A 121,896-nucleotide genomic window follows, 5' to 3' on the forward strand; every position below is an offset into this window, starting at 1 on the left:
GCGCGGGGAGGGCAGCGTGCGCGGGGAGGGCAGTGTGCGCGGGGGGAGCGCAGTGTGCGCGGGGGGAGCGCAGTGTGCGCGGGGAGCGCAGTGTGCGGGGGGAGCGCAGTGTGCGCGGGGAGGGCAGTGTGCGCGGGGGTGAGCGCAGTGTGCGGGGGGAGCGCAGTGTGCGCGGGAAGGGCAGTGTGCGCGGGGAGTGCAGTGTGTGCGGGGAGTGCAGTGTGTGTGGGGAGTGCAGTGTGTGCGGGGAGTGCAGTGTGTGCGGGGAGTGCAGTGTGTGCGGGGAGTGCAGTGTGTGCGGGGAGTGCAGTGTGTGCGGGGAGTGCAGTGTGTGGGGGGAGTGCAGTGTGTGCGGGGAGTGCAGTGTGAGCGGGGAGTGCAGTGTGTGCGGGGAGTGCAGTGTGTGCGGGGAGTGCAGTGTGTGCGGGGAGTGCAGTGTGTGCGGGGAGTGCAGTGTGTGCGGGGAGTGCAGTGTGTGCGGGGAGTGCAGTGTGTGCGGGGAGTGCAGTGTGTGCGGGGAGTGCAGTGTGTGCGGGGAGTGCAGTGTGTGCGGGGAGTGCAGTGTGTGTTGGGAGTGCAGTGTGTGCGGGGGGAGCGCAGTGTGTGCGGGGAGTGCAGTGTGAGCGGGGAGTGCAGTGTGTGCGGGGAGTGCAGTGTGTGAGGGGAGTGCAGTGTGTGCGGGGAGTGCAGTGTGTGCGGGGAGTGCAGTGTGTGCGGGGAGTGCAGTGTGTGCGGGGAGTGCAGTGTGTGTGGGGAGTGCAGTGTGTGCGGGGAGTGCAGTGTGTGGGGGGAGTGCAGTGTGTGCGGGGAGTGCAGTGTGTATGTGCGGCTGCAGCTTGTCAGTCTCCTGAGTGTCAATCACGGACCCGGCGAATCCGACACTGTTTCTCATTGGAATCAATAGTGTTCCACGGTAGCTGAATTGGTCTGGGGCGGCGCCAGTTTTGCTGTTGTAGAACTCCACAAATCCTGCGCCGGCGTTAACTCCTAGTCTGAGGAACAGAGAATCCGGCCCTTGGGCATCCACATGGCAGCTTGCCTCCAGCCTGCATATTTTTAAAACAGCTTCGTCATTCTGTTATCTGATTTCTTGGACCACCAGTCAGTGAGGTCTCATATTCACGTTGGTCAAAGAGTGACCTGGATATTAACATCATCCAGAGCTTTGGGAACAGCGCAAAGACGTGGCAGTGAGGAATTTGAGCAGCCACGATCCTATTGATTCGCAGAGCAGGCTCGATGGGCCGAATGGCCTGCTCCTGTTTCTCTGTTTCTCTTTTTGGCTGCATTAAGGGGAAAAGCTCCCACCCTCTCAAAGCTTTGCCACCTCAGGAGATAGATACTCACATTCCGAGGAGTCGCTCTGCAGAAGGAGCAATAGCTGGTTAGTAACAAATACTTTACGGATTTTTAAAACATCTTATTCAGAATAAAACTGGTGCCATATTCTTACCATGCTCATGTATATCTGGGACCTGGGATTCATGTCGCATTACATTCATCCCCCACCATCTGGCCTGCGAAATCCTACCAACTGTCCTGGCTTGAGACAATTCACACCTCTTTAACCTGGGGTTACCCCATCTCTGGATCTGTAAAGATTTAATCACCTGCTAATGCTCGCATTCCAAGCATTGTTTGGCATCTTTGAATCTGTCTATATATGTGTTTCTGGAACAGACCTCTTCATTCACCTGAGGAAGGAGCAGCGCTCCGAAAGCTAGTGACATTGAAACAAACCTGTTGGACTTTAACCTGGTGTTGTAAGACTTCGTACTGTGCTCACCCCAGTCCAACGCCGGCATCTCCACATCATATATATCTTGTATATTCTTCAAGGGAGCACTTAGATTAATGATTATTAGAGATTTATTCAAGAAGAAGACAATAAAGCCAATGGCCGGGATTCTGCATTCCGAAGCCGAGGTGCCCCGGGGGCAGCAGAAAATCATTCCTGGTCTCCTCTGGCACGTGGAGTAGGGCCCAGTGTGTGAGTCTCTCTCCTTTACCATGCTAATATATATGCATGGGTGAACTCACCACATTCCGTCAGCACCCGACATTTGGCTGGGTGAGCGCAATGCTCCCCGCAATGCAAATCCGGCCCCCTCCCCCGCAATGCAAATCCAGCCCCCTCCCCCGCAATGCAAATCCGGCCCCCTCCCCCTCCATGCAAATCCAGCCCCCCCCCCCCGCAATGCAAATCCGGCCCCCTCCCCGCAATGCAAATCCAGCCCCCTCCCCCTCCATGCAAATCCAGCCCCCTCCCCCGCAATGCAAATCCAGCCCCCTCCCCCTCCATGCAAATCCAGCCCCCTCCCCCGCAATGCAAATCCGGCCCCCTCCCCCGCAATGCAAATCCGGCCCATGCAAATCCAGCCCCCTCCCCGCAATGCAAATCCGGCCCCCTCCCCCGCAATGCAAATCCGGCCCCCTCCCCGCAATGCAAATCCGGCCCATGCAAATCCAGCCCCCTCCCCGCAATGCAAATCCGGCCCCCTCCCCTTCAATGCAAATCCGGCCCCCTCCCCTTCAATGCAAATCCGGCCCCCTCCCCCGCAAAGCAAATCCGGCCCCCTCCCCTGCAAAGCAAATCCAGCCCTCTCCCCCGCAATGCAAATCCAGCCCCTTCCCCCGCAATGCAAATCCAGCCCCCTCCCCGCAATGCAAACCCGGCCCCCTCCCCCGCAATGCAAATCCGGCCCCCTCCCCCGCAATGCAAATCCGGCCCCCTCCCCCGCAATGCAAACCCGGCCCCCTCCCCCGCAATGCAAATCCGGCCCCCTCCCCCGCAATTCAAATCCAGCCCCCTCCCCCGCAGTGCAAATCCAGCCCCCTCCCCGCAATGCAAATCCAGCCCCCTCCCCCGCCATGCAAATCCGGCCCCCTCCCCCGCAATGCAAATCTGGCCCCCTCCCCGCAATGCAAATCCAGCCCCTCCCCCGCAATGCAAATCCAGCCCCCTCACCCGCAATGCAAATCCGGCCCCCTCCCCCGCAATGCAAATCCAGCCCCCTCCCCCGCAATGCAAATCCGGCCCCCTCCCCCGCAATGCAAATCCGACCCCCTCCCCGCAATGCAAATCCGGCCTCCTCCCCCGCAATGCAAATCCAGCCCCCTCCCCCGCAAAGCAAATCCAGCCCACACCCCCCACAATGCAAATCCGGCCCCCTCCCCCGCAATGCAAATCCAGCCCCCTCCCCCGCAATGCAAATCCGGCCCCCTCCCCCGCAATGCAAATCCTGCCCCCTCCCCACCTGCTGACAAATAGGGACACCCTCCTCCCCCAGCACGGGAAGAATGTTATCCCCCCACAGCGCAGATGCATGAGAGTGATCTGATTTCCCCCCATGAACCCCTCCTTCAGATCCACCATCAGATCCCCCCCCTACGAGACTGCCCCCATCAGAATCCCAAACAGAGACCTCCATCATGTTTGCGCTTCTGGGTTGCTGTAGAGTAAAGAAGGCAAGAGTTCTGCTTCTTCACAAAACACCTTTATTTCTTTGATCCAACTTCACGCACAAATCTCCACCAACAAATAGTGGCACCTCCAACGCCTTTCTCTATCAGTGATTTCTATTGGATAATTGGCATCAAATTAGTATTTAATTGGAAGGTCTGTTACCCATTCCTAACACATAAAACCCACCTTCAGTCACCCTTGGCTGAAAGTTAAAGAGCAGTCCAGGCAGTACAGTGACAATTCGCTGCATTTTAACTTCCCTTTCTCTAACATCTTCTGTATCAGACAAAAGTGTTTAAATCAGCAGCTGTTTCAATTGTCAGAGGCTTCCTGGGAATCTAAATATACTTGAAAGGGTTTCAAATCCCTTCCAGAACTACATTGCTTTAGCCAGTGATTGACATAGCTGCTTAAGGGGCTGTTTAACACAAGGCTAAATCGCTGGCTTTGAAAGCAGACCAAGGCAGGCCAGCAGCACGGTTTGATTCCCGTAACAGCCTCCCCGAACAGGCACCGGAATGTGGTGACTAGGGGCTTTTCACAGTAACTTCATTTGAAGCCGACTTGTGACAATAAGCAATTTTCATTTCATTAAGTTTGTTTATTTATCTTTCCTTTCAGGCTTGAATGCATCTCAAGTACCCTCTATTGATACTAACCACAAGGATTATAAACATTCTTGCTATGATTGACAGCCCCAGAGCACATCAAAAGGGGGTTAAGTGCTTTCACCTCCTCTTTTTCTCAGTAGAGAATACTTCGCTCCAAGGGTAAGTGAAAACGCAGTGATTATTCACTCTACTGCCTGCACTGCTGTTTAGCTTTGGGGCAGAGGAGATTGAGGGCATGTTTGGGGAGGAAGGGCGTCTCTAAAGGGGGGGGGGGTGACTGATGGGCATCTCTGATATGGGTCTCTCTTTGAGGGTCTCTGATTGAGGGTCTCTGATTGGGGATGACTGATGGGGGGTCTGATGGGGATTTGATGGGGGGGGTTGCTGGAAGTCTGATTAGGGGGATCAGTGGGAAGGGTCGCCCTCATGCCTGCATGCTGTGCAGGGGTGGGGGATGGTGTCCCATTATTCCTGTGATGGGGGAGGGGAGGATGCTCCTACTTGTCAGTGGGAGTGGGGGCAGGGTTTGTGTATTATGTGGGAGGAGGGGGCCTTCTGATGGATTTGAGGGCACCTCAGTTATTCTCTGACCCCCTTGACCCATCTCGGGGTCCCCTGCGTCAGGGCCAGGCTGGGCACCGAAATCCACCTGGTGGATTTCCCGCTGTGGGCGTTGGAGCATCACAGCAGGTGTGGCTCCATTTTACCCTCCACACTGTCCACCCAATCAGGGCTCCGCTAAACGGAGAAGCAGCCAATATGGTTGGACTGTGTGAATGCTCCGATTTCTAATCAGTGTTGTTCAAATGTCTTTATTCATCTTCATGTTGAAAAAGAATAAAAGGGGGCAGCATGGTGGGGCAGTGGTTAGCACTGCTGCCTCACGGCGCCGAGGTCTCAGGTTCGATCCCGGCTCTGGGTCACTGTCCGTGTGGAGTTTGCACATTCTCCCCGTGTCTGCGTGGGTTTCGCCCCCACAACCCAAAGATGTGCAGGGTAGGTGGGTTGGCCACGCTAAATTGCCCCTTAATTAGAAAAAAATGAATTGGGTACTCTAAATTTATTTTTAAAAAGAATGAAAGCAGCAATTTGTCCACATAATTAAATCACATCATTAAGTCACATAAGAAAACTTAGACGCAGAAGAAATCAGATGTTCCTGGTTTTGATCATTCCTCTCTGGCTTTGGGGTAATGTCACTGACTGCCAATGTGAGAGATTTAGCTATATGGTAATAAGCTTGAATTTTAATCAACAGAACCTGGGTTAGACAGAATGTCAGTGGAAAAACTCTGAAAAGCTGCTTCATTGGAGAAAACACGTTATGTGGCTTCAGGGATTGATTACTAGTTAAGTAGGTCAACAGACGTGGATACCCATTCCTTCACTTCTGATGGTTAGTAGTGACAGTTTTGCAAACTGTTCTAAACCCTGAATGATAGTTTAGGTATGTGTTCAAATCCAGTTATCCAGTTGAATAAGGAATTTGAGGAGTCCTTCACTGGAATATTATGGCTGTAGATAAGTGAACAGTATTCGCTATCAATGTAAAACAAATTTGTTTTGTTATTTTTATGTCAGCATTTAATGTTCTAGCAGATGCAGTTACAAGTAAGACGTTCTGTCTTTGAGTGTTTCATTCTATTGCAGGAGAAACTTGGAGGCATTTTACAGAGTTTAACATTTACCAAGGTTCAATACTCGCAGATATCTAGGACCCGACATTTACCTTAATCAACATGATGTCAGAATCTTTTTTCTTTGAGTCATATTGAGGATGGGGTATGACCTTGGCTGGACGAAACAGTTGCTCAGTACCTTCGTATCGAGTTAGTGAATGTTCTCCTGCTACTATTTGCATTAACTCAGCACCACTGTAATGAAGCAGGAACACACATTTCATGGTTTTGCGCGGATTATAGCCTTCTTCATTATTGTAAATGGAATATTTGGAATTCAGAATTCCACAAACCCATAATTGCAGTGTGCAGCTGTCAAAACCCATCGCCGATGGATCAGAGACCCCCCACAGTAATGGGATCCTCCTGGCCTCTTCAGAGAGACTTGGTATTTGATCGAATGGGGCAAGACTGAATATCCACCAACAATCCGAGATCGACCTGAGGAAGAATTAAAATAAAGCTGCCCAGTGATATCACCTGAACACCTTCCTATGAGATTCACGCAGATATATTTTCAGCAGCAGATTACGTGACAATCATACATTGACAGCCGCAAGATGAACAGCAGTGGCAATAATGTTATAGCCCATTATTCCCAGTAAGTAAACTTTCAGCACTTCAGTTATTTGGTTGGACATGTTTGCTGTGAAGAAAATAAGGAGCAGTTTGGCTCCTGTGTCCATAGCAAACTTCTCTGATTTTGCTTGAGTTGATATTACACACCTTCAGTTTCAGAAGACAAAGTAACACAAAAACATTGAATAACTTATGCTTTAAAAATATTCTCAACTCAAGTTAGAAAGTAAACAGCAATCAAATCTCATGCATGACTGAAGAAAGTCATGAAGGTTGAACGTTAGTTCGCAGACACTTACCGTACGCAGATGGCAACTTTAAGAAGAGCAGTAATAGTATGTATTTGTTGGAGACATTCATTTTGCGTTTATGGAGATAGAAAGAACTCTCACCTGGACTAATACTGAGCTCACTGGCTGGGAAAGGCGAAGAAATCGTAGCCTAGCAAGTGTTCTTTTATTCAGTTACTGAGTTTCCCCGGCAGGTTCCCTTGTAACACTATATATTGTAATTAGGTTTAAATGGGAATCTGTAAAGCTTCAATCAAGCATTAACAACATGTATCAGATTTAGTTGCAATTCTCTGCTTGAGGTGAAGGTTTAAGACCTACTTTAACAAATTCAGCACATTAATGTTAGCCACAAACTACTTAATTCAGTGTATCAATGTTTAAAGTAAGCTGTTATTCTTCTAAACTTTACTAATAGAGGTGTCCACTGTTAAAAGGGTTCCTTCACTCTCCTGACAATTGCAAGTTTTCATAGTGGCTGAGTAGGTGTATCTATTGTCATGATTATCATTAATAGAACTGCATGCAGAAAAATACTTTTAACTGTAGCTGTAACAATAAACAAATCCAAATCCAAATGTATCTATTGAAGATTAAGAAATGCTTTGCTTTTGAATTATGCCCAACTAGTATTACATCAAGTTTTAACAACTTTCTTGTGATTCTAGAAAATACACATTTTTAAAAAAACAATAAAACAAAAGCAAGACAATTTAAATAAAATCCATTCATTCATGGACAAACTCCTTGACATCCTTCTGTTTGTGGTCTATGGTGAATCTCACTTTCCAACCAATGGGGGGCGGGGGGGGTCAAAATGTGCCAGAAAATGACACAACCCAAAAAAAAATCCAGCATTGAGGAATCACAGGCACTCACTCATTCATTTGTTTCCTTACTTGGACTCCAAACTCAGTTTAAGCTGTTTAGTTATCACTAAATGCAGGAAGTTATAAAGCAGCATAAAAAGGTCAAGAAAGCTCTTTTTGCAAAATGTTGACGATGCAGGAAATCAGAGCAAAGGAGGTTTGCAGCGGTATGGAAGACACTGAATTCAACTTGGGACGCAGCACAAATGAGCTGCTACTTTGAGGAGCCTGCACATTGTGTCCAAGGACAGATGATGGCTTCTCCAGTGAAACCCAGGACTTAATTGCCTGTCGCGAGATGGGGAAATGGGACTAGACTAGTGTGTGAGAGAATGCGTGGGAGAGAAAGATACACCACGTTCAGCACCTACTTTAGTTCTTAAGAGCTCAAGATGGATTTTAGAATAAAGCACATTTTGTTTAACAAAGATTCGGGGCAGGATTCTCCGTCAGCTGATGTCGTTTGGGAGGAGAATCGGTTTTGACGCCAAAATCACACCAACTCGCAATTGGCCTGTTTGCCTTGACAGCTGAGTCAATGCTTTGTACCCTTCATGTACAGTAAACACCATTGGCATATCATTAGCGGGCCTGACCCGGTATTCTCCGGGGCCTCCACGATTCTCCGCCTCCATCGGGGGGAATTCCCGACGGCGCGGTTGACTTGTAAAAATCATGTTCCAGGTGCTGTGGCTGCTGATGGAGAGAGAGAGGGTACGGAAAGTGTTTAACATCATCATAGTGTGCTGGCAGTTGTGCCGCTGGCCGGGGGGCTTCTGTCAGGGTCGGGAGGAGTAAGGGGGTGCTCAGGAGGTGGGCTGTAGGGTCAGGGTGGACATGCAGCTGCGCACACCATTGTCAAACAGTTCCAATGCGCCACAGTAAAAAACCGCACCAACCTCCTCAGAAGACAAACATGGGACACAACCGACAGAATACCCTTCGTCGTCCAGTACTTCCCGGAGCGGAGAAACTACGACATCGTCTTCACAGCCTTCAACACATCATCGATGACGATGAACATCTTGCCAAGGTCATCCCCACACCCCCACTACTTGCCTTCAAACAACCGCGTCAAACAAAGAGTCATTGGACGTGAAACATTAGCTCTTTATACTACACTGTCCACTTAAACATATCTATGTTATATGTGCCAATTACCCACTGTGGTAGAGAGCTTCGCATTTTCACCAGTATCTGTGTGAAGAACTTTCTCCTGAATTACCAATTGGATTTATTAGTGAAGTGGGAAATGGTTCAGAAGGGCACTTGGCACAGAAGATGGCTGCCTGACACACAAGATGGAGACACAGAGAATAAAGCAGACATAACTGATGCCTGCAGCCCAGCGGGGTGCCAGTAGTACAGATAGGAACAGATCCAGGACAAGAAGATTAAGAAATACATAAATGCGGGACACCACTTGAATAAAGCTGACTTCAGCCAAGGTGTACACAATGATATGCTAATACGAATGTCTTGGGCCATTTCCTAAAACAAAGGGACAATCGATACTACCTTCCTGCTGCTGCCCGTAACCTGTAAAACCTCTTTAACTATAACCGTGTGTAAATGGCAAAACGCTTACAAATAGCGATGTACAATCTATAAAATGTTTAAAGATAACAAGGTGATAATTGTTTTGTATCTGGGCTCATTGTGAAGCCGAAGTATAAAATGAATGACTGCCATTCAAACCAGGAGAAAGGCTGGCTACCGTACCGCGGGGTACGTACGCTTTCTCCCGAAGCTTCGTGTAACAATAAAACTGCATTTATCTGATCACAGCAAGTCTGGCTCCTGAAGTGGTTGATTTTTCCCACAACAATTAGTGACTATTTAATATTGATGGCCTCTAGTTTCAGTCTCTCACACATGTGAAAACGTCTCCTTTAGGCTTGCCCATACTCTTAGAGATTTTAATAATGTTGAATATATATTCTTATTGAAGTGAAGTTTCATCAAAATGCTTTCATTATTAATTTACCAACACTGTTATTATCTGCCAGCTATAACTGTGGATTTAATTATTTGAATATTTTATATTCAAATGCACTCTTTCTTTAAGGAAGTTGTTTTCTTTTCATCAGCTGACCAATGACAGATTGCTACAGATTCATGTGGAATATCTTAACAAATCATTCTCCACTCCTCTGACTGTCTTCATGGTTGTGTTGCCCTATTATGTATTTTCTTTTATTCCCTTTTCTTCTCATGTACTTAATGATCTGTTGAGCTGCTCGCAGAAAAATACTTTTCACTGTACCTCGGTACACGTGACAATAAACAAATCTAATCCAATCCAATCCAATGGTCAGAGTGCAGATACAACTCTGTAGTGATCAAATCACCCAATAAATTGGCTAGATTTAATAATAATAATTTTTATTAATGTCACAAGTGGGCTTACATTACCACTGCAATGAAATTACTGTGGAAAGCCCCTAGTTGCCACATTCCGGCACCTGTTCGGGTACACAGAGGGAGAATTCAGAATGTCCAATTCACCCAACAGCACATCTTTCGGGACTTGTGGGAGGAAACCGGAGCACCCGGAGGAAACCCACGCAGACACGGGGAGAACGTGCAGACTCCGCACAGACAGTGGCCCAAGCCAGGAATCAAACTCGGGTCCCTGGCGCTGTGAAGCAACTGTGCTAACCACTGTGCTACCGTGATTTAAACTGATAATCAAGATTTTTATCAAACACTGTCTTTTGAATGATACAGATGCAGAGTGTGCAGGACAACATTATATTTCAGCAGGTTTTTTTCCTGCTGGGCCCAGCCTAACCTTTCCTGTGCCAGCTTCCGCTTCCTGTGAATGTGTCACAGAGAATTAACCTTGGCACCTATTTTAGTTCATCAGTGCCCTTTTTATTGGATCTATTTTCTTTCCCTTCAACCTTCTGCCTTCCTTTCCAGGTGGCATTGACTTACGAGAGGGTATAGTTGCAAAATGTCCAGTAAGCCTCTGCTGCCTCAACTAAGTTAACAATTCTGATGCCTGACACTAAACAGTGAGTATTGGCGAGGTGTACAAACATGGAGGTGTTGCATCCAAACTCAATGCCACCCAGTGAGACTCACTGGAGAGGAATCAACAGTAGAAACCTTGGCAGATTTGCAACCCCTCCCGAGCCCAGGGGCAATGAAGATAAATGTAGTCCATTGATAATTCTGTAACCTTTTTTTGTGATGGTAATATCAGCTGGAAATAGCTGAGGAGGAGTTCCTGTTGCAGCAGTTGGCGGGCTGAATTAACCTGCACTGTCAGAGCTTTACTACATGACGTTTATAGCAATGGCCTAGATTTTCTAGCTGGCTGGTAAAGTAACTGAGTTAAAGGCCAACTCATTTTATGAATTATAACCTGCTTTTTGCATTATCAAAATGCTCACTGAGAAACAAGCTTCATTTTGAGTTTAATTTTAAATGTTCTTTCCCAAAACATGGCCCTTCCTCCATAAAGTAATCAACCTCTGACACGTTAAAGTTAATAATAATAATCCATTGTAATTGATGTAAGAGGATAAGATAATGATACACGGTAATAACCTTCTATCAGTCTTATCACTGGAGTAATTCAATATAATGCTGAAATATATTTGCGTTTCTGGGTAGGAGGGTGTTGTTGCTGGAAGAGAACTTTCAGAGGTTGGAGCATTGACAGATTTCCAGTCTGCTTGACGTTGAAATTCCTCCATGCATCATATTTATTCTTCAGGAGGTACCTGTGGATTTTGACATAACTATGTTTGCACGGAAGAATCTCAAGCTATGATGATTTGTTACAGTAAAGATTATGCAATCCTGATTGTTTTTACCAAGTCACTATCTATTGTATGGCAGATTTCCCCCTTAACACTTGATGATAAAAGACATGTAACTCTAGAATTAGTTCAGAAAATCGTATATTGATGAGGGACCAATTGTATTCCTTTTGCCCCCAGGCTTGCTTAGCCAGAGTATCTACAATAGGATTACCTTGGTAATGCTGCAGTGTAATATTACTGGCATATATAATGAAAAGAACTATGAATCTTGTCAGTTTTAGCTTTAGCTTTACAGTGACAATCAAAGCAGATCATAGGTTGCAGATTGTCGGCTATATTTTTGTCCTTTCCTGAAGGTACGTGTAGCGCATAAAAAAACATAAAAGTAATTGAAATAGAGATTAATTTAATTGTATAATATAACTTGATGTCAGCGCAGAGTAAAGACATTTCACTATAAATATGTCGGATTTGTCTTGTTATCATTTATTTCCTGTTTGCTTCTGTAGTACTGGCGGGAATTTCTGTGATGCCTAACATTCAGAGATAAAATACTTGATTTTTTTCCTGCTGGATAAAAACTAAGAGTTTTTAAATTATTTGGGCACAATGGATGAGTTTTATTTATTAATTATTTTGTTGATTCACTTTTAACATCTCATCAATTAATTGTCCTCCCTCCCCACCGACCCTCCCCTGACAATGTCTTGCTATGGTGCACAGGTGCGTAGACAGTGGGCAGCATGGTAGCATTGTGGATAGCACAATTGCTTCACAACTCCAGGGTCCCAGGTTTGATTCTGGCTTGGGTCACTGTCTGTGCAGAGTCTGCACATCCTCCCCGTGTGTGCGTGGGTTTCCTCCGGGTGCTCCGGTTTCCTCCCACAGTCCAAAGATGTGCAGGTTAGGTGGATTGGCCATGATAAATTGCCCTTCGTGTCAAAAATTGCCCTTAGTGTTGGGTGGGGTTACTGGGTTATGAGGATAGGGTGGAGGTGTTGACCTTGGGTAGGGTGCTCTTTCCAAGAGCCGGTGCAGACTCGATGGGCTGATTAGCCTCCTTCTACACTGTAAATTCTATGGTAAATTCTATGTTAGACACCACACAACCTCCTCTACCTTATCTAAGGTATTATTATTTACATTGTTCAAAGTGAGTTAGGCAGGTTATTCATCTATGTGGCGCACACTGCTACATTTCCAATAAAAGGTACTGGGTAGAGAATAGAGAGCAGCTGTAGGAAGACTGGTAGAGATTGGTAAGTAAGGATATTATGCTTCAGTTACACAGAAAATTGGTGAGACCACATCTGGAATATTGTATGCAGTTTTAGTCTCCTTATTTAAGGAAGGATGTAAATGCATTGGAGGAGGTTCAGAGGAGGTTGACTAGATTGATACCTGGAATGAACAGGTTGTCTTATGAGGAAAGGTTTGACAGACTGGGTTTATTTTCATTGGAGTTTAGAAGAGTGAGGGGTGACTGGATTGAAATGTATAATCCTGAACGGTCTTGACAAGATGGACACGGAAAGGATATTTCCTCTTGTAGGTGAACCCAGAACTAGGGGGCAATGTTTTAAAATTAGGCTTCGCATTGTAGGACAGAGATGAGGAGGAATGTTTTCCCTCAGCGTGTTGTGCAAATTTGGAATTGTGGATCATTACATTTTTTTTAAAGTGGAGGTAGATAGATTCTTGTTAGGCAAGGGAATCAAAGGTGATCGGGGATGGATGGGAATATTTATTTTGAAACACAAATGGATCAGCCAAGACCTTATTGAATGGCGGAGGCTCAATCGATCATATAGTTGTTGTTTTCCTCATCTTAGTCCAATAATTATGCTTCTGCTGCCTCAGCAAACGTAGCTTCACCATTGATAGGTCTGGTCTGTATGACAACTCCTTTCTGAATTAACCCAATTAGCCATTGGGGAACCTAGTTGAGTTTTAAGTAGTAATCTACATGTGTGAGCAACAAAGTCTTTCTGTTTTGTGTGCATCGCAGAGGTTACAGAATGGAAGCCCTTATATATATGAAGCTGGTCTTGCTGAGCATTACACAAGGTAAGGCACCAGTCAGCTCGTGTGATATGAATAATACTTTGGATAGACTCAAAGATCTAGCATGACAGAAGTGAAACTCATAATGGAATGATAAAAGCGGAATGATTTTTCTCACACACTATTCAACATGGTAGTTTTAAATAGTAGTGCATGCTTTATCTAAATGTGTTTTGAGCCCTGTTTGATCTTCCTCTTAAAAATGCTGATTTGTGTCAGAATTTGTTTCTGTAGGCAACTTACTCCATCACCTGTCCCAACCGTCCATTCTTCCACGGGGATAGGCCATGGTGCGGTGGATTGTCACTGGACTGGTAATCCAGAAATCCAGGGCAATGCTCCGGGAACTGGGGTTCGAATCCCACCACAGCAGCTGGTGAAATTGAAATCCAAGAAAATTCTGGAATTCAAAGTCTAATGATGACCATGAAACCATTGTCATTAAAACCCATCTGGTTCACTAATGCCCTTTAGGGGAAAAAAACCAGTCTTTACCTGGTCACCGCATTATAGGAAGGACGTGGAAGCTTTGGAGCGGGTGCAGAGGAGATTTACCAGGATGTTGCCTGGTATGGAGGGAAAATCTTATGAGGAAAGGCTGATGGACCTCGCTGTGACCCACAAAAATATGGCTGACTCCTAAATTGGGATAGCACAGAAAGAGGCTCTTTGGCTCATCTGCCAGCCATCAGGCACCTATCCCAATCCCAATCCCATTTCCCAAGCACTGGGCTGGAGGATTGGACGCTCTGGCATTTCAAGTGCTCATCTAGATACTTCTTAAATGCTGAGGGTTGCCGCCTCAACCGCCCTTTCAGGCAGTGAGTTCCAAATAGTCTAACAAGCCACTCAGTTGAAGGGTAATTAGGGCTGGGCAACAGATGTTGGGACCAGACAACAATGCCCAATCCCACAATGGAATAAAAACTTTTCATTTAAAAAAAAGTGCCAGTAGGCTATTAGACCACAGAGATCAGAGCTACCAAGCCCAGCTCTACTACCAGTAAATATCCACCAAATTACATCAATGGATAGCAATCATGAAAATGGAAATCAGACTGGATTTTCCAGGAATAGTGAGGCTGCCTTTGGATCCTACACTGTCCCCTGGCTGAGATCAGTAGAGGATCATTCTGTGATTTTGTTCACATCACTATAGTACAGCCATTAGGGTCCCTGTTTGATAACTTCATGATTGAAAATAAAAGAAGAATCTGCTTTTCACATAGAATCAGTTATTAGGGTACAAAATCCTCACAGGCAAGTGGCTATTGAGTTAAAGGGGCTGGTTTAGCACACTGGGCTAAATTGCTGGCTTTTAAAGCAGACCAAGGCAGGTCAGCAGCATGGTTCGATTCCCGTACCAGCCTCCCCTGAACAGGCGCCGGAATGTGGCGACTAGGGGCTTTTCACAGTAACTTCATTGAAGCCTACTCGTGACAATAAGCGATTTTCATTTCATTTTTTCAAAGGTGATTGTGACAGTCTAAATAGAATCAATTGAGTATTTAAAAAGGAGGAATATAAATGAATGGGGAAAGGGCAGGGGAATGGGTTTAGACCAGAAAACATTGGTTAAGGAGTGCAGATACAATTTGGAATATTGTGAGCAATTTTGGGCCCTGTATCTAAGGAAGGATGTGTTGGTCTTGGAAAGGGTTAGAGCAGGTTCGCAAGAATGATCCCTGGAATGAAGAGCTTGTTGTATGTGGAATGGTTGAGGACTCTGGGTCTGTACTCGTTGGAGTTTAGAAGGATGAGGAGGGATCTTATTGAAACTAACAAGGTACTGCGAGGCCTGGATAGAGTGGACTTGGAGAGGATGTTTCCACTTGTAGGAAAAACTAGAACCTGAGGACTCAGCCTCAAACTGAAGGGACGATCCTTTAAAACAGAGATGAGGAGGAATTTCTTCAGCCAGAGGGTGGTGAATCTGTGGAACTCTTTGCCGCAGAAGGCTGTGGAGGCCAAATCACTGAGTGTCTTTAAGAGAGAGATAGATAGGTTCTTGATTAATAAGGGGATCAGGGGTTAGTGGGGAGAAGGCAGGAGAATGGGGATGAGGAAATATCAGCTATGATTGAACGGCCTAATTTTTCTCCTATGTCTCACGGTCTTGTGTTGGGCAAAACTTTCCCTCAGAACTGTAATCTCTGCAATTTTATATTGAAAAGAACTGTATAATCTGAAATTTATTGAAGGAAGATGGCAGCTTTGAAATCATTGAACTGATTAACATTTGAGTTGGGTGCATCTATTTAAAATGGTCAATAAACAATTGGGATCTAACAGAAATTTCAACGGTATGATTATAAGGCCATCATCTCAAATGAGAACTTTTTAAATAGTGAGCTAATTTATTCCTATAAAATGAGAGAAATGTTGGTTTACAGGCTGGATTGCTGAGATATCATTAAACCTTAAAACCTGTCTCTCCGGTTAGCACAGCAGCTACTAAAGTCTGGAAAATACTTTTTATGGAACATAGCATTAAAAAAAGAAAATAAATTCAGGAGAGAAGATTATGGTGACTCACAAAAATACACCACGGATACTGAGGGTTCTACAAACATTTGAATGAAATGAAATGAAAATCACTTATTGTCACAAGTAGGCTTCAAATGAATATTTGGCTAATGGTAAAGTTCTTGGAAGTGTGGATGAGCAGAGGGATCTAGGTGTCCATGTACATAGATCCCTGAAAGTTGCCACCCAGGTTGATAGGGTTGTGAAGAAGGCCTATGGAGTGTTGGCCTTTATTGGTAGAGGGATTGAGTTCCGGAGTCGGGAGGTCATGTTGCAGCTGTACAGAACTCTGGTACGGCCGCATTTGGAGTATTGCGTACAGTTCTGGTCACCGCATTATAGGAAGGACGTGGAAGCTTTGGAGCGGGTGCAGAGGAGATTTACCAGGATGTTGCCTGGTATGGAGGGAAAATCTTATGAGGAAAGGCTGATGGACTTGAGGTTGTTTTCGTTGGAGAGAAGAAGGTTAAGAGGAGACTTAATAGAGGCATACAAAATGATCAGGGGGTTAGATAGGGTGGACAGTGAGAGCCTTCTCCCGCAGATGGAAATGGCTAGCACGAGGGGACATAGCCTTAAACTGAGGGGTTATAGATATAGGACAGAGGTCAGAGGTAGGTTCTTTACGCAAAGAGTGGTGAGGCCGTGGTATGCCCTACCTGCAACAGTAGTGAACTCGCCAACATTGAGGGCATTTAAAAGTTTATTGGATAAGCAAATGGATCATATTGGCATAGTGTAGGTTAGATGGCTTTTGTTTTTTGACTTCCCATGTCGGTGCAACATTGTGGGCCGAAGGGCCTGTACTGCGCTGTATTGTTCTATGTTCTATGTTCTATGAAGTTACTGTGAAAAGCCCCTAGTCACCACATTCCGGCGCCTGTTCGGGGAGGCTGGTACGGGAATTGAACCGTGCTGCTGGCCTGCCTTGGTCTGCTTTAAAAGCCAGCGATTTAGCCCTGTGCTAAACAGCCCCTAATTTCTAGATGTCGATGCGTTGGCTAGTTTTCATACTAGGTCATTCTCAGTTATAAAATCCCTCTGCTGGAAAACTAATCAAAAAATGGTGATTTTGTTTTTCGAAGTTTCACATTAGAATAGGACCAGTCCTAAGGACCTTTGCAAACCCTTGACATCTTGTGAAAATCTGTGACAGTAAATGAACAGCAGTAAATTTCCAAGTCATAGAATCATAGAATCCTAAAGTGCAGAAGGAGGCCATTCGGCCCACCGAGTCTACACTGACCCTCTTTGCACTCCAGCCAAGCCCACTTCTCCACCCGAACCTGCACATCCCTGGACACTAAGGGCAATTTATCATGGCCAATCCACATCACTTGCACATCTTTGGACTGTGGGAGGAAACCGGACATGCAGACACTGGGAAGAAAGTGCAAACTCCACACAGACAGTCACCCGAGGCCGGAATTGAACCCGGGTCCCCAGAGCTGTGAGGCAGCAGTGCTAACAACTGTGTGATCATGCCTCCCCCGGTGAGTCAGGATGGTAAGTGGCTTGGAGGGGAATTTGTAGGTGGTGCCTGCTGCCCTCATCTTCCTTAGAAGGTGCTATTAAAGGAGGATTGGTGAATTGTTATGGTGCATTGTGTAGATAGTACACACTGCTGTGACTGTTTGTTAGTGGTGGAGAGGGTGTTTAATTGGTGAATGTGGTGGCAATAAACCGGGCTGCTTTGTCCTGGAAGGTGTTGAGCTTCTTGAGTGTTGTTGGGTCCTCATGTTTCCGTAGGTCTCACCCCCACTACCCAAAGATGACGGGGTAGTGCATAGGAGCACACTGCAGGGAGCCGTCTTAATCTAAATAAAAGTCCTTTAGCCCAAACACTACAATGCTTTAATTGCACATCTGGTTCAAAAGAAGCTAAGTATTCTTTCAAACCAATACTTTAAAAACTGCAGCAGTCATAGACTAACCCTGACTGTAACCCAAATTACACCAAATACATACAACGCAATATATCTGAAATACCAACATTCATCACAAGTGTCTATTCTCCATTATCCAGTTCCCATTCCCCATTGTCCAGTGTCTATTCCCCATTGTCCAGTGTCCATTCCACATTGTTCAGTGTCCATTCCCCATTGTTCAGTGTCTATTCCTCATTGTTCAATGTCCATTCCCCATTGTCCAGTCTCCATTCCCCATTGTCCAGTGTCTATTCTCTGGGAGGCCAGGGAAGAGATTGCTGGACCATTGGCTTTGATTTTTATGTCATCATTGGATACAGGAATAGTGCCAGAGGACTGGAGGATAGCAAATGTGGTCCCTTTGTTCAAAAAGGGGAGCAGAGACAACCCCGGCAACTATAGACCGGTGAGCCTCACGTCTGTAGTGGGTAAAGTCTTGGAGGGCATTATAAGAGACAAGATTTATAATCATCTAGATAGGAATAATATGATCAGGGATAGTCAGCATGGCTTTGTGAAGGGTAGGTCATGCCTCACAAACCTTATCGAGTTCTTTGAGAAGGTGACTGAACAGGTAGACGAGGGTAGAGCAGTTGATGTGGTGTATATGGATTTCAGCAAAGCGTTTGATAAGGTTCCCCACGGTAGGCTATTGCAGAAAATACGGAGGCTGGGGATTGAGGGTGATTTAGAGATGTGGATCAGAAATTGGCTAGCTGAAAGAAGACAGAGGGTGGTGGTTGATGGGAAATGTTCAGAATGGAGTTCTGTCACAAGTGGAGTACCACAAGGATCTGTTCTGGGGCCGTTGCTGTTTGTCATTTTTATCAATGACCTAGAGGAAGGCGCAGAAGGGTGGGTGAGTAAATTTGCAGACGATACTAAAGTCGGTGGTGTTGTCGATAGTGAGGAAGGAAGTAGCAGGTTACAGAGGGATATAGATAAGCTGCAGTGCTGGGCTGAGAGGTGGCAAATGGAGTTTAATGTAGAGAAGTGTGAGGTGATTCACTTTGGAAGGAAAAACAGGAATGTGGAATATGTGGCTAATGGAAAAGTTCTTGAAAGTGTGGATGAGCAGAGGGATCTAGGTGTCCATGTACATAGATCCCTGAAAGTTGCCACCCAGGTTGATAGGGTGGTGAAGAAGGCCTATGGAGTGTTGGCCTTTATTGGTAGAGGGATTGAGTTCCGGAGTCAGGAGGTCATGTTGCAGCTGTACAGAACTCTGGTACGGCCGCATTTGGAGTATTGCGTACAGTTCTGGTCACCGCATTATAGGAAGGACGTGGAGGCTTTGGAACGGGTGCAGAGGAGATTTACCAGGATGTTGCCTGGTATGGAGGGAAAATCTTATGAGGAAAGGCTGATGGACTTGAGGTTGTTTTCGTTGGAGAGAAGAAGGTTAAGAGGAGACTTAATAGAGGCATACAAAATGATCAGGGGGTGGACAGTGAGAGCCTTCTCCCGCGGATGGAAATGGCTAGCACGAGGGGACATAGCCTTAAACTGAGGGGTAATAGATATAGGACAGAGGTCAGGGGTAGGTTCTTTACGCAAAGAGTAGTGAGGCCGTGGAATGCCCTACCTGCTACAGTAGTGAACTCGCCAACATTAAGGGCATTTAAAAGTTTATTGGATAAACATATGGATGATAATGGTATAGTGTAGGTTAGATGGCTTTTGTTTCGGTGCAACATCGTGGGCCGAAGGGCCTGTACTGCGCTGTATTGTTCTATGTTCTATGTTCTATGTTCTATTCCGCATTGTCCAGTCTCCATTCCCCATTGTTCAATGTCTATTCCCATTGTCCAGTCTCCATTCCCCATTGTCCAGTGTCTATTCCGCATTTCCAGTGTCTATTCCTCATTGTTCAGTGTCTATTCCCCATTGTCCATTCCCCATTGTCCAGTGTCTATTCCGCATTTCCAGTGTCTATTCCTTATTGTTCAGTGTATATTCCTCATTGTCCAGTGTCCATTCCCAATTGTCCAGTGTCTATTCTGCATTGTCCAGTCTCCATTCCCCATTGTTCAATGTCTATTCCCATTGTCCAGTCTCCATTCCCCATTGTCCAGTGTCTATTCCGCATTTCCAGTGTCTATTCCTCATTGTTCAGTGTCTATTCCCCATTGTCCACTCTCGATTCCCCATTGTCCAGTGTCCATTCCCCATTGTCCAGTGTCTATTCCGCATTGTCCAGTGTCCATTCCACGTTGTTCAGTGTCTATTCCTCATTGTTCAATGTCTATTCCCCATTGTCCCGTGTCCATTCCCCATTGTCCAGTCTCCATTCCACATTGTTCAGTGTCCATTCCCCATTGTTCAGTGTCTATTCCTCATTGTTCAATGTCTATTCCCCATTGTCCAGTCTCCATTCCCCATTGTTTAATGTCTATTCCCATTGTCCAGTCTCCATTCCCCATTGTCCAGTGTCTATTCCTCATTGTCCAATGTCCATTCCCCATTGTGAGTGTCTATTCCCCATTGTCCAGTGTCCATTCCCCATTGTTCAGTCCCCATTCCCCATTGCCAAGTGTCTGTTCCCCATGTCCAGTCTCCATTCCCCATTCTCCAGTCTCCATTCCCCATTGTGCAGTGTCTATTCCCCATTGTCAAGTGTCTATTCCCCATGTCCAGTCTCCATTCCCCATTGTCCAGTCTCCATACCCCATTGTCCAGTGTCTATTCCCCATTGTTCAGTGTCTATTCCCCATTGCCCAGTGTCTATTACCCATTGTCCAGTGTCCATTACCCATTGTCCAGTCTCTATTCCCCATTGTCCAGTCTCCAGTCCCCATTGTCCACTCTCGATTTGCCATTGTCCAGTCTCCACTCCCCATGGTTCAGTGTATATTCCCCATTGTTCAGTGTCCATTCCCTATTGACCAGTGTCCATTCACCATTGTCCAGTGTCTATTCCCCATTGTTCAGTCTCTATTCCCCATTGTCCAGTGTCTATTCCGCTTTGTCCAATCTCCATTGTCCAGTGTCTATTCCACATTGTCCAGTGTCTATTCCCTATTGTTCAGTGTCTATTCCCCATTGCTCAGTGTCCATTCCCTATTGACCAGTGTCCATTCACCATTGTCCAGTGTCTATTCCCCATTGTTCAGTCTCTATTCCCCATTGTCCAGTGTCTATTCCGCATTGTCCAATCTCCATTGTCCAGTGTCTATTCCACATTGTCCAGTGTCTATTCCCTATTGTCCAGTGACTATTCCCCTTTGTCCAGTGTCTATTCCCCATTGTCCAGTCTCCATTGTCCAGTGTCAATTCCCTATTGTCCAGTGTCCATTCCCCATTGTTCAGTGTCCATTCCCCATTGTTCAGTGTCCATTCCCCATTGTTCAGTGTCCATTCCCCATTGTTCAGTGTCTATTCCCCATTGCCTAATGTATTTTCCCCATTGTCCAGTGCCCATTCCCCAATGTCCAATCTCCATTCTCCATTGTCCAGTGTCTATTCCACATTGTCAAGTGTCTATTCCCTATTGTCCAGTGACTATTCCCCATTGTCCAGTGTCTATTCCCCATTGTCCAGTCTCCGTTCCCCATTGTCCAGTGTCAATTCCCTATTGTCCAGTGTCCATTCCCCATTGTTCAGTGTCCATTCCCCATTGTCCAGTCTCCATTCCCCATTGTCCAGTGTCCATTCCCCATTGATGAGTGTCCATTCCCCATTGTCCAGTGTCAATTCCCCATTGTCCAGTCTCCATTCCCCATTGTTCAGTCTCCATTCCCCATTGTCCAGTGACCATTCTCCATTTTCTAGTCTCGATTCCCCATTGTTCAGTCTCCATTCCCCATTGTCCAGTCTCCATTCCCCGTTGTTCAGTGTCTATTCCCCATTGTCCAATGTCTATTCCCTATTGTCCAGTGACTATTCCCCTTTGTCCAGTGTCTATTCCCCATTGTCCAGTCTCCATTGTCCAGTGTCAATTCCCTATTGTCCAGTGTCCATTCCCCATTGTTCAGTGTCCATTCCCCATTGTTCAGTGTCCATTCCCATTGTCCAGTCTCTATTCCCCATTGTCCACTCTCGATTTGCCATTGTCCAGTCTCCATTCCCCATTGTTCAGTCTCCATTCCTCATTGTTCAGTGTCTATTCCCCATTGCTCAGTGTCCATTCCCTATTTACCAGTGTCCATTCCCCATTGTCCAGTGTCTATTCCCCATTGTTCAATGTCTATTCCCCATTGTCCAGTGTCTATTCCGCATTGTCCAATCTCCATTGTCCAGTGTCTATTCCACATTGTCCAGTGTCTATTCCCTATTGTCCAGTGTCTATTCCCCATTGTCCAGTGTCTATTCCCTATTGTCCAGTGTCTATTCCCCATTGTCCAGTCTCCATTGTCCAGTGTCAATTCCCTATTGTCCAGTGTCCATTCCCCATTGTCCAGTCTCCATTCCCCATTGTTCAGTGTCCATTCCCCATTGTCCAGTCTCTATTCCCCATTGTCCACTCTCGATTTGCCATTGTCCAGTCTCCACTCCCCATGGTTCAGTGTCCATTCCCCATTGTCCAGTCTCCATTCCCCATTGTCCAGTGACCATTCTCCATTTTCTAGTCTCGATTCCCCATTGTTCAGTCTCCATTCCCCATTGTCCAGTCTCCATTCCCCGTTGTTCAGTGTCTATTCCCCATTGTCCAATGTCTATTCCCTATTGTCCAGTGACTATTCCCCTTTGTCCAGTGTCTATTCCCCATTGTCCAGTCTCCATTGTCCAGTGTCAATTCCCTATTGTCCAGTGTCCATTCCCCATTGTTCAGTGTCTATTCCCCATTGTCCAGTCTCCAGTCCCCATTGTCCACTCTCGATTTGCCATTGTCCAGTCTCCACTCCCCATGGTTCAGTGTCTATTCCCCATTGTTCAGTGTCTATTCCCCATTGCTCAGTGTCCATTCCCTATTTACCAGTGTCCATTCCCCATTGTCCAGTGTCTATTCCCCATTGTTCAATGTCTATTCCCCATTGTCCAGTGTCTATTCCGCATTGTCCAATCTCCATTGTCCAGTGTCTATTCCACATTGTCCAGTGTCTATTCCCTATTGTCCAGTGACTATTCCCCTTTGTCCAGTGTCTATTCCCCATTGTCCAGTCTCCATTGTCCAGTGTCAATTCCCTATTGTCCAGTGTCCATTCCCCATTGTCCAGTCTCCATTCCCCATTGTTCAGTGTCCATTCCCCATTGTCCAGTCTCTATTCCCCATTGTCCACTCTCGATTTGCCATTGTCCAGTCTCCACTCCCCATGGTTCAGTGTCCATTCCCCATTGTCCAGTGTCTATTCCCCATTGTCCAGTGTCTATTCCGCATTGTCCAATCTCCATTGTCCAGTGTCTATTCCACATTGTCCAGTGTCTATTCCCTATTGTCCAGTGACTATTCCCCTTTGTCCAGTGTCTATTCCCCATTTTCCAGTCTCCATTGTTCAGTGTCCATTCCCCATTGTTCAGTGTCCATTCCCCATTGTTCAGTGTCCATTCCCCATTGTTCAGTGTCTATTCCCCATTGCCTAATGTATTTTCCCCATTGTCCAGTGCCCATTCCCCAATGTCCAATCTCCATTCTCCATTGTCCAGTGTCTATTCCACATTGTCCAGTGTCTATTCCCTATTGTCCAGTGACTATTCCCCATTGTCCAGTGTCTATTCCCCATTGTCCAGTCTCCGTTCCCCATTGTCCATTGTCAATTCCCTATTGTCCAGTGTCCATTCCCCATTGTTCAGTGTCCATTCCCCATTGTCCAGTCTCCATTCCCCATTGTCCAGTGTCCATTCCCCATTGATGAGTGTCCATTCCCCATTGTCCACTCTCGATTCCCCATTGTTCAGTCTCCATTCCCCATTGTCCAGTGTCAATTCCCCATTGTCCAGTCTCCATTCCCCATTGTTCAGTCTCCATTCCCCATTGTCCAGTCTCCATTCCCCATTGTCCAGTCTCCATACCCCATTGTCCAGTGTCTATTCCCCATTGCCCAGTGTCTATTCCCCATTGTTCAGTATCTATTCCCCATGTCCAGTGTCTCTTCCCCATTGTCCAGTGTCCATTCCCCATTGTCCAGTCTCCAGTCCATATTGTCCAGTCACCATTCCCCATTATCCAGTGTCCATTCCCCATTGACCAGTGTCCATTCGTCATTGTCCAGTGTCTATTCCCCATTGTCCAGTGTCTATACCCCATTGTCCAGTGTCTATTCCCCATTGTTCAGTGTCTATTCCCCATTGTCCAGTGTCCATTCCCCATTGACCAATGTCCATTCTCCATTGACCAGTGTCCATTCCCCATTGACCAATGTCCATTCCCCATTGTCCAGTGTCTATACCCCATTGTCCAGTGTCTATTCCCCATTGTTCAGTGTCTATTCCCCATTGTCCAGTGTCTATTCCCCATTGACCAGTGTCCATTCCCCATTGACCAATGTCCATTCCCCATTGACCAGTGTCCATTCCCAATTGACCAATGTCCATTCCCCATTGTCCAGTGTCTATTCCCCATTGTACAGTGTCTATTCCCCATTGTCCAGTGTCAATTCCCTATTGTCCAGTGCCCATTTCCCAATGTCCAATCTCCATTCCCCATTGTTCAGTGTCTATTCCCCATTGTCCAGTGTCTATTCCCCATTGTCCAGTGCCCATTTCCCAATGTCCAATCTCCATTCTCCATTGTTCAGTGTCTATTCCACATTGTCCAGTGTCTATTCCCTATTGTTCAGTGTCTATTCCCCATTGTCCAGTCTCCATTCCCCTTTGTTTAGTGTCTATTCCCCATTATCCAGTCTCCATTCCCCATTGTTCAGTGACTATTCCCCATTGTTTGGTGTCTATTCCCCATTGTTTGGTGTCTATTCCCCATTGTCCAATGTCCATTCCCCATTGTCCAGTGTCTATTCCCAATTGTCCAGTCTCCAGTCCCCATTGTCCACTCGCGATTCCCCATTGTCCAGTCTCCATTCCCCATTGTCCAGTGTCTATTCCGCATTGTCCAGTATCCATTCCTCGTTGTCCAGTATCCATTCCCCATTGTCCAGTATCCATTCCCCATTGTCCAGTGTCTATTCCCCATTGTCCAGTCTCCAGTCCCCATTGTCCACTCTCGATTCCCCATTCTCCAGACTCCATTCCCCATTGTCCAGTGTCTATTCCCCCTTGTCCAGTGTCTATTCCCCATTGTTCCGTCTCCATTCCCCATTGTTCAGTGTCTATTCCCCATTGTTCAGTGTCTATTCCCCATTGTCCAGTGTCCATTCGCCATTGTTCAGTCTCCATTCCCCATTGTCCAGTGTCTATTCCCCATTGTCCAGCGTCTATTCCCCATTGTTCAGTCTCCATTCCCCATTGTTCAGTGTCTATTCCCCATTGTCCAGTGTCTATTCCCCATTGTCCAGTGTCTATTCCCCGTTGTCCAGTGTCCATTCCCCATTGTTCAGTGTCCATTCCCCATTGTTCAGTCTCCAAACACCAGCGAGTTCACACTGGGGAGAGGCCATTCATCTGCTCTCAGTGTGGGAAGGGATTCACTCAGTCATTCAACCTGCAGATGCACCAACAAGTTCACACTGAGGAGAAGCCATTTACCTGCTCTCAGTGTGGGAAGGGATTTTGTGTTTCATCACGCCTGCTGAGACACCAACAGGTTCACAAGTGATTCCAGGGGTTGGATTCTGCTGTTACTGTTTCTGCTCTCAATTACATCCAGGATTCCATTTAATTCATTCCGAAAGTTGGTCAATGATGGTTGGAGGATAGGGCAGCGCAGTGGTTAGCACAGCTGCCTCACGGCACCGAGGTCCCAGGTTCGATCCCGGCCCTGGGTCACTGTCCGAGTTAAGTTTGCACATTCTCCCCGTGTCTGCCTGGGCTTCACCCCCACAAACCAAAGATGTTCAGGGTAGGTGGATTTTATTTTTGTTTTTTTATAAATTTAGAGGACTCAATTATTGTTTTCCAATTAAGGGGCAATTTAGTGTGGCCAATTCACCTACCCTACACATTTTAGAGTTGTGGGGGTGAAACCCACAATTTAGAAATTTTTAGAAATCCAAATTTAGAAATCTGTGTCTCTGCTTTAAACACACTCAATGACTGAGCTTCCACAGCCCTCTGGGGTAGAGAATTCCAAACATTCACAACCCTCGGAGTAAAGAAATGTCTCCTCCGAGACCGATCCAAAGTGACTTATTTTGAAATTGTGTCCCCTGGTTCTAGACTCTCCAACCAGGGGAAACACCTCATCTGCATCTATTGCCAATTGCATTTGGCTATCCTCAACAGACACAGAATACAAAGCAGCTGATAAATGTGAAGAACAGATGATGAATGCTGCAGCATCGATAGCAACCTGTCTGACCATCAAGTGAAGAATTCTGCTGTCAGAGCCAGGCAACTACATATCACTGAATTGTTGAAGCTTTTCTTGTGTAATCTTGGAGGGCGTCCCAGTCTTTGGAAATCTAGGAGTGGGTAAATTTATGCTTGCGACTGTGACATGTGAGACTAAAATGGACTATACTCACTACGCTCACGTGTATGTTTGCCTGTTGAAAAATGTAAAATGATATTATAGAGTATAAGTTGCATGTAATAAGAAATGTTAAAAAAAAAGAAAGAAAAAAGAAAAAAAAAAGTGGGCAGCACAATTGCTTCACAGCTCCAGGGTCCCAGGTTCGATTCCGGCTTTGGTCACTGTCTGTGCGGAGTCTGCACATCCTCCCCGTGTGCGCGTGGGTTTTCTCCGGGTGCTCCGGTTTCCTCCCACAGTCCAAAGATGTGCGGGTTAAGTGGATTGGCCACGATAAATTGCCCTTAGTGTCCAAAATTGCCCTTAGTGTTGGGTGGGGTTACTGGGTTATGGGGGATAGGGTGGAGGTGTTGACCTTGGGTACGGTGCTCTTTCCAAGAGCCGGTGCAGACTTGATGGGCTGAATGGCCTCCTTCTGCACTGTAAATTCTATGATAAATTCCCCATTGTCCAGTGTCTATTCCCCATTGTTCAGTGTCCATTCCCCATTGTCCAGTGTCTAATCCCCATTGTCCAGTCTCCAGTCCCCATTGTCCAGTCTCCATTCCCCATTGATCAGTGTCCATTCGCCATTGTTCAGTCTCCATTCCCCATTGTCCAGTGTCTATTCCCCATTGTCCAGTCTCCATTCCCCATTGTTCAGTGCCTATTCCCCATTATCCAGTCTCCATTCCCCATTGTCCAGTCTCCATTCCCCATTGTCCAGTCTCCATTCCCCATTGTTCAGTGCCTATTCCCCATTGTCCAGTCTCCATTCCCCATTGTCCAGTCTCCATTCCCCATTGTTCAGTCTCCATTCCCCATTGTCCAGTGTCTATTCCCCATTGTCCAGTGTCCATTCCCCATTGTCCAGTGTCTATTCCTCATTGTCCAGTCTCCATTCCCCATTGTTCAGTGTCTATTCCCCATTGTCCAGTCTCCATTCCCCATTGTCCAGTCTCCATTCCCCATTGATCAGTGTCCATTCGCCATTGTTCAGTCTCCATTCCCCATTGTCCAGTGTCTATTCCCCATTGTCCAGTGTCTATTTCCCATTGTCCAGTGACTATTCCCCATTGTCCAGTGACTATTCCCCATTGTCCAGTGTCTATTCCCCATTGTCCAGTGTCTATTCCCCATTGTCCAGTGTCTATTCCCCATTGTCCAGTGACTATTCCCCATTGTCCAGTGTCTAGTCCCCATTGTCCAGTGTCTATTCTCCATTGTCCAGTGTCTATTCCCCATTGTCCAGTGTCTATTCCTCATTGTCCAGTGTCCATTCCCCATTGTCCAGTGACTATTCCCCATTGTCCAGTGACTATTCCCCATTGTCCAGTGTCTAGTCCCCATTGTTCAGTCTCCATTCCCCATTGTCCAGTGTCTATTCCCCATTGTCCAGTGTCTATTCCCCATTGTCCAGTGACTATTCCCCATTGTCCAGTGTCTAGTCCCCATTGTCCAGTGTCTATTCCCCATTGTCCAGTGTCTATTCCCCATTCCTCAAATATCTTTCACACCATTTCTACCAGTTGCCACTGACTTACACATGTTGCCCTTTTCAAATATGTGCTCTGAATTTGATATTTGACTGCACCTTTTCACTCCCTCTGCCCCTTCCACATCTCCACTTTCTTTAACTTTCAGGTTAAGTTAATCTCCACACCTGACCGCTGTTCTCCTCTCCCACATCTTTCGCACTGCTTTCTGCAGAACTGTCAATGAAATATTTGTTTTACCATGTCAGCTCGCATTGATCTCAGGATTGTGGGGCATTCCAACATGCTATTCCAGCTCACTGCCCTGACCTCAACCCATCCATCATTATCTCGTCCTCGACCTGCACCTTTCCAGTAACCGGGCCTGCAAGGCATCCCGACATAAGTTTTTTAAGATAGCTATGGAGAATGATAGGTCTGGCCCAAGAGTTAAAATTCTTAATTTTGATGGTATCAGACAGGAACTTTCAGAGGTAGATTGGGGGAGACTGTTGGCAGGCAAAGGGACGGCTGGTAAATGGGAGGCGTTTAAAAATGTGTTAACCAGGGTGCAGGGTAAGCACATTCCCTTTAGAGTGAAGGGCAAGGCTGGTAGAAGTAGGGAACCCTGGATGACTCGAGATATTGAGACTCTGGTCAAAAAGAAGAAGGAGGCATATGACGTACATAAGCAACTGGGATCAAGTGGATCCCTTGAAGAGTATAGAGATTGTCGAAATAGAGTTAAGAGGGAAATCAGGAGGGCAAAAAGGGGACATGAAATTGCTTTGGCAAATAATGCAAAGGAGAATCCAAAGAGATTCTACAGATACATAAAGGGGAAAAGAGTAACTAGGGACAGAGTAGGGCCTCTTAAGGATCAACAAGGACATCTATGTGCAGAGCCACAAGAGTTGGGTGAGATCCTGAATGAATATTTCTCATCGGTATTCACGGTGGAGAAAGGCATGGATGTTAGGAAACTAAGGGAAATAAATAGTGATGTCTTGAGAAGTATACATATTACAGAGGAGGAGGTGCTGGAAGTCTTAAAGCGCATCAAGGTAGATAAATCCCCGGGACCTGATGAAATGTATCCCAGGATGTTGTGGGAGGCTAGGGAGGAAATTGCGGGTCCCCTAACAGAGATATTTGAATCATCGGCAGCCACAGGTGAGGTGCCTGAAGATTGGAGAGTGGCAAATGTTGTGCCCTTGTTTAAGAAGGGCAGCAGGGAAAAGCCTGGGAACTACAGACCGGTGAGCCTAACGTCTGTAGTAGGTAAGTTGCTAGAAGGTATTCTGAGAGACAGGATCTACAAGCATTTAGAGAGGCAAGGACTGATTCGGGGCAGTCAGCATGGCTTTGTGCGTGGAAAATCATGTCTCACAAATTTGATTGAGTTTTTTGAGGGGGTGACCAAGAAGGTAGATGAGGGCAGTGCAGTAGACGTTGTCTACTTGGACTTTAGCAAAGCCTTTGACAAGGTACCACATGGTAGGTTGTTGCAGAAGGTTAAAGCTCACGGGATCCAGGGTGAGGTTGCCAATTGGATTCAAAATTGGCTGGACGACAGAAGACAGAGGGTGGTTGTAGAGGGTTGTTTTTCAAACTGGAGGCCTGTGACCAGTGGTGTGCCTCAGGGATCAGTGCTGGGTCCACTGTTATTTGTGATTTATATTAATGATTTGGATGAGAATTTAGGAGGCATGGTTAGTAAGTTTGCAGATGACACCAAGATTGGTGGCACAGTGGATAGTGACGAAGGTTATCTAGGATTGCAACGGGATCTTGATCAATTAGGCCAGTGGGCCGACGAATGGCAGATGGAGTTTAATTTGGATAAATGTGAGGTGATGCATTTTGGCAGATCGAATCAGGCCAGGACCTACTCAGTTAATGGTATGGCGTTGGGGAGAGTTATAGAACAAAGAGATCTAGGAGTACAGGTTCATAGCTCCTTGAAGTGGAGTCGCAGGTGGACAGGGTGGTGAAGAAGGCATTCGGCATGCTTGGTTTCATTGGTCAGAACATTGAATACAGGAGTTGGGACGTCTTGTTGAAGTTGTACAAGACATTGGTACGGCCACACTTGGAATACTGTGTGCAGTTCTGGTCACCCTGTTATAGAAAGGATATTATTAAACTAGAAAGAGTGCAGAAAAGATTTACTAGGATGTTGCCGGGACTTGATGGTTTGAGTTATAAGGAGAGGCTGGATAGACTGGGACTTTTTTCCCTGGAGCGTAGGAGGCTGAGGGGTGATCTTATAGAGGTCTATAAAATAATGAGGGGCATAGATAAGGTAGATAGTCAACATCTTTTCCCAAAGGTAGGGGAGTCTAAAACTAGAGGGCATAGGTTTAAGGTGAGAGGGGAGAGATTCAGAAGGGCCCAGAGGGGCAATTTCTTCACTCAGAGGGTAGTGAGTATCTGGAATGGGCTGCCAGAGGTAGTAGTAGAGGCGGGTACAATTGTGTCTTTTAAAAAGCATTTAGATAGTTACATGGGTAAGATGGGTATAGAGGGTTATGGGCCAAGTGCGAGCAACTGGGACTAGCTTACTGGTAAAAACTGGGCGGCATGGACTGGTTGGGCCGAAGGGCCTGTTTCCATGCTGTAAACTTCTATGATTCTATGATTCTATGATAAGTGTTCCTCTTCCCAAAACATCAGAGAGCAGGATCCAACAGGCAAACCCACGGAAATATTGGTGAGTCTTTAAAAGGACCCTGTGTGAAAAGGTCCTTCCGTCAAGTGCCCTGGGGACACGGGAACCTTTGACCACGTGAACCAATTGGCTACACAGTGGGGCACCAGTGATCCATCCTCCCTCCCCCCGCCCCTGCATTGGGCAGGGGAGTGAAGTGCTCAACCCAATCCATCAAACAGTTCAAAGAGTTTCTGTAGACCTACGGGACTCCTTCCTGCAGGAATTGGCAGCATGGTAAGTGCCACCTGTGCCAACAATCAGGCTGTACCAATCTTCAATGCACATAAAATACATTATTGCTTCCATTGTAAGATTTCCATTCATGTCCACTTTTAATACAGGGAGCAAGGCTATGGACAATAGATATTTATTGGATTTATTTTCAGATTTGTTGACACCAGATTCTCTGATAACAGTTCTGGCTTTGATGGCCTATCCGTGGATAAGAAACTGGATTGTCGAGATGACAAAATGGCTTCCTCATCCACAGGATCTTTGCTCCAGCTTCCAATGATACCTTTCCAATGCTTTGAATGAGGTTTTTAAGTGATGCCAAACATAATTTTGAGAATTGTGTTCTCAAAATAAACAACACTCAGCAACAAATCTGAATGATTTGAATTGGTCTGATAATTGTGTCACTGCTTGATTTTTCTTAACGTTCATCGGAATCTGCGTCTGAAAATTATTGATTAATGTTAATGTTTGGGGCATTTCCATTCATTCTGCTGATCAATATTAGCATGTATTTTAGATACTGATTTACCTAATGGACATTTTACAGCATCCTCTCTCGTTGTTTCAGATTTCCAACAGTGTCTTATTTTATCTGTACTATTTCAGAATTCATTTACTGTCCGATATGTGTGGATTAGTTTGTTTAATTAAATATTACATTGAGGGTAGATTACAGGTTGTAGAAACCAAGATAGAGTCGCAACTATTTATTTATTGAAACAGAGCTGACTTCACAGGAAAGTTTGGTCGAAACTTTGGCTCCAGTTTTATCCCATAACTGGTTGAATCTTCAGCAAATACAACATGAGGTCCTTGTTTTGTTATGTTTCCTTTGTGACATAAGCGGCTTCCTTGTGTTGCATTTGTCAAGGAAGGTCGAGACGTGTGAATAACTTCAACTCATTTATTTACACTATGTACACTTTTATAACTTGAGTTCGACACTACTGCTAATCCTATTATAGCTACCTAACTGACTAACCAACTGCTGTCTTCCACGTGGTGGGTGTAATATTGAATCAACCCTGTGCCTCTCCTCACTGACTGTCTCCACTGGCCAAAGGGGCAGATCATGTGTGTGGTGTCCTTTATGTATGGGTTGGTGTAATGCCCCCCTGTGGTCGTGTCACCTCCTTGTGTATCGTGAATGTCCATTTGTCACCTCCTATCTAACTTATCTATTGGTTGAGTGTGTGTGTGTGATGTTTCTGGTGCTCCCTCTAGTGTCTGTCTAACTTACATGTATTTACAGTGATGCACATCACCACAGTCCTCACCTTTATTAAGTGTTTAAAATTTTACTTTTCCCAGGTTTAGCTGAAGACAGGATCATTGGAGGATATGAAGTTGTCCCTCACTCTGTTCCGTATCAAGCTTCCTTACAGATAAGATCAGTACATTACTGCAGCGGATCTTTAATTAACCCCAGCTGGATCCTCTCAGCTGCTCATTGTGTGAAACCGTAGGTTGCTTACAAATAAAACTTACAATGGCTATTTTAAATAACAGGTAAATTATAAAATGTTTTGAAAATAAAAAATAAGCTCATCATTGTCAATGTCATTTTTCTTCATGTTCTAGTCCGTATCTCATCACAATTGTTTTGGGTGAACATAGTTTATCCAAGTCGGATGGAAATGAACAATACTACAAAGTGATCAAACTTATTATGTATCCTTATTATCTACCTGCAACATTCAAACATGACATCATGCTTTTGAAAGTAAGTTGTGTCGATGTGTAATGTGACATTGGTCCAGTGTTGCTGCATTTACAATAACAGGTAGAAATGGATGTAAAAGGGCAGCACGGTGGCACAGTGGTTAGCACTGGGACTGCGGCGCTGAGGACCCGGGTTCAAATCCGAGCCCTGGGTCACTGTCTGTGTGGAGTTTGCACATTCTCCCCGTGCTTGCGTGGGTTTCACCCCCATTTTTTTTTATTTTTTAAAATATATTTATTAAAGTTTTTTAACACAATTTTTCTCCCTTACAAACAATAACCCCCCCCCCGTAACAAAAAAAATGAGAAATCGCGCAGAGCAAGATATATACATGGCAAAATGATATATTTACACAGCTTTGTACACTGGCCCTCACCCGTACGTGCCAGTTTCCCCGACCCTTCATGTTATCTCTTGCTCATCCACCCTCCCAGGCAGTCCCCCCTTTCCCCCCCCCCCCCCCCCCCCCCAAGATTGCTGCTGCTGCTGACCGACCTTCCCCTAACGCTCCGCGAGATAGTCTAGGAACGGTTGCCACCGCCTGTAGAACCCCTGCGCCGACCCTCTCAAGGCGAACTTAATCCTCTCCAACTTTATGAACCCAGCCATATCATTTATCCAGGCCTCCAGGCTGGGGGGCTTCGCCTCCTTCCACATTAGCAAGATCCTTCGCTGGGCTACTAGGGGCGCAAAGACCAGAATGCCGGCCTCTTTCGCCTCCTGCACTCCCGGTTCGTCCACTACTCCAAATATTGCTAGCCCCCAGCTTTGCTTGACCCGGACTTTCACCACCTGAGATATTGCTCCCGCCACTCCTCTCCAGAACCCCTCCAGTGCCGGGCATGACCAAAACATATGGACATGGTTCGCCGGGCTCCCTGAGCACCTTCCACATCTGTCCTCTACTCCAAAGAACCTACTCAACCTCGCCCCCGTCAAGTGCGCTCTGTGGACCACCTTAAATTGTATCAGGCTGAGCCTGGCACATGAGGAGGAGGAATTAACCCTACCTAGGGCATCAGCCCACAGACCTTCCTCGACCTCCTCCCCCAGCTCCCCCTCCCATTTACCCTTCAACTCTTCTACCAGCGCTTCCCCCTCTTCTTTCAACTCCTGGTGTATTTCCGACACCTTGCCCTCCCCGACCCATGCACCCGAGATCACCCTATCTTGAACTTCTTGTGCTGGGAGCAACGGGAATTCCCTCACCTGTCGCCTCACAAAAGCCCTCACCTGCATACATCTAAAGGCATTTCCCAGGGGTGGGTTTCACCCCCATAACCCAAAGATGTGCAGGTTAGGTGGATTGGCCATGCTAAGTTGCCCCTTAATTGGGAAAAAAAAATAATTGGGTACTCTAAAAAATGTTTTAAAAAGAAATGGATGTAAAACCTGACATATTGCTCTGACCTTGTGAGGGCATGTGCCAGGACTTGCTCTTTCTTACTCGTTCTTCCATTGATCCTAACAGGGTTTGTAAAAAAATAATTTATAAGGATAAAAGTGTCCTTTCAGTGTCTGTACTTGACTGTTTAGGTGCTGATTGCAAAAAATTAATTCCAACAGGTTTTCTTGAGTTTGAGATCAGAAGTTAGTTTTTATTGAGTTGAAATCCACCCAAGTAAAGATATTAAAACTACTTTAAAATGCAAATACAAGTTCCAACCTTTGCAACACATCCACAAGCGTGCATAAGCAACACAATGGAGGACAGCAACTTTTAGCCAAATTGTGATAAAAAGCAAAAGATAGCGAGTTGATTGTTTATGGGTCCTTCGCTGTTGGTTGAGGTTGAGACAGTTCTTTGTGTTCCTTGTCTTTTGTCCTTCAGAACATCTCTGGCTTTTGACCTCAGTATTATGTAAACAGACAGAATTCCTTTTGCTTTAATTTCTCTGGCTCTGGTGACGTATTCCAAAATGTAACAGAGATAGAACTCTAAACGTGACACAGAAGGACGAGCGATGGTGTAGCTTGTCCATTCGCAAACTTCTCCATCTGCTACAGTAACCCACAGACAAAGATTACAATCACTGCCTTTCTCAAGGGGTTTTGGTCATGTGACAGCTGTGATTAGTACATATTGGAGGGTGATCTATGTTTGACCTTGCATTGTCAAAACTATCAAATGCCATTAAAACAGATAGAGTTCCTGAGCACCCTCCTTGAAGAATAACTTCTTTTTAGCCCTTCATTGTTCCAGATAGGTTCTGTAGTCAGAAAGCCTAGTGACCCATTGTCCTAGTGTTTTTTCGGGAGTTTACACAATGATAGGTGTGAAATCCATCAGGTGAACTGCCACTTGCTTTGTCCCTGGTAAATCCGCGTACAGATGTTTCCAAACTTGGCCAATTTATAGATCAAGTGACCTCTGCAATTATTTTAAAGTCAGATACTCCGCACCCCGCGCAGCATCCCCCGCCGGCAGCGGGATTCTCCATTTCGCCAGCCGGCCAGTGGGGTTTCCCATTGTGGGCAGCCCCATGCCATCGGGAAATCCCCGGGCGAGACTGCACTGCCAGCACCACGGAGAATCCCGACAGTGTCTTTGTTTGGCAGAAGTCCTTTTTAAGAAGTTCCATATGTATTTGACTAGCCAATGAAATTAAAGAGTAATTATCCATATTGTACATCATCAAAACAAGAACTGGCTGTGTGAGTAACTGCCCAGCTCACTGTCAATGTTTAAGTTTATTTACAGGATGTGGTCAATGCTCACTAGGCCAGCATTCATTGCTCAAATTTAATTGGTTCTGAGAAAGTGGTGGTGAGGTGCCTTCTTGAGCACCTGCAGTCCCTGAGATGTAGGTACATCCACAGTGCTGTTAGGAAGGGAATTTGGGCAGCACGGTGGCACAGTGGGTTAGCACTGCTGCTTCACGGCGCTGAAGTCCCAGTTTCGATCCCGGCCCTGGGTCACTGTCCGTGTGGAGTTTGCACATTCTCCCCGTGTCTGCGTGGGTTTCGCCCCCACAACCCAAAGATGGGCAGGGTAGGTGGATTGGCCACACTAAATTGCTCCTTAATTGGAAAAAATGAATTGGATACTCTAATTTTTTTTAAAAGGAATGGAATTTCAAGATTTTGACCCAGCGACTGTGAAGGAGCGGTGATAGGGCCTGAGAATCTGCATCCTTAAGGAATGCTTAAGGAGGTGGCTCTGGAAATAGTGGATGCATTGGTGGTCATCTTCCGGGATTCTATAGACTCTGGAACTGTCCCTACAGATTGGAGGGTAGCTCACGTCACTCAGATAATCAAACAAGGAGGTAGAGAGAAAGCAGGGAATTATAGACCAGTAAGCCTAACATCGGTAGTGGGGAAAATGCTTGAATCCATTATCAAGGACTTTATAGCGGAACATTTAGAAAGCAGTGGCAGGATCAGTCAGAGTCAGCATGGACTTATGAAGGGAAAATCATGCTTGACAAATCTGTTGGAATTCTTTGAAGAGGTAACCAGAACAGTCGACAAGGGGGAGCCAGTCGATGTGGTATATTTGGACTTTCAGAGGGCGTTTAACAAAGTCCCGCATAAGAGATTATTGTGCAAAATTAAAGCGCATGGATTGGGGGAAATGTATTGAGGTGGATAGAAAAGTGGTTGGCAGAGAGGAAATAAAGAGTAGGGATTAATGGGTCCTTTTCAAATTGGTAGACAGTATCTAGTGGGGACCCACAGGGATCGGTGCTGGGACCCCAGCTATTCACAATATATATTAATTATTTGGATGAGGGAACAAAATGTAACATCTCAAAGTTTGCAGATGATACCAAGTTAGGTGGGAGGGTGAATTGTGACGAGGATGCAGGGATCCTACAGCAAGATCTGGACAGGTTGGACGAGTGGGCAAATCAATGGCAGATGCAGTATAATTTGGGTAAGTGTGAGGTTATTCACTTTGGAAGCAAAAACAGGAAGGCAGATTACTACCTGAATGGTTGTAAATTGGGAGAGGGGAGTGTGCATCAGGACCTGGGTGTCCTTGTGCACCAGTCGCTGAAGGTAAGCATGCAGGTGCAGCAGGCGGTAAAGAAGGCTAATGGTATGTTGGCCTTCATTGCGAGAGGATTCGAGTACAGGAGCAGGGATGTGTTGCTGCAATTGTACAGGGCCTTGGTGAGGCCACACCTGGAGTATTGTGGGCAGTTTTGGTCTCCTTCTCTGAGGAAGGATGTTCTTGCTCTCGAGGGAGTGCAGCGAAGGTTTACCAGACTGATTCCAGGGATGGCGGGACTGTCATACGAGGAGAGATTGACTAGGTTAGAATTGTTCTCGCTGGAGTTCAGAAGAATGAGGGGGGATCTCATAGAGATGTATAAAATTCTAACAGGACTGGACAGGGTAGATGTAGGGAAGATGTTACCAATGATGGGTGTGTCCAGAACCAGGGGTCACAGTCTGAGGATTCAGGGTAAACCATTTCGGACAGAGATAAGGAGACATTTCTTCACACAAAGAGTGGTGAGCCTGTGGAATTCATTACCACAGGAAGTAGTTGATGCTAAAACTTTGAATATATTCAAGAGGCGGCTGGATATAGCACTTGGGGAGAATGGGATCAAATGCTACGGGGAGAAAGCAAGATTAGGCTATTGAGTTGGATGATCAGCCATGATGGTGATGAATGACGGAGCAGGCTCGAAGAGCCAAAAGGCCTCCTCCTGCTCTTATCTTCTATGTATCTATGAGTTGTTGGAGGGGAACCTCCATGCGGTGGGGCTCCCATTTATCTGCTACTCTTGTCCTTCTGGATGGTAGTGAGTTTGGAAGGTGCTGCCTAAGGAACCTTGGTGAGTTCCAGCAATCCATCTTGTAGATGGTCCACACGGCTGCCACTGTGCATTGGTGGTGGAGGGAGTGAATGTTTGTGGAAGGGGGAGCAATCAAGAAATGAAATGAAATGAAATCGCTTATTGTCACAAGTAGGCTTCAAATGAAGTTACTGTGAAAAGCCCCTAGTCGCCACATTCCGGCGCCTGTTCGGGGAGGCTGGTACGGGAATTGAAGCGAGCTGCTGGCCTGCCTTGGTCTGCTTTCAAAGCCAGCTATTTAGCCCAGTGTGCTAAACCAGCTCAGAGGGCTGCTTTGTCCTGGATGGTGTTGAGCTTCTTGAGTGTTGTTGGAGCTGCGCTCATCCAGGCAAGTGGAGAGTTTTCCATCACACTCCTGACTTATGCCTTGGCCAGGCTTTGGGGAGTCAGCGGATGAGTTACTCGGCACAGGATTCCCAGTCTCAGACAGGCCCTGGTAGCCACCGTATGACATGGCTAATCCAATTCAGTTTGTGGTCAATGATAGCCCCCAGGATGACACTGATGCAGTACCAATGTCATAACAATATGTCCAATTTTACATCCTTTCCATCTGTTAATGCAAATGATAAAAATCTCATTGAATGTCAAGCGGTGATGATTTGATTCTGCCTAATTATTAATAATAATAATCTTTATTGTCACAAGTAGGCTTACATTAACACTGCAATGAAGTTACTGTGAAAATCCCCTAGTTGCCACATTCCGGCGCCTGTTCGGGTACACAGAGGGATAATTCGGAACGTCTAAATTACCTAACAGCACGTCTTTCGGGACTTGTGGGAGGAAACCGGAGCACCCGGAGGAAACCCACGCAGACACGGGGAGAACGTGCAGACTCCGCACAGACAGTGACCCAAACGGGAATTGAACCTGGGACCCTGGCACTGTGAAGCCACAGTGCTAACCATTATGCTACCTTGCTGCCCACATTAGAGATGGTCATTGCCTGGCACTTATGTGGCACAAATGTAACTTGCCACTTGTCAGCCCAAGCCTGTATATTGTCCAAGTCTTGCTACATTTGGACCTGGACAGCTTCAATATCTGAAGAGTTGCGATTGGTACTAAAGATTGTGCAGTCATTCGCGAACGTTCCCACTTCTGGTCTTATGATGGAAAGAAGGGTGCTGCCTACAGCGCTGAGGACTAGGGTTCGAATCTCGGCCCTGGGTCACTATCCGTGTGGAGTTTGCACATTCTCCCCGTGTCTGCGTGGGTTTCAGCCCCACAACCCAAAGATGTGCAGGTCAGGTGGATTGGCCACACTAAATTGCCCCTGAATTGGAAAAAATAATTGGGTACTCTAAATTTATATTTTAAAAAAATGATGGATGGAAGGTCATTGATGGAGCAGCTGAAGATGGTTGGGCTTAGGACACAATCCTGAGGAACTCCTGCAGTGATGTCCTGGAGCTGAGATAATTGATTTCCAATCACCACAACCATCTTCCTTTGTGCCAGGTATGACTCCAGCCAGCGAAGAGTTTTCCCCTTGATTCCCATTGACTCCAGTGTTGTCAGTGCTCCTTGAAGCAATACTCAATCAAATGCTGACTTGTTGTCAAGGGCGGAGTAATGGAATATTCTCCACTTGCCTGGATGAGTGCAGCTCCAACAAAATTCAAGAAGCTCAACACCATCCAGGACAAAGCAGCACATTTGATTGTTCCTCCTTCCACAAACATTCAAACTCTCCACCATCGCCGAACAGTGGCAGCCGTGTGTACCATCTACAAGATGCACTGCAGTAACTCACCAAGGTTCCTTAGACAGCACCTTCCAAACCCACGATCACTGCCATCTAGAAGGACAAGAGCAGCAGATACCTGGGAACCCCACCACCTAGAGGTTCCCCTCCAACTCACTCACCGTCCTGACTTGGAAATATATCGCCGTTCCATCACTTTTGCTGGGGCAACATCCTGGAACTCCCTCCCTAACAGCACAGTGGTTGTACCTACACCTCAAGGACTACAGCGGTTCAAGAAGGCAGCTCATCACCACCTTCTGAAGGCAAACTAGGAATGGGCAAAAATACTGTCCTAATCAGCGACGTTCACATCCCGATGGGGCGGCAATTGGCTGGGTTGGATTTGTCCTGCTTTTTGTATGTGCAATTTTCCATAATGCCAGGTAGATGCCAGTGTTATAGATGTACTGGAATAGCTTGACGAGTGGCACGGAACATTCTGGAGCACAAGCCTTCCGCACTATTGCTGAAATGTTGTCAGGACCCATAGCCTTTGCAATATCCAGTGTTTTCAGCCATATCTTGTTATCACAGGAAGTGAATCAAATTGGCTGGATATTGGCATCTGTGATGTTCGGGACCTCTGGAGAGCCTGAGATGAGTTATCCACTCAACACTTTGGGATGAAAATCTTTGCAAGAGCTTCAGTCTTGTCTTTTGCATGGATGTGCTGGGCTCCTCCATCTCTGAGGATGGGGATATTTGTGGAGCCTCTCTGCCAGGGAAATGTTTAATTGTCCACCACCATTCACAGCTGGATCAGGCAGGGCTGCAGGACTCAACTCAACTCAACACTGTGGCAGACAGACCTGGGGATGCCCAAGTATAGAAATGCTCTTATGTCCTTTGGTACAATGTGCTGATAGAACCTCTGCCTCTACTTCACCAAGTCCCAAGGACAGGTTCATTTAAATCATAGGCCCATGCCTGCATTGTGTCTCAACATTGATGGAGGTCCATTTCCACACCAAAGAGAAGGAATTCCAAGTGTCAACCATGGCTGAGTTGTAACATTTTTGGCTCTAAGATAAAATATCGTGGGGTAAAAAGCCAGCCGAAGACTTCAGCACTAAGTTAACACTGACACTCCAGCGCAGTACTGAGGGAGTGTTGCACTGTCTAAAGAGCTGCTAAACCCAGAAGCTTGAATGCTTTCTCAAATATACACTAATGATCCATGGCACTATTTTGAAGATCTGGGGGGCTCTCCCTCATGTCCTGCTCAAAAGACAAAGACAATGTTGTCGAGGAGAATACTGAGATTCAGGCTACTAGACTAGAAGGGCTTGAGGTTCATAAGGAAGAGGTGTTAGCAATTCTGGAAAGTGTGAAAATAGATAAGTCCCCTGGGCCAGATGGGATTTATCCTAGGATTCTCTGGGAAGCTAGGGAGGGGATTGCTGAGCCTATGGCTTTGATCTTTAAGTCATCTTTGTCTACAGGAATAGTGCCAGAAGACTGGAGGATAGCAAATGTTGTCCCCTTGTTCAAGAAAGGGAGTAGAGACAACCCCGGTAACTATAGATCAGTGAGCCTTACTTCTGTTGTGGGCAAAATCTTGGAAAGGTTTATAAGGGATACGATGTATAATCACCTGGAAAGGAATAATTTGATTAGAGATAGTCAACACAGTTTTGTGAAGGGTAGGTCGTGCCTCACAAACCTTATTGAGTTCTTTGAGAAGGTGACCAAACAGGTGGATGAGGGTAAAGCAGTTGATGTGGTGTATATGGATTTCAGTAAAGCATTTGATAAGGTTCCCCACGGTAGGCTACTGCAGAAAATACAGAGGCATGGGATTCAGGGTGATTTAGCAGTTTGGATCAGAAATTGGCTAGCTGGAAGAAGACAAAGGGTGGTGGTTGATGGGAAATATTCAGACTGGAGTCCAGTTACTAGTGGTGTACCACAAGGATCTGTTTTGGGGCCACTGCTGTTTGTCATTTTTATAAATGTCCTGGAGGAGGGCGTAGAAGGATGGGTGAGTAAATTTGCAGATGACACTAAAGTCGGTGGTGTTGTGGACAGTGCGGAAGGATGTTACAAGTTACAGAGGGACATAGATAAGCTGCAGCGCTGGGTTGAGAGGTGGCAAATGGAGTTTAATGCAGAAAAGTGTGAGGTGATTCATTTTGGAAGGAATAACAGGAAGACAGAGTACTGGGCTAATGGTAAGATTCTTGGCAGTGTGGATGAGCAGAGAGATCTCGGTGTCCATGTACATAGATCCCTGAAAGTTGTCACCCAGGTTGAGAGAGTTGTTAAGAAGGCGTACGGTGTGTTAGCTTTTATCGGTAGAGGGATTGAGTTTCGGAGCCATGAGGTCATGTTGCAGCTGTACAAAACTCTGGTGCGGCCGCATTTGGAGTATTGCGTGCAATTCTGGTCGCCACATTATAGGAAGGATGTGGAAGCATTGGAAAGGGTGCAGAGGAGATTTACCAGAATGTTGCCTGATATGGAGGGAAGATCTTATGAGGAAAGGCTGAGGGACTTGAGGCTGTTTTCGTTAGAGAGAAGAAGGTTAAGAGGTGATTTAATTGAGGCATACAAGATGATCAGAGGATTGGATAGGGTGGACAGTGAGAGCCTTTTTCCTCGGATGGTGATGTCTAGCACGAGGGGACATAGCTTTAAATTGAGGGGAGATAGATATAAGACAGATGTCAGAGGTAGGTTCTTTACTCAGAGAGTAGTAAGGGCGTGGAATGCCAACACTAAGGGCATTCAAATGGTCATTGGATAGACATATGGACGATATGGGAATAGTGTAGATGGGCTTTAGAGTGCTTTCACAGGTCGGCGAAACATCGAGGGCCGAAGGGCCCGTACTGCGCTGTAATGTTCTATGTTCTAATATTTACCCCGCATCAACATCACTGCAACAGATGGTGTGATCATTATCACATTACTCTTCATGGGAGCTTGCTGTGTAGAAATTGTCTGCTGTATTTTCACACTTTACAGGAACTCCATTGGCTGTAAAGCTCTTTCAGATGCCCTGAGTTCATAAAAAATGCCGTATAAATGCAGTCTCTCTTTTGACACTGACAAATCCTTAATCCCATCCTGCTGTGAGGCACACGCTTGACGATATGCTACGACCGGGGTCCATCAGGGTCAAAACTAGTGCAATTTCCTCAATTGCACAGATACAAAGCAAAGGAAAAATTAGAGATCACCATTTGGCCCTTCGAGCCTGCTCTACCATTCAACTAGATCATGGCTGATCTTGTATCTCAGAGCCGCACCCCCCCCACCCCCCACCCCCACTCCCCACCCACCCACACACACACAGCCAGGGGAAACATCTTTCCTGCATTTATCCAGTCACAGCCAGTTAGAATGCTTCAATTCTCTATCATTATACTAAACACTAGCTAATACAGCCCAGTCACTTCATTCTCTCCTCACAGACAATCCCGCCAGCCCAGGGGTTTGTCCCGTAAACTGTGTTGGATTCCCTCCTTGGCAAATACGTCTTTCCATAAGACATAGGAGCAGAATTAGGCCACTCGGCCCATCGAGTCTGCTCCGCCATTCAATCATGGCTGATATTTTTCTCATCCCCATTCTCCTGCCTTCTCCTCATAACCCCTGATCCCCTTATTAATCAAGAACCTATCTATCTCTGTCTTAAAGACACTCAGTGATTTGGCCTCCACAGCCTTCTGCGGCAAAGAGTTCCACAGATTCACCACCCTCTGGCTGAAGAAATTCCTCCTCATCTCTGTTCCAAAGGATCATTCCTTTAGTCTGAGATGGTGTTCTCTGCTTCTAGTTTCTCCTACAAGTGGAAACATCCTCTCCATGTCCACTCTATCCAGGCCTCGCAGTAACCTGTAAGTTTCAATAAAATCCCCCCTCATCCTTCTAAACTCCAACGAGTACAGACCCAGAGTCCTCAACCGTTCCTCATACGATGAGTTCTTCATTCCAGGGATCATTCTTGTGAACCTCCTCTGGACCCTTTCCAAGGCCAGCACATCCTTCCTTAGATACGGGGCCCAAAACTGCTCACAATACTGCAAATGGGGTCTGACCAGAGCCTTATGCAACCTCAGAAGAACATCCCTGGTCTTGTATTCTAGCCCTGTCGACATGAATGCTAACATTGCATTTGCCTTCTTAACTGCCGACTGAACCTGCACGTTAACCTTAAGAAAATCGTGAAAAAGGACACCCAAGTCCCTTTGTGCTTCTAATTTCCTAAGCATTTCCCCATTTAGTTAAGGAGTCCAAAACTGTACACTACACTGTGGATGCAGTCTATACAATTACAGCAAGATACCTTTACTCCTGTACTTAAATACCTTGCAATACAATCCTAACCTTTTGTGAGAATGTAGGTGGGACAAGTCAGAGAATGTTGGAAGCAGAAATCCAGTGACTGGGACTTCACTGTGGTTTTGAGAATTCCAACCTTATTCCCACAGAATTGCACATTCTCTCCCTCAGGTCTCTGGTAAAATGTGTTGTAATTGACATTCTGAAATTGAGAAAGGGAATTCCAATTGCAGTCCATTATCCTGCTGAAAAATACACTTTGGGACATCAGTGCGAACGATTTGGTCTCGCCATGACATAGAGCAGGACTGGAGACAAATGAGCAGATTTCCTTTCGACATGACTTTTAACAAAATGGTGAATGAGCTATGGCTCAGAGACAATGTTATTGGTGTTTGTTTACAAAGTTGCTGTGTGTAGCGACCGGCATAAACTATTGTTAGCAACAACCACAAAACTGATAGGCCTATTGGGCCGAATGTCCTTGTTTCTGTGCTGCAACATTCTATATCATTCTGCGTGAAGCCCAAGCAACAGCACACAGTTTAAAATGGACATGATGGTGGCGACATAAAAGGACCAAATCTTTTCTGAGAGTTTGTGGGCCAAATGCATGTCAGGGTGCGGATGAAGGGAGATCTTCAGGTGGGTGCGTTGGGAGCTGTGCTGTCTCACAGGCTTTGATGGTAAGCAATTAAAATATCCTAAGACAGAATGAGGGGGAGTTATTGTCGGAAGGAGATGTACCTTTTTCACAGACTAAACTGAAAATGTATTGACTGGATATTATCAAGGAATATGTTCATGAGGCATTCAAAGTGTTATAATTCCTTATATATGGACGTCTGTCTAAGTTAATTCTAATAACAGATGTTCCTATAAATGAGTTACTATTCTTTATATGCACACAACATAGCAGTTCGATATGAACTTGTTTGATATTGCAAAGGCCAGAATTTTATTAAATCTGTTCAGCAAATCTCTTGCACATGTGGTAAATGTAACACTTTTTTTTAATCAGATGAATAGGCCAGTGAGACAGAATGCATACATCAGCCCGATAGCAATTCCAGCCTCCGGTAAAACGTTGCCTGAAACTACATTGTGCACCGTCTCTGGCTGGGGAGTCACCACCATTTACAGTTATAGCCTCTCTGATGTGCTTAAGGCCGTTAAGGTTCCAATTATTTCTCGCTATAAATGCAATCGACCTTCTTCATATGGAGGAAGAGTGGGCGCCTTCATGATCTGTGCAGGCTATAGAACAGGAGGCAAGGATTCCTGTCAGGTATGTAACAATCGCAACTCTATAAATTTGACCTTCTAATTATTGTCACTTTATGCGATAATATACCAGTCTGCGGAATGTTTTGCATCTTGATGCAGTAATTCATATTAATTCAAAAAGCTGTATTAACCTTTTCACAGAACAGAATCACACTTTCTTTACAGTGCAGAAGGGGGCCAGTTGGTCCATTGAGTTTCCAAAGACCATTCTACCCAGTCTCACTCTTATCCCCATAACCTGACTCATTCTTTCTTTTCAGATAACAATCCAATTCCCTTTTGAATACCTCGATCGAACCTGCCTCCACCACCCTCAGAAAGCTCATTCCAGACTCTAACCTCCCTCTGGGTGAAATTAGTTTTCCTCACATCACTTTTACTCCTTTTGCCAGTTATTTTGAATCTGTGCCTCTAATTCTAGATGCTCTTGCGTGGGAACAGTTTCTCTCTATTAGCCCTGTCCTTATCCCTCAGGATCTTGAATACCTTTATCAACTCTCCTCCCAGTCTTCTTTTCTCCAAGGAACACAGACCAACTTCTCCGTCTATCCTCATAGTGACAGTTCTCCATCCCTGCATTGGAGATGGTTTTGGCGTTTCAAACACATTTAAAAGGGCCAAAACAGAGCTAGAATTTTGACACATGCTGCAAATTATTGATCAGGAAACCTGCTCCTTTTTTGGAAATTGTTTAAAAAAATTACAGACCTGGAATTCTCTGGTTTCAGTCATGATTTCTGCTGAATTAAGGTGTTTAGCCATGGAAGGTTACAACCAAGCTCAGTTAGGAAAGGCAAAACGATTTCCGATTTCTGCACTCCATTGAAAGGAGATATGGGGCGGGGTTCTCCGAACCCCCGCCGGGTCGGAGAATTGCCGGGGGCTGGCGTGAATCCCGCCCCCGCCGGCTGCCGAATTCTCCGGCACCGGATATTCGGCGGGGGTGGGAATCGCGCCGCGCCGGTTGGCGAGCCCCCCCGGCGATTCTCCGGCCGCAACGGGCCGAAGTCCCGCTGCTGGAATGGCTGTCCCGCCGGCGAGAATCAAACCACCTCTTTTACCGGCGGGACAAGGCGGCGCGGGCGGGCTCCGGGGTCCTGGGGGGGGGGGAGGCGCGGGGCGATCTGGCCCCGGGGGGTGCCCCCACGGTGGCCTGGCCCGCGATCGGGACCCACCGATCGGCGGGCGGGCTTGTGCCGTGGGGGCACTCATTTCTTTCCGCCTTCGCCACGGTCTCCACCATGGCGGAGGCGGAAGAGACCCCCTCCACTGCGCATGCGCGGGGATGCCGTGAGCGGCCGCAGACGCTCCCGCGCATGCGCCGCCCGGCAAAGTCATTTCCGTGCCGGCTGGCGGGGCACCAAAGGCCTTTCCCGCCAGCTGGCGGGGCGGAAATCAGTCCGGCGCGGGCCTCGGGAGCATGTGCAGAGTTATAATATTAATAATTCGGTGAATAGCTAAACTTTGAGAAGACTACACTGGTTAATTTTAATGTATTTCTTTTCTGCAGTAAGGCTGGAAGGTTTAATTATGGAATGCCAGGATTACATTCCATTCTAAGCACTTAACAATTGGAAATATATAACAAAAACAAAGACAGAGTGTGAGGGTTTAAAATAGGAATTGAATTATATCGGAATGCCATAACCCAATTAGCTACCCTCAACTTTGCTTCACTTGAAACTACCTTTGCATTTGACTCCCTGTGCGAAATTCCACAGGAAAGTGTCTAATATCTAATTAAAATTCTTGATACATTTTCACTGATTCTCTTTTCTCCACTTCCTTCCTGGCAGGGTGATTCCGGAGGACCATTGATTTGTGATGGAGTCGTTCAAGGGATTGTGTCCTGGGGAATCAGCTGTGCACATTATAAATACCCAGGTGTATACACCAGAGTAGCCAAGTACATCAGGTGGATTAGAAATAAAATAAGAAGATTTTGAGAATTGTCAGCTACTTACCATTCCTGGTTACTCATAAAAATACTATAGTTACCATTCAGTCATTCTTTTGCTTTTGTTAGTTCTACAAAATACTTCAACTTTCTATTATTTTGGGGCCGAAATTAATATAACTCAATTATTCAACCATCTTCAGATACTTTTCTTAAGTGAATATACAACCATCAATTTACCTCCAATCAGAACAAAAAACGTGTGTGGAATTGACACCAACTGAGTGGAATAATTAATAAGGGGAATGTTCTGTGTACGAATTTATAAAAATATCAAATTGTTTGTGTCAGTTCAAGACACAATTTCTTCATGAAAAATTGATGGCAAAGCTTTTCTTCATTGGGAAAGAGCTGGGCTGCGTTTTTGACATTTTCCAATTATATGCATTATGGTCTCGCTCCTTTGCTGCGTCCTGGACTGCTGACTCGGTATCCTTCAGCTCCTCTTTCATTAGACTGCTTAAACAAACACATCAAGCTCCTGCTGCTGTTCCCAATCATGTGTACTCCTCAGAGCAGCTCTCTGCACTAACCTCACGGATGTATCGCTCATTCACCCCTAACTGTCTGGGCTGAATGGTTCCCCATCTTTGGGTTTCATTCCCACTGCTTCTCTCTTCTCTGTTGTGGCACATTGTTCTCTGTATTCCTCGGTTGGTCCCCTCGGACAACCTTATTGGTCCATAGTTGGCTCTCCACTCCTCCTTAACCTCCTGATTCCACTATTAACAACTTCACTGTTCACTTACTCTTATAGTTTAAACTGGTTTGGCTGCTTCAACCTGCTGCCCCCAGACTCATGTAGGTCTTCTGAACCTGAATCTCTCTCCCTACAAACAGTAAAGTTATGGTGCAATCTCAATAAGGAATATCACCACATCAACAGAGTTGTCTTGATATATTAAATGCAGCCAAAACTGGACCTCGAATTTATTAAAAATGACATCCCATTCACTTTATTAATAATTAATAATTTGGCCAAGATGCTTCTCAAGGGCCAATGCCATTCTCCCCCAACCCCATCCTTTCTCCTCCAACATTGCTCTCCATTTCACTCACATAAATATAAGATAGCACAGACTCCAGACCCAATTACTACTGAGAGATCATTTTGGAGACTATCACGGGTTTGGAGTGCCGTGTCCACCTCTTGGCCTTTGTGATAGAATGCCAGATGGATGAAAGGGCATTCAGAAGATGTAGTCCCAAGTTTTGAATGTATTAACTTTGATGTGATACAATGTAATGTTTGTATACCGAATTCTAAAAGTGAAAGTTTGTTAAAGTCCAAAGTTTCATGTTGCACAACCCCTTTCAGGATAATTCAATGATTGGCTATCCCAGTTGGGAGTGGCAGTCACGGGGAGTGCATCTGGGAGGAGTGAGGGAACACAACCCTGCATTCCCATTCATGTTTCTTTTGAATAGGCATCCAGTTAAAGGCGATTCTTCCCCATGAATCCCAATGGCAGCTATATTCTGTCAGGTAAGAGGGGATGGAGGCTAGGCCAGTTACATGCTCCTCCTGCAGGATGTGGGTGGTGAGGGATACCACCGGTGTCCCCACTGACTATACCTGCGGGAAGTGCACCCAACTTCAGCTCCTCAAAGACCGTGTTAGGGAACTGGAGCTGAAGCTGGATGAACTTCGGATCATCCAGGAGGCAGAGGGGGTGATTGAGAAGAGTTACAAGGAAGTAACCACACCCAAGGTACAGGACAAGAATAGCTGGGTTACAGTCAGGGGGAAAAAAACAAACAGGCAGAAAGTGCAGGGATCCCTCGTGGCCGTTCCCCTTCAAAACAAGTATACCGTTTTGGATGCTGTTGGGGGGGATGACCTACCGGGGGAAGGCCCTAGCGGCCAGGTCTCTGGCACTGAGTCTGGCTCTGGGGCTCAGAAGGGAAGGGGGAAGAATAGAAAAGCAATAGTTGTAGGAGATTCAATGGTTAGGGGAATAGATAGGAGATTCTGTGGTCGCGAGCGAGACTCCCGGAAGGTATGTTGCCTCCCGGGTGCCAGGGCCAGGGATGTCTCGGATCGTGTCTTCAGGATCCTTAAGGGGGAGGGGGAGCAGCCAGAAGTCGTGGTGCACATTGGTACCAACGACATAGGTAGGAAAAGGGGTGTGGAGGTAATAAACAAGTTTAGGGAGTTAGGCTGGAAGTTAAAAGCCAGGACAGACAGAGTTGTCATCTCTGGTTTGTTGCCGGTGCCACGTGATAGCAAGGCTAGGAATAGGGAGAGAGTGCAGTTGAACACGTGGCTGCAGGAATGGTGTAGGAGGGAGGGCTTCAGGTATTTGGATAATTGGAGCGCATTCTGGGGAAGGTGGGACTTGTACAAGCAGGACGGGTTGCATCTGAACCAGAGGGGCACCAATATCCTGGGAGGGAGGTTTTCTAGTACTCTTCGGGAGGGTTTAAACTAATTTGGCAGGGGAATGGGAACCGGATTTGTAGTCCAGCAACTAAGGTAGCCGATATTCAGGATGCCAAAGCGTGTAATGAGGCAGTGGGGAAGGGAACACTGACAAAGGAGAGTACTTGCAGGCACGGAGATGGGTTGAAGTGTGTATACTTCAACGCAAGAAGCATCAGGAATAAGGTGGGTGAACTTAAGGCATGGATCGGTACTTGGGACTACGATGTGGTGGCCATCACGGAAACTTGGATAGAAGAGGGGCAGAAATGGTTGTTGGAGGTCCCTGGTTATAGATGTTTCAATAAGATTAGGGAGGGTGGTAAAAGAGGTGGGGGGGGGTGGCATTATTAATTAGAGATAGTATAACAGCTGCAGAAAGGCAGTTCGAGGAGTATCACCCTATTGAGGTAGTATGGGTTGCAGTCAGAAATAGGAAAGGAGCAGTCACCTTGTTAGGAGTTTTCTATAGGCCCCCCAATAGTAGCAGAGATGTGGAGGAACAGATTGGGAAACAGATTTTGGAAAGGTGCAGAAGCCATAGGGTAGTAGTCATGGGCGACTTTAACTTCCCAAATATTGAGTGGAAACTCTTCAGATCAAATAGTTTGGATGGGGTGGTGTTTGTGCAGTGTGTCCAGGAAGATTTTCTAACACAGTATGTAGATTGTCCGACCAGAGGAGGGGCAATATTGGATTTAGTACTGGGTAATGAGCCAGGGCAAGTGATAGATTTGTTAGTGGGGGAGCATTTTGGAGATAGTGACCACAATTCTGTGACTTTTACTTTAGTAATGGAGAGGGATAGGTACGTGCAACAGGGCAAGGTTTACAATTGGGGGAAGGGTAAATACGATGTTGTCAGACAAGAATTGAAGTGCATAAGTTGGGAACATAGGCTGGCAGGGAAGGACACAAGTGAAATGTGGAACTTGTTCAAGGAACAGGTGCTACGTGTCCTTGATATGTATGTCCCTGTCAGGCAGGGAAGAGATGGTCGAGTGAGGGAACCATGGTTGACAAGAGAGGTTGAATGTCTTGTTAAGAGGAAAAAGGTGACTTATGTAAGGCTGAGGAAACAAGGTTCAGACAGGGCATTGGAGGGATACAAGATAGCCAGGAGGGAACTGAAGAAAGAGATTAGGAGAGCTAAGAGAGGGCATGAACAATCTTTGGCGGGTAGGATCAAGGAAAACCCCAAGGCCTTTTACACATATGTGAGAAATATGAGAATGACTAGAGCGAGGGTAGGTCCGATCAAGGACAGTAGCGGGAGATTGTGTATTGAGTCTGAAGAGATAGGAGAGGTCTTGAACGAGTACTTTTCTTCTGTATTCACAAATGAGAGGGGCGATATTGTTGGAGAGGACAGTGTGAAACAGATTGGTAAGCTCGAGGAAATACTTGTTAGGAAGGAAGATGTGTTGGGCATTTTGAAAAACTTGAGGATAGACAAGTCCCCCGGGCCTGACGGGATATATCCAAGGATTCTATGGGAAGCAAGAGATGAAATTGCAGAGCCGTTGGCAATGATCTTTTCGTCCTCACTGGCAACAGGGGTGGTACCAGGGGATTGGAGAGTGGCGAATGTCGTGCCCCTGTTCAAAAAAGGGACTAGGGATAACCCTGGGAATTACAGGCCAGTTAGTCTTACTTCGGTGGTAGGCAAAGTAATGGAAAGGGTACTGAAGGATAGGATTTCTGAGCATCTGGAAAGGCACTGCTTGATTAGGGATAGTCAGCACGGATTTGTGAGGGGTAGGTCTTGCCTTACAAATCTTATTGAATTCTTTGAGGAGGTGACCAAGCATGTGGATGAAGGTAAAGCAGTGGATGTAGTGTACATGGATTTTAGTAAGGCATTTGATAAAGTTCCCCATGGTAGGCTTATGCAGAAAGTAAGGAGGCATGGGATAGTGGGAAATTTGGCCAGTTGGATAACGAACTGGCTAACCGATAGAAGTCAGAGAGTGGTGGTGGATGGCAAATATTCAGCCTGGATCCCAGTTACCAGTGGCGTACCGCAGGGATCAGTTCTGGGTCCTCTGCTGTTTGTGATTTTCATTAATGACTTGGATGAGGGAGTTGAAGGGTGGGTCAGTAAATTTGCAGACGATACGAAGATTGGTGGAGTTGTGGATAGTAAGGAGGGCTGTTGTCGGCTGCAAAGAGACATAGATAGGATGCAGAGCTGGGCTGAGAAGTGGCAGATGGAGTTTAACCCTGAAAAGTGTGAGGTTGTCCATTTTGGAAGGACAAATATGAATGCGGAATACAGGGTTAACGGTAGAGTTCTTGGCAATGTGGAGGAGCAGAGAGATCTTGGGGTCTATGTTCATACATCTTTGAAAGTTGCCACTCAAGTGGATAGAGCTGTGAAGAAGGCCTATGGTGTGCTCGCGTTCATTAACAGAGGGATTGAATTTAAGAGCCGTGAGGTGATGATGCAGCTGTACAAAACTTTGGTAAGGCCACATTTGGAGTACTGTGTACAGTTCTGGTCGCCTCATTTTAGGAAGGATGTGGAAGCTTTGGAAAAGGTGCAAAGAAGATTTACCAGGATGTTGCCTGGAATGGAGAGTAGGTCTTACGAGGAAAGGTTGAGGGTGCTAGGCCTTTTCTCATTAGAACGGAGAAGGATGAGGGGCGACTTGATAGAGGTTTATAAGATGATCAGGGGAATAGATAGAGTAGACAGTCAGAGACTTTTTCCCTGGGTGGAACAAACCATTACAAGGGGACATAAATTTAAGGTGAAAGGTGGAAGATATAGGAGGGATATCAGAGGTAGGTTCTTTACCCAGAGAGTAGTGGGGGCATGGAATGCACTGCCTGTGGAAGTAGTTGAGTCGGAAACATTAGGGACCTTCAAGCAGCTATTGGATAGGTATATGGATTACAGTAAAATGATAGTGTAGATTTATTTGTTCTCAAGGGCAGCACGGTAGCATTGTGGATAGCACAATTGCTTCACAGCTCCAGGGTCCCAGGTTCGATTCCGGCTTGGGTCACTGTCTGTGCGGAGTCTGCACGTCCTCCCCGTGTCTGCGTGGGTTTCCTCCGGGTGCTCCGGTTTCCTCCCACAGTCCAAAGATGTGCGGGTTAGGTGAATTGGCCAATGATAAATTGCCCTTAATGTCCAAATTGCCCTTGGTGTTGGGTGGAAGTGTTGAGTTTGGGTAGGGTGCTCTTTCCAAGAGCCGGTGCAGACTCAAAGGGCCGAATGGCCTCCTTCTGCACTGTAAATTCAATGTTAATCTATGATTAATCTAGGACAAAGGTTCGGCACAACATCGTGGGCCGAAGGGCCTGTTCTGTGCTGTATTTTTCTATGTTCTATGATCTGCTCTCTGGATAAGAGAATTATAAATGTGATCCTGAAGAATACGGTTTAAACTAGTGATACTAACAATACATAGGCATATATCTCTGTGTAGCTAGATCACAACAGCACAAACATCTCAGCTACGATTGATGGACCGAGAGTTGTGGGATGTTCAGTGTTTCTTTCACTTCTGTAACACTCCCAGTGAAAGGAAAATTCTATTGAAAGACAAGCGACCCTAAACCCTAAAGGGATGTTAAAATTCTGATGATTCACTCAAATTATTAAATAGCCCTACATCTTTTTTTCATTTGTATGGACAAGGGCCAGCTGTCCAATTGGCTTGTTTGAAATCAGGAAGGATTTGTGTGGGGAAATGGGAATGTCGAGTCACGTTGCATAACTGCGAAGAAGAAAGCTTGATATTAGGATTATCGTCAAACTGTTAATAAACACTGGTTTAAACAAATACATCAAAGTAAATAGCTATCATTTATGGAGGATGTAATATACACTTAATCATTCATTGTCTGATGTGACAAGTCAGATTATTCTGGACTCATTTTCCCTTTGTTCAAAACATTTTTCTGTAACAATTTGCATATATATGCTAATGACTACACAAGTGTAACACTTTTTCTGTTTGTCTCTTGTATCTGCTTGTACAAATGTAGTTTAATTAACTTAAACCGCTGAGTGTATAAATAGAATAATTATTTGATAAGATGCGTTTTCCATTTTGTTCAGTTAGTTTAAAAGAATTTATTTTGAATATAAATTCCAAGCATTCAGGAAAGTCTTGTTTTTTGTGTGTTTGATTTATTTCCAACTTTCATCCTTTCTTCTCGAAGGCACTGGGACCAGAATTCAGAAGAAGCAGGTGTGAGCTGCAGACAAGCTACTATTCCTCATGTGTGACTCTGATCGGCTGAGATGTCGACAGGTTTTAGCAAAAATAGACCAAGAATGGAACCCTTAACTTAAATCAAGTGTACTTCTGACATTAAAGGAATCTGTGTTAGTCCCAATCTTTCAGACAAGGTTCAGACGCGGTTGCATCTGAACCTTGAAAAACATTTGAGAAGCAAAAATGGAAGAAAAGATCCATCAATTAGAATGATGAAATGGATGTGAGACAAGTTCGACCTTCACACTAATTTCTGACAGATGGCATAAACTGATCAAAATACTGTCAACTAATTAATTACAATCTGCAGATATGTAATTGTAAAGATTATGGTCTGGATTCTGGGTCTAAGCGTTGACGCCAACAGAGGATAGGGGGAGTTCCACGTCAGAAAAATCAGCGTCACATTCACACCAATTCCACTACCGGTGAGGGGCTAGCACCAGCCCGCGTGGAACACCCGCGGAACACCCGGAAAATAGTGTGGGAATCGGCAGATCCGTTATGGACATGCGCAGGGCTGGCAAGCTGCAGCCGCGTGTACACTTACACCCCCCACGCACACCGATCACGCCCAGAAAGATGGCACAGGTTGTGCTGGACCGCATACCCATCCACCCCGACCCTACAGCCCACCTCCTGGCCACCCGCCAGTACTCCCCTCAGCCAGCAGCACGGCTGTCGGCTAAGTACGGCGGTGCTGGACGCTGTCCGTACGCCCTCTCTCTCTCTCTCTCCATAGTCACCACGAAAGGTTCTCGACTGTTAAGATCACACGTGGACTGCGCCGTCGGGAACTCGGCCCATCGGAGGCGGAGCATCATGGGTGTGGCCGCTAATGAGATGCGAACGTGGTTGCAACTATGCGCGGTGCGAGTCGCAATGATGCTGTTTTCAAGGGGCACAGTATCGCTATTCAGCATCAAACAGGCGCCTGCCACGATTTCAGCGCCGGGAGCTATTCTCCGCCCAATTCCTGTTCCCGATTCCGATGTCGGGCAACAGAGAATCCAGCCCTATATATTCCATAATACAGTAAGTTCTGAACTCAGACTGAAACTTTTGTATTGTACTGTACGGCCGGTAGATCAGTCACACTGCTGGTTGTCCCTCACACTTTGCCAACTCCACTTCAATTTTTTTGGAACGCCAAGAGGGTAAAGGTTTACCTCTAACAGTATACTTAAAATTTGAAACATTCCCAAGCTAGTCAGTGAGCAAACTGGGAAGCTGTTAACTTGCCTTGATGCCAAGCTGAATTGCCTGAAAAGACGGAGACTACAAGAAAGGGCCAATGATGGCCAATTGCAGGGTGGGCTCATGTGTACAGGTAATAGTCTGATCAACAGGAGAGACCAGCACAAAAACAGAAATTGCTGGACAATCTCAGCAGGTCTGACAGTATCTGTGGAGAGAAAACAGAACTGATATTTGTCAAAGTTATCCAGACTCGAAACTTTAGCTCCGTTCTCTCGCCACAGATGTTGTCGGACCTGCTGAGATTGTTCAACATATTTCAGATTCCAGCAACTGCAGTAATCTGCTTTCAATTTATCAATGAAGAGATCACCAGCCTGCCAAGCAATACAGCTGCATTAATGTGTGTCTGTCCAAACGTACAGTATAACCACATTATATGATTCAGCTGTCAGTGTCATGTTCATTTCTGGGATCACTGCTGCAGAAACTCTCTTTTCTGCAAATGAGCCGCCCTAATCCATTAATGCAAAATCAGCTCTTCAGTTATCCTAACAATCCTCAGTTTTTGATTAGTTAGTTTCAGGGGTATATCTGTCAGTGGGTTTATTTATTGGGCATTGCCCAGATGCACACGGATGCACATGGGGCACCGAGGACAGGAGTTTGCAGAACAAGTGTGGTTGCCAACGGTTAAATTGGCAGAGAGGTGGAGGGGGAAAGTTAGTAGAGAACAAAAAGAGCTGAAGGTGAAGGGAACCCGACAATAAAGTTACCCTGGCTGGAGAAATTGTTTCTGTGTGTAATGGGGGGGACTGATGGTTGGTATAGAGATGGCATGGGAAAGGTGGAGAAAATGCCATGGGAATGGCATGGGAAGGAGAGGTGGTGGAAATGGCAGAATGAGTTAAGGGCGGGAACAGTTATTTCATACGATTCAAAAGCTATTTGTGCTCAAAAATGAAGTTTTGCTGCATTTGAATGAAAGCATATCAGGTAAGTTGAACGAATAGATCAGCTTTGATTCCATAGATGAGGAAGCTAACAGTCTAATCTCTGTGAAGTTTGTAACTGCAATGGGCCACCTCACAAACCTGAACTCAAGGAAGGAGCAGTTATAACATTGCTACTGAATCTAAATCCTACACAAGGACTTTGTCAGGGAACACGAAGGGGCGGCTCGGTGGCACAGTGGTTAGCACTGCTGCCTCACAGCACCAGGGTCCCGGGTTCAATTCCGGCCTTGCGTCACTGTGTGCGGAGTCTGCACTTTCTCCCCGTGTGTGCGTGGGTTTCCTCCGGGTGCTCCGGTTTCCTCCCACAGTCCAAAGATGTGCAAGGCAGGTGGATTGGACGTGCTAAATTGTTCGTCAGTGGGGTTACAAGGATAGGACAGGGGGATTGGTTCAGAGGGTCGGTGCAGACTTGATGGGCTGAATGGCCTCCTTCTGCACTGTAGAGATTCTATGATTCTAAGATTGGTAGTTTGAAAGCTGTTTTCTTCGATGATAAATGTGAAAATTGTAACAGGCAGCTTTCAAGGAAATTGTGTTTATTCCTCGAATAATATTGAACCCAGCAGATATAAACCTGCCTTTTATATTCAGGAAAACACAGTTCCCAAATAGACTTTCATATTCCATAACTATAACAAGATACAATGTGCGGGAGGGTGAGGGGGTGCATTGAAAGGTATTTGGAGGCCCACGACAATGGGGAGGTGCAGGTGGGGGTAGTGTGGGAGGCGCTGAAGGTGGTGGTCAGGGGAGAGTTAATCTCCATCAGGGCTCACAGGGAGAAGAGAGGGGGCAGGGAAAGGGAGAGGTTAGTGGGAGAGATCCTAATGGTGGACAGGAGATATGCAGAGGTCCCCGAGGACGGACTACTTAGGGAGCGGCGAAGTCTCCAGACGGAATTCGACCTGTTGACCACGGGGAAGGCAATGGCACAGTGGAGGAAGGCACAGGGGGCAACGTACGAGTATGGGGAGAAGGTGAGCCGGATGCTGGCACATCAGCTCCGTAAGAGGATGGCAGCGAGGGAGATAGGTGGAGTCAAGGATGGCAGGGCAACTACGGTGCGGCGTGCGGTGTAAGTAAATGAGGCATTTAAGGACTTTTATGAGGAGCTGTACAGATCTCAGCCCCCAGCGGGGGAAGAGGGGATGCAAAGGTTTCTTGATCAACTGAGGTTTCCGAGGGTGGAGCAGCAGGAGGTGGCTGGTTTGGGGGTGCCAATTCGGTTGGAGGAGCTGGTTAAAGGACTGGGGAGCATGCAAGCGGGGAAGGCCCCGGGGCCAGATGGGTTCCCGGTTGAGTTTTACAGGAAGTATGCGGACCTGTTAACCCCGTTGCTGGTGAGGACTTTCAATGAGGCAAGGGAGGGGGGAACCCTGCCCCCGACAATGTCCGGAGCGCTGATTTCTCTGATCCTGAAGCAGGACAAGGACCCACTGCAATGTGGGTCCTATAGACCGATCTCGCTCCTCAATGTGGACGCTAAGTTGCTGGCAAAAGTGCTGGCTACGAGAATTGAGGACTGTGCCCTGGGGGTGATTCATGAGGACCAGACGGGATTTGTAAAGGGCAGACAGCTAAACACCAATGTGCGGAGGCTCCTAAACGTGATAATGATGCCATCGGTGGAGGGAGAGGCGGAGATAGTGGCAGCTATGGACGCAGAGAAGGCCTTTGACCGGGTGGAGTGGGAGTATCTCTGGGAAGTGTTGCGGAGGTTTGGGTTTGGGGAGGGGTTTATTAGTTGGGTTAAGCTTCTATATAGAGCCCCGGTGGCGAGTGTGGCTACGAATCGGCGGAGGTCGGAGTATTTTCGGCTGTATCGAGGGACGAGGCAGGGGTGCCCCCTGTCCCCCCTGTTGTTTGCATTAGCAATTGAACCTTTGGCCATGGCATTAAGGGAGTCCGGGAACTGGAGGGGGGTGGTCCGAGGGGGCGAGGAGCATCGAGTGTCGCTGTATGCAGACAAACTGTTGCTGTATGTGGCGGATCCAGTGGAGGTGATGGTGGAGGTCATGTGGATCCTAAGAGAGTTTGGGGACTTCTCGGGCTACAAGCTCAATGTAGGGAAGAGTGAGCTCTTTGTGATGCATCCGGGGGACCAGGGAAGAGGGATAGACGACCTACCGTTGAGGAGGGCGGAAAGGAGCTTTCGGTACTTGGGGATCCAGGTAGCTAGGAGCTGGGGGGCCCTGCACAAACTTAATTTGACGTAGCTGGTGAAGCAGATGGAGGAGGACTTCAAACGATGGGATGTGTTGCCGCTCTCGCTAGCGGGCAGGGTACAGTCGATTAAAATGACGGTCCTCCCGACGTTTCTTTTTGTGTTCCAGTGCCTTCCTATTAGGATTACCAAGGCCTTTTTTAAGCAGGTAGGTAGGAACATCATGGGCTTTGTGTGGGCAAACAAGGACCCCGAGGGTAAGGAGGGGGTTTCTGGAGTGTAGTAGGGACAGGGGAGGGCTGGCGTTGCCGAATCTGGAGGGCTATTATTGGGCAGCCAACGTAGTGATGATCCGTAAGTGGGTGATAGAGAGAGAGGGGGCGGCATGGAAGAGGTTGGAGATGGCGTCCTGCAAAGGAACGAGCCTGAGGGCGTTGGTGACGGCACCCCTGCCGCTCTCGCCGACAAGGTACACCACGGGTCCGGTAGTGGCGGAAACACTAAAGATCTGGGGGCAGTGGAGATGACATAGGGGTGAGATGGGAGCCTCGGTGTGGTCCCCGATCCGGGAGAACCATCGGTTCGTCCCAGGAAGGATGGACTGGGGGTTTCGGAGCTGGCATCAGGCAGGGATCAGAAGGATGGGGGACCTGTTTATAGACGGGACGTTTGCGAGCCTCGGGGCGCTGGAGGAGAAGTTCAGGTTACCCCCGGGAAATGCGTTCAAGTATATGCAAGTGAGGGCATTTATGAGGCGGCAGGTGCGGGAATTCCCGTCGCTCCCGGCACAGCAGATCCAGGACAGGGTGATTTTGGGTGTATGGGTCGGAGAGGGCAAGGTTTCGGTGATATATCAGGAGATGAAAGAAGAGGGGGAGGCTTTGGTAGAGGAGCTGAAGGGCAAGTGGGAGGAGGAGTTGGGGGAGGAGATTGAAGAGGGTCTGTGGGCTGATACCCTGAGTAGGGTTAATTCCTCTTCCTCATGTGCCAGGCTCAGCCTGATACAGTTTAAGGTTGTTCACAGAGCGCATATGACGGGGGCGAGGCTGAGTAGGTTCTTTGGGGTGGAGGACAGATGTGGGAGGTGCTCGGGAAGCCCGGTGAATCACGTCCACATGTTTTGGTCGTGCCCGGCACTGGAAGGGTTCTGGAGGGGTTTCGCAAGGACTATGTCCAAGGTGGTGAAAGTCCAGGTCAAACCAAGTTGGGGGCTGGCACTATTTGGGGTGGCGGACGAGCCGGGAGTGCAGGAGGCGAAAGAGGCCGACATTCTGGCCTTTGCGTCCCTGGTAGCCCGGCGGAGGATCTTGCTATTATGGAAGGACGCGAAACCCCCCAGTGTGGAAGCTTGGATAAATGACATGGCAGGGTTCACTAAGCTAGAGAGGATAAAGTTTGCCCTGAGAGAGTCTGCGCAGGGGTTCTTCAGGCGGTGGCAACCGTTCCTAGACTATCTCGCGGAGCGTAAGAAGGAGCTTGGTCAGCAGCAGCAGCAACCGGGGGGGGGGATATTTGAGTGGGTGGGGAGGGTTTTTTCCCCAGGTAGTATTTGTACAAACATAGGGGAGGGTTAATATGTGCGGGAGAAACCCATTGTATAAGTTCAGTACTATGTTTGGTTGATATGTTTATGTTTTGTTTTGCTCTTTAGTCTTTTTCTTTTCTGTTACGGGGGGGAGGGGGGGGGGGGGGCGGGTTTAACTGGTTGAAAATTTTTGTTGGAAAAACTTTGAATAAACATATTTAAAAAAACAAAAAACAAGATTCAAGCATAGACTGTTGACAATTTTTATTTGTATTGCTTAGCCTGTTTTTACACAAATAGGGAACATTATATAACTTCTTCCGGAGTGAGGAGTCTTGATTCTGTTAAAGTATTTACTGAAAGAATATTCAGAAACCCAATTGTACTGTTGCAATGAAGACACTAATTTGACTGCAAATGGTTTGCGGGTTTCTGCGAGCATGAATTCATCTTCTTCCACTCCGGTTGCGCTGGGAGAGGGTGACTTTTGTTGGGAGCAGAATTCCGCACAGCAACAGCACATACACAGCTACTGCCACGCCATGGATAAAGGATATCACTGAGAAACTGGAGCTCAGAAACACATTTCTCAGCCCAATGGGTCTGTGCTCATGTTGATCGGAAAGTAGAAAATTGGAGCGGGAATTGGCCATTCGGCCCTTTATGCTTGCTCCATCGTTAAACTAGATTGTGGCGGATCTTCTACACTATCCTCATATCCTTTGATATCTTCAGTATCTGGAAACATGTTAATCTCAGTCTTGAACAGACTCAATGACTGAGCTAGCACAGCCCTCGGAAGTGGAGAATCCCAAAGACTGAAGAAATTCCTCCTCCTCTCAGTCCTAAATGTCTGACAGTGTCCCCTGTCCAGACCTCCCAACTGGGAAAAACATCCCCAAGCATAGGAACAGTCTACTCTTGATCATCACCAAAGTGCTGAAAAGGGTCATCATTGGTGCTATGAGGTGGCATTTACTTAATAACTTGCTCACGGACGCTCAGTTTGGGTTCCGCCAGGGTCACTCAGTTCCTGACCTCATTACAACCTTGGTTCAAACATGGACAAAAGAGCTGAATGCCAGAGGTGAGGAGAGAGTGACTGCCCTTAACATCAAGATAGTATTTGACCGAGTGTGGCATCAAGGAGCCCCAGCTAAACTGGAGTCACTGGGAATTGGGAGAAAACCCTCCGCTGGTTGGGGTCATACCCGGGACAAAGGAAGATGATTGTGGTTGTCGGAGGTCAATCATCTCAGTCCTAGGACATCACTGTAGGAGTTCCTCAGGGTAGTGTCCTCGCCCAACCATCTTCAGCTGCTTCATTAATGACCTTCCTTCCATCATAAGGTCAGAAGTGGAGATGTTCGCTGAAGACTGCACAATGTTCAGCACCAATGTAATTTTTCAAATACAGAAGCAGTCCGTGTCCAAATGCTGTTAGGTTTTGACAATATCCAGGCTGGGGTCGCAAGTAGCAAAGTAACATTTCCACCATGTAAGTGCCAGACAATGTCCCGAGTATCGAAACATCGCCCCTAGATATTCAACGGCACTGCTGTCACTGAATCCCTATTATCACCATCCTGGGGATTACCACGGACCAGAAACTGAGTTGGATTAGCCATACAAATACTGTGGCTACCAGGCCAGGTCAAAGGCTAGGAATCCTCCGCTGATTAATTCATCTGCTGATTTCCCAAATCCTGTTCACCATCTACAAGGCACAAGTCAGGAGTGTAATGGAATAATCTCCACTTGCCGAGATGAGTGCAGCTCCAACAACACTCAAGAGGTTTGACACCATCCTCATAGAATCATAGAAATTACAGTGCACAAGGAGGCCATTCGGCCCATCGAGTCTGCACCGGCTCTTGGAAAGAGCACCCCACCAAGGTCCACACCTCCACCCTATCCCCACAACCCAGCAACCCCACCCAACACTAAGGGCAATTTGGGCATTAAGGGCAATTTATCATGGCCAATCCACCTACCCTGCATATCTTTGGACTGTGGGAGGAAACCGGAACATCCGGTGGAAACCCACGCAGACACGGGGAGAACGTGCAGACTCCGCACAGACAGTGACCCAAGCCGGGAATCGAACCTGGGACCCTGGAGCTGTGAAGCAATTGTGCTAACCACAATGCTACCGTGCTGCCCAGACCAAACACACCACTTGATCAGTAACACTTCCAAACATTCATTCCTTGTGTCAGCCGTGTGTACCATCAACAAGATGCTCTGCAGGAACTCGCCGAGGCTCCTTAGGCACCTTCCAAACCGACGAACACTACCATCCAGAAGGACAGGAGCAGCAGATACCTGGGAACACCACCACCTGGAGGTTCCCCTCCAAGTCGTTCACCATCCTGACTTGGAAATATATCGCCGTTCCTTCACTGTCGCTGGGGCAAAATCCTGGAACTCCCTCCCTAACAGCACAGTGGGTGTACCTACACCACATTGACCGCAGTGGTTCAAGAAGGCAGCTCACCACTACCGTCTCAAGGATGAGTAGAGATGGACAATGATTGCTGGCCCAGCCAACGAAGCCCACATCCCATGAATGAAAAAAAAATGAACTGGGAGCAGGAAGCCATTCTGCCCCTCGAGTCTGCTCCACCATTTAATAGGATCACAGCTGATTATGATTGTAACCTCAACCCCACATTCCTGCTGACCCCAATAACCTTTCAACCCCTTGTTAACCCCGTTGTTAATCAAGAGTCTAACTAGCTCTGCCATAAAAATATTCAAGGATACTGCCTCAACAGGGGGGTGACGCCGGCATCCACATTCCCAATCGAGAGGAGAATGGCGGTCTGTCCTAAAAATAGGATTGGCCTCGGGCTCCAATCGCCCTCCAATGATCTGCTGCCTACGATTTGCAACTATTTAAATCTGATTAACGGGCTGGAATCCCAAATTTCCACCACCCCTCACAGCCAGGAGTCACGTGGGTGTGATTTGGTGAAAGTATTTACAAGCGGGGCTGCACACAGTCCATCTCAGAGTAAAAGCCTCACCAGAGAAACTATCAGCTGGTCCACCCCTGTAGATGTGACCAGATCCTGCCTCTCCAGCAGGCACAGGTTGAGGAGTACAGTACTGACCATGTAACCTGGTGGCATTGGATGGCTATTGGCTGAGGCCCGCCCCACGATCTCTGTCCCCGACCGGCTGAGTTCCCGACGGCGTGGGTCTCTCATGCACGGCCACGGACCCGGCAGTGCTCCGGGCCGTATTCGCAGCTAGGGAGCTAGAGCTGGGAGCTGTGCGCTGCCTCCATGCTACCCCCCCGGAGCAGGGAATCGGTGGCCGTTTTGTGCCAGTTTTCCTGGAGTAAAACACCAGTTTTCTAGCCGGCGTGGGGACTTGGCCTCCCAAATGGAGAATCCAGCCCACGATCTTTCGAAGTCAGCTATAACGAGCCATTGGGGTGGAGTTATAAACTGTTTCCATTATCTTGTGCAACTCATTTCCATTCGTTACAGCAGACACCTGCCAATGTCATTGTCACTGACACCGTCTTTTGTTAATAAGGAAACAATGAACTGGTCACACGCTCCACTTGTTGGTGTTCACACTGAGAGGGCTGTTGCTATTGTGCATAGCACCCCACCCCATGGCCAATCAGTGCTAGTACGGAGCATGATTGGTCTTTTAAAAAACACTTTAAAATGTTTTTTGAGCAGAAAGTGCATGAAACGCTCATTAAGACCCAACTTTTAATCTTCATTAAACCAACTACCGATCCCTGGCTGAAACCGGCAGATTCACACTGCAAAGGCAGATCGACTAATATTTTCACACTTCCCCCCCCCGGTGAACCTTCCATCGGGCCCCCAAACTCACTCTATTCAAGAATTTACCTTTAAATGTCTAATGTTCTTTTGATGCAGTTCACTTGCTCTACACGCCCCCCCCCCCCCCCCCCCCCCGCAAACAAATGTCTCATTTGAACCCAGGTCCCTGGCGCTGTGAGGCGACAGTGCTAATCACTGTGTCACCCTATGATGGAAAACATTGTTTGAAAGAACATTTATAGTTTCCTTTTTGGGAGTAGAACATGGAAACTCTCATGTGACGACCACCTGGGGGTAGGGGGCGGATTGTGAGAGAAGCTGTGTTGGCATTTGGTTCAGAGTGAGCTGATATTTTTAAAACCTGGACACATTTGTGAAGCTAAGGGGGGAGTAATATTGCTTGCATTGCAGGATAGACTCTGCATCATTAGTAACCAAGATTAATGAGAAAAGCTTTGAGCAGAAGTGAGTTAGTAATATAAGTGTCACTTACTTGTCAATAAGTTTCCCGGTGGGTTTCCTTCCCCGGATCTGTTCTCCGGCAGAGGTTGGATGTGATGCTATCCCTCTCTCAAGGCCGTTCTGTTTCACATAATCTCGACAGTGCAGAAGGAGGCCATTCGGCCCATCGCGTCTGTGCTGGTTAAATGACTGGAGACATTTTACAACTTATAAAATCCAAATTTCGCAAAAGTTTAAACACTGCAGACATTCTCCGCTCCAACATTCAGCTCAGGCTGAACTAACCGGGGTAAAAGATGCTGCAAGATACGCACATCTTTTACATTGGGTGCTGTAGCCATCTGGGATGGCCACTTCCCGATTAAAAAATGGACAGTTTGCAAAGATTGCAGGGAAAATGGACAATGCTGAGAAAACAAGCAGGTTCAGGGTTTGTCTGCATATTGGAGCCGCAGCTCCCAGACAAGACCAAAACTGTAGGCCCATTAGCATATTGATGGCCCATCTCCAGGAACAAAAGAGTAATATTTGAGTAACCGATACTAAGGCAGACACCCCCGCACCAGAGGAGACCAAAACAAAGCAGGCCATGGCCACCTAGGACACGCCCAGCCATCAGGACACCCACCCCTTTATTGGATGAAATCAATAGGAATGATCGAGAAACGGCCCAATTGATTGGGGCCAAGTTCAAGGCCCACCCAAAAGAGCGCGAAGCCCCTTTGGGTATAAGAAGGATCCCCAAGAGAGAATTGTTCTCTTGGACCCGGCTCTCACCGAGGAGCGACTCGTCCACCAGCTGCACCGGAAGCAAGTAAGTCCAAGGTCAACGCTCGCTACCAGACAGACGTCCTTAGCTGTTCCCCTTCACCACTTCAACCCCAGTAGCCTCCAAACCGAACAATGGCCATTGTTCCTCTGACTGAGTGGGCGCCCAAAGCTAAGTATAGGCTTTAGTAATAGTGATAGTTTAGTCTGTAGTATTTGTGCATGAGTATATTTAACTGTGTGTGTAAATAAATAAGCATTGACTTTGAACTAACTGGTGTATCGAGTCTTTGATCAGTATTCGGGTTTGAACCTTGTGGTGGTATCGAAAGATACCTGCCGACTCTAGAGCAAACGTAATTAGAATGAAGGAAGACGACCATATTGACGCCATATTCAGAGCCGACCAAAGAGAGCAACACTGCACAATTGCAAATGAAGCCGCTTACTGGGGTGTCCACTGCACCCTCAGTGCCAATTACCCCTCCCAATGCCTTCTCTCTCTTTCAATGAAAAACTAAAGTCGGCTGCAGGTTTCAGTGGCGAAGGAGCTTGCAGTGAAAGTCCAGCCCCCTCCCTGCTGCCCAAACTCCAGCACAAAGCAAATCACTGGGACTTCAAACCAGTAAAACACTGCAGAGACACCTAGTGCCCAGAGCCTGGAACTGCAGACAGACAAACAGAGAGAGACTTCCCCCCCACACTGTGAGCGTTTCTGTGGTCGCCTCTCTGCTCATCCCCAGTGCGACCTCCTCAAATCACTACTTTAATGATGTTAAGAGCTGTAGAAGAGCCTGACCAGATTTCACATACCTCCCGATGCAGGTGCAATATACTCATGGAATTCTTCACCGACATGTGTCCACCCAATCCTTGCCCTGCCTCTCCCTCGGTGCATGCAGATTGGATTTGAGATCCTCCAGGTACCACATACAATGCTGCTTTTATCTCTGGGAGTAATTTATCACTTGTCTCCTGGAGTCAGTGTGGGACATGACACACAGAGTGAAATGAATTCCCTCATACTGGCCATCAGACAGAAGCTAAATTTCTATCATCTACACTTACACACTAACATTCTCATCCGATAAAGTTTTGCATTCGCAGCAGCTTTTGTTTAGGTTTTCCGCCAATCACCAGCACATTGATTAACTTAAAACAGTTAAAATTTACTGGGAGTTTAAGAAATACTTATTGTTCAGAACACGGCCCATCACTGATAAGCATTCACAGTAAATATCTGCGATGGTTCAGTTCAGTAACCACGATAAGTTCTTAGAATGCTTTCCAGGTAGTGGGCTGGATTCTCCGTTTTTGGGACTATGTCCGCACGCTGTCGTGAAAACTGCGGTCTTTTGCACCAGGAAAACAGGCGTCAAAAGGCCACAGATTCACCACCTTGCAGGAGGCTAGCAGGCAGCTTGTCGTGTAGCTCGCAGCTGCCGATACGGCCCCCTCACACCTCCAGGTCAGAGGTCGTGCATGCGCACGGCGGCAGCCTCTAGTGGCCGTGCCCCGCGCCGGACTCAGACCGTGGTCCTGGACCTGAAATAGTGCCCCGGATCGGCAGCACAAAAAAAACCCAGTCTCGAATGAGGCCCCCCCTGCCCTCAGGTTTGAAAGGGAAAAGAGTGGGTCTAAGACTAGTTTTTAAAACTTAAATAAGGGCAACAATGTGGACATGGGTGCTAAGCTAGCTGCAGTGAACTGGGATAGTAGGCGAGAGGGTATCATAAAATCACTACAGTGCAGAAAGAGGTCATTCGGCCTATCGAGTCTGCACCAACCCTCTGAAAGAGCACCCTACCCAGCACCCACCCTATCCCTGCCACCCAATCCAACCAGCACATCCCGGGACAATTTAGCGTGCTAGATCCACCTAACGTGCACATCTTTGGACTGTGGGAGGAAACCAGAGCACCCGGAGGAAACCCACGCAGACACGGGAAGAAAGTGCAAACTTCACACCAGACAGTGGCCCAAGGCAGGAATTGAACCCGGTCCCTGGCACTGTGAGGCAACAGTGCTAACCACCATGCCGTCCCAGGGTATGATAATGGAGAGACAGTGGCAGGCATTTAAAGGTGATATTTCACAATACTCAGAATATGTATATTCACTATAAAGAAACATTCTAAAGGGAGGAGTTACCATCCACAGTTAAGCATCAAACTTAAGGAAAAAATAGATAATTGTGCAAAGCTGAGTGGCAGGTCAGGTGAATGGTTAGAATAAAAACAGCAGTGAATGTCTAAAAGTTTAATCAGGAGAGAAAGTTAACCAGGGGTATAAGGCAGATAGCAAGAGTTTATGCCGGTATTTAAAGAGGGAAACAAGGAAATTGAATGCCGGTGCTGTAAAGTGAGAATGGGGGGGTTAATAGTGTATAATAAGGAAATGGTGGATAAAATAAACAATTATGCTGCTTCTGTCTTCACTGTGGAGGATATAACAAGCATTTAGTAATAGTTGTAAATCAGGAGATGAAAGGGAGGGGTGCTTGGTAAAATTACAATCACTATGGAAGCAGCAACGAGCAAATTGATGGGAGCTACGGACTGACAAGTCTCCAGGTCCAGATGGACTTCAGCCAAGGGTATTAAAAGAGCTGGAATAGACACTAGATGCACAGGTGCTAATTTTCAAAAATTGTTAAATTCTGGAAAACTTCCATCGGAAAGTCAAAAATATCCCTCTATTCAAGGTGGGAGGCAGAAAAAAGGAAACTATTGGCCAGTTAGCTTGATAGCTATCATGGGGAAGGTGTTAGAATTGATCATTGAGGAGGTTATAGCTAGAGAATTCCGAGGTTCAGAGGGATCTACGTGTTCTCTTGCACGAGTCACAAAAAGGTTAGTGTGCAGCATATTATTAAGAACGCTTTTGTAATGCTGTCCTTTTATTACAGAAATTAAACATAAAAGGATGTTAGGCTTCAGTTACAAAGCGCATTGATGAGACTACATCTCGAATGTTGTGTGCAGTTTTGGTCTCCCTCCTTAAGGATGTAAACACTTTGGGCGCTGTTCAGAGGAGCTATGGTAATTGATAATCTGGAATTAGCAGATTGTTTTACGACGATAGATTTGGAAGACTGGGCTTGTTTCAACTGGAGTTTAGGAGAGTGAGGGGTGATTTGATTGAAATATATACGATACTGAGCGGTCTTCACAAGATGGAAGTGGAAATGATGTCCTTCTTGTGGGTGAGTCCAGAACTAAGGGACATTGTTTTAAAATTAGGAGATGCCTTTATAGATCAGAGAGAATGTGGTTTTATTTTTTCTTTGAAGTTTGTAAAACCTCTGAGGCAATGGAAGCGGTAACACTGAATACTTTTAAGGCAGATGTAAATAGATTTTTGTTAGGCAAAGGAATTAAAGATTATTCGGGGTAAATGGGAATGTGATATTCAATGCAAACAGCCATATTATCAAATGGCAAAGCAGGCTCGAGGGGCCGAATGGCCTACTTCTGCTCCTATTTTATATGTTCTTATGTATGTAAAAGGTTGCAAAATTAGATATCTCATGAATTATTTCCTGTGGACCTGCTCTACTTCCCCAACAGCAGAAAACGGTCCAGAGGCAAAACTAAACTTGTAACCTAATCCTTTGGTAAATTAACACCTTCTTGTGGCTGCTCCATTTTTCCTGAGGGGGGTCATGGCAAGTTGCGGTCTGTGTTGTTGCTTTATGTTTTTGCAGCTTCTTGACTCAGATCTCCAGCAAGGACAGTCAGATTCTCAGATAAAACTGCAAAACACAGTTATGAAAGAGGAGCAGATATCCACGTTGCACTCCATCCTGAAGTACCAGCCTGAGGCCAATAACAACTACTTATATGTTGAAGTTTCACACAGAAACACCACGATCGATTGATCTCTCAGGGAATCTAAGGATATGGAGAGCGTGTGAATTGAAGTTGAGGTAGTCAATCAGCTGTGATCATATTGGACAGTATACTCCCATCTCTTGTGTTTTAATGTTCTTATGACATGATTAATGTAGCAGAATTCAGGTTTACAGGAAAAGCTATTTACAATTCTAATCCTGAATTTTCTCAGGTGTTTAAATATCCTGATCGATAATGTTGCTAATGAGAGAAAATATAACGTTTCGGCATTTCTCAATGTGACAAAAGGAAATTAAATTTTCCAAGTTCAAATTGAGAAAAGGTCTTGATTAAAACAGATGAAAAAAAAAATGAATGAGTTTGAGTGGTTGGAATTGCATCAGTAACATGTCCCTCCAAATTACATTTAAACATCACCGAGGACCGCGTTATTCAGTAAAACTGCAATGTGCACTGCAGGGATTTTAAGTAAAAGATAAATAAGAATGAAATGCAACATAGTTAAAGATGAATTAAATAAATGTAAAAAAAATTCAATTAACTTTAAACAGGATGATCAAAGAAATATTAATTTCACAATGAGCACCATAGATTTTTGAACTTCAGAGTGGGCCTCCTCCATACACAGGCCATGATTCAGTCACAACTTCCAATCTGTTGGCAGCTCAGGCACCTGGCTGGAGCTGTTATTCACATGGTTCCCAGATGACCAAGAAAATAAGCACTCATTTTTATAGAGTGGCTCACCACACTGCACTAAATGTGGAGTCGATAGATCAACTTTGCTGTTAACAACCTTAGATCTGAAAAAAGTATATTTTCATGCAGGTCACTGTATCTGCGTGTACACCATGTCCCATTTGTCAATCCACGTCAACACTACCACCAAGAAAGCACAACAGCACCTATACTTCCTCAGGAAACTAAAGAAATTCGGCATGTCTGCATTGAATCTTACCAGCTTTTATAGATGCACCATAGAAAGCATCCTATCTGGCTGCATCACAGCCTGGTATGGCAACTGCTTGGCCCAAGACCGTAAGAAACTACAGAATCATCAACACAGCCCAGTCGACCCACGAATCCACCTCCCATCCATTAACTCGGTCTACACTGCCTGGGGAAAGCGGGCAGCATAATCAAAGACCCCTCCCACCCGGCTTACTCACTCTTCCAACTTCTTCCATCGGGCAGGAGATACAGAAGTCTGAAAACACACACAAACAGACTCAAAAACAGCTTCTTCCCCGCTGTTACCAGACTCCTGAATGACCCTCTTATGGACTGAACTGATCTCTTCACACATCTTCTCTACTTAGTACTACACTTCGTCTGCTTCACCCGCTGCCTATATCTATGTATTTACATTGTGTATTTATGTGTACCCTATGGGTTTTTTTCATATATGGAACGATACAAAGAAGAAAAGTACAGCACAGGAACAGGCCATTCGGCCCTCCAAGCCTGTGCCGACCATGCTGCCCGACTAAACTACAATCTTCTACACTTCCGGTGTCCGTATCCCTCTATTCCCATCCTATTCATGTATTTGTCAAGACGCCCCTTAAATGTCACTATCGTCCCTGCTTCCACCACCTCCTCCGGCAGCGAGTTCCAGGCACCCACTACCCTCTGTGTAAAAAAACTTGCCTCGTACATCTACTCTAAACCTTGCCCCTCTCACCTTAAACCTGTGCCCCCTAGTAATTGACCCCTCTATGCTGGGGAAAAGCCTCTGACTATCCACTCTGTCTATGTCCCTCATAATTTTGTAGACCTCTGTCAGATCGCCCCTCAACCTCCGTCGTTCCAGTGAGAACAAAAACCTCTCCTCATAGCTAATGCCCTCCATACCAGGCAACATCCTGATAAATCTCTTCTGTACCCTCTCCAAAGCCTCCACATCCTCCTGGTAGTGTGGCGACCAGAATTGAACACTATACTCCAAGTGTGGCCTAACTAAGGTTCTAGCTGCAACATGACTTGCCAATTTTCATACTCAATGCCTCGGCCAATGAAGGCAAGCATGCCGTATGCCTTCTTGACTACCTTCTCCTCTTGTGTTGCACTTTGTGACCTGTACACCTAGATCTCTCTGACTGTCAATACTCTTGAGGGTTCTACCATTCACTGTTCATAAGGAGGTGTTAGCAATTCTGGAAAGTGTGAAAATAGATAAGTCCCCTGGGCCGGATGGGATTTATCCTAGGATTCTCTGGGAAGCTAGGGAAGAGATTGCTGAGCCTTTGATATTTAAGTCATCTTTGTCTACAGGAATAGTGCCAGAAGACTGGAGGATAGCAAATGTTATCCCCTTGTTCAAAAAGGGGAGTAGAGACAACCCCGGTAACTATAGACCAGTGAGCCTTACTGCTGTTTGTTATTTTTATAAATGACCTGGAGGGCGTAGAAGGATGGGTGAGTAAATTTGCAGATGACACGAAAGTCGGTGGAGTTGTGGACAGTGCGGAAGGATGTTACAAGTTACAGAGGGACATAGATGAGCTGCAGCGCTGGGCTGAGAGGTGGCAAATGGAATTTAATGCAGAAAAGTGTGAGGTGATTCATTTTGGAAGGAATAACAGGAAGACAGAGTACTGGGCTAATGGTAAGATTCTTGGCAGTGTGGATGAGCAGAGAGTGTCCATGTACATAGATCCCTGAAAGTTGCCACCCAGGTTGAGAGTTGTTAAGAAGGCGTACGGTGTGTTAGCTTTTACTGGTAGAGGGATTGAGTTTCTGAGCCATGAGGTCATGTTGCAGCTGTACAAAACTCTGGTGCGGCCGCATTTGGAGTATTGCATGCAATTCTGGTCGCCGCATTATAGGAAGGATGTGGAAGCATTGGAAAGGGTGCAGAGGAGATTTACCAGAATGTTGCCTGGTATGGAGGAAAGATCTTATGAGTAAAGGCTGAGGGACTTGAGGCTGTTTTCGTTCGAAAGGTTAAGAGGTGACTTAATTGAGGCATACAAGATAAGAGGATTGGATAGGGTGGACAGTGAGTGCCTTTTTCCTCGGATGGTGATGTCTAGCACGAGGGGACATAGCTTTAAATTGAGGGGAGATAGAAAGAGGACAGATGTCAGAGGTAGGTTCTTTACTCAGAGTAGTAAGGGCGTGGAATGCCCTGCCTGCAACACTAGTGGAGTCGCCAACACGAAGGGCATTCAAATGGTCATTGGATAGACATATGGACGATAAGGGAATAGTGTAGATGGACTTTAGAGTGGTTTCACAGGTCGGCGCAACATCGAGGGCCTAAGGGCCTGTACTGCGCTGTAATGTTCTATGTATATTCCCTACCTGTATTAGACCTTCCAAAATGCATTACCTCACATTTGTCCGGATTAAACTCCATCTGCCATCTCTCCGCCTAAGTCCCCAAATGATCTAAATCCTGCTGTATCCTCTGACAGTCCTCATCGCTATCCGCAATTCCACCAACCTTTGTGTCGTCCGCAAACTTACTAATCAGACCACATTTTCCTTGAAATCATTTACATATACTACGAACAGCAATGGTCACAGCACTGATCCCTGCTGAACACCACTAGTCACAGCCCTCCAATCAAAAAAGCACCCTTCCATTGCTACTCACTGCCTTCTATGACCGAGCCAGTTCTGTATCCATCTTGCCAGCTCACTTCTGATCCCATGTGACTTCACCTTTTGTACCAGTCTGCCATGAGGGACCTTGTCAAAGGCCTTACTGATGTCCATGATCTGTCTGGACTGTACGCAGAACAATACTTTTCACTGTACCTCGGTACACATGACAATAAAACAAATCCAATCCACCAAACTCCCACTTATTTCAGCAAACCGTGAAATCCCAGTCCCATTGCCTGACATTTAGTATCAAATAATTACCACGTGTCAGCATCAAAATAAAATTTGGCATGTTTACATCAACCATGTTTTTAAATAACAAACACTATTAAAGGCTTTTAAAAGAAACAATAGGCCACACACAACAGAAGACGGTTAGGCTGTGAGGTTTGCAGCGCTGATACTAATCAGTGAGCAGCAGGACGAGGATTGGCAGCTCAGAGGATGTGAAACTGATGTAAGATAATAGAAAATTGAAATGCCGGTTTCATTCAAAACCATTAAAATAAGAACCATCCCTCCCAAAAGTCAGTTTTTATATCAATAATTCTGTCAAAACAAAAAATTAGGCAAATTTATTGTAAGAATTGGACATTTATGGAATGGAGCAATCTTTCATCAATCAAGATTGCAAATCAAAGCAAATCTGCATTTATATGACTGAACATCTTTAAATGTAATAAGTCCCCTGCTCCTAAAAGTAGCAAAACCACTCGCTCAACTCATATAAAGGTTCCCCAAAGCTTTCATCCTTCAAAAATGCTATGAGCGGAGTTGTGGAATCCAAGGTAATTAAAAGGCAAATCAAATAAATTGAACTCCTCAGCTTTAAAAAAACAGGAGACCAATTTAAACAAAGATTAGATCAACTAATCGTATTTTAAATATCCCAATTTTAAAGGCATGGTAATTATTCTGTTAGACTTGTTTTATGAGTCCCAGAAATAACCGATATGAGTAAACTTTAAATACTCCTGTTTGGATCAATAACGTGAAACTGCAGTTTCAAATTTTAGTAGACTTTAGGTTAGGACTTAAAATTATCATCTTTGTCTCTCTTGGGCCTAACTTATTTTCCCTTCTACGTCAGTTTAGATGAGCTGGAATACCTGCCGTTACAGGAGAAAAGCAGAAGCTTATCTAGAAATACAAGCAAAGGTTTCCCTTAAAAAGAAAATAAATTGACCACACTTTTTTTTTTTTTTAAACAAGACCAGATTTACAAGTGAACACTTTTGAAATGCACCATTTGAAAACATGCAACTCCATTTGAAAATAATATGGCTATTCTCTTACTGGTTGCTAATACTAGCTTGCTACATTTGAAAACTATTTTACAGAGCATTTCCTGAAGTCCATTATATTCCCGGGTATTAATTTAAACTCTAACTGGGTTTACAGAAATGAAACAATACCTTCAAAACTCATTGCATACAGATCCAACAATTATCTCAACCCGACCATCACAAGTAGCAATTCAAAAGGAAATGGGGGAATCATTGAAAAATAATGCAGCCCTCCAAATGATGGACAAATGTTGGACGTAGATTCAAAACCACTTTCGAGCTTTGTCAATTTGGAAAACTCAACTTGCGGCATATTTCTTTTCCACCACCGTATTTGTGTAAGGCATTCAGAGCTGACAATGTACAGCAGTTGTCGGATGTTACCAAGTAGTCACTAGTTAGCTGATGATTAAGATGTTTCCAGGTCTTTATGTAAAGTAATGAGGTTTCTTCACGTTTATACCATACTCAGTGAGAGCAGGAATTAAATCCTCCATTGTGAGGGTGTATTTCTTGTCCTAAAAACAACAAAATGCATTTGAACAATGATGCGGAAAGCAGGAAATTACCGCTCAGAATACATAGCTCGCAAGAGTCCAAATTTCAACTATCGTCAATTTAAATATATTAATTGGGATTTTCTCTCTCATTTGCGCCATTAAAAGCAGCCAAAACCGGAAGTAATTCTGGGGACCAAAGGAATCTTTATGGGGATGAGTGGTTGCAGGAAAGGACAAGGGGACAGGACAAGCCCGTGTCATTAGGATACTGGTCATGTGAAGCCAAATTGAACTGAATGTGCCATGCACCCTATTTCCATGTTCTTATTTTCTATGAGGCTAGTCGTAAGCAATTGGAATTTCTTTTTTTAATATAAATTTAGAGTACCCAATTATTTTTTTTCCAATTAAGGGGCAATTTAGCGTGGCCAATCCACCCATGTGCACATCTTTGGGTTGTGGGGGTGAGACCCACGCAGACACGGGGAGAATGTGCAAACTCCACACGGACAGTGACCCACGGCCGGAATTCGAACCCAGGTCCTCAGTGCTGTCGGCAGCAGTGCTAACCACTGTGCCACCCGTAATTGGAATTATTATAATAATCTTTATTGTCACAAGTAGGCTTACATTAACACTGCAATGAGGTTACTGTGGAAACCACCTTGTCGCCACATTCCAGTGCCTGTTCGGGTACACAGAGCGAGAATTCAGAATGTCCAATTCACCTAACAAGCACGTCTTTCGGGACTTGTGGGAGGAAACCGGGGCACCCGGAGCAAACCCACACAGACACGGGGAGAACGTGCAGACTCAACACAGACAGTGACCCAAGCTGGGAATCGAACCTGGGACCCTGGAGCTGTGAAGCAACAGTGCTAACCACTGTACTACCATGCTGCCCACGGTACACATTTCAATACAACATTATAACTCCTGACATTTTCAGAGCTTTTTCATTGAAATACTGGGTTGTATTTATAGTGTGTGTGGTGGAAACTTTTTTTAACGAGCCCGCCGTTTCTTTGGACTGTTGGTTTATGAAAATGAGTTTGTGCTGCCAAAACAATAGCAGAATAAATACTGACAAATACAAATTCCGAATTAAAGAACTCTCATGGATTGGAGGCAGAATAATTTTCTAAACTAAATCACAAAGTGCACTGAATTTCCAGAAGTAGAGACAAGAACTGTGCATTCTGTTCTTGAAATATTGTTTTGGTGATGAAAACCTTTCTGCGGGTGCTTTGCACGGAACATAATAACGGTGCCATGCTTCAGACAATCTGAACAAACCTTGCTTTTGTTTCTGGAGCTTCCTGATGCAGTTCCCTTCATTTTGCAATGCTGCAAGGCATCATTTGCAATATCGGAAATGAATTTTTGTGCAGCCAAAGATATTAAACGAATTCTGTTTAGAAAACACAATACGGTCAAAAGCCTGAAGTAATGGTCACTCAGTAGCTTGCATATATTTGGTTCTATTTCACAGTAAATAGATGTTAATTCATCAAAAATTATCGAAGGTTTTTTTCAATGAAATTACAGATTAGTATCTTCCATGAAATCATTATGCTTCAATATTGCCGAGTAGAAAATTATTTTTTTTTTTTAAACTTTCTGCAGAATCTACTGAGGGTAAAAATATTCAGAGAAGTTATTCAATCTACACTATAAATAGGTGTAACCTTCATCCAAATATAAACATCTCCCATTCTGTCTAATTACAAAGCTGCTTACTAAAGTGGAAAACATTTCTTGAAGGCACTTCTGCAATCATATTTGTGACAACAGTAGAGTACAGAGATATATATATTAAATCAATGGGTATGTGAAGCACATGGGCTCTTTGGAACATTCAACATTATAAGTGCTTTTAAAATTGACCATTTCTCACGAGAGGCTATGCAAATTGACATTATTGCTCAAACCAGAATGGAAGCAAGCCAAAACATGAACCTACATTCGAGGATCAGAAGCTTCAAAGCCTGCTCGATTCAGATAATACCCTGTTACAGCATCTGGTATCTGAAATGTACAAAAGACAAGAACTCAGTGCTACATTTAAAATCATTGAAATAGGTATTCAAATCAAACCACTGCACCATTGAGCTCTTTAACAAATTTCATCATCAGCTGTCCTCGCAGTTTCAACCCTGTCACGTCCTCTAAAAGCGTTCCATGTTTCACTTCTCATTCTCCTCCTAAATAATGCAATCCTTTCACCTGCATTCTGTTTACTTCTGGCCTCCCTACAATCTAACATCATCTCCATTTTGGGCCGATCTGCTGAGAGTTGATACTGGTACTGGAAACTTTGCAGGTTTAAAATGTCACACTAATAACTTTATTCTTACACTGCAGCTAATTATCATTTACAAGCATTATTTACTTGGTTTACTGATAAGCAAACTGAAAATGTGGAATGCAAGTCATAACGTGGTTTCAAAAATGAACTTGAATAATTAAAACAATATAAATAAACTTACAGTCGGTGTATAATCCTCTAATTGCATAAGAAAGTCTGCTAGTGGTGTTGTTGATATAACAGGTTTGATATCGCCATTGGCAATCCCTTGAGGAACATAGACACCATTTGAAATGGACGTATCTGCTGCAGAGGCAGCAGCAGCTGGAACTGAAGGAACACAGGAAAGATATATTGTGAACAAATTATTGCAACAGAATTCTAACCATTTATTTACAATTCACAAAGAATATATTTTACTGTTTTCATTTAACATTTTCTGATGTTAAATGTAAACAGCCTTTCCTTTGTTAGATCACAAATGATAGAGACAGACAGGTTACGGTCATTGTAAAATCGGTGTTAACTTTTAGAAACTCTTATGTTTTCCACAGCCCCCTCTCCATCCTCTCCCCCCCTTTAGAAACTCTTATGTTTTCCACAGCCCCCTCTCCATCCTCTCCCCCCCCCCCCCACCAGTCCCCCTCTCCACACACCCCACCGGCCCGCTCTCCACCCTTCCCCCCCTCTCCACACCCCCTCTCCACCCCCCCCTCTTCCCCCCCTCCCCCTCCTCCCCCACCCCCCCCTCCCCACCCCCCCCTCCCCCTCCTCCCCCACCCCCCCCTCCCCACCCCCCCCTCCCCCTCCTCCCCCACCCCCCCCTCCCCACCCCCCCCTCCCCCACCCCCCCCTCCCCACCCCCCCCTCCCCCTCCCCACCCCCCCTCCCCACTCCCCCTCCCCCCCACCCCACCCCCTCCCCACCCCCACCCCTCCCCCCTCACCCTCCCCACCCCCACCCCTCCCTCTCCACCCCTCACCCAGCCCCTCTCTCTTCCCCCCGGGCAGGGCCTCTCGGCCGGTGTCCCCCTCACCGGCCGCGCTGCTGGTTGTGGCGGCACCGGTGCCCCCGGCCGCCAGACTGAGCTGCAGGTTCTCCGAGTTCATGCCGATTCCTGTCGCGGCGGCTTCAGCCTCGGCCTGGGCCCGCCATGTCCGTCCCTCCGCAAAGCGCTCCCTTCCGGTCCGCCGCCAAACACAGTCCCTCCGCAAAGCGCTCCCTTCCGGTCCGCCGCCAAGCACAGTCCCTCCGCAAAGCGCTCCCTTCCGGTCCGCCGCCAAACACAGTCCCTCCGCAAAGCGCTCCCTTCCGGTCCGCCGCCAAACACAGTCCCTCCGCAAAGCGCTCCCTTCCGGTCCGCCGCCAAACAGTCCCTCCGCAAAGCGCTCCCTTCCAGTCCGCCGCCAAACACAGTCCCTCCGCAAAGCGCTACCTTCCGGTCCGCCGCCAAATACAGTCCCTCCGCAAAGCGCTACCTTCCGGTCCGCCGCCAAACACAGTCCCTCCGCAAAGCGCTACCTTCCGGTCCGCCGCCAAACACAGTCCCTCCGCAAAGCGCTCCCTTCCGGTCCGCCGCCAAACACAGTCCCTCCGCAAAGCGCTCCCTTCCGGTCCGCCGCCAAACACAGTCCCTCCGCAGCTTCCGCCCCCAGTCCATTAACCCCGGGACCCGCCCCCCCACATACCGGCCCTGCCCCCAGATACCGGCCCCGCCCCCAGATGACAGTCCCGCCCCCAGATACCGGCCCCGCCCCCAGATACCGGCCCTGCCCCCAGATACCGGCCCCACCCCCAGATGACAGTCCCGCCCTCAGATACCGGCCCCGCCCCCAGATTCCGGCCCCGCCCCCAGATGACAGTCCCGCCCCCAGATTCCAGCCCCGCCCCCAGATACCGGCCCCGCCCCCAGATGACAGTCCCGCCCCCAGATACCGGCCCTGCCCCCAGATACCGGCCCTGCCCCCAGATGACAGTCCCGCCCCCAGATTCCGGCCCCGCCCCCAGATGACAGTCCCGCCCCCAGATTCCGGCCCCGCCCCCGGGTCCCCAGCACTGTTCCCATGGGCACGAGGCAGAGGCCCACACTGTTTAAATATATTTAGCATTAATGGGCCCCGCGGAGAATGTGCAAACTCCACTCGGACGGTGACCCGGAGCCGGGATCGAACCCGGGACCTCGGCGCCGCGAGGCCGCCGTCACCGCCCACCAGGCCCGCAACGTTAGATGAATGGCAAAACAAGCAGAGGGAATGAAAAACATTTTTATACAGCAACAATTAGGATGTGGAAGGCCCAGCCTGGCAGTCCTGTGGAGGCCGATTCCATCACTGCTTTCACAGGGGAATGTGATCATTATCCAGATACAATCTGCAGGGCAGTGCGGGATAGGCAGGGCAGTGCAACTAGCGGAGTTGGTCTAATAGCCATGATGTGGAGATGCCGGCGTTGGACTGGGGTGAACACGGTAAGAAGTTTTACAGCACCAGGTTAAAGTCCAACAGGTTTGTTTCGATGTCACTAGCTTTCGGAGCGCTGCTCCTTCCTCAGGTGAATCATTACCTTGGTCTAATAGAGCCAGTATGTGCATAAGAACTAGGAGCAGGAGTGGGCCATTCAGCCCCTCGAGCCCGCTCCACCATTGAATACGATCAAGGCTGATCTTATCTCTCATCTCTACAGCCTCACCAGCACCTCCCAGGTCCTGTATTCGAGCTCTCCACAGGAATGCTCACATTGCGTTTGCCTTCTTAACTGCCGACTGAGCCTGCACATTAACCTTAGCCGTTTGGCCGCTTGAGCCTGCCCCGTGTTTAGTATAAATCACACAATGTTTCAGCTTCAACTACTTTCTGTGCTCAGATTCCACCGGCCGCCACCCTCTGGGTGAAGACATTCGTCTTCATGCTGTCCCCTTGCCGATAGGCCGAAGGGCCTTTTTATGCTGTGTGACTCCATGACTGAGGAACCGCCTGTCAATCACCCGGGGGGCGGGAAACCCGCCTGTCAATCACCCGGGGGGCGGGAAACCCGCCTGTCAATCACCCGGGGGGCGGGAAACCCGCCTGTCAATCACCCGGGGGGGCGGGAAACCCGCCTGTCAATCACCCCGGGGGCGGGAAACCCGCCTGTCAATCACCCGGGGGCGGGGCTCCCGGGTTAAGGGTCAGTGTCTCAGGGCCATGGCGGGGCTGCCGCAAAATCCCAACAATCCCGTCGTTTTCTTCGACATCACCATCGGCGGCCAGGTGGGCGGGGGCGCGGGGGGCGCGGCCAGGTGGGCGGGGGCGCGGGGGGCGCGGCCAGGTGGGCGGGGGCGCGCGGGGGCGCGGCCGGGGGCGCGGGGGCGCGCGGGGGGCAGGTCCGCGCTCCCCCCCCCCCCCCACGCGCTCTTCCCCCCCCCACGCACTCCCCCCCCCCCCACGCTCTTCCCCCCCCCACGCGCTCCCCCCCCCCCACGCTCTTCCCCCCCCCACGCACTCCCCCCCCCCACGCTCTTCCCCCCCCCACGCTCTCCCCCCCCCCCACGCTCTTCCCCCCCCCACGCTCTTCCCCCCCCCACGCGCTCCCCCCCCCCACGCTCTTCCCCCCCCCACGCTCTCCCCCCCCCCCACGCTCTTCCCCCCCCCACGCTCTCCCCCCCCCCCACGCTCTTCCCCCCCCCACGCACTCCCCCCCCCCCACGCTCTTCCCCCCCCCACGCTCTTCCCCCCCCCACGCGCTCCCCCCCCCCACGCACTCCCCCCCCCCACGCGCTCCCCCCCCCCATGCACTCCCCCCCCCCCCACGCTCTTCCCCCCCCACGCTCTTCCCCCCCCACGCTCTTCCCCCCCCCACGCTCTTCCCCCCCCCACGCTCTTCCCCCCCCCACGCTCTTCCCCCCCCCACGCTCTTCCCCCCCCCACGCTCTCCCCCCCCCCCCACGCTCTTCCCCCCCCCACGCTCTTCCCCCCCCACGCTCTTCCCCCCCCCACGCTCTTCCCCCCCCCACGCTCTCCCCCCCCCACGCTCTTCCCCCCCCACGCTCTTCCCCCCCCCACGCTCTTCCCCCCCCCACGCTCTTCCCCCCCCACGCTCTTCCCCCCCCACGCTCTTCCCCCCCCCACGCTCTTCCCCCCCCCACGCTCTTCCCCCCCCCACGCTCTTCCCCCCCCCACGCTCTTCCCCCCCCACGCTCTTCCCCCCCCCACGCTCTTCCCCCCCCCACGCTCTTCCCCCCCCACGCTCTTCCCCCCCCCACGCTCTTCCCCCCCCCACGCTCTCCCCCCCCCCCCACGCTCTCCCCCCCCCCCACGCTCTCCCCCCCCCCCCACGCTCTCCCCCCCCCACGCTCTCCTCCCCCCCCCACGCTCTCCCCCCCCCCCCACGCTCTCCCCCCCCCCCACGCTCTCCCCCCCCCCACGCTCTCCCCCCCCCCACGCTCTCCCCCCCCCCCACGCTCTCCCCCCCCCCCCACGCTCTTCCCCCCCCCACGCTCTTCCCCCCCACGCTCTTCCCCCCCCCCCACGCTCTCCCCCCCCCCCCCACGCTCTCCCCCCCCCCCCACGCTCTCCCCCCCCCACGCTCTCCCCCCCCCCACGCTCTCCCCCCCCCCCCAACGCGCTCTCCCCCCCCCCAACGCGCTCCCCCCCCAACGCGCTCCCCCCCCCAACGTGCTCCCCCCCCCCCCCCAACGCGCTCCCCCCCCCCCCAACGCGCTCCCCCCCCACGCTCTTCCCCCCCCACGCTCTTCCCCCCCCCCACGCTCTTCCCCCCCCACGCTCTTCCCCCCCCCACGCTCTCCCCCCCCCCACGCTCTCCCCCCCCCCCACGCTCTCCCCCCCCCCCCCCACGCTCTCCCCCCCCCCCCCCCACGCTCTCCCCCCCCCACGCTCTTCCCCCCCCCCACGCTCTCCCCCCCCCCAACGCGCTCCCCCCCCCAACGCGCTCCCCCCCCCCAACGCGCTCCCCCCCCCCCCAACGCGCTCCCCCCCCCCCCCCAACGCGCTCCCCCCCCCCCCCAAACGCTTTGTAGGATATTCAGATTTCAGAATGTTGAACCTTGTTTATATCAACAATGCTGAGACAATATCCTGGACCTATTTACTGCAACTTTTAACCTACAATATTCCACATTTTGTTTTGTTCAACTGCTGAAACTTTTAAAAATTGATTGAAGTTACGCAATAAACACAAACCAAATTGTGAAGCTGAACCTGTTTATCTCTCTCAGGATGTGGGACGGCTGAAGATTGAACTGTTCGCTGACACCGTGCCCAGGGCTGCAGAGAACATCAGGTACACTGCTGTTAATTTACAAAGTTTATTTCAATGATATTGTTTGTAGTCATTATTGCTGATTCTATTTGTTTTCCTATTTTAGGCAGTTCTGTACTGGAGAATTCAGGTTAGTATTAGTTATCACATTTAAAATGTAAGATGATTCAGCATCATTTGGTTTGATGTTATCAGTGTTGTGAAAACTAGATGCAAAGGACCAGCGTTCCCAGTACACTTCAGATTTTGTTTTTCCTTTTTTTGTTCACTGGAGGTTGGCATCACTGGCTGGCTCAGCATTTGTTGCCCGCCTTTAATTGCCCTGGAACTGAGTGTCTTGCTAGGTAATTTCAGAGCAGTTAAGAGTCAACCACATTGCTGTGGATTTGGAATCACATGTCGGCCAGACCGGGTGCGGAGGGCGGATTTCCGGGGCCCCAGAACAACATCCTGAGTCTCTGGATTATTAGTCCAGCCACAATACAACCACACCACTGCCTCCCAAAATTAATTGCTTATATTCTCTTTTCAGCCAGCCATTTATGTGGTTACTATTCCTCTGATCAGTGATAAGCGGTGGCTTAAATCGAAAGGACTTGACCATAAAGGGCTCTCTCAGTCGAATGTTGATTAAACATGGTGGTGCTTGTACAGGTTTTCTCCCTTTCTTTCCTAGTGAGTTTATTTTCTGATAGCTGCCCCCTATTACTGCAGCTCGCATTCTTCATGAGTGAATGCTGGAGTAATGTGGGCGGCAGGGTGGCACAGTGGTTAGCACTGCTGCCACACAGCGCCAGGGACCCGGGTTCAATTCCAGCCTTGGGTGACTGTGTGGAGTCTGCACGTTCTCCCTGTGTCTGCGTGGGTTTCCTCCGGGTGCTCTGGTTTCCTCCCACAGTCCAAAGATGTGCAGGTTAGGTGGATTGGCTATGCTAAATTGTCCCTTGGTGTCAAAAGGTTTTGGTCGGGTTACAGGGATAGGGTGGAGGTGTGGGCTTAAGAAGGGGTGCTCTTTCCAAGGGACAGTGCAGACTCGATGGGCCGAATGGCCTCCTTCACTGTAAATTCTATGAATGTTGTTGATGACACTGTTTCCTACTATGAGGGCCATTGCAATTACGCCTATGCCCCTAATTACCCATTGGTCACATCTACCTTTCAGGAAATAGTTACAGAACAACAAGAAAATGCAGCAAACCTGGTTGATTTAATTTTAGCCACCTTCTCCCAAGTGCTGGGGTGTTGAAGAAACAAAATGAAAATCGCTTATTGTCACAAGTAGGCTTCAAATGAAGTTACTGTGAAAATCCCCTAGTCGCCACATTCCGGCGCCTGTTCGGGGAGGCTGGTACGGGAATTGAACCGTGCTGCTGGCCTGCCTTGGTCTGCTTTAAAAGCCAGCGATTTAGCCCAGGGTGCTAAACCAGCCCCTGCTATCGTGTCTATCAACTATCATGTCTGAGATCACCAGACTTTCCAGAGTGGAGATGAAAACTGGGGTTTCTATTTAAATCCGAGCACTTGGATAAGGTATGACATTTGGCCCATTGATGCTACTCCGTTTTGTTAGCAATGGAAACCAGCTTTCACATTCTAATCTTCCTGCCTTCTCACCTTAATACTTGTGAAATTTGTTTCCAGGTATGGGAGATAACTCGTGAGTGTCTTCTGATATATACTCTGGGCCATTCTCCTCTTATCTCTCATTGTTCTAACAGTTATATAATAGATTATACACCAGCGACCATCAACTGTCCTTGAAATCTTTTTGCTGACTGCATTTCACCTGCATGAAGACAATTGTTTGATTTGTGACTTTGGCTCAGCTGCTAATAATTTCAGATTGCAATTGTTTTAAATTAGGAAAGCGCACAAACTTCTTCAAGGTTAATAGTTTGTATCATTTTACCTTGAATTGATCTATTAACTTCACAGATTGAAGATTACTTTTTTTTCAACAGGAAGGATGGTGTCCCTATAGGTTATAAAGGAAGTACATTCCACAGGTATGTCTTAAACTTTAAGACTTTTTTTGGCCTTTGACATAGTTATTGTACTAACATCATCATCAATCACCACTCCATGAGTCCTAGGGTCTGGCTGTGACTTAATTTACCTAAACATGACTTCCGGGTGCGGCAATGACCAGCTGAGTCGCACGTTTCGGCGACTTTTGGGCTCTTAATAGGAGCCCCAACGGCAATTTAAACGGCAAAAACACTGTGCGGTAAACCAGAAGGGAATCCCCCGGACACGCATGGAAAAGGGAGAGGATAGCGGCCGGATTGCGGAGGATCCTCTGGAGCAGCGGCAAGGAAGGGAAGCTCAAAGCAAGATGGCGTCGGAAGGTGGCCGTTTGCCCGGAGCAGCAAGAGTTCCTGCGGCGCTGTGTGGAACAGTTGAAGAAGGAGCTGTTGGCCCCGATATTGCAGGCGATTGAAGGACTAAAAGAGGAGCAGAGGACCCAAGAGCTGGAGCTTCGGGTCGTGAAGGCAAAGACTGCTGAAAACGAAGATGAAATACAGGGCCTGGTGGTGAAGGCAGAAACGCACGAGGCACCGCACAAAAGGTGTGGAGAGGTTGGAACCACTGGAGAATAACTCAAGGAGGAAGAATTTAAGAGTCCTGGGACTTCCAGAAGGGGCGGAAGTCGGGACATATGTGAGCACGATGCTTCACTCGCTAATGGGATCGGAGGCCCCGACGGGCCCTTTGGAGGTGGAGGGAGCTTATCGAGTTCTGGCGCGAAGACCAAAGGCTGGAGAAATACCTCGAGCTATAGTGGTGAGGTTTCTCCGCTACAATGACAGAGAGACGGTCCTCAGATGGGCGAAGAAAACTCGGAGCTGTAGGTGGGAGAACGCGGTGATCCGCGTATACCAAGATTGGAGTGCAGAGGTGGCGAGAAGGAGGGCAAGTTTCAATCGGGCTAAGGCGGTGCTTCACAAAAAGAAGGTCCAGTTTGGAATGTTGCAACCGGCGAGATTGTGGGTCACACACCAAGGGAAGCACCACTACTTTGAGACGGCAGAAGAGGCGTGGACATTCATTGTGGACAAGAAGCTGGATGAGTCTGGCGAGAGAAAGAGCTTTTGGGACAAAATGGTGGTGTGATTATAGGGGTGGGGGGGTGATTTTTCAATTTGTTAATTTTGTGATCCTGTAACTTTTCTCTCTTCCCCATGTTGGGGGGTGGGGGGGAGCATGAGGAGCTGTGGGCGCCGGCCATTAGGGGCGGGGCCGAGTGGGAAACGCGGGCTTTGTTCCCGCGCTATGGTAATTATGGCGGGAACAGAGACGCAGGAAGGAGGCGGCCTCGCACAGTGGGAGCCGAGGATAAGGGGGGAAGCCGAGGTCAGACAGAGTTTGCTGACTTCTGGGAGCAACATGGGGGGTGCAACTACGCTAGAGGGGGATCTAGCGGAGGATGGGGGTGGGGGGGGGTAACTGGGTTGCTGCTGCTAAGGAGAAGTGGGAGCTGTTATGGGATGGGGTGGTCGAGGCGGGAGGGCACCGTCGGGGGGATATACGGGTACGTGGGAACCGGGTGAGGAGCTGGGTTAAAAAAGGGGATGGCTAATCGAGAAGGGGGGGGGGTAAAGAGCCCCCCCAACCCAGCTGATCACGTGGAACGTGAGAGGGTTGAACGGGCCGATTAAAAGGGCATGGGTACTCGCACACCTAAAGAAATTAAAGGCAGATGTGGTTATGTTGCAGGAGACGCATCTGAAACTGATAGACCAGGTCAGGCTATGTAAAGGATGGGTGGGACAGGTGTTTCATTCGGGTTTAGATGTGAAGAATAGGGGGGTGGCTATCTTAGTGGGGAAACGGGTACTGTTTGAGGCAAAGACCATAGTGGCGGATAGTGGGGGTAGATATGTGATGGTGAGTGGCAGATTGCAAGGGGGAGGCGGTGGTTCTGGTGAACGTATACGCCCCGAACTGGGATGATGCAAATTTTATGAGGCATATGTTGGGACGTATCTTGGACCTGTAGGAGGGAGGGTTTCCATTATCTGGACCACTGGGAGCTCTTCCGGGGCAGGTGTGACCTGTATAAGAAGGACGGGTTGCATCTAAACCGGAGAGGCATAAATATCCTGGTCGCGAGGTTTGCTAGTGTCACACGGGAGGGTTTAAACTAGTATGGCAGGGGGGTGGGCACGGGAGCAATAGGTCAGAAGGTGAGAGCATTGAGGGAGAACTAGGGAATAGGGACAGTGTGGCTCTGAGGCAGAGCAGACAGGGAGAAGTTGCTGAACACAGCGGGTCTGGTGGCCTGAAGTGCATATGTTTTAATGCAAGGCGCATTACGGGTAAGGCAGATGAACTTAGAGCTTGGATTAGTACTTGGAACTATGATGTTGTTGCCATTACAGAGACCTGGTTGAGGGAAGGGCAGGATTGGCAGCTAAACGTTCCAGGATTTAGATGTTTCAGGCGGGATAAAGGGGGATGTAAAAGGGGAGGTGGAGTTGCGCTACTTGTTCGGGAGAATATAACAGCTGTACTGCGAGAGGACACCTCAGGGCAGTGAGGCTATATGGGTAGAGATCAGGAATAAGAAGGGTGCAGTCACAATGTTGGGGGTATACTACAGGCCTCCCAACAGCCAGCGGGAGATAGAGGAGCAGATAGGTAGACAGATTTTGGAAAAGAGTAAAAACAACAGGGTTGTGGTGATGGGAGACTTCAACTTCCCCAATATTGACTGGGACTCACTTAGTGCCAGGGGCTTAGACGGGGCGGAGTTTGTAAGGAGCATCCAGGAGGGCTTCTTAAAACAACATGTAGACAGTCCAACTAGGGAAGGGGCGGTACTGGACCTGGTATTGGGGAATGAGCCCGGCCAGGTGGTAGATGTTTCAGTAGGGGAGCATTTTGGTAACAGTGACCACAATTCAGTAAGTTTTAAAGTACTGGTGGACAAGGATAAGAGTGGTCCGAGGATGAATGTGCTAAATTGGGGGAAGGCTAATTATAACAATATTAGGCGGGAACTGAAGAACATAGATTGGGGGCGGATGTTTGAGGGCAAATCAACATCTGACATGTGGGAGGCTTTCAAGTGGCAGTTGAAAGGAATACAGGACCGGCATGTTCCTGTGAGGAAGAAAGATAATTACGGCAATTTTCGGGAACCTTGGATGACGAGTGATATTGTAGGCCTCGTCAAAAAGAAAAAGGAGGCATTTGTCAGGGCTAAAAGGCTGGGAACAGACGAAGCCTGCGTGGAATATAAGGAAAGTAGGAAGGAACTTAAGCAAGGAGTCAGGAGGGCTAGAAGGGGTCACGAAAAGTCATTGGCAAATAGGGTTAAGGAAAATCCCAAGGCTTTTTACACGTACATAAAAAGCAAGAGGGTAGCCAGGGAAAGGGTTGGGCCACTGAAGGATAGGCAAGGGAATCTATGTGTGGAGCCAGAGGAAATGGGCGAGGTACTAAATGAATACTTTGCATCAGTATTCACCAAAGAGAAGGAATTGGTAGATGTTGAGTCTGGAGAAGGGGGTGTAGATAGCCTGGGTCACACTGTGATCCAAAAAGACGAGGTGTTGGGTGTCTTAAAAAATATTAAGGTAGATAAGTCCCCAGGGCCTGATGGGATCTACCCCAGAATACTGAAGGAGGCTGGAGAGGAAATTGCTGAGGCCTTGACAGAAATCTTTGGATCCTCGCTGTCTTCAGGGGATGTCCCGGAGGACTGGAGAATAGCCAATGTTGTTCCTCTGTCTAAGAAGGGTAGCAAGGATAATCCCGGGAACTATAGGCCGGTGAGCCTTACTTCAGTGGTAGGGAAATTACTGGAGAGAATTCTTCGAGACAGGATCTACTCCCATTTGGAAGCAAATGGACGTATTAGTGAGAGGCAGCACGGTTTTGTGAAGGGGAGGTCGTGTCTCACTAACTTGATAGAGTTTTTCGAGGAGGTCACTAAGATGATTGATGCAGGTAGGGCAGTAGATGTTGTCTATATGGACTTCAGTAAGGCCTTTGACAAGGTCCCTCATGGTAGACTAGTACAAAAGGTGAAGTCACACGGGATCAGGGGTGAGCTGGCAAGGTGGATACAGAACTGGCTAGGCCATAGAAGGCAGAGAGTAGCAATGGAGGGATGCTTTTCTAATTGGAGGGCTGTGACCAGTGGTGTTCCACAGGGATCAGTGCTGGGACCTTTGCTCTTTGTAGTATATATAAATGATTTGGAGGAAAATGTAACTGGTCTGATTAGTAAGTTTGCAGACGACACAAAGGTTGGTGGAATTGCGGATAGCGATGAGGACTGTCGGAGGATACAGCAGGATTTAGATTGTCTGGAGACTTGGGCGGAGAGATGGCAGATGGAGTTTAATCCGGACAAATGTGAGGTAATGCATTTTGGAAGGTCTAATGCAGGCAGGGAATATACAGTGAATGGTAGAACCCTCAAGAGTATTGAAAGTCAAAGAGATCTAGGAGTACAGGTCCACAGGTCATTGAAAGGGGCAACACAGGTGGAGAAGGTAGTCAAGAAGGCATACGGCATGCTTGCCTTCATTGGCTGGGGCATTGAGTATAAGAATTGGCAAGTCATGTTGCAGCTGTATAGAATCATAGAATTTACAGTGCAGAAGGAGGCCATTCGGCCCATCGAGTCTGCACCGGCTCTTGGAAAGAGCACCCTACCCAAGGTCAACACCTCCACCCTATCCCCATAACCCAGTAACCCCACCCAACACTAAGGGCAATTTTGGACACTAAGGGCAATTTATCATGGCCAATCCACCTAACCTGCACATCTTTGGACTGTGGGAGGACCTTAGTTAGGCCACACTTGGAGTATAGTGTTCAATTCTGGTCGCCACACTACCAGAAGGATGTGGAGGCTTTAGAGAAGGTGCAGAAGAGATTTACCAGAATGTTGCCTGGTATGGAGGGCATTAGCTATGAGGAGCGATTGAATAAACTCGGTTTGTTCTCACTGGTACGAAGGAGGTTGAGGGGAGACCTGATAGAGGTATACAAAATTATGAGGGGCATAGACAGAGTGGATATTCAGAGGCTTTTCCCCAGGGTAGAGGGGTCAATTACTAGGGGGCATAGGTTTAAGGTGAGAGGGGCAAGGTTTAGAGTAGATGTACGAGGCAAGTTTTTTTTACGCAGAGGGTAGTGGGTGCCTGGAACTCGCTGCCGGAGGAGGTGGTGGAAGCAGGGACGATAGTGACATTTAAGGGGCATCTTGACAAATACATGAATAGGATGGGAATAGAAGGATACGGACCCAGGAAGTGTGGAAGATTGTAGTTTAGTCGGGCAGCATGGTCGGCACGGGCTTGGAGGGCCGAAGGGCCTGTTCCTGTGCTGCACTTTTCTTTGTTCTTTGTTTGTTTGTTGAAAGTTGGTAATGGGGGGAGACTTCAATACGGTGCTTGATCCAGGGCTGGACCGGTCGAGGTCCAGGACCGGGAGGAGGCCGGCAGCGGCCAGGGTGCTCAAGGACTTCAAGGAGCAGATGGGAGGGGTAGACCCCTGGAGATTTAGTAGGCCTAGGAGTAAGGAGTTCTCATTTCTTTCCCATGTTCACAAAATATACTCACGGATAGACTTTTTTGTCTTGGGAAGGGCACTGATTCCGAAGGTGACAGGGAAGGAATATACGGCCATAGCCATTTCGGACCACGCTCCACATTGGGTAGACCTGGAGGTAGGAGAGGAAAAAGAACAGCACCCACTCTGGAGAATGGATATGGGCTTATTGGCGGATGAGGGGGTATGTTTAAGGGTGAGGGGGTGTATTGAAAGGTACTTGGAGCTTAATGACAATGGGGAGGTTCAGGTGGGAGTGGTCTGGGAGACGTTGAAGGCGGTGGTCAGAGGGGATCTGATATCCATAAGGGCACATAAAGGGAAGCAAGAGGGTAAAGAAAGGGAGCGATTGTTGAAAGAACTTTTGAGGGTGGACAGGCAATATGCAGAGGCACCGGAGGAGGGACTGTACAGGGAAAGACAAAGGTTACATGTGGAGTTTGACCTGCTGACCACGGGTAAGGCAGAGGCACAGTGGAGGAGGGCACAGGGTGTACAGTATGAGTATGGAGAGAAGGCGAGTCGGCTACTGGCCCACCAATTGAGGAAGAGGGGAGCAGCGAGGGGGATAGGTGGGGTGAGAGATGAGGAGGGAGAGATGGAACGGGGAGCAGAGAGAGTGAACGGGGTGTTCAAGGCATTCTATGAGAGGTTATATAAGGCTCAGCCCCGGAAGGGAAGGAGGGAATGAGGTGTTTCCTGGATCAGCTGGAATTCCCGAAGGTGGAGGAGCAGGAGAGGGCAGGACTGGGAGCACAGATTGAGATGGAGGAGGTGGTAAAAGGGATTGGGAGCATGCAAGCGGGGAAGGCCCCGGGACTGGACGGATTCCCGGTGGAATTTTGTAGGAAATATATGGACCTACTGGCCCCGCTTTTGACGAGAACCTTTAATGAGGCCAGGGAAAGGGGGCAGTTGCCCCCGACTATGTCGGAGACGACGATATCGCTCCTTTTGAAGAAGGATAAAGACCCGCTGCAGTGTGGGTCCTACAGGCCCATTTCCCTTTTAAATGTAGGTGCTAAGCTCCTGGCCAAGGTGATGGCAACGAGGATAGAGGACTGTGTCCCGGGGGTGGTCCACGAGGATCAAACTGGGTTCGTTAAGGGGAGACAGCTGAACACGAACATACGGAGGTTGCTAGGGGTAATGATGATGCCCCCACCAGAGGGTGAAACGGAGATAGTAGTGGCGATGGATGCCGAGAAAGCATTCAACAGAGTGGAGTGGGATTATCTGTGGGAGGTGCTGAGGAGATTTGGTTTTGGAGAAGAGTTTATCGGATGGGTACAGCTGCTGTATAGGGCCCCGGTGGCGAGTGTGATCATGAACAGGCAGAGGTCTGGCTACTTCCGTCTTCATAGAGGGACGAGGCAGGGGTGTCCCCTGTCTCCGTTACTGTTTGCATTGGCGATTGAGCCCCTGGCCATAGCACTGAGGGGCTCCAGGAAGTGGAGGGGAGTACTCTGGGAGGAGAAGAACACCGGGTATCTTTGTATGCAGATGATTTATTGCTGTATGTTGCGGACCCAGTGGAGGGGATGCCTGAGATAATGCAGACACTCGGGGAGTTTGGGGAATTTTCGGGGTACAAATTGAATATGGGGAAGAGTGAGTTGTTTGTGGTGCATCCGGGGGAGCAGAGCAGGGGAATAGATGATTTACCGCTGAGGAAGGTAATAAGAGATTTCAGGTACTTAGGGATTCAGATAGCCAGGAGTTGGGGAACCTTACATAGGCTTAATTTAACAAGATTGGTGGAACAGATGGAGGAGGATTTTAAGAGATGGGACATGGTGCCCCTGTCACTGGTGGGTAGGGTGCAGGCGGTCAAAATGGTAGTCCTCCCGAGATTCCTTTTTGTGTTTCAGTGCCTTCCGGTGATGGTCACGAAGGCTTTTTTCAAGAAAATCGAGAAGAGTATTGAGTTTTGTGTGGGCCGGGAAGACCCCGAGAGTGAGGAGGGGGTTCTTGCAGGGTAGCAGGGATAGGGGGGGGGCTGGCACTACCGAGCCTAGGTGAATACTACTGGGCCGCCAATATCTCAATGGTGTGTAAGTGGATGGGAGAAGGGGAGGGTGCGGCGTGGAAGAGATTGGAGATGGCGTCCTGCAAAGGAACCAGCCTACAAGCACTGGCGATGGCGCCGTTGCCGTTCTCCCCGAAAAGATACACCACAAGTCCAGTGGTGGTGGCAACGCTAAAAATTTGGGGGCAGTGGAGACGACATAGGGGAAGGACGGGAGCCTCGGTGCGGTCCCCGATAAGAAATAATCATAGGTTTGTCCCGGGGAGAATGGATGGGGGATTTGGAGCATGGCAAAGAGCAGGGATTGTGCAACTGAGAGATCTGTTCGTAGACGGGACGTTTGCGAGTCTGGGAGCGCTGACGGAAAAATATGGGTTGCCCCAAGGGAATGCATTTCGGTACATGCAACTGAGGGCATTTGCGAGGCAACAGGTGAGAGAATTCCTGCAGCTCCCGACGCAGGAGGTTCAGGATAGAGTGATCTCAGGGACATGGGTGGGGGATGGTAGGGTGTCGGATATATACAGGGAAATGAGGGACGAGGGTGAGATCATGGTGGATGAGCTGAAGGGAAATGGGAAGAAGAGCTGAGGGAAGAGATTGAGGAGGGGCTCTGGGCTGATGCCCTACGTAGGGTAAACCCGTCGTCCTCGTGCGCCAGGCTAAGCCTGATACAATTCAAGGTTTTGCACAGGGCGCATATGACCGGAGCAAGGCTCAGTAAATTTTTCGGGGTAGAGAATAGGTGTGGGAGATGCTCGAGAAGCCCAGCAAACCACACCCACATGTTTTGGTCATGCCCGGCACTGCATGGGTTCTGGGTGGGGGTGGCAAAGGTGCTTTCGAAGGTGGTGGGGGTCCGGGTCGAGCCAGGCTGGGGGGTTGGCTATATTTGGGGTTGCAGAAGAGCTGGGAGTGCAGGAGGCGAAAGAGGCTGATGTCTTGGCCTTTGCGTCCCTAGTAGCCCAGCGAAGGATATTGCTTATGTGGAAGGAAGCCAAACCCCCGGGCGTGGAGACCTGGATAAATGACATGGCAGGGTTTATAAAACTAGAACGGATAAAGTTCGCACTAAGGGGTTCGGCTCAAGGGTTCACCAGGCGGTGGCAACCGTTCATTGACTACCTCGCAGAACGATAAAGGAAATGGGAAGGTAACAGCAGCAACCCGGGGGGGGGGGGCTCGGGCGGGTCCTCAGGGGTGTTTTTGTATAGATATTTGTACTTGGTTATGTATATTGGATTGTTTGATTTTATCTCTGGAGAGCTATTATTTTTGTTATGGCAGTTCCCATTTAGTTTATATCTTATTTATTTATTTGTTAAAACGGTCACTGTTATATATATATTGTTTTATTGTTGTAAAAAGGTAAACCTTTGTATTGTTTTGTTTGACCAAAAAATTTGAATAAAATATATATATTTTTTTAAATTACCTAAACATGGGATAAATATAACAAGGATCAGATTCAGCAGAGAAACTTTGACACTGGAATGGGGCTCCACACCATCTTGTAAACCATGCTTTGTGAGATACATTTGGATTACAATGTCCATTTCTGGTTGCTATATTATGAAAAGGATACAGAGCTGATAGTGTGGGTGCAACAAAGATTTACAAGGATGATACCAGAACTGCAAGGTTATATTTATAGCAGAATTGTTACATCAAGGAAGTAGACCTTTGACCAGTGGTATTTATACTGGTTCTGTGGGAGCGATTTACCTAGAGCCACTTACCTGGCTTCTCCCTTTAACCCTGCACATTCTTCCTTTTGAGATAACAATCTAATTCCCCTTTGAATGCCTTGATTTAACCTTCGTGGGTCTCAACCCCACAACCCAAAGATGTGCAGACTAGGTGCATTGGCTACGCTAAATTGTCCCTTAATTGCGAGAAATAAAAATTGGGTACTCCTAAATTTTTTTTAAAGCAGCGTACTCCCTGGAGAAGCATGGAATCAGTGACAGCAATTTCTGTGCATATATGAACTCCAGGGGCTGATGTGAGCTTCAATGGGTAATGACAATGAACATTGACCATTTCATCATCACTATCGCTGCAAAATCCAGGCCATTATTTCAAATCTACCCCTTCATCATTCAGAATTGGAACACAGAATTTAGGCAAGATCCCCATTTCCTTTCTTGTGTCTATCTGTGCGGTTTCCTGTATCCTTTTCGTTCTGTTAAGTTTTAAATGCTGTTCATCTGTAAATTCTTTCAGTTCTGATAAAGGTTTGTACCTAAATTGCTAACTCATCTGCTCTTTGTTTAGTTTGTTAGTTTAATGTTATTGTGTTTGATGTATATTCAAATACATTCTGGCTACAGTTAAAATTAATTATAATAATGTCTATTTCTGTGAAGTAGCCGTGCCTCCAATGTTTTACTGCAATCTCTTTTTCAGGGTAATCAAGGACTTTATGATTCAGGGGGGAGACTTTGTAAATGTAAGTAAAGTATTGCCAGTCAATTTGTAACAGTAACAATATGGGAGTTGGGGGAAAGCCGTTTGATGAGGCCGGCTGGGGGAGGGGGGGTAGAGACGAGAGGATATGTGAAGAAACTCCCACGAATAAGTTGAACAACAGTTGGAAACCCTCTGATTAGAATTGTCGCCTAAGGTTACATCCAACCTTTGTGTCCAGCAGGAACCACTGCCCTCTCACGTGGCAGTGGGTGACATGGATCCGGGCCCTCCCTAAACTTGTAATGGGTGGAACATGCAGCATGAAAAGTGAGATTCAAAGGTGGTCCGCATTCTATAGCAGTTGGAGCCGAATTGAGTGTGAGAGTGTGGGGGGGGGGAGACTGGGGGATGCGGTGGAACTCTGACCCTCCAGGGTTCTAGAATTCAGCTGTGGGGGTGAAAATGCACGATGTAGCAGAACCAGCAATATTTCAAATATCCCAAGAATGTACGGAGCTGGACAGACATAAACGGATTAATTTGAACTATTCCACCCTTTCCTCCTACCCCATCCCAATAGGTGCAGACCAGGCTTGATCTGCTTTTAGGACTGGGTCTCTGCTTGGTTTTACTGAGTCCAGAATGGATTCGCCACTCAGAATCGCATCAGATCCTATCTACTTCATTGGACTCCCTATTTCCCTGAATTTAAGATATTCCCACCTGATTCTGGTGGGCACATGTTTACCAACAATAACACTGGTATTGTGAGCAGTTTTGGTCTCCTTCTCTGAGGAAGGATGTTCTTGCTCTCGAGGGAGAGCAACGAAGGTTTACCAGACTGATTCCAGGGATGGCAGGACTGTCATGTGAGGAGAGATTGACTAGGTTGGGATTGTTCTCGCTGGAGTTCAGAAGAATGAGGGGGGATCTCATAGAGACTTATAAAATTCTAACAGGACTAGACAGGGTAGATGCAGGGAAGATGTTACCAATGATGGGTGTGTCCAGAACCAAGGGTCACAGCCTGAGGATTCAGGGTAAACCATTTCGGACAGAGATAAGGAGACATTTCTTCACCAAAGAGTGGTGAGCCTGTGGAATTCATTACCACAGGAAGTGGTTGATGCTAAAACATTGATATTCACGAGGCGGCTGGATATAGCACTTGGGAAGAATGGGATCAAAGGCTATGGGGAGATATCAGGATTAGGCTATTGAGTTGGATGATCAGCTATGATCGTGATGAATGGCGGAGCAGGCTCGAAGGGCCAAAAGGCCTCCTGCTCCGATCTTCTATGTTTGGACAGGATTTGATGGGAAAGAATGTAGTAAATCCGCTCCTATAACTTTAACTATGCAACCACCAAGTTTCTTTCCGGTGAAGGGACCAAAAATCAAATAATGTGTTCCTACATTAATGCATCACTGTATAAATCATCCACGTAAGCAGGCTGGAAATGCTAGGACCCCAGGTTTATGGTAGAGGGGGAGCAGGAGTAGAAAGGCGAGGCATAGTTTACTGTGATGGAAAACACAGAAGTGAGTGTTGTATAAATATAAATGTCGCCACAAATCCCTGACGACCATAATGCCATTGGTTGAATTGCCTACGCCTCAGAAATGCAGCAGTAATTTTTTGGTTAGTAATAGCTTAGACACCTCTGAAATGCATCAGCATGAAGCGTGCTGCCCAGTTTGAATGAACCTTTTGAGTTTTGAGGATTCGTGACCATTCTGTGGGAGCAGCTGTTCTTGAACTTTGAGAAATACTTGTACAAACAAGAAGAGGAGAAATTTGATGTCGGTCACAGCTGCACTCTATCCTTTACCTCTTATCATTAAACAGTCATCAAATATCTAATGGAAGGGAGCACTGTAGGAGAGTTCAATGCGTTTGTGTGTATGCAAATTTAAAACATTTCAAGTGTAATCTTCTAAATGCTTGGGGTTAATTTTGTATTACCCAAGTGCATAACTTTAAACCCTGGTAGAAACTGCAGGATATGACTATTTTTAACAAAAATGAGAATTTTCTTTATTGTGTTTGCTGATATTTTCATTTACATAATAATGCAGCTAACATTTTGTTCGCAGGGTGACGGAACTGGCGTTTGTAGCATTTATAGAGGACCATTTTCAGATGAAAACTTTAAACTGAAGCACAATTCCCCAGGTCTTTTATCCATGGTAAGGGAGACTCGTGTAATTGGAATTTCTATAACATTCACTTAAATGAAAAGTGACTATTTGTTAAGAGAAGAGAGAGAGATTTGCAATTGCATAGCACTTTTCATGGTCACCTGACATCTCAAAGCATCTCACAGTCCATGAAGGGATTTGGAAGTGTAGTCACTGTTGTAATGTAGACCGCGCAGCAGCTAATTTGTGCACAGCAAACTCACAAACAGCAACGTGACGATAGCCAGATAATCTGTTAATTCAGAGAAATATTGACCAAGATGCAGGAGGTAACCCCCATCTTATGAAAAATAGTGTCATGGGATTTTTACATCCACCCGGGCAGACAGCTGGGGCTTTAGTTTAACATCTGCATGACTGTACCTGCAGCAGTACAGCACTCCCTCAGTAACACACTGAAGTATCTGTGCTCAAACTCTGCAGTGCAACTTGAAACTCCAAAGCTGGATTGAAACTTTCCTTTTTAAGTGCTGGACTAACCAATTTTTTTCCTGTACTTCCAACAGGCAAACAGTGGCCCAAATACAAATGGTTGTCAATTCTTTATTACATGCTCTAAATGTGATTGGCTCGATGGGAAACATGTTGTTTTCGGTAAGGAAACAGAAATATCTCCAAAAGATTTGATTCGGTGCAGTTGTTCTTTGGATCTGTGTCTATGATTTAGAGTCAATAGAAAAGTCAACTTTTCATAAAACAAAGAAAGGACAAATGTCCAGGTTTCTCATCCAGATTTTACAAATAAAAGCAACTCCATCTCGGCCTACTCCTTGGTGCTTAAAGGTAATCATTCTGTGGTAACTGGGATATTGGATAGTTGCAATTTAAATGATGGATGACGATCCTGTTTCAATAATGCCAAGTATCTCTCAAAAGCGGCAATTTGCTCCCTTGCAAGTGAATGATACAAAATGAAAGTGGCATCACAGTAATCCTGATTCTTGTTTTTTAAATTCATTTTTTACGGGATGTGGGCATCGCTGGTTAGGCCCAGCATTTGTGTCCATCCCTAATCGCCCTTCAGAAGGTGGCGGAGAGCTGCCTTCTTGAACAGCTGCAGTCCATGTGGTGTAGGTACACCCACCGTGCTGTTAGGGAGGGAGTTCCAGGATGTTGCCCCAGTGACAGTGAAGGAACGGCGATATATTTCCAAGTCAGGGTGGTGAGTGACTTGGAGGGGAACTTCCAGGTGGTGGGGTTCCCAGGTATCTGCTGCTCTTGTCCTTCTAGATGGCAGTGATCGTGGGTTTGGAAGGTGCTGTCTAAGGAATCTTAGCGAGTTCCTGCAGTGCATCTTGTAGGTGGTACACATGGCTGTAACTGTGCGATGGCGGTGGAGGGAATAAATGTTTGTGGACGGGGTGCCAATCAAGCGGGCTGCTTTGTCCTGGATGCTGCTGAGCTTCTTGAGTGTTGTTGGAGCTGCTCTCATCCAGGCAAGTGGAGAGTATTCCATTACACTCCTGACATGTCTTGTAGATTGTGGACAGGCTTTGGGGGGGGTCAGGAGGTGAGTTAATTGTCACAGGATTCCCAGCCTCTGACTGCTATTGTAGCCACCATATTAATGGGGCTTGTCCAGTTCAGACTGTGGTTAATGGTGACCCCAGGATGTTCCTATTGGGGGATTCAGTAATTGTAATGCCATTGAATGACAAAGATCAATTGTTTGATTCTCTCTTATTGGAGATGGTCATTGCCTGACACTTGTGTGGCGTGAATGTAACTTGCCGCTTGTCAGCCCGAGCCTGGATATTGTCCAGGTCTTGCTGCATTTGGACCTGGACTGCTTCATTATCTGAGGAGTTGCGAATGGCGCTGAACATTGTGAAATCATCTGCAAACATCGCCACATCTGACCTTATAGAGTCATAGAAGTTTGCAGCATGGAAACATATTGGAAGGAAGCTCATTGATGAAGCAACTGTATGTGGTTGGGCCTGAGACACTACCCTGAGGAACTCCTGCAGTGATGTCCCAAACTGAGATAACTGACCTCTAACCATCTTTCTTCGTGCCAGGTATGACTCCGACCAGCGGAGAGCCCAGTTTTGCTGGGGCTCCTTGATACCATACACAATCAAATCCTGCCTTGATATCAAGGACAGTCACTCCCTCACCCCTGGAGTTTGAACCAAGGCTGTAATGAGGTCAGGAGCTGAGTGAATCTGGCGAATCGCAAACTGAGCTTCTGTGAGCAGGTTATTGCTGAGTAAATGCTGCTTGATAGCACTGTTGACGCTTTCCACCATTTCACTGATAATTGAGAGTAGACTGATAGGGCGGTAATTGGCTGGGTTGGATTTGTCCTGTTTCTTGTGTACAGGACATACCTGAGCAATTTTCCACATTGCCAGGTAGATGCCAGTGTTGTAGCTGTACTGGAACAGCTTGGCGAGGGGTGCGGCAAGTTCTGGAACACAAGTCTTCAGTACTATTGCCGGGATATTGTCAGGGCCCATAGCCTTTGCAGTGTCCAGTGCCTTCAGCTGTTTTTTGACCTCACGTGGAGTGAATCGTATTGGTTGAAGACTAACTCCTGTGATGCTGGGGACCTCTGGAGGAGACCGAGATGGATCATCCACTCGACACTTCTGGCTGAAGATTGTTGCAAATGCCTTGTCTTTTGCACAGATGTTCTGGGCTCCTCCATTGAGGATGGGGATTTTTGTGGAGCCTCCTTCTCCAGTGAGCTGTTTAATTTTCCACCACCATTCACGGCTGGACGTGGCTGGACTGCAGAGTTTAGATCTGACGCAGTCATTGTGGAATTGCTTAGCTCTGTCTATCACTTGCTGCTTATGCTGTTTGACACACGAGTAGTCCGGTGTTGTAGCTTCACCAGGTTGACACATTTTTTGGTATGCCTGATGTTGCTCCTGGCACGCTCTCCTGCACTCTTCATTCTGTAATCATCCAAATCCTAACATGTATGCTAGGGCTCACAAGATAGTGATCAGAGCCAGGAATCCTGACCAATTTCCCACTTTAGTTTTAAGGGTATTGAGGACTGTAGCTTCCTACAGACTGCATGCAAATAATTTTGTGATTCCTCAGATACTGAAGAGGTCCATGTCCAAGTGGAGCAAGACCTGGACGGCTTGTGCTGACAAGTGGCGAGTAGCATTTATGCCACACAAGTGCTAGGCAATGATCATCTCCAACAAAAGAGAATCTACCCTTGGCCTTCAATGGCACTAACATCGCTGAATCCCCCACGAACAACATCCTTCGGGTGGGGGTTACCATTGATCAGCCGTATAAATACTGTGGCTACCAGGGCAGGTCAGAGGCTGGGAATCCTGTGGCTAGTAACTCCCCAAAGCCTGTCCACTATCTACAAGGCACAAGTCAGGAGTGTGATGGAATTCTCGCCATTTACCTGGATGAGTGCAGCTCCAACAACACTCAAAGCTCGACACCATCAAGGCAAAGCAGCCCACTTGATTGGCACACCTTCCACAACATTTCACTCCCTCCACCACCAACGCACAGTGGAGCCGTGTGTACGATCTACAAGATGCACTGTCGTAACTCATCAAGGCTCCTGAGACAGCACCTTCCAAACACACGGCTGCTACCATCTAGCAGGACGAGGGCAGCACCTACCAGGGAACCCCACCACCTGGAGGTTCCCCTCCCAGTCACTCACCACCCTGACTTGGAAATATATCGCCGTTCCTTCACTGTCGCTGGGGCAGCATCCTGGAACTCCCTCCCTAACAGCACAGTGGGTGTCCCTACAATCATAGGTACTGCTGGACTGCAGCAGTTCAAGAAGGCAGCTCACTGCCACCTTCTCGAGGTCAATTAGGAATGGGCAGCAAATGCAGGCCAGCGATGCCTACATCCTGTCAATTAATTTTAAAAAGTTAACTTTCCAAGACGGCACACTTAGTAATGTTGAGAGAGCAGATTCCCGTTTTCAGTTTTTTTTAGATTTGGTCTTTCCCATTTGTGGAAAATTATTTCCAGAAGTTTTGAAAAATGAGTGTTAGGGGTCAATATTAAAGAAGAAACTCTTTAGCATTTCTATTCTTGTGTATTTTAACATCTGATATGATCTGTTCCCAAGCCTCTGCCAATGCTTTACTGTCGCTGGCCACTAGGGAGTGCTGAAATATTCTGAGTGGATTAGCGTCTTGTGTCTTATTTTCCTGTCCTCCCTGTGGGTCAGAGCTTGCATTCAGAGAATGGTTATAACACAGGAACATTACTAGTCTGCAGTCTATGTCGATCAGGGCAAGAATTCATAGTGTGGAAACGTTAACTGCAGCTCTTGATACATTTCATTGTACCTGCCTTGTAGAATCCCATTTTATTTATTTGGCCTTTAGAACGAACCAGTAATATATTTTTTTAATTTATTTTATCCAGGTAAAATCATTGATGGATTGCTTGTAATGAGAAAAATTGAGGTAAGCAGTGATCTATTTTGATAGTATTTCTAGCTGTAAAGCAAATACTGTAGCTAAGTTAAATGTTTGCTCGCAAACAGTGCTGACCTGCTGAATGCTGCCAAATATTTTTGTTTCCATCTAATGTGCACATGGATTTCACCCAAACAATTACATGAAGAATTTTAAGGCCCCTCCCACCAGTGGGATATTCCAGTCCCGTCGAGGTCAAAGCCACATTTTACGGCCCTGCCCCCACCGCTGTAAAATTCAGCCCATGGAATTTATTTGAGAAAGGCAAGGGCGGTGTAGTTAAGCCACTCTGCCTGGACTCCATAAATACGATACAGCTTAATAATTGCAATGTGAAATATGGGGCAAGAAAATGTCATTCAATCATTCATACAGATTCCTCCCAAAAATCTATCTATCTATAATTTCACCAGTGAATTTTTCACCACACTGTCTGCTCCCCCACAGGCAGATAAAGTTTGAAGAGAATAGAACTCTGCAAAATTTCACAGATGCCTTACTGACACCTGCAAGTGAATGAGCTACAACTCCATTCAGATGTTAACCGAATGGGTGCGATTTAATGACCATACTGCGTCCAGAAAGCAGCTCGGCGTGGTGGGGCCATTAAAAGTCAGGAGACCTCGCTCCCGGGATTTACCCGGCGTGAGAGAGAGCCAGTCTGCGTGAGAGAGAGCCAGTCTGCGTGAGAGAGAGCGAGTCTGCGTGAGAGAGAGCGAGTCTGCGTGAGAGAGAGCGAGTCTGCGTGAGAGAGAGCGAGTCTGCGTGAGAGAGAGCGAGTCTGCGTGAGAGAGAGCGAGTCTGCGTGAGAGAGAGCGAGTCTGCGTGAGAGAGAGCGAGTCTGCGTGAGAGAGAGCGAGTCTGCGTGAGAAAGAGCGAGTCTGCGTGAGAGAGAGCGAGTCTGCGTGAGAGAGAGCGAGTCTGCGTGAGAGAGAGCGAGTCTGCGTGAGAGAGAGCGAGTCTGCGTGAGAGAGAGCGAGTCTGCGTGAGAGAGAGCGAGTCTGCGTGAGAGAGAGCGAGTCTGCGTGAGAGAGAGCGAGTCTGCGTGAGAGAGAGCGAGTCTGCGTGAGAGAGAGCGAGTCTGCGTGAGAGAGAGCGAGTCTGCGTGAGAGAGAGCGAGTCTGCGTGAGAGAGAGCGAGTCTGCGTGAGAGAGAGCGAGTCTGCGTGAGAGAGAGCGAGTCTGCGTGAGAGAGAGCGAGTCTGCGTGAGAGAGAGCGAGTCTGCGTGAGAGAGAGCGAGTCTGCGTGAGAGAGAGCGAGTCTGCGTGAGAGAGAGCGAGTCTGCGTGAGAGAGAGCGAGTCTGCGTGAGAGAGAGCGAGTCTGCGTGAGAGAGAGCGAGTCTGCGTGAGAGAGAGCGAGTCTGCGTGAGAGAGAGCGAGTCTGCGTGAGAGAGAGCGAGCCTGCGTGAGAGAGAGCGAGCCTGCGTGAGAGAGAGCGAGCCTGCGTGAGAGAGAGCGAGTCTGTGCGTGAGAGGGCGAGTCTGTGCGTGAGAGGGCGAGTCTGTGCGTGAGAGGGCGAGTCTGTGCGTGAGAGGGCGAGTCTGTGCGTGAGAGGGCGAGTCTGTGCGTGAGAGGGCGAGTCTGTGCGTGAGAGGGCGAGTCTGTGCGTGAGAGGGCGAGTCTGTGCGTGAGAGGGCGAGTCTGTGCGTGAGAGGGCGAGTCTGTGCGTGAGAGGGCGAGTCTGTGCGTGAGAGGGCGAGTCTGTGCGTGAGAGGGCGAGTCTGTGCGTGAGAGGGCGAGTCTGTGCGTGAGAGGGCGAGTCTGTGCGTGAGAGGGCGAGTCTGTGCGTGAGAGGGCGAGTCTGTGCGTGAGAGGGCGAGTGTGCGTGAGAGGGCGAGTCTGTGCGTGAGAGGGCGAGTCTGTGCGTGAGAGGGCGAGTCTGTGCGTGAGAGGGCGAGTCTGTGCGTGAGAGGGCGAGTCTGTGCGTGAGAGGGCGAGTCTGTGCGTGAGAGGGCGAGTCTGTGCGTGAGAGGGCGAGTCTGTGCGTGAGAGGGCGAGTCTGTGCGTGAGAGGGCGGGTCTGTGCGTGAGAGGGCGGGTCTGTGCGTGAGAGGGCGGGTCTGTGCGTGAGAGGGCGGGTCTGTGCGTGAGAGGGCGGGTCTGTGCGTGAGAGGGCGGGTCTGTGCGTGAGAGGGCGGGTCTGTGCGTGAGAGGGCGGGTCTGTGCGTGAGAGGGCGGGTCTGTGCGTGAGAGGGCGGGTCTGTGCGTGAGAGGGCGGGTCTGTGCGTGAGAGGGCGGGTCTGTGCGTGAGAGGGCGGGTCTGTGCGTGAGAGGGCGGGTCTGTGCGTGAGAGGGCGGGTCTGTGCGTGAGAGGGCGGGTCTGTGCGTGAGAGGGCGGGTCTGTGCGTGAGAGGGCGGGTCTGTGCGTGAGAGGGCGGGTCTGTGCGTGAGAGGGCGGGTCTGTGCGTGAGAGGGCGGGTCTGTGCGTGAGAGGGCGGGTCTGTGCGTGAGAGGGCGGGTCTGTGCGTGAGAGGGCGGGTCTGTGCGTGAGAGGGCGGGTCTGTGCGTGAGAGGGCGGGTCTGTGCGTGAGAGGGCGGGTCTGTGCGTGAGAGGGCGGGTCTGTGCGTGAGAGGGCGGGTCTGTGCGTGAGAGGGCGGGTCTGTGCGTGAGAGGGCGGGTCTGTGCGTGAGAGGGCGGGTCTGTGCGTGAGAGGGCGGGTCTGTGCGTGAGAGGGCGGGTCTGTGCGTGAGAGGGCGGGTCTGTGCGTGAGAGGGCGGGTCTGTGCGTGAGAGGGCGGGTCTGTGCGTGAGAGGGCGGGTCTGTGCGTGAGAGGGCGGGTCTGTGCGTGAGAGGGCGGGTCTGTGCGTGAGAGGGCGGGTCTGTGCGTGAGAGGGCGGGTCTGTGCGTGAGAGGGCGGGTCTGTGCGTGAGAGGGCGGGTCTGTGCGTGAGAGGGCGGGTCTGTGCGTGAGAGGGCGGGTCTGTGCGTGAGAGGGCGGGTCTGTGCGTGAGAGGGCGGGTCTGTGCGTGAGAGGGCGGGTCTGTGCGTGAGAGGGCGGGTCTGTGCGTGAGAGGGCGGGTCTGTGCGTGAGAGGGCGGGTCTGTGCGTGAGAGGGCGGGTCTGTGCGTGAGAGGGCGGGTCTGTGCGTGAGAGGGCGGGTCTGTGCGTGAGAGGGCGGGTCTGTGCGTGAGAGGGCGGGTCTGTGCGTGCGTGCGCGAGAGAGAGAGCGAGGGTGCGCGCGCACGCGCGAGAGAGAGAGAGAGAGCGAGGGTGCGCGCGCACGCGCGAGAGAGACAGCGAGGGTGCGCCCCTTAGATAATACGCTTTTTTATTCTTCCTAACAAAACGGACAATTTCACATTTGTCCACATTATGCTCCCATTTGTGAGACGTTTGCCCACTCATGAAACCCGCCTCTGTTCCTTTGTAGCTTCCTTATGTCCTCTTCGCAATTTACTTTCCTAACTATCTTCATGTCATTTGCAAATTTAGCAACCATACCTTCAGTTCCTTCATCCAAGTCATTTATATAAATTATAAAAGATGAGGCCCCAGCACTGATTCCTTTGGCACACTACCCATTATATCCTGCCAACCAGACAAACACCCATTTATGCCAACTCTGTTACCTGTCAGCTAGCCGATCTTCAATTCATGCCAATATGGTACCCCCTCCACCATGAACTTTTATTTTCTGTAATAACCTTTGACATGACACCTTATCAAATGCTTCTGGAAGTCTAAGTACGGTACGTCCACCAGTTCCCCTTTATCCACAGCATATGTGACTCCTTCAAAAAACTTCAGTAAATTGGTTAATGTGATTTCCCTTTCACAAAACCATGTTGACTCAGCCCGATTGCCTTGGATTTTCCGGTATAAAATCATTAATAATGTCTTTAAATTCTGGAATAAAATCCATTAATAATGGCTCTAACATTTCCCTATGACAGATGTTAGTCTAAGTGGCCTATAGTTTCCTGCTTTGTTTTCCTCTCTATTCAAATAAAGGCATTACATTCGCTATCTCCCAATCCTTCTCTGAATCTAGGCAATTTTGGAGAATTTAAACCAATGCATCAACTATCTCATTAGCCGCTTCTTTCAAGACATGAGGATGAAATCCATCCAGACCTGAGGGTTTGTCAAATGGCAAGTAACATTCATGCCACACAAGTGCCAGGGAATGACCAGCTCTAGCAAGAGAGAATCTAACCACTGCCCCTTGACATTCAATGGTATTAACATCGCTGAATCCCCACTAACAACATCACCATTGACCAGAAACTCAACAGGACTAACCATATAAAAACTGTGGCTGCAATAGCAGGCCAGAGGCTAGGAATCCTGCGGCAAGTAACTCACCACCTGACTCCCCAAAGCCTGTCCACTATCTACAAGGAACAAGTCTAGAGTGTGATGGAATACTCTCCACTTGCCTGGATTAGTGCAGCTCGAACAACATGACAAGCTCGACACCATCCAGGACTGCTTGATTGGCACCCCTTCCACAAATACTCATTCCCTCCACCACTGACAGTATTAGCCGTGTATACCATCTACAAGATGCACTGCAGGAACCTAGCTAGGCTCCTTAGTCAGCACCTTCCATACCCAAAACCACTTGGGAACATCACCACCTGGAGGTTCCCCTCCAAGCCACTCACCACCCTGACTTGGAAATTTATCGCCGTCCCTTCACTGTCACTGGGTCAACCTCCTGGAACTCTCTCCCTACCTCCTGGAACTCTCTCCCTAACAGCACAGTGGGTGTAGCTACACCATATGGACTGCAGTGTTTCAAGAAGAGAGCCCACCACTACCTTCTCGAGGGCAAGTAGAGATGGGAAATAAGTACTGACCTAACCAGCAACACCCATATCCCAAGAACCAATAAGAAATATTTAGGGACATAGATTTGCCCCATCAAACCTGCTCCGCATTCAATCAGATCGCAGCTGATTGCTTCCTGGTCTCAAATCCACCTCCCTATCTGTTGCCCATTTCCCTATAACCCGTTTTCTAAAAGAAATATATCTATCTCCTTCTTGAAACCATTTAATGGCTCAAATCCCACCGCACTATTAGGCAGCAAGATTCACAAATTCACCACTCTGCGAGAAGTAGTTCTTCGTCATCTCAGTTCTAAATCTACCACCTCTCAACCTATATCTGTGACCTCTCGTTTTAGATTGCCGCACAAGGGGGAACATTTGCTCCACGTTTACTTTATCAATCCCTTTTAGCATTTTACACACCTCGATCAGATCGCCTCTCCTTCTAAACACCAGCGAGTATAAGGCCAAATGGTTTAATCTCTCCTCGTACGTCAACCCTTTCATCCCCAGAATCAATCTGGTGACCCTCCTCTGAACTGCCTCCAATGCCACCCCATCCTTCCTCAAATACGGAGACCAAAACTGGACACAATGCTCCAGATGTGGTCTCACCAACACCCTGTACAATTGCAACAACACTTCTCTACTTTTATACTCCAGTCCTTTTGCAATAAATGCTAGCATTCCATTTGCCTTTTTAATTACCTCTTGAACATGCATATCGACTTTCTGCGATTCACCATGCTCAATCTGTTTCCTGCCAACGTCTCCAACAACCTTGCTCAGGTTTGATGATTCACCTGTCCTGTGACTTCTTCATTTGATCACTGACTCTGGCTTTGGCACCCCATATACTTTGGAAGATTGACTCGTATATTAAGATTGTGGTTATGAAAATAAAGCAGCATGCTCTGCAGGAAAGTTTCCATGTTTGTTATCTCGTCATTTATATATCTTCTGCCTGCAGAATGTTCCTGCCGGACCCAGCAACAAGCCTAAACTTCCGGTGGTGATTGCACAATGTGGAGAAATGTAGAGTAGATTGATGAACAAAAGTCTGGTTCTTCACCTCGAGATTATTTGTTAAAAAGTGTAAAGAAATCTGCATTTTGCCCTGCATGTTATTTATCATGGTGTCCATGGAAACTAAATGGTCCTTTGTTGTTTTGCCGAATTACACCGAGGCTGCTCTGGGGTTTTGACTTCAAATGTTTTTCATCTGAAATTCTCACCTGGACCGTGTGAAATTCATGTGCGATGCATGGGCTCATCCAAAAACAGTTCTCCCCTTTTTTTAAAAAAAGATCATTTTGGCACAGATTTCTTTTTAAACCTCACCTTGAGATTTAAAAACAGCTGGATGTCGAGTCACCCAGTGTAAATTCCTGAAAACCTTCCCAGCTGATCACAAAAGGACGGTCCAGAAAATGGCCTGTCTGATTGGAAGTATAATCTTGGTTTATTTGTTGGTCTTTTTTAATAACCAAGACTTCAAATGATTGATTTTTATTTTTTGAAAAGGAGTATGTATTCTCTGTTAGCCGGCTTACTTCCAGTTAAGGCAAAGCATAACGTCGTGTGTATTACTGCAGCTCTGAAGGTTTGTACTTCTTAAGTTGAACATGTAATTTATATTTGTTTTTCAGACCGTAACATTTTTTTATTGAACCCCAATGGATAATAAATATTGATAAATTTGAAATAAAACTTTTGGCTATTACTTAGTGAGTGCATGTGATAATTCCCGGTATGAACCACTTCATGGAATTCTTTTTACAAAGGTCTGAAGTCCAAATAGCATTCGAATGGGTAAACACTGATACATTTAGAATTTCCTTTATCTCCGATATTTTCAGCTAGTATATCATTCATACAAGTACCGGCACGGACAGGAAAGTTAACAAATGGACGGCTGAATCGATAATGGAAGTTGTCAAATAGAAAAGTACAAAATAAATACATTTCTAATCAGGCCAAATACAGTTTGAGTTAACATAGATAATTGGAGAGTTTAAAACTAAACAAACTTAAAAGGGACACATGGGATAAAATTATTACTAACTTTGGGAAAACTGAGAAATATGAAACGTTTGAGGAGCGGGACAGAGGGCAGAAGGTTTGTTATGGATGTGAGAAAGACTAGTAGTAAGGAAATAATTTGGGCCTTTTATTTACACATAGGGAAAGTTGGTGACCATGGGACCACTCCAGGATAATGATAGCAATCTAATTATGCAGAGTTTGCTGTGAATATTAAATACTCTGGGCGGGATCCTCTGGTCTCCGACGCCAAAATCACGTTCGGCAACCGGCCAGAGAATCTCCGTTGGCGCTGAAATCGGAGGTGGCGCCCCCTCCAAAACGGCGAACTCGCACGGCTTCTGGACGGTCTCAGGACGTTACCTGAGGCCCTGCCCCGATGTTCCACCCCCAATGGCGTGGGGCACGTGTGCTATTTTGTGTCGGGAACCCGGCGTGGTGGCTGTGGACTGAGTCCAGCGCCGCCACAGTCCGGAGGGTGGGGGGAGCTGATCCGTGGGCGGGGGGGGGCTAGGGGCACTGGTGGGGGGGTGCTCCGGGGATGGCACGCCTGGCCAATAGGTAGGCCGGGTCTTCACGCAGCTTGTGCCATGTTGCACGGCGCAGCCGCTGCCGGCATGGGCGGGCACGGACCCGGCAATTCTCTGGCCGTATCCGCAGCTAGAGCCGGGGACTTTACGCTGTGTGCCTGCCAGCCCCCCACCAGACGGAGGATCGGTGGAGGTTTTGCGCCGTTTTTTTGGGCGTAAAACGCCACCGTTCCCACGCCAGCGTCAGCACTTAGTCTCGCAAACGGAGAATCCAGCCCTCTGTTTTCTACAAATTGTGGTGGAAGTGAGACGGTGTAATTGTGGCTATGGGGTGATTCTCGAGATGGCAATGTTTTTTTAAAAATATATTTTATTAAATTTTTCAAACAATATTTTTCCGTTTTTACAAATCAACATTAAAATAATACAATAACTGGTAAATAACATTATTTAAATAATATAGTGAACTAACAAAGTGACAAAAAATAGTGCTCCCCCCCCCCCCCCCCCCCCCCCCCCCCGGGCTGCTGCTGCTGACGATCTATTTTCCCTTGCCATTCTGCGAGATAGTCAAGGAACGGTTGCCACCGCCTGGAGAACCCCTGAGCCAACCCTCTCAGCGCAAATTTTATTCGTTCCAGCTTTATGAACCCTGCCATGTCGTTTATCCAGGCCTCCACGCCGGGGGGTTTCGCTTCCTTCCACATAAGTAGGATCCTTCGCCGGGCTATCAGGGACGCAAAGGCCAGAATATCGGCCTCTTTCGCCTCCTGCAATCCCGGCTCTTCCACTACCCCAAATATCACTAACCCCCAGCCTGGCTTGACCCGGACCATCACCACCTTTGAAATCACCCTTGCCACTCCCCTCCAGTACTCATCCAGTGCCGGACACGACCAGAACTGTGTGTGAGGTTCGCCGGGCTTCCCGAGCACCTCCCGCACCTGTCCTCCACTCCGAAGAACCTGCTCAGCCTTGCTCCCGTCATGTGTGCTCTGTGTAGAACCTTAAATTGAATCAGGCTAAGCCTGGCACACGAAGAAGAGGAATTTACTCTACTTAGGGCATCAGCCCACAGCCCCTCCTCAATCTCCTCCCCCAACTCTTCTTCCCATTTTCCCTTCAGCTCCTCTACCAGCGCCTCCCCCTCGTCTCTCATCTCCTGATATATTTCGGACACTTTGCCCTCCCCGACCCATCCCCCCGAAATCACTCTATCCTGGATCCCCTGTGTCGGGAGCAACGGAAATTCCCTCACCTGTTGCCTCGTAAACGCCCTCACTTGCATATATCTGAAGATATTCCCCAGGGGCAACTTATATTTTTCCTCCAGCGCTCCCAGGCTCGCAAACGTCCCATCTATAAACAGGTCCCTCAGTTTCCTAATTCCTACACGTTGCCAACTCTGGAACCCCCCGTCCATCCTTCCTGGGACAAACCTGTGGTTATTCCTAATCGGGGACCACACCGAGGCACCCGTCACCCTCCTGTGTCGCCTCCACTGCCCCCAGATCCTCAAGGTTGCCACCACCACTGGGTTTGTGGTATACCTTTTCGGGGAGAACGGCAGCGGCGCCGTCACCAGCGCCTTTAGGCTCGTTCCTTTGCAGGACACCATCTCCAGCCTCTTCCACGCCGCCCCCTCTCCCTCCCTCATCCACTTACAAACCATCGCCACATTGGCGGCCCAGTAGTAGTCGTTCAGGCTCGGCAGCGCCAGTCCCCCTCTATCCCTACTGTGCTGCAGGAACCCCCTCTTTACCCTCGGGGTCTTCCCTGCCCACACAAAGCTCATAATGCTCCTGTCTATTTTTTTGAAAAAGGCCTTTGTGATCAGAATGGGGAGACACTGAAACACGAAAGGAAACCTCGGGAGGACCATCATTTTTACCGCCTGCACTCTGCCCGCCAATGAGAGCGGCAGCATATCCCACCTCTTGAAGTCCTCCTCCATCTGCTCCACCAGCCGCGTCAGATTAAGTCTGTGTAGAGTTCCCCAGTTCCTGGCTACCTGGATCCCCAAATATCGGAAGCTCCTTTCCACTCTCCTTAACGGCAGAGCGTCTATTCCTCTTCCCTGGTCCCCGGGGTGTATTACAAAAAGCTCGCTCTTCCCCATATTTAGCCTGTATCCCGAGAAATCTCCAAACTCCCTCAGTATCTGCATAACCTCTGGGCTCTACAGGGTCCGCAACATATAGCAGTAAGTCATCACCCCCCTCCGTTTCTTAGAGTCCCTCAACGCTATGGCCAGTGGTTCAATTGCCAACGCAAACAGTAATGGGGACAGGGGACACCCCTGTCTTGTTCCCCTGTGTAGCCGAAAATACCCCGATCTTTGCCGGTTTGTGACTACACTTGCCACTGGGGCCCCATATAGGAGTCTGGCCCATCTAACGAACCCCTCCCCGAACCCAAACCTCCTCAGCACCTCCCACAAATAGTCCCACTCCACCCTATCGAATGCCTTCTCCGCATCTATCGCTGCCACTATTTCTGCCTCCCCCTCCGCTGGGGGCGTCATCATCACCCCCAGCAACCGTCGAACGTTGACATTCAGTTGTCTCCCCTTTACAAACCCTGTCTGGTCTTCCATGCACCAACCCCGGGACACAATCCTCTATCCTTGTCGCCAGCACTTTTGCCAGCAGCTTGGCGTCAACATTTAGGAGTGAGATTAGCCTGTATGACCCGCATTGCAGCGGATCTTTGTCCCGCTTCAGAATTAATGATATCGTCGCCTCCGACATTGTCGGGGGTAGTATCCCCCCTTCCCTGGCCTAGTTAAAGGTTCTCACCAGCAGCGGGGGCCAACAGGTCCACATATTTCATAGATTAACATAGAATTTACAGTGCAGAAGGAGGCCGTTCGGCCCACCGAGACTGCACCGGCTCTTGGAAAGAGCACCCCGACCCAAGCCCACACCTCCACCCTATCCCCATAACCCAGTAACCCCACCCAACACTAAGGGCAATTTTGGACACTAAGGGCAATTTATCATGTCCAATCCACCTAACCTGCACATCTTTGGACTGTGGGAGGAAACCGGAGCACCCGGAGGAAACCCACGCACACACTGGGAGGATGTGCAGACTCCGCACAGACAGTGACCCGAGCCGGGAATCGAACCTGGGACCCTGGAGCTGTGAAGCAATTGTGCTAACCACCATGCTACTGTGCTGCCCCTTAGAATTTCCTGTAGAATTCCACCGGAAAACCCGTCTGGTCCCGGGGCCTTCCCTGCCTGCATGTTCCCCAGTCCCTTAGTCACCTCGTCCACCTCGATTGGCGACCCCAGACCTGCCACCTCCTGCTCCTCCACCCTCGGGAACCTTGGTCCAAAAAAATGTAGCATTCCCTCTTTTCCCCGGGGGTTGGGACTTATATAGCCTCTCATAAAAGGTGTTAAACACCTCATTTACCTTCCCTGCTCTCTGCTCCATAGTTCCCGTTTCATCCCTAACTCCCCCAATCTCTCTCGCCCGCTATCCTCTTACGAAGTTGGTGGGCCAGCAACCGGCTCGCCTTTTCCCCATACTCATATCGCATCCCCTGTGCCTTCCTCCACTGTGCCTCTGCTTTTCCTGTGGTCAGCAGGTCAAACTCCGTCTGAAGTCTTCGCCTCTCTCTATATAGCCCTTCGTCTGGGGCCTCCGCATTATCTTTTATCCACCCTCAAAATCTCCCCCACTAATCTCTCCCTTTCTTTGCCCTCTTGTTTCTCCTTGTGGGCTCCAATGGAGATCAACTCTCCCCTAACCACCGCCTTCAGCGCTTCCCATACTACCCCCACCTGAACCTCACCATCATCAATGGCCTCCAGGTATCTCTCAATACACCCCCCGCACCCTTCCACAGACCCCCTCATCTGCCAATAGTCCCACATCCAGTCGCCAGAGTGGGCGCTGCTCCCTCTCCTCTCCTAGTTCCAGATCCACCCAGTGCGGGGCATGATCTGAAACGGCTATGGCCGAGTACTCCATTCCTGCCACCTTTGAGATCAGTGCCCTACTCATACAAAGAAGTCTATTCGGAAAGATACCTTGTGGACATGGGAGAAAAAGGAGAACTCTTTGGCCAACGCCTAGCAAATCTCCACGGATCCACTCCCCCCATTTGTTCCATAAATCCCCTAAGCACCTTGGCCGCTGCCGGCCTTCTTCCGGTCCTGGATCTAGACTGGTCTAGCCCTGGATCCAGCACAGTATTGAAGCCCCCCCCCCCCCCCCCCCCCCCATTACCAAGCTTCCCACCTCCAGGTCTGGGGATACGTCCCAGCATCCGTTTCATAAATCCCGCGTCATCCCAGTTCGGGGCATATACATTTACCAGCACGACCGCCTCTCCCTGCAATCTACCACTCACCATCACATATCTGCCCCCGTTATCCACCACTATATTCTTAGCCTCGAACGACACCCGCTTCCCCATCAGTATCGCCACCCCGCAGTTTTTTGCGTCCAACCCTGAGTGAAATACCTGTCCCACCATCCTTTTCTTAGCCTAAACCTGATCCGCCACCTTCAGATGCGTCTCCTGGAGCATGACTACGTCCGCCTTCAGTCTTTTAAGTGCGCGAACACCCGGGCCCTCTTAATCGGCCCATTGTAGGCCTCTCACATTCCAGTGATCAGCCGGATTGGGGGGCCGCTCGCACCCCCCCCTGCCGACTAGCCATCCCCTTTTTCTGGGCCAGGTCCCGCGCACCCCACCTGTCCCCCAGGCGGCGCCTTCCCGTCCCGACCACCTCTTCGCTTGCCAGCTCCCCCTTGCACTCAGCAGCAGCAACCCAGTTAGTCCCGTCCCCCCCGCTAGATCCCCCATCTAGCATGGTTACTCCCCCATAATGCTTCCGAAAGTCAGGTAACTCTAGCTGACCCCGGCTTCCCCCGTTCTCTTCTTGACCCCCTGCGTGTGGGGCTCTCTCCTTCCTGCGCCTATCTTCCCGCCATCATCTCCATAGCGCGGGAAAACCCCATGCTTTCCTATCGGCCCCGCCCCCTATGGCGCAGCTCCCTCATTCCCATCCCCTCTCTCTGTCCCCTTTTTCCACCGGCGCCCACATTTCTTCGTGTCCCTCCATCAAGGGGAGAGAAATTCCCCATCCAACGTTACTATGTAATAAACCTCCCATTTTCCAATTTACATTTCTGTGCCACCACCTCATTGCTTCCCCCCCAACATCAGACTCAGTTCTAGTCAGTTTCTCTTCCTGAATGAAGGTCCATGCCTCGTCCGCCGTCTCGAAGTAGTAGTGCTTGCCCTGATGCATGACCCACAATCGCGCCGGCTGCAGCATCCCAAATTTTATTTTCTTCCTGTGAAGCACCGCCTTGGCCCGATTAAAGCTCGCCCTCCTTCTCGCCACCTCCACACCTCCAGTCCTGATACATCGTATCACCGCATTCTCCCACTTGCTACTCCATACCTTCTTGGCCCAGCTCAAGACAGCCTCTCTGTCCATGAAGCGCCTTTGGTATTTCACCCGCCTTTGGTCTTCTCACAAGGACCCGGTACGCTCCCTCCACCTCCAGGGGGCCCGTTGGGGGCCTCAGCTCCCATTAGCGTATGGAGCATCGTGCTCACATAAGCCCCAACATCAGCTCCCTCTGTTCCTTCGGTGAGACCTAGAATCCGCAGGTTCTTCCTCCTCGAGCTGTTCTCCAGGGCTTCCAGCCTTTCGATACACCTCCTTATGTAGCGCCTCATGCGTCTCCGTTTTTACCACCAGGCCCTGTATCTCATCCTCATTTTCGGCTGCCTTTGCCTTCAGTCCACGGAGCTCTATCGCCTGGACCTTTTGCGTTTCCTTCAGTCCATCGATTGCCAATAGCATCAGCGCCAGCACCTCCTTCTTTAGTTCCTCCACACATCGTCGGAGGATTTCCTGCTGGTCCGGACCCCATGTCGTCTGGGCTCCATCCGCCACCATCTTGCTTCTCCCTTCTCTTCTCTGCCGCTGCTCCAAAGGATCCTTCGCAATCTGGCCACTACCGCTAGTCCCTTTGCATACACACCCGGGGGGGGGGGGTCACCTTCCTTCGTCACCCCACACTGGGTTGGTCTGAAAAGATTTCGGTTGGGGCTCCCGAAAAGAGCCCAAAGTCCGTTAGAACGCGAGCTGCCGAAACGTGCGGCTTAGCAGTGCATCGCCGCAACCGGAAGTCCCTCGAGATGGCAATGTTAACAATCCTAAACAATGGCAAGAAATCAGTGACCAGTTCAGCAAATACTCTGACTGCAATCTTTCAAAAGTGAAATATGTACAGTGGGTGTGAAGCTTGCTTGTAAACCAGGTTATGTATGGGGAGGTGGAGGCGTAGTGGTATTGTCACTGGACTAGCAATCCAGAGACCCAGACTATGGGGTCCCAGGTTCAAATCCTGCCACTGCAGATGGTGAAATTTGAATTCAATAAAATTCTGGAAATAAAAGTCTAATGATGATCATGAAACCAATGCCGATTTGTCGTTAAGAACCCACCTGGTTCACTAATGTTCACTAATCTGCCATGTAAATCCAGACCCATAACAATGTGATTGATTCTTAACTGTCCCTCAAGGGCAATTCGGGTTGGGCAATGAATGCTGCACAGCCTGCGACACCCGAGTCCCCATGAACGAATAAAAAAACAGGTATGCATAAATCAATCAAAATAATGCTTATTGGGACAAACTTTGAGAACAAAACTTCAAGATAAAATGAGTGAGTATTTAGAAAGGCACAAAAGTTTGTTATTGTCAAAAAGTGATCAATTTAACAGCTCTTTGTAGAGATCGCTGGACAGATGAAATGAGTACAATAGAATGGTGAATATGGATTTTCAGATGGCATTTAATAAATGCCTCAAGAAACATGTTAAAATATTGTTGACATGTCTCATAGGGAGATTTAGCAGCAGAGATAGTTGACTAACAAGACAAAGGGTTTGGTCTGCTTCAATTGCTGATTTGTTGCATGAACTAGAAACTTTCAAGTAACAACAGAGATTGAAACTGGGCAAAGTATATTTCCTCTTTCGGGCTGATGGCGAATGAAACCTTTAAAATAAGCTTCGACAGCAGAGAACTGGGTTCTTTATCCTCACTGACCGAGACTGGCATTTAGGTTTTGCAAGTCTCGTCCCACTCCTCTTCATGAGGAATGCAGAAGAGATTTACAAGGATGCTACCAGCACTTAATGGTCTGAGCTATAAGGCGAGGCTGTTTGGGTTGGGACCTTTTTCCCTGGAGCGTAGGAGGCTTAGGGATGATCTTACAGAGGTCTATAAAATATTGAGGGGCATAGACAGGGCAGATAGTCAACATATTTTCCCAAAGGTAGAGGAGTCTAGAACTAGAGGGAATAGGTTTAAGGTGAGAGGGGAGAGATACAAAACAGACCAGAGGGGAAATTCCTTCACACAGAGGGTGGTGAGCATCTGGAACGGGCTGCCAGGTGCAGTGGTAGAGGGGGGTACAATTTTTTCCTTTAAAAAAAGTTAGACAGTTACATGGGCAGGGTGGGTATAGAGGGATAAAAGCCAAATGTGGGCAAGTGGGACTAGCTTAGTGATAGAAACTGGGTGGCATGGACCAGCTGGGCCGAAGGGCCTGTCTCCGTGCTGTAAACATCTTGACTATGTCAAACCCAGAAAGTTTATATAAATGGTGAACATCAGGATTTCAAATTCCTCTATCTTGGTCCGTGATAATCTGGTCTCGATTCACTTTTGTTCCTTTTAAATTAACCATCAAGAATGTTTTTATGATCAGAGGGTAATAGTTAAGCAAATATTTCAAGATGAAAAAGAACATTATCGGACAGACAGAAAAATGCCACATGAAATAATTAAATAAGCCATCCCCTGAGGCTCCCTTGCCACCTGCCACTGCTAGTCTCTGGTCTTGACCAGGATCTGCCTGCTCCCGCCCATGGAGCACAGGGAGTGGACCATCTCCGTCTGGGACTGCGACTGCACCCACAATCGATGTGACTGTCCGTTCCAGAAACCTGAAACCCACCTGGACAGCAGCTAGTCCCTGGGCTCGGCCTGCCCTCTGACTACCTGGACGTTCCCCTCAGGTGTTCCCACCTGCTGTACCGGAGTAGCTGTGTGGTGCGCACCAGATAGTATGCCCAGCTGAGGTGAGTGCCTCTGGGATGGTGAAGGGTGTTGGAGACAGCTGTGACGGGAAATCTGTGTCACCCACCGGCCCGGGCTCCAGGGTGTCCTGAGTCTCGGGGGGGGGGGGGGGGGGGGGGGGGCTGGTGTCTGAGCTGTTTCCCCGTCAGTGCTCTGATCAAGGGGGGGCTCCAGCTGGTGCACTGGCTGGGGCGGGGGATGCCAGACAGACACGACCAGGTCCTGCAAGACACAAGACAAGACGCATGATTAGACCGGGGGGGCTGGTTGAGGGGAGGGGGGGGTTTGACACGTGTGTCACAGGGAACTGCACCTCAGGCAATTATCTTTTCGTCCTCACTGTCACCAGGGGTAGTATCAGGGGATTGGAGAGTGGCGAATGTCGTGCCCCTGTTCAAAAAAGGAACTAGGGATAACCCTGGGAATTACAGGCCAGTTAGTCTTACTTCGGTGATAGGCAAAGTAATGGAAAGGGTACTGAAGGATAGGATTTCTGAGCATCTGGAAAGACACTGCTTGATTAGGGATAGTCAGCACGGATTTGTGAGGGGTAGGTCTTGCCTTACAAGTCTTATTGAATTCTTTGAGGAGGTGACCAAGCATGTGGATGAAGGTAAAGCAGTGGATGTAGTGTACATGGATTTTTGTAAGGCATTTGATAAAGTTCCCCATGGTAGGCATATGCAGAAAGTAAGGAGGCATAGGATAGTGGGAAATTTGGCCAGTTGGATAACGAACTGGCTAACCGATAGAAGTCAGAGAGTGGTGGTGGATGGCAAATATTCAGCCTGGATCCCAGTTACCAGTGGCGTACCGCAGGGATCAGTTCTGGGTCCTCTGCTGTTTGTGATTTTCATTAATGACTTGGATGAGGGAGTTGAAGGGTGGGTCAGTAAATTTGCAGACGATACGAAGATTGGTGGAGTTGTGGATAGTAAGGAGGGCTGTTGTCGGCTGCAAAGAGACATAGATAGGATGCAGAGCTGGACTGAGAAGTGGCAGATGGAGTTTAGCCCTGAAAAGTGTGAGGTTGTCCATTTTGGAAGGACAAATATGAATGCGGAATACAGGGTTAACGGTAGAGTTCTTGGCAATGTGGAGGAGCAGAGAGATCTTGGGGTCTATGTTCATACATCTTTGAAAGTTGCCACTCAAGTGGATAGAGCTGTGAAGAAGGCCTATGGTGTGCTCGCGTTCATTAACAGAGGGATTGAATTTAAGAGCCGTGAGGTGATGATGCAGCTGTACAAAACTTTGGTAAGGCCACATTTGGAGTACTGTGTACAGTTCTGGTCGCCTCATTTTAGGAAGGATGTGGAAGCTCTGGAAAAGGTGCAAAGAAGATTTACCAGGATGTTGCCTGGAATGGAGAGTAGGTCTTACGAGGAAAGGTTGAGGGTGCTAGGCCTTTTCTCATTAGAGCGGAGAAGGATGAGGGGCGACTTGATAGAGGTTTATAAGATGATCAGGGCACGGTAGCATTGTGGATAGCACAATTGCTTCACAGCTCCATGGTCCCAGGTTCGATTCCGGCTGGGTCACTGTCTGTGCGGAGTCTGCACGTCCTCCCCGTGTCTGCGTGGGTTTCCTCTGGGTGCTCCGGTTTCCTCCCACAGTCCAAAGATGTGCGTTTTAGGTGAATTGGCCAATGATAAATTGCCCTTAATGTCCAAATTGCCCTTGGTGTTGGGTGGAGGTGTTGAGTTTGGGTAGGGTGCTCTTTCCAAGAGCCGGTGCAGACTCAGGGGGCCGAATGGCCTCCTTCTGCGCTGTGGGTTCAATGTTAATCTATGATTAATCTAGGACAAAGGTTCGGCACAACATCGTGGGCCGAAGGGCCTGTTCTGTGCTGTATTTTCTATGTTCTATGTTCAGAGGGGTCTCACTTCCTCGCCCGTGGCCGACCTCCACCCCGGCGACATCCTTCTCCGGGCTGCCGACCAGGTCCAGGGCCCTCTGCTCGGCCACGGTGAGGGGCCGCAGGTCCCCCTCCAGCTTTCTTGGGATGGAGGAGGGGGGGGGGGGGGGTGGTGGCGACAGAATACAATGTCAGACAGTACAGCGCGTGCAGCCCAGGAGGTGAGTAGCTGGTGGCCTCAGTGGCCAGGGCACCCGGTCATGCTGGCCGTTTGGGTGCCGGCAGATGGTGCAGAATGGGAGTTCGGCTGCGCTCATAGAGGGGATGGAGTTGGAATTACGTGTGTGTGGGAAGCAGGTTAGTGCCAAGGGCGCAGTCAGTGCTGTCTACTCACCCTGGCCGCCCTGAGGAAGTGGTGCAGTTTTTACCGGCATTGCAGCCGGAGGTGCCCACGACGCTGACCATCTCTGCCACTTGCGCCCAGGCAGGGCGAACGGCAGTGGCTGGCGGACGGGATACAGGGTCACCCACCTTTCCACCGCGGCGCCCAGGATAGTTTTCAGCTCGACGTCGGTGAAATGGGGCACCACGCTCTTCGCTGCCATCTTGTTGGCTGGGATGGTCTGTGCGGGGAGTGCAGTGTGTGCGGGGAGTGCAGTGTGTGTGGGGAGTGCAGTGTGTGCGGGGAGTGCAGTGTGTGCGGGGAGTGCAGTGTGTGCGGGGAGTGCAGTGTGTGTGGGGAGTGCAGTGTGTGCGGGGAGTGCAGTGTGTGCGGGGAGTGCAGTGTGTGTGGGGAGTGCAGTGTGTGCGGGGAGTGCAGTGTGTGCGGGGAGTGCAGTGTGTGTGGGGAGTGCAGTGTGTGCGGGGAGTGCAGTGTGTGTGGGGAGTGCAGTGTGTGCGGGGAGTGCAGTGTGTGTGGGGACTGCAGTGTGTGCGGGGAGTGCAGTGTGTGCGGGGAGTGCAGTGTGTGTGGGGAGTGCAGTGTGTGCGGGGAGTGCAGTGTGTGTGGGGAGTGCAGTGTGTGTGGGGAGTGCAGTGTGTGTGGGGAGTGCAGTGTGTGCGGGGAGTGCAGTGTGTGCGGGGAGTGCAGTGTGTGCGGGGAGTGCAGTGTGTGCGGGGAGTGCAGTGTGCGCGGGGAGTGCAGTGTGTGCGGGGAGTGCAGTGTGTACGGGGAGTGCAGTGTGTGCGGGGAGTGCAGTGTGTGGGGGGAGTGCAGTGTGTGCGGGGAGGGCAGTGCGTGCGGTGAGTGCAGTGTGTGCGGGGAGTGCAGTGTGTGCGGGGAGTGCAGTGTGTGCGGGGAGTGCAGTGTGTGTGGGGAGTGCAGTGTGTGCGGGGAGTGCAGTGTGTGCGGGGAGTGCAGTGTGTGCGGGGAGTGCAGTGTGTGCGGGGAGTGCAGTGTGTGCGGGGAGTGCAGTGTGTGCGGGGAGTGCAGTGTGTTCGGGGAGTGCAGTGTGTGCGGGGAGCGCAGTGTGTGCGGGGAGTGCAGTGTGTGCGGGGAGTGCAGTGTGTGCGGGGACTGCAGTGTGTGGGGGGTGCAGTGTGCGGGGAGTGCAGTGTGTGCGGGGAGTGCAGTGTGTGCGGGGAGTGCAGTGTGCGGGGAGTGCAGTCTGTGCGGGGAGTGCAGTGTGTGTGGGGAGTGCAGTGTGTGCGGGGAGTGCAGTGTTTGCGGGGAGTGCAGTGTGTGCGGGGAGTGCAGTGTGTGTGGGGGGAGTGCAGTGTGTGTGGGGAGTGCAGTGTGTGCGGTGAGTGCAGTGTGTGCGGGGAGTGCAGTGTGTGCGGGGAGTGCAGTGTGTGCGGGGAGTGCAGTGTGTGTGGGGAGTGCAGTGTGTGTGGGGAGTGCAGTGTGTGGGGGGAGTGCAGTGTGTGCGGGGAGTGCAGTGTGTGTGGAGAGTGCAGTGTGTGGGGGAGTGCAGTGTGTGCGGGGAGTGCAGTGTGCGGGGAGTGCAGTCTGTGCGGGGAGTGCAGTGTGTGTGGGGAGTGCAGTGTGTGGGGGGAGTGCAGTGTGTGCGGGGAGTGCAGTGTGTGTGGGGAGTGCAGTGTGTGCGGGGGAGTGCAGTGTGTGTGGGGAGTGCAGTGTGTGTGGGGAGTGCAGTGTGTGGGGGGAGTGCAGTGTGTGCGGGGAGTGCAGTGTGTGGGGGGAGTGCAGTGTGTGGGGGGAGTGCAGTGTGTGTGGGGGGTGCAGTGTGCGGGGAGTGCAGTGCATGTGGGGAGTGCAGTGGGTGCGGGGTGTGCAGTGTGTGTGGGGAGTGCAGTGTGTGCGGGGGGTGCAGTGTGTGCGGCGAGTGCAGTGTGTGCGAGGAGTGCAGTGTGTGGGGGGAGTGCAGTGTGTGGGGGGAGTGCAGTGTGTGCGGTGAGTGCAGTGTGTGCGAGGAGTGCAGTGTGTGGGGGGAGTGCAGTGTGGGGGGAGTGCAGTGTGTGCGGGGAGTGCAGTGTGCGGGGAGTGCAGTCTGTGCGGGGAGTGCAGTGTGTGTGGGGAGTGCAGTGTGTGGGGGGAGTGCAGTGTGTGCGGGGAGTGCAGTGTGTGTGGGGAGTGCAGTGTGTGCGGGGGAGTGCAGTGTGTGTGGTGAGTGCAGTGTGTGTGGGGAGTGCAGTGTGTGGGGGGAGTGCAGTGTGTGCGGGGAGTGCAGTGTGTGGGGGGAGTGCAGTGTGTGGGGGGAGTGCAGTGTGTGTGGGGGGTGCAGTGTGCGGGGAGTGCAGTGCATGTGGGGAGTGCAGTGGGTGCGGGGTGTGCAGTGTGTGTGGGGAGTGCAGTGTGTGCGGGGGGTGCAGTGTGTGCGGCGAGTGCAGTGTGTGGGGGGAGTGCAGTGTGTGCGGGGAGTGCAGTGTGTGCGAGGAGTGCAGTGTGTGGGGGGAGTGCAGTGTGTGCGGGGAGTGCAGTGTGTGCGGGGAGTGCAGTGTGTGCGGGGAGTGCAGTGTGTGCGGGGAGTGCAGTGAGTGCGGGGACTGCAGTGTGTGGGTGGTGCAGTGTGCGGGGAGTGCAGTGCATGTGGGGAGTGCAGTGGGTGCGGGGAGTGCAGTGTGCGCGGGGAGTGCAGTGTGTGCGGGGAGTGCAGTGTGCGGGGAGTGCAGTCTGTGCGGGGAGTGCAGTGTGTGTGGGGAGTGCAGTGTGTGTGGGGAGGGCAGTGTGTGGGGGGAGTGAAGTGTGTGCGGGGAGTGCAGTGTGTGTGGGGAGTGCAGTGTGTGCGGGGAGTGCAGTGTGCGGGGAGTGCAGTCTGTGCGGGGAGTGCAGTGTGTGTGGGGAGTGCAGTGTGTGGGGGGAGTGCAGTGTGTGCGGGGAGTGCAGTGTGTGTGGGGAGTGCAGTGTGTGCGGGGAGTGCAGTGTGTGCGGGGAGTGCAGTCTGTGCGGGGAGTGCAGTGTGTGTGGGGAGTGCAGTGTGTGCGGGGAGTGCAGTGTGTGCGGGGAGTGCAGTGTGTGTGGGGAGTGCAGTGTGTGCGGGGAGCGCAGTGTGTGTGGGGAGTGCAGTGTGTGTGGGGAGTGCAGTGTGCGCGGGGAGTGCAGTGTGCGCGGGGAGTGCAGTGTGTGTGGGGAGTGCAGTGTGTGTGTGGGGAGTGCAGTGTGTGCGGGGAGTGCAGTGTGTGCGGGGAGTGCAGTGTGTGCGGGGAGTGCAGTGTGTGCGGGGAGTGCAGTGTGTGCGGGGAGTGCAGTGTGTGTGGGGAGTGCAGTGTGAGCGGGGAGTGCAGTGTGTGTGGGGAGTGCAGTGTGTGTGGGGAGTGCAGTGTGTACGGGGAGTGCAGTGTGTGCGGGGAGTGCAGTGTGTGTGGGGAGTGCAGTGTGCGGGGAGTGCAGTCTGTGCGGGGAGTGCAGTGTGTGAGGGGAGTGCAGTGTGTGCGGGGAGTGCAGTGTGTGTGAGGAGTGCAGTGTATACGGGGAGTGCAGTGTGTGCGGTGAGTGCAGTGTGTGCGGGGAGTGCAGTGTGTGCGGGGAGTGCAGTGTGTGCGGGGAGTGCAGTGGGTGCAGGGAGTGCTGTGGGTGCGGGGAGTGCAGTGTGTACGGGAAGTGCAGTGTGTGCGGGGAGTGCAGTGTGTGCGGGGAGTGCAGTGTGTGTGGGGAGTGCAGTGTGTGCGGGGAGTGCAGTGTGTGTGGGGAGTGCAGTGTGTGTGGGGAGTGCAGTGTGTGTGGGGACTGCAGTGTGTGTGGGGAGTGCAGTGTGTGTGGGGACTGCAGTGTGTGTGAGGAGTGCAGTGTGTGTGGGGAGTGCAGTGTGTGTGGGGAGTGCAGTGTGTGTGGGGAGTGCAGTGTGTGTGGGGACTGCAGTGTGTGTGAGGAGTGCAGTGTGTGTGGGGAGTGCAGTGTGTGCGGGGAGTGCAGTGTGTGCGGGGAGTGCAGTGTGTACGGGGAGTGCAGTGTGTGCGGGGAGTGCAGTGTGTGCGGGGAGTGCAGTGTGTGCGGGGAGTGCAGTGTGTGTGGGGAATGCAGTGTGTGGGGGGAGTGCAGTGTGTGCGGGGAGTGCAGTGTGTGTGAGGAGTGCAGTGTGTGTGAGGAGTGCAGTGTGTGTGGGGAGTGCAGTGTGTGTGTGAGTGCAGTGTGTGCGGGGAGTGCAGTGTGTGCGGGGAGTGCAGTGTGTGCGGGGAGTGCAGTGTGTGCGGGGAGTGCAGTGTGTGCGAGGAGTGCAGTGTGTATGGGGAGTGCAGTGTGTGTGTGAGTGCAGTGTGTGCGGGGAGTGCAGTGTGTGTGGGGAGTGCAGTGTGTGCGGGGAGTGCAGTGTGTGCGGGTAGTGCAGTGTGTGTGAGGAGTGCAGTGTGTACGGGGAGTGCAGTGTGTGCGGGGAGTGCAGTGTGTGTGAGGAGTGCAGTGTGTGAGGGGAGTGCAGTGTGTGTGGGGAGCGCAGTGTGTGTGGGGAGCGCAGTGTGTGTGAGGAGTGCAGTGTGTGAGGGGAGTGCAGTGTGTGAGGGGAGCGCAGTGTGTGTGAGGAGTGCAGTGTGTGAGGGGAGTGCAGTGTGTGTGGGGAGCGCAGTGTGTGTGGGGAGTGCAGTGTG

General features: G+C 48.6%; 4 protein-coding genes across 5 annotated transcripts in view; 2 read left to right on the forward strand and 2 right to left on the reverse strand.

The window, feature by feature from the left end:
• The window catches only part of LOC140392512 (trypsin), a 25,666-nt gene extending 18,962 nt beyond the window's left edge, over positions 1–6,704 (reverse strand). Inside the window, 3 exon segments of the mRNA XM_072477747.1 lie at positions 5,807–5,951; positions 6,050–6,197; positions 6,635–6,704. Coding sequence (XP_072333848.1) covers positions 5,807–5,951; positions 6,050–6,197; positions 6,635–6,695 — 354 coding nt within the window. The 5' untranslated portion in view covers positions 6,696–6,704.
• Positions 6,705–13,290: 6,586 nt separating this feature from the next.
• Positions 13,291–68,009, forward strand: LOC140392486 (trypsin-3-like). Its single transcript, XM_072477721.1, has 6 exons — positions 13,291–13,337; positions 32,025–32,175; positions 32,295–32,436; positions 44,312–44,578; positions 46,374–46,475; positions 67,836–68,009. Exons 1-6 carry the CDS (start codon positions 13,307–13,309, stop codon positions 68,007–68,009), a joined length of 867 nt encoding a protein of 288 aa, XP_072333822.1. The 5' UTR covers positions 13,291–13,306.
• A 4,792-nt stretch (positions 68,010–72,801) lies between these two features.
• Positions 72,802–76,914, reverse strand: LOC140392513 (transcription initiation factor TFIID subunit 10-like). Its single transcript, XM_072477748.1, has 5 exons — positions 76,726–76,914; positions 75,871–76,019; positions 75,345–75,409; positions 74,678–74,792; positions 72,802–73,399 (listed from the first exon to the last, which is right to left on the reverse strand). Exons 1-5 carry the CDS (start codon positions 76,796–76,798, stop codon positions 73,310–73,312), a joined length of 492 nt encoding a protein of 163 aa, XP_072333849.1. The 5' UTR covers positions 76,799–76,914; the 3' UTR covers positions 72,802–73,309.
• Positions 76,915–78,789: 1,875 nt separating this feature from the next.
• ppih (peptidylprolyl isomerase H (cyclophilin H)) lies at positions 78,790–106,084 on the forward strand. 2 transcript variants are annotated; one of them, XM_072477749.1, is made up of 9 exons: positions 78,791–78,937; positions 80,902–80,966; positions 81,052–81,075; positions 82,907–82,951; positions 92,953–92,995; positions 95,053–95,145; positions 95,664–95,751; positions 99,535–99,575; positions 105,332–106,084. In XM_072477749.1, exons 1-9 carry the CDS (start codon positions 78,872–78,874, stop codon positions 105,398–105,400), a joined length of 534 nt encoding a protein of 177 aa, XP_072333850.1. In that variant the 5' UTR covers positions 78,791–78,871; the 3' UTR covers positions 105,401–106,084. The 2 variants fall into 2 exon arrangements, with proteins under 2 accessions (XP_072333851.1, XP_072333850.1); XM_072477750.1 differs by lacking the exon at positions 81,052–81,075 and having other exon boundaries at positions 78,790–78,937.
• Positions 106,085–121,896: the final 15,812 nt, after the last annotated feature.

This window comes from Scyliorhinus torazame, chromosome 16 (assembly GCF_047496885.1).
Source record: "Scyliorhinus torazame isolate Kashiwa2021f chromosome 16, sScyTor2.1, whole genome shotgun sequence".
In the NCBI taxonomy this organism is placed as follows: domain Eukaryota; kingdom Metazoa; phylum Chordata; class Chondrichthyes; order Carcharhiniformes; family Scyliorhinidae; genus Scyliorhinus; species Scyliorhinus torazame.

Excerpts from the sequence above, each read along its gene's own strand:
- LOC140392486 (XM_072477721.1), top strand. The coding sequence starts at position 13,307 with ATGAAGCTGGTCTTGCTGAGCATTACACAAG. Across the intron at positions 13,338-32,024 it reads CTTGCTGAGCATTACACAAG|GTTTAGCTGAAGACAGGATC; the intron begins GTAAGGCACCAG and ends TACTTTTCCCAG. Across the intron at positions 46,476-67,835 it reads ACCCAGGTGTATACACCAGA|CTTCTTGACTCAGATCTCCA; the intron begins GTAGCCAAGTAC and ends ATGTTTTTGCAG.
- LOC140392513 (XM_072477748.1), bottom strand. The coding sequence starts at position 76,798 with ATGAACTCGGAGAACCTGCAGCTCAGTCTGGCGGCCGGGGGCACCGGT. Across the intron at positions 76,020-76,725 it reads CACAACCAGCAGCGCGGCCG|TTCCAGCTGCTGCTGCCTCT; the intron begins GTGAGGGGGACA and ends GTGTTCCTTCAG. Across the intron at positions 75,410-75,870 it reads TAGAGGATTATACACCGACT|ATACCAGATGCTGTAACAGG; the intron begins GTAAGTTTATTT and ends TGTACATTTCAG.
- ppih (XM_072477749.1), top strand. The coding sequence starts at position 78,872 with ATGGCGGGGCTGCCGCAAAATCCCAACAATCCCGTCGTTTTCTTCGAC. Across the intron at positions 81,076-82,906 it reads TTCTGTACTGGAGAATTCAG|GAAGGATGGTGTCCCTATAG; the intron begins GTTAGTATTAGT and ends TTTTTTCAACAG. Across the intron at positions 99,576-105,331 it reads TTGTAATGAGAAAAATTGAG|AATGTTCCTGCCGGACCCAG; the intron begins GTAAGCAGTGAT and ends TTCTGCCTGCAG.